Here is a 132,889-nt window from a genome sequence, read left to right on the forward strand (position 1 = left end):
TCACCGTGCCCCGGTCCTCCCCGCAGGGTGGGACATGGCAGAGGGGGGCTGGGTGCCAGTGCCAGCCCCGTGGCATCCCTGTGCGAGGGCACCCCTGGAGCGGCGCTCAGAGCAGGTGCCGGCCCTGCAGGTGGAAGGGGCTGTCGAGGTGATGCTCTGAAAGGCTGTACGGAGAAATGAACAAGGGGCCCAGAACTTGTCTAAGGGCAGCAGTACATCACAATTAATTCAGCCCTCTTTCCAAAACAAAGGCTTTCTATGGATTTCAACATGTTTGCACAATAGTGGACAGAAAAAGCAGTGAAGTGTCATCTCAAGAGCCTCCTCCCTATCTGTTGCCTCCTTGCCTTCCCTGTCCACACATTCAGCAAATCTTCAGCACTGTTTCCTTCTCTTCAGATGTTTTCTTGCTACAAATTCACTTTTTGATTTATTTTTACCATGCCACACATGCATAACTACCATGCCACAGGTGCTTTACTTTCCACAGACTTCTCAAGGCTCCGCTGTGAGGAATCCATGGCTGTGATGCTGCACATGCTCCCACTTGGGGATATGCAGCACAGGGAAGCTTATGGCTATGGGACACCTAGTACAGCAGCACACATCAGGAAGCTGCTGCTGGCAAAGAGAAGAGTCCACCCTAGCTCTGCCTTCTTTCTCCTGGATTTGAACAACATCCAGCTCTAGCCTCAGGAGAGGCCACACTATCACATGTACAAAAGCAGTTTCTACAAAAAGAGGGAAGAAGGCCACCAGCAATATGGGACCTTAGTGACAGTGGTGGGATCAGGGAAAAGGCAGGGGAGAGGGAGGTCACACATGAAGACCAGGGCAGGTGGCTGTCATGAATTCTTCCCCATCCCTGTCCCACTTGACTCCCCACACAAGCCCAAAGGTGGTGGCCAGGGTTTTTGTCCTCCCATGGTCTCCATCGTGAACCAGCCAGGACAGAAGGCATCTCAGTGCACACCTGCACTTCTGTGTGATACTTTCTCGTTCCCTTCACTTTTGAGATCTGCAGCCTAGTAGATCCCAAGAATTCTCACACCCTTGCAGTGAGTGTGCATTGGTATCACTCAGCCAACACACACCAGTTTAACTAGACTGACATACAGCCATTTGTCCTGATGGCAACGCAGAACAAGCCAAATCAATGATTTAGCTGGGTGTGCTATCAAGTTCAAGGATTCATCAGCTCCAAGACCTTCCCTCATGGTGCTCACATCCCTCACAGCAGTGTGGTGTCCCTCCCTGGACCTTCAAGCACCCCAAAAACCTGGCAATAGTCAAAGCCTTTCAGAGACTCTGACATACTGGTAAGGAAAAAGCAGTATAGTATGGAGGAGTAAACAGCAGGCAGTAAACCAAGGCCATGGATTAACCAACTTTGATTTTCCTCCTTCCTCTCCCCTTCTCTTTTTTTTAGCTTTCAAGGGCTTCCAGCTGGGGCTGCTTTCTCACCTGCACCCCCCCACATACGCCCCCAAACCCCAGAGGCCTGCATCGCACCCCAGGACCCTGAGAACAACTGCAAAGAGCCAGGAGGCCTCATAGAGAATCCCAACAACCCTAGTGAGAATGTAATTGCCTCCAAAGCTAGCAGTGCTGGCAGGAGAAGATGCCTTCAGTACAGCCTTTCCACAATCACACGCGTCACCCAGGTGCACAACATCTTTTGCAAAGGCCCAAGGGACTCAACAGCTCTGTAAGGCCCTAAGAGAAGGGAAATTGCTATCAGAGACTCCTGTTGTCTCCATAGCCCACCAAGGAGGCTGCTGGCTTCTACAGGCCATCCCCCATCTGTTGGAATAGCAGGAAGTTTAACGTCAGCTATAAAAAATAAAAAATGCTGGAGTCCAACTGGTGACTGAAGTCTGGTGCCAGGCTCTGCTGCAGAGACATCACAGCTGCTTACAGTGCCTGCTCGGAAAGAGGTGCTCATTAAACATTTGCCTTAGGTTTGTTTTCCCTGTTTGCTAAAAGCAAACATTCACAACAAAAATCTATGATGGAGGACTGCAAATCAAAAGTTTGATTTAATAAAAACAAATATTACCAGCCATCTGACTCTAGGCTCTCTTCTTTTGGCTTCTGCTCTTAGCCTTTAGGAGTTATTTTGAAAAGCTTAGGGCAAGAGGAACTAGAAGTGATTTTTATTTTCTAATTGAGAACTGTAGCTTTTCAGCTATGAGATCAGGTTTTAGAGAAGACCCCAAGTAACCAATACACTCTTCAGAGCTGGCAAAAGGGGTTTCATATCACAGAACTACCTCACGATGCAGAAAGGACTTTTCCAAGGTGGGTATTTTTGGTGGGGTTTGTGCCTTTTTCCCAGCTATGGAAATGCTTTTAATAGCTGCAGATAACTTCCATGCATGAGCCATGGATACTATCAGATCAAAGCTGAGGACTTGGTCAACAAATTGGACTACTAAAACGCAGAATGCTCATCAATGCCAGGCTGCTCAGAGGAAAGCTCTCATCAGCAGAATCCAAACAGCAGAGCTGTGAACAGAATTCAGAAGTACCAACATCCCAGTGTTAGCATCATACGAGGTCTCTAGCAGGAGTGGGAAACTCACAGCCAGCAATGCAGGCAGTGCCCACCCCTTTGCATTATATGGTCCAACAGCGCATGAGCTAACACTGATGCTAGTACCATTCAGCTGCACCTCAAGTAGTTTGAAAAGGTTTTTTAGCAGGTTCCTCATGTTGCCCTGAAGCACAGTGAGCCCTGGCTGGTTGCAGGACCATCTACTGCCATACTAAGGGCTGAGCCTTCACATGTCCCACTGAAACCATCTCAGGAAGCCTGTGCTCCCCAGGCACCACTGCTGTGCTTGCACGCCACACCAGAGCAGTGCTGTGCAGCATCCATAGAGCATGGCATCACCTGCCTGCAGCTCTCCTGGTGGTGCCTCTGCACCTGGGGGCCCGTCTGTCTCTGGGCCCACCCTTCTCAGCATGGCCAGCACCAAGCCAGTCTTGCCCAGCTCTCTGGGAATCTGGGGGGAAGCTGGTCTCCTTTTGGAGCCACGCTGTGAGGCACTGACATGAATTGATCCGTAAATCGCCCCTGATGTTCTCCACTTCTGATTGCTACATTTTTTGTGACAAATTGATAAACTGCATCTCCACTCAGTTAAAGATTTGATCTCGCTCTCTTAATCCGCTATCAATAAGATATTAATCGTGCACCCGACCCGTTCTGTTCCCCGTCTGCCTGCAAATCCAATAATCATTTCAGAATTCACAGCCGAGTGGGGCACTCCCTTCAAACAATTAATTATAGGGGAGTCTCATTTATTTTCCCTGTAACTCTCTTCCCCCCTACCCCTCCCCTGCCTGCCTGTCTGTCTCCTTCTTCCCCCCTCCCTCCTTCCCCAGCTGAAATTCATGCTCAGCAGAGACAGGAGGTGGGAGTGCAATTTAGACTGAAGAGGTCCTGCTGAAGTCCCTTCCATTTGCTGCTCCACACAACAGATTAAACCCCACTTTGCCCAGCCCCCATATTTCTCTGAAGGTGAAGGCCAAATTCACTCCAAAGCTAAAAACCTGAATAATCCCCACTGATGCATAGTCCCTCTAACACCTCTAGCATTTGCTCTGCCAGTGACTTGGGATTTCCACCTCTGGCCAGCCAGGACAGGGTTTATTCATGCCCAGAGCCATGTGCCTCAGGGCAGCTCAGGTAAGGGACAGTTGCATGAGAAGTCTCTGTGTAGGCCATGAGGATGGATGAACTGATGACAACTGTGTTTTATCCACATACCCCACTGACATTTTCTAATAGCCTTCCGCTGCTATTTGAGTGCTTCTTTATTTGGACTTCAGAAATTTAGTTTCTGTCTGTGGTCCAGAGGAGAACCAAGCTTCCTGGCCAGCTGTGCTCTCAAGCAAGGTCTCACTGCACTATTCCTTCCCTGCCCAGCCTCTTCTGGCACTGCATCTCATCAGCCAGCCCATTTCAGATGATGCTGTTAGGGAAATTTGTCTATGTAATAATTTCTAGTCATAACATTCATATGAAGGCCAGATACACAAATCAAAGTAGTTTGTGTCTCAAATTTGCCACCACAAGTTCTGGAAACCAAGAACATAGCCCATGGAGAGGTAAAAGGTTACAGAACATGCAAAGTCTTTCATTGTCCGTGCGACAAATACCAAGGAAAAAGTGTAAGTTAAAGTGTCCCTCACTGTCAGATGACTCATTCAGGGGGTTCAGGGGGTGCATCTTTTGCTTCATCCTCTTTGTCATCCTCCCCCTTTACCTCGAGCCCCATGGAGACAGAAGCAATATGACCAGAGATGGGAAGGGCTGGAAGAGAGGAGCTGTCACCAGCAATAGCTGCTGTAAGCATTGGCAGGAAGGCCAGAGGAAAGAGCGTCTCTGCTCCTGTGTGGAGACAGGAGCAGGGCTCTGACAAGCTCTTTAAGCTCCCCAGGCTCCAGAAAATGCTGTGCAAAGTGTTTTAGCAACAAAAGTCTTGGGAAGAACAAACACTCTAATCCCTTAATGAGCCGGCTGATCCCCCATCTTGGCTCTGGCTACTCTAAAGAGCCACACGCTCCCCTCCTCCCTGGCCCCCGGCCCCCTTTGGAGCAACCCGCTGTGGCCGCCTCAGAACCGATTCAAGGTGCTCTTCGGGATCCAATCCAATTACCCTGCGTCCTGCTGAGCGGCCCCACAGACAGACTGGCTCTTTCAGGGAAGAGTCTTATGGCCTGTTAATCCTTCCCTCATTAAAAGACCTTGTTCCTCCCTCCTCAGAGATGAAAAAAATCCCCCACAAAAAAACCCTCAACCCCACACTGGGAAAAGTTTACGCAAGAGAGCCCCAAAGGGGAGCATGAAAGCTGGCCTGCAAGCTGCGGCCTCTGCCTGCTCCCAGGGGTCACCTCTGCGCGAGGCAGGAGTATCTCTGCCTCCTCCTGCCCTCAGACCTGGCTCACCCATGAAGAGGACAGGCAGGCAGCCGTCCCTCACACGGTTCTTGCACTGTGGCTTTATTGGCTTCTCTTTAACGGGCCTGTCATTAATGCAGGAGGAAGCTGGGTGGGAGGGTTCCCATAAAACCGAGGCCTCAGCTAATGAGCGCAGCACCTGAGGGGAAAGGACGCAGCAGCGGCGGTTGTTGGTCACACAGGGCTGAGCTGGCTGTCAGCGGCCTCGCAAGGACAAGGTTCCCTTCTCCTCCTCAATGTGAGAGGAAATGTCAGAGGAGCAGCCCCCTGTGCCATGCACCCCTCTGGTACCACACATGCAGGAGGAACCCAGATCTCTGTCCCAGAGAGTGGCCATTCCCACACCTGGGAGTTCTCCTCAACACTTAGCTGGAGGGATGAGCTAGAGGTCAGTCAGCTGCAACCACCTCCTAACAAACATGTAATGATGCTGTGATTTTCACCTCTCCTGCTTCCTTCTGTTGGAAGCTGCAGTCACAAACCCCAGCGTTCTCCCTCCGGCTGTGCATGCTATCTGACCAGCTCAGGTTCAAATCCACCAGTCGTACTGTAGATACTGCTACTGGTACCGGTACTCATTAGCCCATTGATAGAGTATAATGAAGAGTAGGATCACTCCTCTTCTGAGAGAAGATCCATGTATGTATAAGCCAGGCATTCCCTGCAGCAGGTGTCTCCAGTTAACCTATTGCACATGGCAAAAAGGAAATATGGTAATGCTAAGAAAATACGTCATAGTCATGTTTTCCAAAATAAAGTATAGTTCTGATTGTTACTCTCTGGTAAACTGAATTTACATCCCCACCAGCACACCACAGTGCAGAATTTCAGTCCCAGATCCCAGGAGTGTTAAAAATATTGCTGAAGATGTAGACAAGCCTAGTAAGTTTGGGTGGAAGATAATAACAAAACAAGAGTTAGGTAGTATGATACGGTAACAGCAAGGACTCCTCTCTAAAGATAAGGAAATAAAAATGAAGCAGAATAAAATTAAGGGAGAAACTCCCTGGCAATGAAACTCACTAAGAATCTTCACTATTTAAAGCCCTAAGAAAATTGCACTGAGGAAAAGGGCTTTAGGGGTGCCAGAAGAGCCTGAGCAGATATTGCGGTACAACACAGAGCTTGGGGAATCACAGTTTTATTCTTGGTCCTGATACCAGTTTGGAGTACAGCCTCACCACATTAAATTCGGCACATGTTCAGAAAATGCTCCCATCCCTCCAACTGCCAACATACAGAAATCCCTTGCCAAATTTAGCACAGCCAGTCAGGCTTTCAGTTAGAGGTAACCTAAGCATCATGATTTCTGGGCTCAGGAGAATGTTAATTCCACAAAGTCTTCTCAAAATGGAGGCAGGCTCACAATTCACGTGAAAGCTGCTATGGAGGTGGTCAGCCTCCCTCCAGAGCTGCAAGAATTCCTGGCAGACATAATATATATGAAAAGGAGCCACAAGAATTAAGCAACTAAGTTTTGTGGGGTGAATGGCTCATCCTAGCTTGGGCTAACCCAGGAACTGGTGAGTCAGGCTCTGCTCTGGCTACGCACTCTAAGGAACTAAATATCTGTGATGGCCTGATGCAATGGGGCTCAGGATTACAGGTGACTGAGACGGATTTCAGTGATAACAAAAGGCATGTTTAGGTCTTCATAAAATTTTTTTTGTTGCAGGAAGTTGCAGCATGGGCTTGCTAAGCATTTTTTCACGGTAGGTATCTGATGTTTTTTTCTTATAAGACAGTAAAGGGAAGTGAACATATTAAGCTGAAAGGGACATTTTTCAGTGAGGTTTTGGTTTGAGTTAAGTTTTTGGGAGAAAGAATTAAAAAACTATGCAAATTTCTGACAATTTTTTTCCCTCCTCAGGAAAAAAAAATTCCTTACCAGTCTGTCACAGGCCTCAGGGAGGTGAACTGCATGATCTAATTGGGCATTATCTCAGTCTTCTCAAATTTCTCTCTTGTCACACAGTCTGCTTTTTGACCTATGCCAAGAGAAACAACGTTGGCATGCATCCTTTTTGGCTTTGACAGAGCCTTTTTCTGCTCAGCTCTCTTCCACAAATTCTTTCTAGTTATGCCATCTCATCTATTCACTTTACACTTGCACATTTAACACCATAATTACAACACACAAGATTAGAAATCCGACTCACCTTTTCCCACCTAGGGCTGTTTTCTTCTTGTTCTTTTTACTCCCTTCAGTAGGACCAATAAAACCCACTTGTTCACTTTTTTGTTAATGGTTAGGTTCATTTTTTATTCTTTCTTATTGAACCCAGCCATCTGCAGAGAGCTGCTTTACTCAAGAACTTGGTCTCTGCTCACCGGTTGACTGCCATCAGGTGATAATTCCTCCCCATCTGTTGTTTGAAATTATTTTTTAAATCATTTCTGTGAATGATTCCAACTATCTTGGTCAGCTTTGACTGGATGGAGTGGTTACACACTCCATTTCTTTCCCCATAAGTCCTCAGTCCCTTTTAAAGTCAGGTCATGGGTGACAATCCTGGAATTTTTAGAACAAAGCAATTTTCCATTAGATCCCACTAAATTTTACTTAAAAGTGCCTTATTCCACAAATACTCTGACTAGCAAACTTGTCTACTAGAACACGATCAGAAAACACACACCTAAGAGAGAAATCCCAAGGAAATTTAACTTTTTTGTTGGATAGTACACTAACTGAAAGTGCATTCTGTGTGAAGATTTACTTCATTATAGGCTGAGTTCAGCAATGCTGCTGCAAACGCAGACCTGGTCCTTTGACACCATACAGAATGCTGAGAGCTTTGGACTCAATCCAGCAAAATATTTAAGCACACAAGCAGCTTAAGAAATTAAGTGCATGGTTAAATATCTAGCTAGATCAGGGCCAAAACATTTGGCATCTCATAGGATTGCTCCATAAAAATGTTCTTCATTTTAAAAAAGCTCATGTTTCATCAAAAATATATTAGGAATTACCGACTTCCTTTTTAGATGCAATTTAACATGGTTATCTAACATATCATGCCTTTAAGCCTCTTCTCTGGAGACAGTTATTTAGAGGAAGGGTTCTTCTTTTATCATGTCACTTAGCTACAACACAAAGCTAATTTCTTGACAAGGTGTCACCAGGGAATCCCCCATGAAGTTGTGACCAGTCTTGGCACATTCTAGCAAAGAAGGAAAGGTGGTCTGAAGGATACAAATATGCAGAGACTCGTAATTTACAAGGAGTATGTTCAAAACAGTGTTCGTAGCAGGACATCAAGAGGCTGGCCCAGATATGGAGGTCAGATACAAGTGTGAGCCAGACTTGCTCTCTCTTTGTCAAGCAATTACTTGCACTGTGTTTAGCACAGCCTGTGAGATAGGGATCAGAGCCCTCTGTGCTACCTACCAGCATGAACACAGAGTTACTGTCCCACAGACCTTCTGTCCAAATAACCACAGCAAAAACTGGGAGGGGAAACTGAGCTTTGACAATGGACAGAGCAAAAAGCTTTCCTGTCTCTCTTTCCAGAAGCAGTTACAGGGGCTGTTATTGGAGAAGACTACAAGACATCAGCAAGATCTCTTCCTTCAAGCTTAAAACATCACTTCACAAGTTTAATGGAGCTGATACATGGTCCATCATGTTTTCCTCTGCCCACTACCACCTTCACCAGTCTGTCCCGGTACTGAAGCACTGGGGACACTTGAAGCCCATGGGGGCAGGGAGTTGCATCAGTATCTCCCAGAAATGATAGGTCAAGAGGAAGTCAAGTCAAGCTAGATGGCTCTTTACTGATCCTCCCTCTTAAGGCCATAAATAGCTCTATCCTCTGTGACCCTCGGCCTCCCGCAGCCCTTCCCTACCTCTGCCCCCTCCCCAGCACAGGCTGCTCCTTGCCCTCTGCAGATCATTGTCTCCCTGTTAATTGCTCTGTCTAGGAGGAACAGGTCAGCAACTTCAGGTGAGAGCCAGAGAGAGCTGTTAATAAGTAAATGATAAAAAAAAAGTTACAGAATGAACTTGTTTCTTTCCAGGACTTGCCTTGCAATTTGGCAACCACAACTGTCCTGTTGCAAAAGGGCTCTTTTTATCTCTCCTTGACCCAAAACTCTGGCTGTAATATTAAGCACAAACATGTGACCCACAGCTCCAAAAAGAGTGTCTGTTTGTGTGTCTGCAAGGGTTTTGCCAGTTTAGAGGCTGCCCTGATGGCCCCGCTGTATCTCCCTGTCTACGCTACTAAACAGAACAAAGGAAACAATATGCCCTCAGATCATTCCCCCTGTTTAACTACAGGCTCCCAGGCTGGGGGAAGGTTCTGTCTCTCAGACAGTGCATGGCGACAGCCTGTGACACCAACCAGCCCCACTAGACAGCACAGACCAAACCTCCAGCACCATCCGGCATGCCTTGCACCCCTGGACACCATTACTTGCCACACCTAGGGGCTGCATCACGCTCTAATGCTCCTGAGGTGCAGTGTGGCACTTTCCTGTGATGCCCTGTCTCAGCATGAGCCATGCAGTGCCACACAGGAGCCGTGGTGCTGCAGAACCAGCAGCCCCAGCCATTGCTGCTGTCTTTAAGTGTTACAAAACACACGTAACTCATAGGAAATCTCTGAAAACCAAGTATAACATGAGAGATAAAGCATTTGGAGTGCACACAAGCCACCAGCTCCATCCCAGAGGAGACACTGCAGGAAGAAGCTTCTGATGCTAGGAGACCTGAGAACAGACTTGTTCCCAGCCCTAGAATTACGCATCAGCCAGAAGGCCTTAATATCCCCTGGAAACACTACCCTGGGCTTGTGCCATCTGGCTTATTGGGCACAATGTGGCTCCTGCCCCTGTCCATGGCGCAACCATTCCTGTTGCTGCCCCTTCCCAGGAGGAGGTGCTTCAGGGTGGTGGCCACACTGCTCTGCTCTCCACCTTTGTGAGCCTAACCCTGTGGGGTCTCATATTCCTTTGAAACCTGAGTTGTGTTGATGGATATATTTGCTGGGTGCCTCCCGTCTCTCCTGGGCTCAGGCTGCCCTGTCTGGAGGTTCTGTGAGGGAGAGGGGTCTGGAGTTTAAGAGCGTTATTGTTACCGGAGGAAGGAATTTTTGGTCCTATAAATCAGAGGCAGGCAGGAGTAGGGCCAGCATACTTGGGCTGTGTGAACAAACTTCATTTCCTGGGAGACTGGCCTTCAATCACCCTCTGTCATACTCCACTGATCAGAGGTGGACATGAGAGGAGTTCATTAAGGTGGAAGAAAAATAATATAATAGGTCCTCCCCATGCATGCACTATTCCCGACCCCTGGGGGTGGCAAGACATCCCTTCCTTGTGCTAAGATCCAAAACACATACACACACAGAGCCACTCACCCTGAATATGCTGGTATTCCTCTACCTAAGCAAATTTCCTTCTAAAAATGGACACCTCGAACACAGACCAAGGGTTTTTTTCTGGCTACTTTTCAGATGAACTCAGTTCCACTGTCTGTTGACTTGCTTTGTAACTCTTGGCTGCACTCTGTCGGAGAAGAATCAGGTCCAGCACTTGAGGCAAAAGGAATCGACAATTTTCCGAGCAAAACAGAACACTCAAAGCTCTCCTTGTTGATTTTGTTTCCTGGCTTTGTGAATGGATTTTTTTTTTTTTTTTTAGGAGATTATCTCTTCTGTTTCTCTTTACCATCCTTCAGCACTACTGGTTTTGATTGGAATCAGGAAAAGGGGCAGGAATGTTAAGTAGGCAAAAATTAGAAAAATAAATACATTTAATGAAAAGAGAAAATGTTTTGAGTTAAGGATATGGAAAAACCTCAAAGAGGAAAATTGTTTACAAAACAATTTTGTGTTTTCAAGAACAAATTGTGAGCCAACCTACTGTAGGGAAACACAGAAAGTAGCTCTAGTAAGGTCCAAGAGACTGAGCTGGCGGCTAACATGGACTGGTGCAGTGGTGAAACCACATGGAATAAAAGTCTTTCAGACTTCTGAGCTTGGCTGGGTTGGTGCCATCCATTTATATGCTTGTCACAGAAAGCATAACTGAAAGAAGGACATAATTTATTTTTTTAACCACTCCGAAAACATTTTTCCTAGCAGTTCTTATGTTTATAAGGTACAAATACAAACCAGAGCTTGTGCCACAGGACTCAGGAATACAAGATAAATACTGTTAATTTGGAGGTGCTGCCTGAGTACAGCTTCAGGCTAGTGGACAGCAGGTGCTCTCACCTCCTGGGTGTCAGAGGTACACATTGGTTTAGGGAGCTCCTTGAAAGCAGTTTTAATCGATGTCTAGTTATGTTATGCTGCTGGATGCAGCTCCTGGAGAAATCTGTGGTTCTGTCCAGGCAGACAAGGAAGCCCAGGCACTGCCATTGTTGGTTCCAGTGTCTTGCCTCTCTGCCTGTGATGTCTAGAAAGACCAAGTCCAGCAGGAAGTGAGGAGGGGTTTGTGTGAACTGGTCCTGGGAACAGAGCACTCTGGAACATAAAGAGTGCACTGTGGAGCAGGAGCCTCTGCTCACGACCATGACTTCACATGGCAGTGCTGCACGATCCTCACTTTACCACAGTTCTGCGGTTGACCTTTGTGCACATCCCAGCAGAGGTGGCCAACTGCAGCAGGAGCACTTCTTCAGTTTTTTGCTTGTTAGGGAAAATCCAGAGACCTGCATCTTCTGGGGAAAAAGCAGAAGGATGGTGAGCTTGCAGGGGCTGAGGGATACACTGATTCAGTGAATCCACTGTGAAGATCATACCAAGAAAATTCTTCTTCCTTATGATCTCTTATGATCTCCAAGGAGGGTAGCAAGGTACATCCAAAAGCAGGTGAGCAATCCTGAGTCGTAGCAGACTGCTCCTGGTTTGAGAAGTAGCTCTTACACTGGTGGGTATAAAATGAATAATTCCAGGTTAATATCCAGAGGCTGAAGCTGGATGGTGAGGCAAAACAGGTAGTATTTCATCATCCCAGAAAATGTTGGAGGATATTCTCAGAAGATTTCTTGTAGGGACAGGTGCTGCATAGAAAACATAGAACTGTCTGGTACTAACATCTCCTCTAGAGAGAGATCAGACAGTTCAGTGGCATTTGATGAATAGGCACTGAAGGATTTTGCAGGCCTCCCAGATGAAAGAGGCTGCTGGAAAACAGGACTATGGGCTGGCTTCTCCATCCTGGTTGTTCATTGCCAGAAAGGCTGTTTGCAAACCTGCCTTTTTATTTACTGCATGAAATCTTTCTGAATGTACTTTATACGCTAATATCTGAAAGGAAAGTTGTACAGTTGTTAATGGATATATGCCTCTCTTGGCTTTCAAGCTGCTCAGCATATCTGCATTAAAGAAAAGTTCACTGTGTTTGTTGAAAAGTGTCAGAGAACCAGGATATATTAACTCTAAGCTCTGCTGGACGGAAAAGCAAAAGGGATAGAACAACTGAGCTAAAAATCTAAGGCCATCACTGCAGCAGAGAGGAGAGAACAATATGCAATACTGATAATGCACTGGCTGGGGTCAAGGGACTGTGGCTGGAGATTTTCAAGAGTACTGTCAGAACAAAGTATATGACAGAGGTGTACCCTATACCCAAACACAGCTATATGCTCCAGCCCACTCCCACTACATCAGAGCTCTCTTTGGGTCATTAGTGCTTGTTTTAATTTATTTCGTCAATTTTATCGCTGGAAACACACAGTGATTTACAACCTTTCCTGAGTGCACAGATTAATAAGTCTTCTTCTCACTTCCCCTAGAGACAATTAGCACATAGCCATGATGGGAAATGACTGTGAGGAACACACAGGCAATATGCTGTGAGAACTAGACATTAGGCTGAATTCTGCTTACACACAAGGTCACTTGAAAGCCACTACTCATGCTTTCCTCACCTGGAGAGAAAAGCCACCCCCATCACTGAGTAGAACACGCAACAAAATGGACTGAACCACCTCTGGGACACATCTGATCCAGGGTGCAGTCTGAATGCAGAGTCCTCTGGAAAGCTGGCCAGGAGGAGGCAGAGACCCCAGCCTCCTGCATGTTATGCCACTGATTTTGTGTGCCCTCAAAGCCTCTTCTGCCTGCCGTTTTGAGTTGACCCTGCTTTAGGTGAAGGTGAGTCCAGACACCTCTGAGGTTCTCTTCCAATCTGAGCTGTTTTATGACTGTGACACTGCTCTCAGCACAACAGGAACCCAAGTTGTAACTCAGCCTGGGAAAGAGTTAGAGCAACTGTCCTTAAGGGTACAGACTTGACTTCCAGCCTCAGAAGGTTTTACTATTAGATGAAACATACGCAACAGATTGGAAAAAAAAAAAAAAAAAAAAAGTGATAATCTTCCTCTTCTCTTTCAGGTTTGTCTGTTGCTTTCTTTCCCAAACTATTACTTTCTCTCACTTCCAGGCAGCTCCCTCCCTGCAAGCACCCTTGCAGACTTGGATTTTAAAACAAAAGCCAAGAATCCAAACTCATTCTTTCAAAATCAAAGGGGAGAAAGATGGCAAAAACATGCTGACAATTTTCTCACTTTTTTTTTTAGCTTACTGAAACTTCTTTTCTCCAGTTCTGATAAGTCAACAATACATTTATTCTTCAAAACAGAAAAAGATCCAGATTCTGAGAGCAAAAATTCAAGAAAATTTTATCAAAAATTTTAGCAAAGTTGCAGTCCTTTTTATCTCCACAGGTAATTTTTTATGTAATTTTTTCCACATATCTTCTGATTAAGATGAATGTGGCAACCCACTTTACAAGCAGGAAAACTGAGTCAGATACACCTAAAACCAAATATGGTACTTCTGCCTCACTGTGGAATCTTCTTTTTTACTGCAGTCTCCCCTGATTAGCTACATAGTGTGCTCTGATCAACTTGTGGAGCTGGGGCTGTAAAGGTGTTAATAACCCTACACTCCCACTGCTCTGCTGACCGACACTCACCACCTCGCTAAAGGAAGTCCCCTAGGAAGCTGAGAGACCTTTCAAGTGCTCTGAGGCACCGTGTAGGTGGTGCAGAGCTGTGAACACAGGAATCACCAGAGGTGACAGAGGAGTATGTCCATCACTGTCCCTCAGCAAAATCCTTGTCTGCATCTGCCTACTCTCATGCTTTCTTCCTGAGCAGCTCAGTCTTGGTTCTCTCCTGAAATCCCATCTCTGAGCATCTCAGACTAAACCAGGAAGGTTTGGGAGAGACTCCTGTGGCATTCCAGCAAATCCTTGGGGCTTGCTAGTCTCCTCCACCACTCCTATTCCTTTCCTATGCCATGGTGAACATGGCCATTGCCCACCAGCACTGTGTGCTCACTGCCTCCCCAGCAGCTGCAGCTCACAGGTCTTGGGGGGCATATCCCCGCAGCAATTTTATGACCTCTTGAATAGCACTGCTGTGATTTTGCTCCCCCATTCAGGTTCCAGTGACAGCATTGTCCTGCAGATTATCCATGGCTTCCATGGAGCTCATTGCCATGGCAGGGCTCATATGGAGGTCTGTAAGGACAGTTTCTAGTGCTTAAAACCACGTTGAGGAGTTCAATTCCTCTTTGCTCAGGCAGAGCCTGTCCTCTCCTGAGAGTGTCTCATCTCACCTCTTTGCTCAGGTTGCCCAGGGTTGCTCCCACCCTTGGCCTCCACAGATCCCCTTTTCCCTTCCCAGAGCAGCAGTGAGGCTGAGGCAGCAGCAGGAATACAATGTGTTTCTGCAGAAGATGATGGGTCGGAGAGGCCAAGGGGAGCGACTTTTAGGGTGTAACAGTGCTGACTGTGTTGCCTTTCCCTCCTCGCTGAACCCAACCCCACTGATAGACATTAGTGGGTGGGAGGCTGGCTCACTCCAGAGAGCCTTTGACATAAAGGGAGTTTTCACCCCACCTCTTCATCAATCAAAACTTAAACTTATTTGTGCTTATAGGCTACTTCTTAAGTAGAGAAAATAAAAACTGGGTTTAGGAGAGTGCAAATATTTAACAATAAAAAAACCACATTAATTTACCCTTTTTCATTTCTACAGAAAGATCCTTAATGGAGTCACATGACTCTTATTCTAAGTGATAAACCACAGGTCATAAAGCACCACTTTATCACTCTGCACAAGCAGTATAAATAACAGCTATTACCCAACCTCACTCCATCTGATAAGCTCAGAGATTTTCTAATATACATTTCTGATTTTTTTAAATAATATTCATGATCATTTCCTCTTGAGCGTTATGAGTCTCTGGCTATGTGGCCCTTGAAACCAGGGCCTGCAAGCCCTTGTACCATCTCCCTGATTTATGGCCATGTTGGTCGGGACTGACGCCCTAATGAAATCTGTGACACTACATTAATGGGGCTGTTTGTTACCACCAGAGTTCAGCAGCTGGCTGTAGTCTCGGCGCTGTGCTCAGGATGGTAGACGCAGAGTCTATAAAACCCACGCAGTGGGCAGCAAACCCACCCTGCTGCACACACCGTGGCACCAGGGGCTGCCTGGCCGGGCCAGTGAAACCTCGAGGCTGCGGGTAGAGGGTCACGGCTCTGCACCTCCTGCCACAGCTGCACAAGCACACGGAGTGCGTGACAAGCTCGAGGTCTTCCCGGGCCCACAGCTACGCATACACACACACACACACACACACAGACACACACACACGCGGCTCTCAAGCGTGTAATTAATACCCAGCCCCTGTGCGGAGTCATTGAGTCGCACCGGCCCCAGCGACCATGCACCATCAGATTCCCCACCAACAAGCGCGTGTGTATCCGACACACATCCCTTGCAGCCCCGCAGCCTCAGCGTGACGTGTGGGCGAAGACACGCTGCACACACCTCTCCACCATCCTGCCCAGGCCTGCCTTCCCTCTGGCTCCAGAGCAAAGCCACAGGCCAGCACCAAACACCCTCCTGCGATCTGTGTGTGCTTCCCCAACGTTTTCCAGTGTGATCTACTTCCATCGACTGAGACATCTAAGTCAAATAGCCACCCAGTTCTCATCAACTCTGATGGCAGTTTGGAGGATGATTCATGTCCTCCGCTCAGAAAAACTGAGCCAGCATGTATGCAGCAAAGATCTTGTGTATTCACTGCACAATAAAACATACCTGCAAGACAGTTATTTTAATACCAATATGCCCTATATAGAGATACATTATCGTGAGCTCAATCTTGGACCTACCACAGCAAGCAGAGAGAACTCCAGCTTTCTGTAAGAAGGGAGTGTTGGAACCTCTCCTTGGACTAAGTAATCACCCTGAAGTTTTTACCACAGGTACATGCTTGAGTATCTAGATCTAATATAGACTGACTGAAGCAGTTCCTTTTTGTTGCAATCAGCTACCATCAGCACGTGCTTTCTCTTATTTGCTTCTGTTAATCTTTGTTTCATTTTTCCTTTTTTAAAATAGTGTAGGAAACAAATGCAAAGATTTAAATCCATGCAATGCAGACTCCTATACAACAGGAAATAAAAATTGCAAAAGTGAATATTTAGCCTTAATTCTGTCCTGGGGTAAAACTCTGTCAGCTGCTATAACCGTATATCACCTATCAAATAATTCAACACTGTTCACAATTTCCTCCATCTTAGGTACCTACAAGGAAGAGTCTTAGTTCCCGTGTGCTTTATTTTACAATTTTAAATGCAGGACTATTCATTGAACTGAAAGGTTTCTTCAGAAACATTTTGATGTGAAAAATGGCAATGTTATGGAATATATTGTTGTGCCTTTAAAATGCAATGCCTTTTTTCAGGATTACTTTTGTAGTATTTTTAATAGTCAAAATGGCTTAACAAGAAATCAGGGGTTTGACCAATTCACATCTTCTGAAATTATTAAGCAATTATAAATAATAAAGCATTGAGCTCAAAAGTGACGATTTAAAATCAGTAATATTGATATGGCTGAGTTTCATTTATCCTGGAAAGGAAACAGCTTTGACAAGATCATATTTTTTAATAAAATGAGTGTGATATTTTTCTATCAGGTCTCTTTAATTCCAGTATCATAAAAATGTGGTATATCTTTATTGATAGACTTTAGCTGGTGCATTCTCTTCTCTACAGCATATATATGTTAATGATTTTCTCAGCACTGACATACAATATGTTTAACCAGACGATTTTTCCTCTCACTCAGAGTTACTTCTCTGAGCAGTAATTTAGTGGGCAGCTCTCAAATGACAATTCTGAGAAATACACACACCATGTCTTGTTAAAAGTGTATTTTAATGATGTCTTGCTTGGCCATGCTTCTTTTTTGTAGAATTGTAAATAATTCCTACTCTTCTTGTGATCTGGAGCTGGAGAGACACAGGACTGGAGGAGCAGCTATGCAATCAAGTCCAGTGCATTTGCAATCACTTTGCAGCAGGTGTTTAGTCCGAAAGAAACCACAATTCCCTCCCTATGCCACAAACCTCAGAATAACTCAAAACTGCTTGTGCTAAAAAGAGACACACACACACAAACCTAAAACCAAAACCCAAAGCCCTTGAGAAAAGTAATAACACATCACAGGAAAACAGCAGAAGATACCTGGAGCCAGAGCATCACCCACTGCTAGGAGCTGCATGGGCAAGGGAGTGTGGTATGTGAATAGGCACAGCTGATCTCAGCACATTGCAAATGTAACTCCAGTCAAGCAGTAGATGTGCTCTCTTTAATGATATTACTGAACAGATTACATAAATGAGTGAGAATTTATGTACAGAATTTGCATGTGTTTGCAACTGATCTGAAACTTATAAATACATTTCTGTATTTACACGCACAAGTAAATTAATATTGATTTCCAACCAGCAAGCACCACGAAAATGGCATTCAAGTGCATGTTTCCAGGTGCAAAGTATTTAGCTGGAGAGCAAAGCAAGCAAGTTTGCAATGAGAACAGTGAAAATGTGGATGCATTCTGGAAAGAATACCCTTCACTATTTGTGTTGCAGTGGTGCCGGAGGTTGCAGGCACCCTCCTGGGCAGAGCACTCTGCAATCCTACTGCAAAAGAACTTCTCCTCAGCATGTGCTAGTGAGACAAGTGCCTCAATTTAGCAACACAGGTCTAATTCCCAGGTGGGTGCTCATTCCCTGCCCAGAGAGCTTTACTGGGTAGCAGCCCAACTCTCTGGGCAGGCCATTGAAGGTTTACGAGCCATTGGCATGAGCTAGCTCTGGGACATTGTGGCTATTGCATGTACCAAGTCTGCTCTTGCATTGCTTCATTTTCAAACCCCTGCATAGCTTCCATCTGCACACCCTCAGCACCCCTGCCCCCCAGCTTCTCACTCCCCAAGCTCTAACACATCTATGCCTTCTCCAAAGAGGACTCTCTCCCTGACCACCCACATTCCAGGGCCTGTATCCACTTCTTCCCTCATCTTCTGACACTGCCTCCTACCTTTCCTGGAGCAGGGCCACTACCCAGGGCAGACATGCTGTGTCCCAAGGCACCATTCCTCACTGTCCTCCTGATGTATGCCCAGTAATTTTGGGACAGGGCTGTAGAGGGCAGGGGAAAGAGTAGCTGTTGGGACTGCATGAATCAATCTAAACCCTTCTCTTCACCAGAGAAGGCAATTACTTTACCAAGGATTGCATTTTTAACCAAGGTATTACAATCACATCTCTCTGGATTTGCTTTTGTTTTTTCCTTCTCCTTTCCCTGAAACTCCTCCTGATGTTTGGTGCATTTTTCTTGGGTATGCTTTGTTGTTTTTGGGTTATTTTGTTGCTATTGTTGCTTGCAGCCACCGGAGAGTTCCCTTCCTCTGTTTAATGGCTCATTAACTAGCTCTCTCCATGCAGGAGTAGGGCCTGGAAGTGCTGAATTCTGGAAAATCCTCACCAGCAAGGAACCATTTGCCAGCAACAAAATCCTCTTTTCAGAGGGGGCCCTGTGTCATGGGGCAGCAAGGGGAGACAGTCTGTGGATAGGAGGGATAGGGACAGAGCCCATGGGAGTGTGGGGCGTGGGCATTGTTGCTGTTTCTTGAAAAAAAGACATTGGCTCTTGGGAAGAAGGGGGAGAGGAGACAGGAGCTGGATTGTTAGAGGATTCAATGAGCTGTGCCCAATGTATTCGAAAGGTGCTTAAGACAGCCAAAGCTCCTCACCAAACATGCACTGCTGTGAGCAGCACAGCAGTGCCCACAGGCTGCAGAGAGGCAGCCCAGCTCCCCCGCCCCTCACACAGCACACCCCAGAAATGGGCACCATACCCCTGCCCCACACCACCATGGCATGGCAGAGGTGTCAAAACTTCCCCCCATGCTCACCTGGACTTCTGACTACCTCAGAAGAGGTGCCCATCTCAAACCCTTCCCCTCCCTCTCATTTGCACTCTTCCAGGTAGAAAATGACTTGCAGCTTTAGGTTGTCCCAATCAAGCAACCCAGTGGCTAGGCCAGAGAGGAGGTAGAGCATTTTCCATATATATAAAAAAGAGAATTCAAAGTAAGTCTTGGGGTTGACAAGACTAGTGAAAAGTGTTTTCTGCTAGCTTTGTGTCCTGATTCCTTTGTCCTCCCTCCATCACCACTACAATAACTGCAGAGGACAAATTCTCCTCCAGTGCCTCTCATTGCCCCAGGAGGACTCTCAGCTTGCGTGCTGTCACACCCATGTGCTGTTTGGTCACTGGGCATGGAGGGTTGGTTGGCCAGCAGAGAAGATGGAGTAGTCCTGGTCCTGGCACCAATGTGAACCTCACTTCTTTACCCCATCTTTAATTTAAACACATTTTGTAGGCGTAGAATAGTTTAGTGGTCTCTGTCCGTGTGTCAAGTTTGGCTGACATTGACAGGTAGGTTAAACATTATGGAGAGGATGAGGACAAATGACAGACAGTGCAATTGTCTCTGCTGGGTTACCTGAGCTTAAACTTAAAAAAGGTGATAGTTTCATTTCATCAGTGTCAAAAAGTACCCTCACCTGCAGCTGCAGAACAAAGCACATCTCAGGCTCATGAACATAAGTGATCAGTTTGTCACACTTTAATCAGGTAGTACCCATCAGCAAAACTGCAGAAATCACTTTTCTTGGGGGTCTTGTGGCTTGGCTTCACTGCAAAGATGAATTTTCTTCACCCACAAGGGCTGGCACCTCTGGGCCTTCTGAAATATCCTGGGGCAATCAAAATTGAACCTACTCCCACAGCTGCTCTACTTGCCAGGCAAGGTCCACAGGCACAGCAGGGATGTTCAGATCTTGATGTCACATGTGCAGTGACTGTGGCTTCGCTTATGACCTAGCCCTCTGGCCACAGTCCCAGCAAGGCCAGTCACTTTGTTACAGTGCATTTTTGGGCTGTGTGGTACCAGCTCACCTACACATTACCACACCTCATAAAAGCAACAGGTTCTCACCGTGCATTTTCATACACCTCCAAGTTGATCACAGAGGAAGTAATGATGACCACCATTTTAAAGGCAGGGAAACTGAGGTATTGCATGATGCATGACCCAGTGTCTCCCAACAGACTGGTGGCAGGGACCAAGGAGACACACAAATTCCCTAAATTTCAGTGCAGTGAGCAGGAACTGGATTATCATGTGGACAGTATTCACTGTGTGATGCCCACACTGCTCTCAAGGGAAGCTTTGTAAGACCAGCTTTACACCCAGGGTGGTCTAGGACTTGAGAGTGGCAGGGCAGAAAGGAGACATTCCCTGACAAGCTTTTGCCTCAGAGAAAGACTTGAAAAAAGTTCAGCTCAAGGTCCTTGTGAAAAGGATGCCTGCAGGGCCACCCGCAGCGCTCCCTAGTTGCTCCCAAGCAGTGAATTCATCTGGCCAAAGTTCTGGGGAAAGTGAAAAAAAGGTACATATGAGGAGACAGAAGCTAGCCCCATCGACCACTCACACTGTTTGACATTAAAAAGTGCTGACAGCAGAGAGGGAGGAAAGGAATGGACGAAGGGACACTTTCATCTTATGACAGTCTCCTGCCAGCCCCAGCCACTCTGTCTACCTCTCACCCCCCCTTTTGGCCCCTTGCTTTCCTAGGCATTTTATTAAAAAGGGTCACAGCCCGCATTACAGGCCCTCCCACAGCCCTGGCAAAATGAAAACACTCGCCCATCCCCATGACCCCCACCCTCCCAGATCTCTGTCTCCTTCACTGTTTCCCCCCACTCCAGAACTGAGATCTCCACCCCACAGCAACCTTGGTGTTTCATAGCCAAACATCAAGGCTAAGGGCTCCAGGGAGGAGGAAGGTCTCCCCCCCTTTTTTTTCCCCTCTTTCATTAATTATCTCATTTAGTTGAAAGAAAAGTCCAAAAATTGAGCTTTACCTTGGCAAGGTATGAGGCTGGAGGAGTAATTTTTGCCTTGATACAACTTTATTTTGTTCCTTCTTTAAAGACACGCACACACACACACACACACAAACACATACATACATACATACACTTAAGGAGACACTAAGCTGAATTTATCACATTTAGTACCTGCTCACTAAAAGGACAGGACTGGACATAATTTACAAGGCAGGATAGGGAGGGGTTCACATGTGGGGGGAAACATTTAGAAGAGTTAATGTTTGAAAGTTGGTCTTTGAAGGCAGGAGGCACCTCTAGACAGAAAAAGAAAACCTAACTAATTAAAACTGATGTATCAGTTTCAGAAGAAGAATGTGCTGGGAATGAAACTGTGCATGGGCAAAAACAACAGTCAGCCAGGTTAGCCATGACAGTGTAGATACCCCCAGGGAGAAGACCCCGATTACAGCATCAGACCAACAGGGTCTGAGATCTCACTTGCTGGGGCAGTAGCCAAAGCCCCCTGCTGAAGTGATTGGTCTGATGCAGGACAACTTCGGTGCAGAAGAAAATGTGGGTCATCTGTAGGGTTTGAATCATGGCCATGGCATGCCAGCAATGTGATCCACTGAGCTCTGCTTGGAGGAGGAGGGAGGGGACCTTGGGCCACAGATGTGCCGCCAGTTATTTCAGTAGCAATGAAGCACTGTGGATGGCAAAGGAGAGGACTTGCCTGCCCCAGAGTGCTGAAATACTGCAAGAGCAGCAAAAAGGAAAGAGGGAGCAGAGGGGTAAGTGACTGGTCCAAGGCCAGTGCACAACCACAGCTGTGGCCAGTATTCAGCCACCCAGCCTTGCTGTGTCTTGCTCAGTGAGTTCCAAAAGGAACATCCTTGCTTCATCTCTGCATTTTCCAGTATACCTTCCTGAAGTGTCCTTCTCCCACTTAGGGATACCCAGGGGGCCTCTCCTAGCACCTTGCCCAGTTCTCCAACTGTAACTGAGGTCTAGAGGAGAGGTGCCTCCAGACACTATCCAGGAAAGGTGAAGTTTGAGTAACTAAGTATGCTGAGAAGAGAAATGCGCAGAGCCTCTCAACTGATGTTCGAGTCTCTTTTGTGCATGTGAATTTCCCTAACTTCACAATGCGTCTCTACCTTCCATACAGGAATCTGAGCGGTAGAAGACATCCAGTGACTTGGACCTGGGTCACAATGCAATTAAATCTGTCAGCCAAGTGCCAGGTGAGCCCCCTGCAGCCAGACAGATCTTCTACTCCAGGGACCTGTACCTGATGTGTTTGGGCACAGACTTTAACTCCTCTTCCACTGCCTTTGCCCAGGACTTCACACATTATTTTCTCTGAGTCATACAATTCTACTGCTCCTCAAATCCTTTAAATTATTAGGAGGAGAGGTAAGTATGGGTGTGGAGGAAGGAGGCAAAAAAAAAAAAAAAAAAAGAGAGAGAGAATCATAAAAGTATTTCTAAAATGCCCCTTACTTTAAATGCAGATTCGTTCCAAAATGTGCCTTGATGGAAGCTGGTCAAGCTGCGAGTGCCGTGCTGTATAGTGCTGGTTCTGTGCATCAGGCAGAGGCAAACCAGACAATAAACAGCCCCTGCTTGTCAGTGCACATGGCAAATTTCTGGAGCCCACTGAAAGAAGCCCCAGAAGGTGATTTGTATGTAAACACAGAACACCCGCTCCCTTTGGTAGGGAAGGTGTTCTTTGTCTTACAGCTTTCCCTGTAGACATCAGCTTGTTTACAAATCTTACCACAACCCACAGCCGTGGCATTAAACAGGTGAAGAGAATAACGCTTTTTTCTTATTGATCTAGGGTCGGTTTCATTTGTAAGCAAAAGGGCAGCTGTCAATAGACTGCATGATCTAAGGCACCAATCCAGAGGAATCTTAAGCATGTGAGTGCCAGGGAGCAAGGATGGGATTCAGGGTTGTTGAACTGGGGCCAGGAGCCTAAACCAGGCTTTATTTCATGTTGCATCATAATTCTATTGTGTGACTGAGAGGAAAGCATTAATAAATAGGAGGATGGAAGGGGAAGAAGAAGAAAACATGCCTACTTCTTGTCCAGTAATGTTAGCAGTATATTTATAAAACCGAAACAGGACTAATCTTCACTCCTCTGTGCCTCTCAGGGAGCCCTGTCTATGTTGTCTGTTTTGTTTAGATTGTGCACTCTTCATGGCAGAGATTATCTGTATTTTGTGTCTCGTAAAGCACTGGGCACTTTTATATAATAGTAATAATCTATAAAATGCACAAATAAAAATATCAGAGCCAAAAAATGATGTTGCAGAATTGTTTCTGCCTAAAAGGAGCAGCAAAATTCCAGTTTAAAACCCCATGTCTGGCTTGGTAGTAAAATGTATGCGTGTGATTGTGTATGTACATGCAGATATATAGGTGCATACAGCAGGGAAAAAGAGTCAAGGAAGGAATAAGTTCATCAAATCTGTAAGTATGTGGCACCTCAGCATCATGCAAGCTACCCTGGGCACAATCAAAGCTTTCCAACGCTCCGAGGGACTCAGTGGAAGTGTGCAGGATATTAAGAGTGACAAGCCATCAGGACTGCACTATCAGACCAGTAGAGAAGGAAGACTGAAGCAGAGTGTCAGTTTGAATTGTTATTATCCCTGTTCAGGAAACAGCATCAGGCAAGGCAAAGTAGTCGCAGGAAGAAAGGAGGTTGGGTGGGACATCTGGGGACTAATCCCCCATCCCCCAGGAATTCTGCACCCATTCAGGACCTGGAACTAACTGACTTCTGCATCACTTCCTGTCCTGCCTTTGTTATCTTGAGAAGGGGGGTGACTGCTCCCAGTGTGCTGGGGTGGAAGAGCAAGGGGGCAGATGCATCCCTGTGCCCAGGGAAGGGTGTCCAGGCAGTGGGAGGAACTCTACAGTGCAGTGGGAGTGTGCAGCACTGGGCAACACCAGGGATGGAGGAGAGGAGGGAGGGTGGGGAGGGGAAGGCCTATAATCCCCTTGGTAAATCCATGCCTGAACTATAAAAGGATAATCCATGTGCAACCCTGGCCCCACTTATAGGATTTAGCTCTTAGTGTAGAATACTAATATTTGGCTGTTTGTTTACCCCTGTGAACTAATTTGGCAGATTCTTATGATTCTCACAGGGAGAATTTATTTCGATTTTGATATTACTCAAAGCCTTGGGTCCTGGAGTCATAGGATTATATGCAAAGCTCTGAGCAGACTTTTTTAATCCTTTTTCTTAAGAAATAACTATTTGTTGTGGGTGCAGCAAAAAGCTTGAAAGCTGGCCTGCTGTTCCACAACACAATGGCATCAGAAAAGAAGCCACTTGCTAATTCCCCTTTTTTTTTTTTTTAACATGGTGATTTTTAAGCCAGTTTTGCAACTGTGAAAGGTGAATGGGGATCAAGCCCATGATTTTTGTAGTCGGCACGTCAAGCCAGGCTCAGCTTGTAGATTCACACTGGCTTGGTGAGCTTCAGTGTCCACTCTTCTGCTCCTAACCCAGTGGCACTGCCTTGGGAGAGAAGTATCACAGGCAGAAATTAGATCCTCGAGCTAAAAATAATGTGCAAAATTTGGGGAAGCAGGAGGCCGAGGAAGAAAAGGAGTATGTGTTAGGATCAGGAATTCAGACTTTAATTAAAAAGTAACTTTGTAACTTGGACAATGCAGAGAATGGCTTGAAAATGTGATGCATGCATCCCCTTAACACAGAAAGCCAGTACAAGAATCCCAACTATGTTATTTTTAAAATCTTGCTGATTTGAGTGCTTGCTCGTGATTTTTGAGCAGTTAAAGTTGTCAATACTAGGGGAGAAGTGTCCTTTCTTTAAATTCTAAAACCAGTTTTGTAGTAAAGTGTAAAGAAACAGAAGGAGAACAACAGTTTTCTCTAAATGTATTTGTGGCTGTTCCTCTCCCACTCACTGTCCTGAAAGAAATTAAAAGTTGCAAATGTAATCACAGCTAGGAGCAAGGCAAAACTGGATATGTGCTGAAGATTTGACTCTCGATTTATGAAAATATTTATTTTAAATTCTGTGCCCAAGATCATTTCTTCTGAGAAGATTTAAGCACATGCCTGAAGTGGAGTAACTGCAGAGGGAGTCCACCAAATCAGGGCCTTGAGGAGAAAGTTGACAGTAAACCCAAAATTTATTATAAGAAAAAAAAAATCTCTCCCTCAGTAAAACCAAAGCAATGCCTAAAAAACCCAACCTTCATAAATCAGGCAAACAAGACAGGCAGATGAGAATCTTATCAGGCAGTGGAAATGAGGCAAAAATAATTCAAATTATTCACACATTTTGAAACTTTGTTGGACTGAGAAGAGAGGGTGAAATCTTGGTGAACAGGAAAACAAGCAATATTTGTGCCTCGCAGTTTAAGCTGGAAACGCACTAGGTAAAGATCCTAGAAAGTCTAAGAGCAGAAAGTTTTTAGAGGATGTTTGTGCGTCATTGGTAGCTGCCTGATTTTCCTCCTCCTCAGATGCTGCTGTGTCTGGCTCTCTTGCTGCCTCCTTCCCTGAGCCGAGCGGGGAAGAAACTCCCAGTGGGGCGTTCGCTCCTCAGCGCGGCCAGCTCTGCCGTGTGCTGCACACAGGGGAGGCTCGGGCACTCCACAAGCCCTCCTGTAAATCCCACCTGTACCCTGATACCTACATGTGCCTAAATACACTGATTTGTTGTCATTTTACCCCTCACTCAGATGCTGACAGCCAGTTCTAGCTCTGGTTATGGCTATTAACAATTATTCCATAATTATAGAAATTGAGAAAATATCTTTTAGATGAATGATATTTTCTCAAATTTGTTCCAAAGATAATGTGAAGGGAAACAATGTGTTCATACACATTGAGACAAAGAGAAGGGAAGGTTTGGCTGTCTGATTTTCTAGTGGTTTGGACTCATTCCTATGTCCCCCTCTTTCTATCTCGGCTTGTATTCTGGTAACAGGATAGAAGAACCCCAAACATTTCCCAAAACTGGGTGGGAAATGCACTACACCAAGGATCCAAAGGGAACCATTTATTGAGTTTATTAAAAGGATCAAGAGGTGACTTGCTTCCTATATATAAATTTCTTCCTGGGGAAGAAATACCAGATACTAAAAAACTCTTTAATATGCCAGAGGAATCTGTTACAAGAGCCAATGGATAAATGCTGAAGCCAGACAAGTCCAATTAATAATAAAGTACTAGACCTTTTTAAATTTTGTTTTACATTGTCCGAGGAAGTTAGGGTGATTAACCATCAGAACAGCTGTTATGGGAAGCACTGGAGTTTCCCTTTCTAAACATCTTCGGCTCAAGACTCGTATTCTTTCGGGAAGAAAGTTATTGTATTCAATAAAGGGGTGGCAGGGGGACAATGGTTTGTATTATGCAGGCAATCCAGTAAAATCATTGAAAAATGTTTTGTGAGCTTCAACTGAATAAACAACTTAGCACCCCTCAGCTTATTTTTAAGCAGGAGGCTTCTTTTTAAAAAATTGGGGAAGGGAGAATAAAAATCCTCATCAATCAAATAATTTTTCTTATTACAGAAAAGGAAAAAAAAAAGGTGAAAAATTTGTAGAAACAGAAGGATCTGGAGCAAAAAGGATGCCAGGATCTGGGGCAGAGCAAAGCAGAGGGCTCACTGCTGGTCGGGGCTGGTGGGGTTCTCCCCCAGCACCGTGAGCCTTTGGGGAAGGAGCTGCTCAGACTCCATGGAGAATCCTCCCTTGCTGATTTCCAGCTGAGCAGCTTTCCACACTCAATGGCCGTTCCTGCTGCTTTCATGCAGGGATGTACTGTAGCTCGGAAGAGAGCGGTTCTGTTTAGATAGCCCCCAATCCTAGCTTTACCTCATCCCTTCCAGCAGAGTCACTGTAATTAAGATTTGTTAAGGTTTGGAAGAAATCTCATTAATCAGATAAGATCTGAACTTTATTTTCTTTTTAAAGACCCAATTTGATCTCTCTTGCTTGTGGTAATTGCTCTCCTCTTCTGACATGGAAATTCATTTTCCAGGCACATAAAACACAATAGATTTCCATTGTCAACAGCAGCAACCCCAGGAGACTTGAAAATATTCCTCCAAAGGCTAAAAAGAGTATTTGGGAGCAAATCCAGACACAGGCGGGGAGAGGGAGCATGAGACACAGTGCTGTCAGAGAGATTTTGGGCAGAAGAAAGGGGTTTGTGTGGCCCAAAAGGGATGAGGGATACACCGGGAGCAGGAGGGACAGCAGGACCCCCCCTGTGACCCTCAGTAAGTCAGGCTGAGCTGGCAGGTCCTACCAAGGAACCCTGCACAGGGAGGAAAAAGTTGTTCCCTCTCCTGGTTCCTGACCTGGGTTGGAAAAAGCATCTTTCTCCTGAGTTTATCAGAAACCAGTACTTCAAAGAGCGATCAGAAAAGCCTCCTGGACGGCTGACATTCCACATGAGGCAGCACCAGGATAAATGACACAGTGTGAAATATACTCCACCACATCAAATCCTATCCATCAGCAGGATTCCAGGTTTCTAAATGTCAGGTATAGAACGGGAACTCCTCAGGAACATCTGAATCAGAGGGTGGATTCCTTCCCTACCACCTACTTCCCAGCTCCCCAACTTCTCTTTGCCTCTACAATGCTTTGGTGGGCTCTGCCTTCCCACCCTGGCCAAGCCCAGGCAGTTGGGTGCTGCTGCCAAGCTGGGAGATGTGTATGGATAAGGCACACACCCTGAACAGGGCTGGGTGTACAGGTAGCACTTCTCACCTGGGAGACTGCAGTCCTCAGGAGAGACTGCACAGGGGCACATGGCCGCCCACTGCCAAATCCTTCAGCTGGGGCACAGCATGTCAGCCCAGCGTGTGGCCATCAAAACTGGCATCATCATTTTCCTGCTGCCCAGGGCCCTGTACCCTGCCATCCCTCTGTCACACTGGTCCCCCCCAGCCCATGCCCTGCTGCTTGCACCAACCTATCCCCGAGTTTAACCTGGACCAGGAGGGGCTGAGCCCCAGCTGCACACTGAGGCCAGTGGCTACAAGCAGCCTCCCTTGTCCTGAACTCTCACAGTGAGAATAAAGCTGAGCCACAGTTTTCCAGCTCTTTCGGGAGGCCACACAATCCTGCAGCAGCAGCAGTCCCTGTCACAGCTCAGCCTGGCCACCTTCCGGAGAAGCTGAAACTTTTGGTGGAGCACACAGAGACAGAAACCACTACCAGGCACATTGTGGGCTCCCAGAAATGGGCAGTCCTGGGCAGCTGGCCCACAAGGATGGCTGTGGGTGACCGGGGTGGCCAGAGCAGCGAGAGTCCCCTGCACTGCTGGCCACGTGGAGGCAGAGGCTGGGCATGGTGAGTGCATGCAGAGGTGCTAATAGAGACCTAGGGCGAGTGTCCCAGCCCTGCCTGCCTCTCTCATTCTCTTTGCATAGAGAATCTGCAAACATATTAATCTCATCTCACACACAAACCCTCTGTCCTGATCCCAGAATCCATATATTAGGAGATTTACATAAATTACCAGCTATCAATAGGGCACATGAGGTGCAGGGGCTGAGAGCCAGCACCCTTGCCAAGAATACAGTACAAGAGGATTGGAAAGAAGGGAGTGGGAGGGGGCTGCAGAGGAGGGCTAGGAGCACAGACCTGGTGAGCAGAGGTCTGGAGTGGCAGTGTCTGGCTGTGCTCTCTGGGTCTCTGAGTCACACACTGCAGCCACTGTATAGCTTGACTGCAGTGGTAGGTACATAACTAACCGGGGAAAAGGTATGAGCTCTTCACAGCACTGCTTTGCCCTATTCTGGGCTTTGCGTTTGCAGCCTAGGTCAGAGCTCACCTTAGCCACTGGCATCCCCAGGTCTCAGGAGCATGGGGAAGCAGAGCTGTGTGGCTCACTGCGGAATGCAGCAGAACTCCCTCGTTTCCACCTGAGGGGCTTTTCTTCTGCCAAGAGAGGAGGAAGATGTGAGTTCAGCCACTGACCACACCACCTGGCCAGAGTCAGGATGCTCTCTCCTTAGATGCACTGAAGACGGCATTCAGACTTCTCTGAGCCCTGAGAAATACAAGTGATGCTTGGTGAGTGTTGTGAGAGCCACGTACAGAGCCCTGGCAAGCAGATGCAGAGAAAACGACCAAAACAGATTTCCTTCCAATGTGTTTCCTGGGACAGACCTCCTCTGCACAGGGGGTGATGGCCAAGCACAGGGCAGACCCAGAAGCACTCCAGCTGACACCAGGGCGAGGACACAGCCGTGTAATGCTGTGTATTTCTAGATCCATCCCCTTGGCATCTGCCTAGGGCACAGCCCCATTCCCATGACCCGAGGTCTCAAGATCCTGGGCAAGCCTTGGGCAACCCCTAGTCCCAAGAGATGGGTCCTTCTTTCCCTAGACAGGCAGTGTGCTTGACCTGTTCCGCAGCATCTTCTGAGAGTTCCAGGCAGCAGTTCTGGACCCCCTTGCCTGTGAAGAGCCCCGAGTCGGGGTCCCTTTTGTCACCAGCCCGCGGCCACCTCGGGCTGAGCCCGCTTCTCCCGCAGTGTTCTGCTGCCCTCGTGGGTCCAGAGCGCTCATTGCAGCCCCGCACCCGCACCGGCCCCGCGGCTCCCTCGCTGCACCTTCCCTGCAGAGAGCCAATGCACTCGTTGTTCCCTTCCCTGCCAGGAGGAAGAGCAAGGAGGAAAAGGCAGGCAGCTCCTTCTTTTGGGTCTGGACCGAGGGAGGTGGGATGGGGAGCACTGAGAGGGGCCCCAGGAGCCAGTCCCAATTCTGCTGGTGGTGTAAAAAAGGGCGCACAACAAGAACCCCCTGCACCGGCAGCAGTGATCACAGTAGGTAGAGCAGCACCTCTTCGGAAGGGGCATCACGTGTCATCTGTCCCTCCACCGTTCCTGTGGACAGGCAGACATCACAGCTGAGGCCAGTGTACCCACAGGCTGCTGGGGCTGTTCCATGGCTGCGAGTACAGAGAGGTACTGGACGCTTCTTCCAAGCTGAGGTGAGGTACACCCCAGTGCTATTTCCAGTGCAGAGAAAGATAGAAAAGTAGCCAGTGGGACAAAGAAGAAAAGCAATGCAAGCCATGGAAAACAGGTCTGGATTTGATTTATCTGCTAGAGAATCGGATTAAACAGGGGGGAATTTGTCTTTTGTTTTATGATAGTGGGGGGGGGGGGGGGGGGGGGGGGGAGTGGAATAAGGAAAATGGGAGTAACCAAAATTAGAGTTCACATATACAAGATCTCCTGGCAGTGTGACTAGAGTACACACAGACCTCAGCAGGTTTGGTTTGTATTGGTATATGACAACATATGTGGCACAATGAAAATATGACTTGCACCATATGGTTGTACTTGTACAGCATCTAGCAGAGCAGACAGCGTCCTTCCTAATGCCAATGTTCAGTGTAGGCGCCTCGTCTCACATACATCCCCAGAAACTCTAGGTATGGTCGAGAAGAGGCAAGTCCAACCCAGGTCTAGTAGATAGGTTCTAAACTGAGGCTGAAACTGGATTCACATTCATGCCTGGTGTATGTGACACGACAGCTGCGTGCCAGGGGAGAAGATTTCCATGGGAAAAATGCTCCTGAGGTCTCTCAGCTCAGAATTAGGTTTTTGACCCTCCTGACGGCTCAGCCTGAAGCCCCTGCAGCCCCTCCGCAGGCCGGGAGCATCCCCGCTGGGCGCTGGCACGGCGCGGTGCCCGCGGCAGCCCCGGGAGCGCCGCACGGAGCGCGGGCTCCACGCCGTGGCCGCGCCGCGGCAGCGCACGGCAGCTCCGGACGGGCACCTGCGGCTGGGCGCACGCTCACCCCACCGCGGGTCACGGCCACATGCCCCTAGAGCTGCCCGTTCCCATCCCTGCCCTCGCCGTCTTTCCTACAAGGGAAGGGGTTGGTTTTGTCTGTCTGCCTTGCTTTTAGCCGGGCCTTTTCATTGCTCTCCCCCTGCACTTACCTCAGACACCTTCATCAACACCGTTGTCCCCGAATTAGATCACAGTCCAGACACTTCAAAACCCGGCCCTTTTGGGTCTGAGCTCTCCGGACGCACAGGATGGCTCTCTGTTTATTTACTGATTATTTGTCTGCCTTGAAGTACTTGAAAAACACTGCCACTGTCAGATCCCAGGGCTTTCATTTTCCACCACAGCCACCCCCCTTTCACTGTAACCCTCATGCAGGGCCATAACATGGGAATTTGCCCATCCACCGCTGCTTTTTTGTAGTCCCAGTGTGAATGGGCACTTGCAGACACATCCAGCATCAGGCAGATACACTTTGTCCAGTGCCTGGAAATGGCTGGGCAGTGTTTGTCTGGCTGTGCCTTGGGTGCAAGATCAGTATTTGACAGAACCTTTCCAGAGCAACATCTAATAAACCAGCAACCACCATCCAGTCTCTTGGATACAGGAGGCAATCCCAGCATCAGCAGGCATCAGTATCAGCTCTGTCCTGCTGGAGAAGAAGCAAGGGAGTCTGACAGCTGTACAGCAACTGCCAGAGGTGACAGCAATGCCTTGGCCGCTGCACCAAGAGAAAGCTCATCACAGCTGCTCCTGAGGAGCAGAGTCCTCCCTCGCAGACCTGGAGAGTCACTTTGGGAAAGGCAGGTTGTCATCACAACATCAGAGACTGCAGGTATGGGAAAGGCAGCAGCTGGCCTGATGGCAAATTCTCTTGCACGACAGGCCAGGCCAACCAGCAAGGTGTAGCTGCTGATCAGCAAGGGCAGCTGCAGCCCAGATAAACCAAAAATCAGCACAGCAGCTGGAGCAGCACTCAGAGGTCAAAGACAGCTTGAGTATTGGGGGCCAGGGGAGTGTGACCCTTTCCATACAAGTTTCAGATGCTGACAGAGAAAAAAAAAGAACCTACAGTAAATGCAGACAATTTTTAGTCAAAAATGGGATTCAGTGATGGGTTTTATATGAAGTGATGGGAGCCTTTCACCTCTGCAGCAAATTCTTCAGAGCAACAGTAGATTTTCTGTCCCAGTGCCTTCAAACCCTGACAGGAACCCCTTTGGGAAGGAGGGGTTTAGACAAAAGAAACAAGAATTCCCTCAGTTATCCACCAGCTTACACCAAGTGACTGAACAGCTGCTTTTTGACTTAAAAATCTCTCCCTGGCTGTGCTTGAGCTGCACGGCTCTTTCAGGTGTGACAGGCAGACCTGCCTCAAGTACCATGGCCTCCATGTGGGTGGGGACAATGGGACAAGTGACTCGGGTGGTTTCATAATCTCTCATAGCAATAGCCAGCACATGCACTCTATCAACCCTACCATCTCTAGTTTGCCTGTTGAGCATCAGACTACCTGCTACAGCAAGCAAATAAAGTTTGCTGAGGAGCATTTTTCTGTTCTTGACCTGCATAAAGGACACCACCATCAGTTGCCTCTCAGAGAAGTGTTTGAGTCACAGGAGCAGTGGAGGTGACTGTACCTACTCAAAGAGAGCAGTCTTCTGGTTCAGCAGCTAATTACAAAGTTTCTCACACAACTGCTCATGGACTTTCTCCCCTCCTGGGGTCATAAGACAGAAGGCAGGTCCATGTGTCATCCTTCAAAGGACCTTCATCAGGGTGACAGCAACTGTACTGTAATCCTTGGGCACAGAAGCAGCTGCCAGTGCAGGTAGGACCTTCAGGGCCAGGGCAGATACCAACTGTCCACTGGGAACCATAAAGCCCTCCCTCTCTTAGTATTCCTCAGGAGCACCTCCCCTTGTAAGCAGCTCAGCAAAGGCTCTCCCAACTATTTTCCCAGCAATTCCCTGGGGAAACTGGTGCACGTCAGCTCACAAGTGCAGGGTCCTGCCTCAGCCTGTAGTTCATTTGCTCATGCTGAAGGGCAGTTCCATGACTGAGAGCTCACCTAGAAGCCTCCTCTGATGCCAGAGACCTCTGTCTAGGCCAAGGCATGCCTCAGGCAAACCCACCATAATAAATACTTCCATGAAAATCCAGCCATCATGTATTTACTTCCATCTCCACTTGAATCCGCTCAACCCTGGACCACAGTTCTGTTTCCTTCATCCAGAGGCTTCATGCCTGATCTGACCCCAGGGCAGGATGAGTGAAACTACCTCTAATGCATGTGAAATCCATCTGAAGCAGACACTAACCAGAGTGGGGAGCTTTGAGTAGTCTACAGGTCCCGAGGATGAGTTTTCATCTAGCACCATGCACGCAAGGTTCAAAAGAGGATTTATGGGTGGACAGAGAGTAGCAGGGTCTAATGATACCAGTGTACCTAGAAAGGGAAAGCCTTACTGTTCTTTAGTCCTGCCCTTCCCTGTGGAAATTGGATGTTGCATCTCCACCCAAAAGCCAGCAGGTGTGATCCTCTGTCTCAGCAGGCAGGAGGGAAGAGCTGCTGTTCTCAGCAGGCTGACGTAGGTAGGTAGGTAAAGACTTTGTTGCTCTGGACACCACAGGTACGTGGTCTAGGAGACCTCTGCCTCCAGATCCATGCGCAGACTGATGACATCAAGCTGGCAAAGGACAGGGATTAGTAACCCCTTCTTTCATCTGAGGGAGGGAGACTCAAACCCACTGGGTTCAATGCTGCAGGAACCTGGAAATACCCAAAGAAAATAGGAAGCTGGCAACAAGCTCTAGCCCATGGTAATAAAGCAGAGTGTAGAACAGGAAGGGAGCTAGTTCAAGCAAATGCAGAGCCTTTGAAAAGGGACAAGTCTTGAGAAGAACTTCACATTCAAAACTGACCACAGCAGAGAGCTTTGTTAGTTTCCTGGACAATCTTTGGAGGGCTGGCTTCATCTGATGGTTATAAAGACAGAGGAATTCTGTAGGTAAATGTATCTGTACTCAGTAGTGTTAGACATGCCTCATCAGCTTGATTTCCTAGTTGTACGACTTCCCTATGGTACTTGTGTATCAGAAAGAACAAGAATGCTTATAGATGTAAACACAACTGCCTAAACCAGCAGGCAAGAAATACAAGCTTTCTTTCTAATATACCATGTTTAAAGAGATAAGATTAAAAGCAAGAATTTCTTAAATGGATAAAAACATATACTGAAAATAAACTTTATTTAATAACAATTAATTAAAAGCTTCTTCCACTGTTATTTTCACCAATTTTATACAGACTTGAATATGCAAGTGAGGCAGGCATGTTGTTTTACCAAAATCCAGCCCTAGGCAGTCTGCTAGATGAAGCCAAGGACACCATCACATGCCTGCCTGTAATCACACCTGAGTTACACTTTGTTAATGACCCAGGTACTTGGGTCTCCATTTGCAGGATTCAATGTTCTCATGGTTGTATATGAACCAGTCTGAAAATGTAAGAACCCATACAGAGACCCAAAGAGAACCTACCGCTCTGCTTGCATCAGCTTTGAGCCCAACTGTGTTCCTTGAATTCCTGGAAAGCAGGAATAGCCAAGAAACACTGATTTTGTTTATTTTTATTTCACTTGGGCAGATCTTACTCACAGGTTAGTTTGAGATGATTTCTCCCCAGAGAGTATTGGAATCAGCCAGGCTTTGCTGGGCCAAACTGCCAATATCCTTGGTTTCCCTAGTTGGTGCCCTCTTTACTCTTTCAGAAGCTGTTCTCCCATTAACTGCTATGTAATTTTGTCTCCCAGATCCAGGACCTCAGGGCAGTCAGTAGAGCCACCAAAGCTATAGTCCTCCTAGTATTCAAGCTACTTTCCTATGTCCTTTGGGAAAGATACAGCCAGGTGACACTGGCAAGGTTCTTTCCTCCCCCTACTAACAGGTAACTTTTTTCCTGTCAGAAAATGGGGAGTCAGCATATGGCAAGAAAAGAAAAACACCTTTCCGGTACTCCTGTCACTCAGGAAAAAATCATTTTCACAGGCTGGCATGTTCCCTGTAAGTGGTGGGATCAAAGCAACAGGTTTGGAGACAGACACCTTGCTCAGGCAGTGATTCCCATGGTTTTAGATGTGCAAGATCCAAGTGCAGTTCCAGTAGATGAGAGCTCCTTGGCAAGGTGTGAAATAGTTGCCCTGACGATTTGGGCTTCCATGTTTTCTGCAGTAGCTGCAAAGGTGCTATCCTGGACAGCATAAGCAGATGGAGCCTGAAGGCACAGAAGATAAACAAGACCCAGCTCTCTCTTTCTGGGAGGCCAAGGCAGCCACTGACCTGCAGTGCCTTCACAGCTCCCAACCTGAGCCAGGCCTGAACCACCTCGCCCATCAGTTCTGCCTCATTGACCACACAAAACCTCTTCCAAATGCTGCTGTAAACAGCAGGCTCTTGGAGGGGGCTGGAAGGTGGCAGTGGTAAGGTTCATGAGCCACCTCCTGGCTCTCTCCTCTCCAAGCACAGCCACATTGCCATGTGGAGGAAACCTTTGGCAGCGGTTTTGTGCTGGGAGACAGGGCTTGTTGAGCTTGGCTGAGTAATCCCAGCCACTCCTGTCACTGCAGCTGCATGCATCCTTGTTCTCCCAACCCAAGGATCGCTGCCTCGCTGAATCACCCCATTAAATTGCTAATATCTTATTGTTCTTTAAGATTTTGAAACTTGCTGCGAAACGTTTACAGATAATTTTTTTTTTGCCTGCAGTCACTGTGCCTAATGCCCAGTCATTGAGTGCCATATGTGTTTATATGCACTGCAATTTTCCACTTGATTACATTTTACCACAAACACTTTCATCCACTCCACAAAGACAGCAGCAACACATTCATAATGTTCAGAGCAGCCCAGACAGACAGAGCTCAGACACAAATGTCTCCACTGGATGGACACTGCAAAATGTGAGATTCTTAAAACCAACTGACCCAGTCTCCAATTCTGAAGTCTCCAAGGGCACAAACAGCTCAGTCACCTAACAGAATTTGCAAAGTTAACGTCATGCTCCAGCTTTCCCATTAAGCACCAGGTGCTGCTTGTAAGTCTGGAACAGCTACACAACATGGACATGCTTGTCAATAACCAAGGATATCTCAGATTTTCCAGGAGACAGAGGACAACCCAGGCTGATACAAGGTTGATTAGCACCTTAGCACCTGAATCTGAAAAAAAATCCATTGGGACAGCAACCACACAGCATGCAGCACAGACAAGTTCTGAAATTAGATCCTGAACCCCAAAAAGTGAAGGCCAGTTCTCATTCAGCCTTCAACTAACTGGACATAGTCCAGCTTGTCCATTGTGGGGAATACAATTCCTGATGGCTACACCTTCCCATTTGCAACTAGGCAAGTCTCCTTGTCACCTCAAATAGCACAAAGCATCCTGGCCAGAAGGTCAACCTCCACCTGGGGACCGGGGTCCCCTTACCTCTACCTGGCTTAGGGCCACAGCAGTGCTGGTGCAACCAGGTCAGTCTTCCAGGAGAGGAGAGGCAACATGATCTACACATCATCCCTATGTGAGCCAGTTCAGCACAGCACAGAGCAAAGAATGCTGGCTCAGCTGCAGCAGTGAGCCAAGCCTCAATACTGCGCTAATGTGGCAATAGTGCTTTTGCTTCTACAGTCCGGTGATGTCCCACCCTCTCCACTGCCTGGTGTGGACATTCACTGTGGGGAAGTGGCAAACATCTTCCATGTAATGATCAACAGCTCTCATTCCATTACCATCCACCTGAGCTGGCACTGCTGACTGGCCCTGCTGACAGACATAAGGCTAGTTTGGTGAGGAAGATCTTCATGACTCTGGAGACCAAAGAAAGTAGCCTACAACATCCACAAAAGATTTTACATAGAGAAATAGAATAACCTAATACTTCCCTTACATCCTGGGTTATCTGGGATAATCTCTGCCTTCAGAGCTATGTTCTGCCTTCAGACTGTTTCTTGTGTTATGGCCAAGAAAGAAATGTTATTACCTCTTACTGGATGCAAACTGTCCAGGAACAGGCCAGTTTGCATGTCTGCTGCTAATGAACATCCTTGACCAAACTCACGGGAGCAAATATAACCACCCTACACAGGAAAAGAGGCACTAAAGCTGTTAGTGGTCACTAGTCAGGCAGCCCAAAGCCAGTGTTCCTCACCCTGGACCCATGAGCATAAGTGTGCAGAAGACAAGGCAAATGAGCAAGTCTAGCTGCCAAGAACGGCCACCACTGTTCTGCCAAGCATTTACAGCCTCTCTTTCAACAACACTGATTAGCACCACCAGCACAAAATCAATATTTAGTTGAGAGAAATGCTGGTTGAGAGAAACCCAGCAATGACCCTGGCAGAGGCCACTCCCAAGACATGGGGTAGCATGTCTGTCTGCCGGAAAGTGCCTGTTAACTCCTCTTTTGTTTGAGACTTCCTACCTTCCAGACATCTGATGCAGTCAGCCCTCAAGGGGCACAGGTGTTTATTCCAGATGAGTTCATTGCCCTCCCTTGGAACTCAGGTTGTATCAGTTTTTAGGTCTGTACCTAAAAGGCAACTTTTTTGAGGAGAGAACAAACAAGAGGTGTAGGAGTGAGATTGTGTTTTTTTTCCTTGGCTGCTTCACTGAGCCCATTCAGCCTGCTGCTAAAACTCCCATGCCTTTCATGTAGGGCAAGAACTCAAGCTCACATGGCAAATTGTAAGCGGGTCTGAGCTCCCTAGACTCAGTTGGGAGCTATCACCTGCCTGGCTGCATCTCACAGAGAAGCTGCATTGAGCTTTGGGGTTTGGCCCTGTGTTGTTGCCTCACTCCCACTGCAAGATGTGGTGACTTCAAAGCACAGCTCATTCTATCCACCACGTTCCTTGGTCTAATAAAGAGTTGGAACAGTCTCACACTAGAGCCTTTTATCTGGGATGAGCCTATTAACTCTCTTCTAGGCTCAACTTAAGACTTATTTACTTGTTTAATGCACGAGACCAGAGAGGATCCCTTGAGTCACTGTTCTCAGTCTCCCACCTTATGGTACTTGACCACCTCGTCCCAGATCTTTATATCACATTCCATCTGACTTCTAGCACATCACCTGCAACTTCTTTCTCTCCTTCACAACCTCTTCTGTAAATGTTAGTTACAATCTATTGCCCTGCACAAAGAGTGTTCCTAGACATCCCCAGAGCACCTAAGGAGAATGGTTATTATTACCTCTCATTCCTACTGTGGAGGATATCACCTTTCATCCATGAGAAGGAAGAGAATAATTCTATACGTACAGCATTCATTGGTTCCATGCTGAGGGGACAGTGGGTACTGTAAAGCTTGATAACAGCAGATGATAAAATCCGTTTGGAAACATCATGCATCTGATGTACTCTATTTTCATCCTAGTTAGGTGACAGGGCATTTGCAAAAGCAGGTACTGTGGCCCAAGAGCTTCTCAGGCTGCAGGTGAATGCAAGGCATCCTCACAACAACATGACAAATTCAGGTGAACAAATACAGAGACTCAGAAGCAACTTCCCCCCTGCACATGACAAAAGGGAGTTTCCCAAGAAGACTTCCACATCCATCTGCAAAATCATCCCCATTCTTTTTTCCTTGATGATCTCAGCCTGCTCTTCTTTCTCTTCTGACAGCTTTTCCCTCCAGCCACTCTGTTGGAAGCTGATATGTTCCTGAGAAGCCCAATTTCTTCTCAACTGCCTTTGCACCAAAACCAAGATTTGAAGGGGAGCCTCAGGAGAGGGAGGGAGCAAAGTATGACACATTCAAGCTATAGTGAAATGACATATTCATCACAGCTAATGGGGGCCCACATGGCACCCCAACTGGATGCTACCCCACTGCCCATCTCCCAGCTGACTCTGCTGGAGTTTCCCCCTTGCTCCCTTCTCCACGTTCCTGACGGTGTCACTCCAAGCGAAGTGGCTGATCTGATTGGCGAGGGAACACGAGGGGTGGCAGAGAAGGTGCTCACATTTCTTGGCTGCCTCAAGGAAATAAAGGCCATCGCTGAGCCTGTCAAAATGATTAATCGCTTACAGAGAATGAGGGGGAGGAGGGAGAGGGAGGGAAAAGGAACGGGAGGAAGGAGAAGAGAAAGACAGATGGGATGGGGGAGAGCTATAAACAAATAGCAAAAGCAGGAGACACAGGATTGCTTCTGTGCTGGGGAGGAATTGGAAGCAAGAGGCCCCAGGCTGTGCTTGGAGTGAACTGGCGGCAGATGAATGGGTCCTTCACGGCCTCCAATTCCACTTGGAGGTTTCTTCCTCAGATGTGCACCACTCCCAAACACAGGCTCAAAGAGCACTAAGGCCTGCTCCACCAGAGCAGTGTCAGACCTGACAGCCCACATAACATGGTCCTGTGACACCTCAGTTCTACAAATCTCTGCTGCTCCCGTGAGCTGACAGACCAGAAGCTCATTACCTCATATGCCAAGCAAGGCCTTGCCTCCAGCTCCACAGCCTGTAGTGGCTGGCATTTGACCCAAATACCCACCAGCACCAGTAACTTGCTGCCAGAAGGATTTTAACCCAATGAAACACAGATGGTTGGGAGCAGCTTCTGAGTATCAGAGGTCCTGGCAAGGGAACTTGCAGCAGAATCAGCCCATTGCCTGTGATACTAATCTCTTCCACAGAAACTACCTCCTTGGATGCTATTATCACCCCATGTGCCCTCTCTGTGGACATGAGGGCTGTCCTTTTATAGAAGCAAACTATTTGACCTCACCCCTTTAGCTGCTTTCAGCTCAGCTTGAGCCCTCACACAGCTCACTGCATGAGGCCAGTACTGCTTAAGCAGCTCAAGGGGCACAGAGCATGTAGCATATCTTGTAACACAGATTACCTACACACAGGAGAGCCTCCCTTCCTGGCTTCCCAAGAGGTTAAGTCACATCCAAAGGTCCTCCCCATCAAGGCATTCAATGGCAAATCCTGACCACTCAGGAAAAAAAGCCCCACAGCTGACACTGAGACAAAAGTCACATTTGTGCTCCTGCCATCCAGTAGAGTGACATTTCTTACAGAAAGGGCAATGCCCTGCCATGTCAAAGTCTGGGATTGCTCAGGGTTTGCTGTAAGTCTGTTAAGTGAATTCTGACCCCACTGCCTATTACACCACAACCTTCCCCCTCTACAAAGAGCACGAGGTGTACTCCAAATGTAAACACACAATTTAAGTGTTGTTGTAAATGAGGAGCAGCCTTCCTCTTGTGTTCAAGAGGAAATAAAAGTCACTACCTGACATATCTTCCCATCCTAAGCAATGTGACCAGTGATTCTCGTAACTTCTGTCATGATGAGCTCTGGATGAAAAACCCTGTTAGATCCTGTCCTGAGATCTACTGTTTTCTCTTTCCTGTGGTGAACACTAGCCATGGGAAGAGGCTGAAAATCCAAGCTGCTGTCATTTGTCTGAACTCAGAGCCAGCTGGGAATGAGACAACATGGCTTCAGCTCTCCCCTTTTGTTCTGGTTTAGGGAAAATTTGGGAGAAAACCTCTAAAGTGGTTCCTCTAGAAAGCAGATTCAAGTAAGCCCCTCTCCCAGCTGGTCCAGGAAAACAGTTCCTTGGAGAAAAGTGGATAAAAACTGTTTATTTAACAGGCAAAGCATTCACCAGCACAAAAATGAACAATACTAAACAACAAAACCTCTTGCTGCTCGGAAGAGATGACAAATTCAGAAAGTCCTCTTTGTGGGTCACTTAGAATGGGCTCACTCAGTCTGTTATCAGTCCCTGCTGTGCTGGAATGCAGCATCCTGGGCCCAGTGGGCCACAGGTGTGAGCTCCTGCTGTTTTATCTTTGTATCTGCTTTGATTTCCAGTCACAAAAAGAATAATCACCCTGATGGAGACTTTCACCTCAAGTAAATGACCCAGCCTTGCAAAGACAGGAACTGCCACTGAAATCCATGGATTCAGTAAGCTTAAGTGTTCAGATGAACCAACCAACATTGTAATGGCCCTCAAATAGTTTGTCATGCCCCCTCCCAGGTTAGAGCTGTTTATTTAATCAGAGGCAATGCCTCTTCATACAAACTATACCAAAGTGTTTAACCTGACTAGACCATGAATGACAGCTGTAGGAAAACCAGGTAACATAGATTCCATAGGTACGATATTTGATCAAAGCTGATAAAACCCAAACAAAAGCATATAGTGGATTGTGCATGACTGGATGATGAGGCAAAACAGCAAATGACAGACACAGAGAAATCACCACTGCCTTCTTTTCTTTACCTGTCATGCAGTCCATCAGGTTCTTCCTCACTCTTGTAGAAAATGACATTATCAGGAAAAGAGCCTGAAACTGCTTTCATGTTGCCTATCCTAAGCTCTCTGCATGCCAGTCGAGGCCCCTACCTGCTCTATTCTATATCACAAACTGCATGCAAGATGTGGAGAAAGGAGACAGAAAATTTAAGACCTTGTTTCTGTGGTGTTTGCTGTCAGTTTGTGGCCAGGCATTGAGATGGAAGTACAAGGTGTCAGTGGGGGATGGACTGGTCTCCCAGATATGCTCTCCCTTACTAAGTAGGACTGGAAAGATTTTGCCATGCTGTCTTCCTCCCCAAGCTTTTCAAGCCAGACAAAACCCTCTTTGCTGCTCTGTACCTAGGCAGAGATGGCTCTGTGGAGCAACAGGAGCACTTAGTTATGCATCTTGTGGACTTCAGGGTGGCTCTAGTGGCTGCCTCCATTGTTTGTGGGATATTCTCCCCCCCTTCCCTCCTTCTAACAAAGATTCTGATTAATGATCGCTCATTCCTAATTGTCAAATTTCTTTTCCTTCATCCTGTGTCTAATCACCAGTGACAGAAGCCATTACGCAAATGAGAGCAGACGACTTCCCACAACTGTTCTCGTTGGTAAAAGCCTTGTAATTTAAAGCTCTGATTTGTAGAGGAAAGCTGCGTTTCCCCAAGGCGTCCGGGCATCTGTTCCACTTACACTCCAAGAGTCTCGACTTCCGCTCCCTCCCCCCACAATTAGTCCTCTGCTTGCAACAAATATTTGACTTTTCGAGGCAGTAATTAGAACTTACTTTGCATGTGTTTGTCACAGTAACAGCATCTTTCCCTTTCTGTCTAGGCAGCAGCAATGCAGAGAAGTGCCATGGGAACATGGTGGCTTCAGAGCTTCCAAGGACATTGATGCGAAAGGTGCTTTCTGCTCCGAAACAGGAACAGAAGATGAAGACCAGAAGCAAGAGTGAAGGAAGCTTCTCACACACGAGACAGAAATGCATTTCTCTAAGTGTAGAAACACACGAGCAAAGGCAATACCTCTGCTGCAACTGCTGCTCTGCTTCCAGGGCTGAGACCATGCATTAACAAAGGCCTGCCAAAAGATTGCTGAGACCCTGAGAGCACTACCCCCATTCTAGGGCTTTAAAGGACAGTTGGTTGGGTTCAAGGTCAGCTTGGCCATTGGTAAGAGCTGTTGCAAACAAAAGTCTCTGCCCAGGCCTGCTCCTCTCTCTCTCAAGAGCTGCTTTGATGCCAAGGGTGACCCCTTGCCCCCAGCTGAGTTAGACTGCACTGCAGCTGTGTCTGATACCTCCTCAGCTCAGGCCTAATCCTCACCTCTTGGCTTTGCCTTGGACCTGATTTATCACTCCAAATATCCCTAAGCTGAGCATGACCCTCATCAACAAGGGGGTGAACAAGTGGATCAGTTCAAAAACCCATGTGCCTCTCTTTACACAGGAAAGATTCTGCAGCTATGATTTACAAGAATTAAGACTTCTCCTCAGAAGAATCCCGCTTTTTAAGGAGCAGGGAAATGAGGAGAAAAAGAAAAAAAAAAAAGGGAGAAGAAAGGTATTAAGGGACCTAAGTTAATAAAAGAAAACAAGAAAAGCCTCTAAGTACAAGTGAAAAATCTTGGCGTCTGACCTAGTTTTCAAATGACATGGTTCTCATCCCTTAGTTTCCTCTGCTCTTTGCACAACCTAAACATTTCTGAGCTTTGTGATGCCACCTGTACATTATCCAAGAGGCAATGCAGAGCTGAAAGGATCAGACACAGCAGATCACAAAGTCCAGCGGAACACAAGCAAGGGTGTTCAGAGATGATCCCAGCCGGCACAGCAAGGAAGGGTGAACACCCACAGTCAGACTTTCTGCTCTTGGCTTTCCTTCACATTCACCCTGTCCCCCAAGGGTGTGAACACAGTGCCATTTGCAGTGGCCCAGGCTGAGACACCTCTCTCTCCCACAATGCCAACATCCCTCACCTACTATTCAACTCTTCCCTATTTTACTACATCTTAGCCATTTGTTCAGAATTAGTCAACATTTCACCAGTGGTTAGATTTCAAGATTGCTGTAGAGTTAATATTACTGTAAAATAACTTCTGTTTACTAGGTAGAAAGGACTCCGTCTCCCAAGGCTGCCAACATACAGCACATGTACACACAGGAAGCTTCCCCCCAAAATCTCCACGACAATTAATTGAGTTCATCAGGCCTGCTTGTGTAGTTTGCTCCATCATCCAGAGTAGGGTTACACCATTCAGGTCAGCAGGGAGGGGAATTTTTCCCTTCCCACCAACACTTCTTGTTGACAGGGCACAAGCACACCATCTTATTCCCAGCTTTCCTTTCAGGCTCTGGAAGTAGTATGGAGAAAGTTGTGAAGACACATAATAATGCAGTTGGTATTGCTGTTTTGAAAGCAATTCTAGAGACCAACAGCCTTCACCAGTGAAGAACATGAGTGCAGTTGTCAGACTGAAAGGTATCTTTACACACACATGTCCTTAGAGAGCTCTTCTACACAGCCACTCACAAAATAAAAGCCACACCATTCTGTTGTTCAACATTGGTTGTATTTAAGCACTACACTTCAGAAGGTACCATGTGTTTGTCACACCCCACCCCCTGCACACACACCCCTAGCAGAGAACACACAGCTTCCCAATACCATGGCAAGGGGCATTGAAAGCACAAGGTGAAAAGGGAAGGGGGAGGGAGTCAGTCCATCAGTGCATTGTAAATGAGCTTTCACAAAGTCAAGTGCAGCAAAACCGGTTCAGACACTTTAAAAGTTAGACCTTTGGCAAATAAAAGAAAAAAAAGGATCCTAGAAGTTCTGTAAGTACCATTCTCTCTCCACATGGGATATGAACTCCCACCCTGAGCTTCAAGAATTGATGGTGTCTAACAAGCAGTACTGAAGACTACCATGTGCTGAATAAATAGCACAGAAATGGGATTTAATTTGACCATCTTTCAACAAAGGGCATGTGCCCAAGATTCCTGGGAAGGCCTTGCTTTTTGCCAGTCAGAAGGTTCTTCCCCAGCTGTCCAAAGGCTGAGCATTGATAAGCATCCAGCAGAGTGATCTTCGTCTGGATCTAACCACAGCTCTGGAGAGCCTGCAACACGGCAGTCAGACTACTCATGACACACGTTTCTTGAACAAGGACCCTGTAGCTGCCAATTAAACTTCATTTATTCTGACCAGTAAAGCAGCCTGAAAACTTGCCTCAGGACCTCCTGTTTGAGAAGCCTTTCACTTTTGTGGAAGACAAGCCTACTGCAAGTGGTGCATGAACTGTCCCAGCAAAAGATGGGACCTGAGACCAAAGATGGAGCACTTCTCAAATAGCATGTTACACTTTTATCAGAGCCCAGATCAGAACAAGCCCAGCACAACAGGGGAAACACTGGGAAGTCTCAACAAAACAAATTCTACTCTTTCTGGGATGAGATACATGGGCTATGAAACAGCTTCTCCCACCTCTAGCTTTTGGAACCCATTACAACCAGATCAAAAGTACAAGACCTTTGCACCACCCCCCAAACCAGGGACAGCAGTGCAGCACATCTCAGGGAAAAAGCCAGCTTCCACATGAGCCTAAGGCTTCTGCATGGAAGAAGAGAAGGAGGAAAGCAAAGTTATTTTTCAGAGTGATTACTGAGGACTCAAACAGAGGCTTATCTGGTTCCTGTGCTCTGGTCTTGTCACTTCCCAGTCTGCCATGTCAAGTCCCGGAACACAAAAAGGATCAAGATAACCTTAATCACATTTAAACAAAAAGCCCTGAACTCTTTCACATGACTGTACAAGGAAGAGAACCACACACTGGCATAGATTTAACTGATGGACAGGAGCCACACAAAATCACCCAAACATGTGCACCTGTGTGCAGCCACACACACTTGAGTTCTTGCAGTTTCAGTAAAAAGGGCACTTTCCTGCGTTAGTCTCAGCAGCCAGGACCCTGCTGGGGAGAAGTGAGGCTCTCTACCTATCTGACACTGTGTTTCGACAGCTGAGCTCAGTATCCCTTGGAAATTTAATTTAAAAATGTGGCTTAATCATTCAAGACTTGGAGAGTGCCCTGGCATTTATGCATCTCCCTTCATAATGCTTCATCCCCTTTTAACCACACTGCAGCTTCAAAAGAGCAGGAGAGAAGCCTACACTCCCCAGAAAAAGCTGTCAGAAAGGAGATTTATCTAGACTCATACAAGAAAGATGTTATTTGGACAGCATAGGATTTGGTGCTCACACACTAGATAAATTCATTCTGATCTCTACCCTGTACTACATCTAAAGCATAGATGTCTTAGGTTGAAGGAACTGAATCATTTGTCCAGTTGCTCAACACACACAGGCCATCTCATGTGTTTGCTTCCATTAATACAAAAAGGTGCCAGAGTTGAGCAGGGACAGGTCCTCTAACAACAGAGGACTGTGAAACCTAACATTTCCCACCTTATATCCACTGCCACCACCAACACACAAACCCAGCCAAGAGGTCCAAACCCCGTGAGGCTGAGGAAACAATATTGCTCCTGGTTATCCTCCAAGCTCTTCTTCATATGCCTGAAAATCCTGAAGTAACACATCCAAGTGCCAGAAGCCATGCTCCTTGTTGTGGCAAACAGGGCAGAGGGAAGAAAATAAACAAGTTAGTGAGCATGAATCCAGCTTCCAGTAAGTGCAGACTCTTTCTTGGGAGGTTCAGTTAGATGAGAGTGGAGGATGAATAGGGTACTAATGGTTTTGCAGTTCCAGTAGCCCCTTTATTGTAGAGGGGCCAGGATAGGCCAGGAAACCCATCAGTCTGTTAAGTGCTGCGTGCAATACTAGCGCTCAGTATCTTCCATTGCTTGTGAACAAAGCAGCTCCAACATCAGCCAGGGGCACCAGGCATTAGTCATACCGGCCCTTAATCATCATATTCAACAAGGGACCCACCTGTTCAAAGCAAAAAATGGTCATTAGCCAGGACAGAACTGGCAGTGCAGAGCCTGCTTCCTCTGCCTCACAAAGCCCAAGATACACCTAATCACTTTCAAAGAAAGTATTTCTCTCATATTTTCTAGAAAAACACTGGGGCACACATGAACACATTCTTAAAATACCCTACCAAAACTGCAGAGTTCTCTGCGACACCTGACTTCAGGTGACACCAAAACATTCCATCCAGAATGGAAACATGCCTGAAACATTTTCACTTCCCACCTAACCTTTGTGATTTCTAAGTAGATGCTATTAAAGGGAATCAATAGTCATCATGGGTTGCTTTTTTCAGGGAGAGAAGGAACATTCTCACTCATTGAATCCTCTCTGGTCCTTGGGGTCAGCAAGAGGGGGGGCCTACAACTGATGATATTGCTAAGGGGTTTTTTTTCAGTCAAGACCACTCCCACATCTCAGGACTGTGTTATCATGGAGGGAAGTTCCGAATGCGATGGCAGTAAAATAATCTCAGGGGAGAGGCTAAAGAGAAGTTTCTGCACAGTGGTAAGGATTACAGACCATGAAAGCATTTCTATCCTTATCCTGCATCTCCACTTTCAGATGACCAGATTTTCAAAGGCATACTCTTAGTACCTCAGTCTTTTTAGACTTAGTACCTCAAGGTTTTTTGGTTTGTTTTCTTTTATATACCAGATAGTTAAGACTGCAAAGAATTCAGAGATAAGCAAGAGGCATGTTAAAGATGAAGCACATGACTTAATAGAGGAGATTTCTGTAATTTAAGAGACTTGGATTCAACAGGTGAAACAGTTTCAACTTTTTTTCAATTATCATTGCTGCACAGAAGACTAAGGAGTTTTTGGGAACAACACTTTCCTGTAAGTGCCCAATACAAGAACAACTACTTCATTGTTTGTAGTGGTCTTTTCTAGAATTATAATTTTAAGAGCTTGCATTTTTGTAAGCAAATGACCTTCTGAAGACTGCAGGAAGAATCAGCAAAAGTGCAATCCTGCTTTCCCACCCTCACTGTAGCACCTAGAGAGCCAAGTAGCTGTCATCTCAAGTTTTGCATTATGCGTTAATGATTTCAACAGCAGTGACCAGATGGTTCTTTCCATACCTCTTGTGGACTTCCTAAGGCTTCTCCCAGCATCTTCTCAATGTTCCTCATTATTGCCACTTTCTGATGAGCCTTTAAGGGATACTCAATTCTCTTTGGGGTTGGAGCACCCTGAAATATCAAAAAGAGCTCATTTGCATGCTTCCTGTATTGGCAGCTTATTCCACTGTACCCCAGTCACCCAGTTCTTCACACACACAACTCTGAAGAGGAAAAAGTAGCTTCCAGAAGCAAAGGACTTGGTGCCACGAAGTTCTCATATTGACAATGTGTGCCAATACATCTCTACCTGAAAAAAATCATCTGAGATGGAGCTATCCAAGCTGCGCTTGTACTCACCTTGTACCAGAAGTTCACAGTGATGGTAATCCCCCCATTCAGGAGAGACTCAATGTGGTGCCACCTGCATGGAAATCACATAAAAAAAAAAAAGAAAAGAAACTATTGCTGTAGCTTATAGTGAAATACCTTGGATGACGAGTTCAGACAGCACTAGACAAGCCTGGCCCTATACCTCCTGCATCAAGACCTCAAAACTTCTGGAAAGCTCTCATTATTTAAATATAGATCCTTTCTTCACACATGTTAGTGAGTACATGTACAATTAAAGTGGTGTCAGGGAGAATTACTATTCCCATCCAACAGACAGGAATTAGAAGCATACTGGCCCAAGACATCACAGAAAATATCACAGTTGCTGGAGAAGTAACAACAAAATACTTTTAAGAGCCAACCCAACACTAAGCAGAAAACATTTTAAACCTCTGTTTTTTATCACAGTGCAGTCCTGCCATCCTTCTTACCAGTACATAGGTATGTACAGCACATCCCCAGGACCCACCACCGTCTCATAGCCAACCACATTCCGGAAGTTTGGAAACTTCTCATAGTCAGGATTGTCAAAGTCCACCTAATAGGAGAAAACATTAAGAAACTCAGAAGAATTTCCTGCAATGACAATCCTCATTATTGGCTCTCAGTGTCAAATCATCCTGGTCTTCCTTACATGGCTTTTACATTTCCATTTGTATCTTAACTTTATTGTGAGGCACTGCAAGTACCTCCAAGTACCATATAGGAAGGAATCTTGCAATTTGTCTGTCAACAAATCTGTGTTTGACCAAGTGATCAATGAAACAGAACAGAGGAGGTAGCAACTGCAGACCTGTTGTGTATCAGTAAGAAGGTGTTTATGGCCCTAGCACTTGCGAGTCAGAACCAGACACAAAGAGAAAACCACCAATGCATTCCCCACTTAACAAAACTGAGCAGAGGTTTTGCAAAAGCTCAGTAAGTGTTTTGCAGCTTTAACTCCAGTGCAGCTTCCTCCCACCTAGCATCTTTACAAATGCCCATTTTTGGCATGGAGCAGAGAACAGATCTGCTACTCTCACCTGGCTCTGTCTGTCACATGGATGGTGCACAGGATAAGGGTAGAGGCATTCAAACTGATCAGGAGGAAACAGGATACACCTCTTGTAACCCTTAATCTGAGCAAAGAAGTTCTGTTGCTCGTCATAATGAGCTGGTGTCACATTCCCTACGCAGAGAGAAAAGAAAATCAAGACACTCTGAGGTATGAAAGAGATGCAAGTTATATTCCTTGCTGAAGACAGAAAATACACTCTCACATATTCAGAAACTAAGCAAGGAAAATGACAATAGTAATGTTACAAACACCCTATCATCAGCCTTTATTGAGGAGCTGCTACTCCACTTAATTTCCATTCTAAATCCATACTCAGCAACTTATGCTCTACAGGATTAGGATTTCCAGCTTGTTCCAATGAAGAGCAGATGCTGAATGTTGATAGGAAGCTTTTTTATAAAACACTTTGTTTAAATGACAAGTTGTGGAACAGACTGTAAAAGATTATTAGTCTAGAGAAAAGGAGTTCAGTGGTCAGATTTGAAAAAAAGTCCCAGAAGTTTTTCAAGAAAACAACTAAACAATCTCTGTCAATGGAGCTCCCAACAGTACCCGCTCAAGTCTGATCAACAGTGCTTGACTGCTGCCACTAATCTTAAATTTAATCAAATATTTAAATACAGTGAGCTGTTTTGTACGCCTCACAACTGTTTTTCAGGCTGTTTGCCAATTCAGATATTACTCTCTTGGCCTCCAAGAATTAAGCTAACAGTTAACCCCACAACTTCATTAAATAGATTGTGTGATCACATGCTGCTCTAAAGACATTATTTTTTCTAGCACAAGCTGGCTCAAGACAATTCCTTGGTTCTTGTGCTAACCTGTTAATAGGATCTTAGTGACTATATAGCCTGTAAGGAAGTGTTGGTCCACTGATTTTATATTATGTTCTCTGAGCTAGTAAAACAAGTGGCAAAGACAAACTACTGTAGGTTGAGTATGACTTGGTGCAAAGGCAAAAAAACCATCCAAGGTGTGTAATTGAACAATTATAATTGGATATGTTGGCCACATTGATTATAGGCTCTCCCACTTCACAGAACAGTGTACATTTCTTCCCGTTACTGAGATTACTTTCTAAAAGAATGTTCTCCTTGTCAACAGCCTAGTGGTTCCTCTGTCTTCTAAGGCACCAGCCTCTAAGTCACGCTCCACATGAATTTGGAATTCTCTTCTATCCAAATACTTTTAGAATTTACCCATCTTCAAATTTCCCACTGTCCTCTAGCCTTTCAAGAAAAAAAAAAAAAATCAGGTCTTAATCAAAAGAGAATTCCTCCTCAGTGTACTAGCTCAAATCAGAAAAAAAGGCTTCACAAAATAATCAGATTTCCTCCTGGTTAGACATTGGACATACCCAGAAAAGACCAGAAATCTACCACTGTTCAAGTTGCAAACCTTTCTGCATTTTGAATCTGCAGGATTCAAGCTTTTTAAATCTACAGTGCCTGAAGCATGCAAACAGTAAACAGATCCCAGGATATGATTATCAGTTACTAGAAACACAGTCCCATCAGCATCACACAGAGCCTTTCCATGAGCACATTACATTCAGGCATTCACAGTACATCCCTGGCAAAATACAGACTATTCCTTTCCTTGTTTCCTCTTTATAACCCAAGTTAAGGTGTGACAAGAGTTTATTCCCAGCAAAGCTTTACACTACCTCCTCTAAAGGAACACACAGATACAGGGGAAAATCCATTTGAAAGACCTTCTGGAACTGAAATACAGAACTGCTGATGCAATCTTCTCCCTTTCTCCTTCAGTCTGAGGAAGCTATTTACCTTCCATGCCAATAAGAAGCAAGTTAGAAGTCAGTTGACCCCAGCCACGTTTCCCTTGCTGCTTGTTAATCCAGTTCCAGTTGAAGCCAAGGAAATCCACTACAATCTTCCTTCCAACTGTGTCATTCAATGTTTGCTGTAGATATAGCCTGAATTGTCCAAGAGAGAAAGCAGAAATCAAGTATTAAACTTTGTCATGAGCACAGACATACTCTGTCTCTTCAGAAAGATTTCAAAACAGAGAAGTACTTCTAAGAGATTCTGTTCTATCCCTACACAGCTTCAACACCTGTGGAAGGAAACAGTTTCAAAACATCCGCAAACTTTGCTGTAAGGTTTCCCAGTACACAAGAGAATGGATCTCAGTTCAACTTGAACAATTACAAGGGAAAAACATAATTTTAAGGAAGAACAACCCTCTCGCAGGGCAGGAGGAAGAAACTCTAAACAGACTGGCCATTATCAAATATCAAATATGTTCACATCTAATCCCTAGATGAATGCCACCCTTCTAACTCATCTGCAATATCATTTACCTCTTCTAGCAGAACTACATGAGGGAAAAAGAGGGCTCAGAAGAGCCTGCACATTTCAGTATCAAGTTACTTAAAGCCATGTTTACATTTAGACATAGAGGATCAGAGGAATCTAACATCTGTACCAACAATCACAGTGTTACAGACTGCTGTCTGTATGCTGGAAGAAAACACATTTTTAAGAGCAAGGACTGACTTCTCTCTTGGAAAAAGCACACCCAAAGCTGAGAAAGAAGAGAAAAGCACAGATGACAAGTGGGCATGGGTACAGTGTTGACTCCAGTTAAGACACAATTAAGCATCTGTAATTCCTTTTAGAAGGCTGTGACTGAAAACACTAAGGGTTTAAGTACAGCTGCTGCCAGTTATATTCCATGTGCAGCTGAAGCTCCTCTCAGTGACCTACAGCTCTGGTAGTGGCACGGGCCATCACCCCCAGTACACAGCACATACACAACCTAGCCTATAATTCCAAACAGGGTTAGCTTCAGCTACCTTGGGATTCTGTGGGAAAGCCTGAATGCCATAGCCTATACCTTTACATCAGACAACAAGCTTCTCTACCAATACCACAGTCTGCCAAAACAAAAGTGAAGCTTAATTCTTTCTCTATACAAACGTTGCCTCACACAGAGGAGGAAAAAAATAAATTCCCCCAGCCAGTGTGAACAGTTTGTTTGGTATGACTTTTCTAATAAGGTAACAAGGCTGCTGTCAACTAGAAGCCCTGCAGGAAAAGCAGGATTATTAACAAGAAACAAAAAAAAAATTCCAAAAAGTTCAGCACACTTTAATCATCAACACCCACTGAAGAGAAACTTAGCTCCTACTTAGGTCTGAAGAAAGAGAGAAACCTCCACACTCCACTTATCACTTACCTCTCAGTACTCCCTTTTTGCTGTATTTCTTTGAGTCTGTCCACAAACTCAGCAAACTTCATTTCTTCCCTACTTGACTTGGGTTTGAAGTTCTTAAAATTGGCCATTTTTTTCTCATCATAGTACAAAAACTTGTGTGTGCTGGCACTATACACTGAGAAGTCCCCATTGCCAATGTTTTCCTGGAGGTAGTCCAGGTCCCATTTCAGAGCAGGATAAACCAGATTTGTATCTGTCAGCACCACTGGCTCCTGGAGAGAAACAGGAAGTTTATTGATTCAAAGACCTCTTGAACTTAAGAACAAACACATTCATTACTGCACCCACGAAAACTCCCTTCCAAAATGGGGAATTGGAAAAGACATTTGAAGTAATCATATACCCTGTTCTGGGGAGAAAACCAAGCAAGACACGATAGAAATTTTAAGAAAGTGGTGGCCTGGGGCTACAGTAAGCTCCTGGTAGCAATGGGACGACAGACTGCACTATCTACTTAGCCAATCTCTATCAGCAAGGTTAGACAAACACTAGCTGGCAACACTTCTGGGCCTGCTTGGTCCTGCCACGTAGCCAGGAGACACAATAGATTCTGGCTAGTCACTTCCAGCCTCAGCTCTGAAGGGGTAAGTGCCAGCAAAAAGATCCCTCTGAATCCAGACACAGAACCCATCTCTTTTCTCAGAGGACTGCAAATAATCCCCATCAAAAACTGATCATCTCTTCTACAGCAAAAAAAAGAACTTTTACAACAGGAAGACAAAGTACATCACCTATCTCCTCAACTTTCAATAGTAAGCAACCTAACCAAGGCAGCACTGTGTTCCCAAGCTGTGCATACACAACTTTTTGCAGACTTTCCTTAAAAAACCCAACCACCGAACCTACCAAAAGGAGACTGAGCTGGTACAGAACCAATAGGAGAGCCACCACTGTAAAGGAACCTTTACATCTGTGGTCGCTGGCACTTAGAAAACAATCAATATGTGCCCAGGGGTTTACACAACGTTCCCACGACTTCCATCCCGACGACAAATGGCTTAAAACAAACGCTTCCTACGAATTTCACAACTCAACGCAGTAGCATCGAAGTGTCCACTACAGCAGAGAGGAACAGGACAGCGGCTACAACAGAGCCCGCGCGGTACCCAGGACGGACAGGGCCGGGATGAGGAGGTGACTGCGCCCGGGACCTCCCTCACCTCGTTCTCGATGAGCTCCTCGGCGCGGGGGTCGCTGTGGCTGAGCCGCGGGATGGGCCGCGTCTCGAAGGAGTAGCGGCGGAACTGAGAGTCGCTCCAGCCAGGCCCTGCCGCCACTGTCGGGCCCTCCCGGCAACCCGCGGCGGCCGCCGAGGAGGAGCAGGAGGAAGAGGAGGAGGAGGAAGAAGAAGAAGAAGAGGAAGAGGAGGAGGAGGAGGAGGACGAGGCCGCCGCCATCGCCGCCTCCACCGGAGAACCCGTACCTAGGAAGGCGGAAGCGGAAGCTGCGCACCCATGGCAACGCCGGAAGCCGAGGGCAAAGGCGGAGGGCAAAGGACCATGGAGAGGGAGGGGGAGAGGGAGGGGGAGAGGGAGGGAGGGCCATAGGCGGCAGCGCCCCCTCGCGGGCGGAGGCTGCAGGGCCCGCTGCCCTTGGCCTGGGTCCCTCTCCGAGGCTCTCGGACCCCGCTGGGCGCTGGGAGCGCAGCAGGCAGGACCCGCTGCAGAAAACAGCAAGGATCGGCTCTGCAGCCTCCTGGCCGGGCCCCTGCCGCCCCCGGCCCTTCAGCCGGCAGCCCCTTCCCCTGAAAGGCGGCGAGCGGGCTCCAGCGCTGCCCTCGGGCATTTCCATTGCCCCAAGGAAACAGCACCGCCCGCTGCCTCTGTCGGGCCGTGGGAAATGTGCTGCGGAGCTCTGCGCCTGAAAACGAGATCGTTAATTAACACTTGCTACCAAAGCAAAATGTAGCACTGCCTGGCGCAACTGACACCCAGCCTGTGGTGGCGGCTACATCATTTTAGCAGGATTTCATGAACTGCGTGACTGAAGCTGGAGCTGTTGAATTATTTTCTTATTGCATGTTTATTAAGTGAGACAAAGTCTACATTTGGCTTTTAATCTGCAAACAGCAAGAATGATGATCGCTATTTCCCATGAATGTGCGCCACATTTGGCATCAGCTCTGGAGAAGATTTTGGTCTCTAGCATACAGTGGTTTCCATCCTACAGTAGCTGGGATTTGTCCTGCCTGCACAAAACTTTGCCTTCATGAGAATAATACAATTTCCCTTTGTTCTTCCAAAATTTATTAATAGACTTAGTTTCTGAGAAAAGTAATGTCCTCTCACGTTTTAAATCTACATAATTTCTGCTGTACAGGTTAACAACATTTTTTACAGTGTATTTGCCAATATATTTGGGTGCTTAGGAAACTTGAAACACAGCTGTGGAAAACTCAAACATAATTCAGAAAATAAATACCCAGTGGTGAAGAGCCGATGTAAGAAGTAGCTGACCACAGTCCAAGCCCGCAGTGAGGCCTGAGCCCAAGTCAATGGGAACCAAGGTCCCCACTTCCAGTGCTGTCCCCACACTGCTGTCCCCACAGCTCTCTGGGCTGTAGGCACCAAATGCTGCTCCATGGAAAACAGCAGCAGCATCTGCACTGGAAGGCTGGGCTCTGAGTTAATAACTTTATTAGATAACTGAGTAACTTCACTGCATACTCGTTTGTAAGGGAGTTGGCCGAATTAAGATACCATCCCTAAAATTACATCAATAGGCCTTTCTTTGAGATAAGTGAAAGGATCCTGTTCTTTATCTGCAACAAAGCCCCCATCTCAGGCATGGTGTATCTCAGATATAGTTTTGCGGTTCATCACTATCTTCATTCAATTCTTAGGTTTAAAATTAATGTTGTTATTAGAAGGAATGGCCTTAATGACAAACTGTCTGTGATAGTTTTTGAGCTGCAAAGCTTTATAATGTAAATCATTATAGAGCCATTACCCATTATGGCTGATGGGAATAACTGAAGGAAAATGATTTCAACTACCACAGAGTTTACATAATGAAGTAAACTGCAAAATCCTTTAATGCTCGTATTGATTTTATTTACAATAATACATTGCTTGCATTTGAAGAATCACATTGCTAAATTAACATGCCATTTCTGCTGTCCACCTTCCTGTGGCTCCATGGAGACAAGACGATTACATTTGGCTATTGACTTTAATAATATTGATACTGATACAAAGAAGGCGATTTGCATAACGCCGCACGGCATCGATCCGATGGAGCATCGATCCGGCCTCCGCAGGAGGCTCCCCGCGTCTGGAAGGCAGTTCCTGCCATACATTCCCGTTGTCCCGCTTCAGATGGTGACAGACAAAGCGAAATATCGCACCGCTGCCTTTTCCGTCCATTGACCTCACGTCAGCATTGCACCCGCGACCGATTAACTCCTGCCCCGGCGGGGCCGGTACAGTACCAGTACCGGCACCGGCACCGGCGGCGGCACCGGCACCGGCACCGGCGGCGGCCCCGCCCCGAGCCCCGCCCATCCCGCCCCGAGCCCCGCCCATCCCGCCCCGAGCCCCGCCCATCCCGCCCCTGAGGGCTGGCCCCGCCCTGCCCCGCCTCTGTGCCTCCCGCGGCCGCGCTGCGCGAAGGGGACAATGGCGGCGGGCGCTCTCCGCGGTGTCCTCTGGCCCCGAGCGGCCGCCGGGCTCAGGGCGGCCCGGGCCGCCTTGGCGGCGCCTTCGGGGGCGCGGGCGGGTGAGCGGGGAGGCGGAGGCTGGAGTGAGGGGCCGGCGGTACGGTCGGGGTGTCTGGGGCGATGGGCCGGTGGTTCCAGGATCGGGGCGGGAGGGCGGCGCGACCTCCCCGGCCCGGCTGCCGCTGCCGGCGGGGCCCGCGCCCACTCTGCCGCGTTCCTCTCCCGCAGCCTCGGAGATGTCCAAGGACATGATGCCTGGGCCGTATCCGCGGACTCCGGAGGAGCGGGCGGCCGCTGCGAAGAAGTACAACATGCGGGTGGAGGACTATCAGCCCTACCCCGACGATGGCTTGGGGTGAGCTGTATGGTGCCGTCGTTCCGCGGCCGGGAGCGGGCCGGGGCCAGTAGCTCCAGGCTTTGTGGGGACGTGCCCGTAGCTCCTGGTGAATGCCTGCCTTTGCTGTACCGTGAGCTTCAAAGCTTAGAGCTTTGAAGACACTTCAGTGTTTTAAAATAGGAACGAATGGAATGAGTTAGAGGCTTGTGTGAAGAAAACACGAGAGACTTTGTCAGAGAAACTTGAGAGGCTTCATATGCTGTTGTACTGTAAGGCTAAGTGGGATAAACTGAAAGCCATGTCTAGAATAAAGGTTTCAGGAGATGTTTAAATGTTGGGGAATACTTCTACATGTGCCAAGATAACTAGGTTTCCATATTTTGGTTAAGCTTGCATTTTCTTTCATCTAGTAAAGCCCAATAAGGCCAGTTTGGGGAATACCATTTGTTATGTTGACTGATGTCAAGGTAATTATTGTTGTGCTAGTTCTTTTAATGCATTTCAAAAATCTGTATGCATAAAAGCTATAAAAAAAACGTCGTATTTCATTCTATTTCCTTAGGCCTGTCTTATACCGTCTCTTAAAAATTATATCTAAATTAGTACAGATTTCTTTATGTTTGGTCTTTTGTTTGTTTCTCATAGGTACGGTGACTATCCCATGCTCCCTAACAAGTCTCAATACGAGAGGGACCCCTGGTACCAGTGGGACCAGCCAGACATGAGACACAACTGGGGAGAGCCGGTAGGAACACCACTTCCACTTCTCATGTTGCTTACCAATGCCCCTGTTACTAAACTCTAACATGCACCTCTTGTTAGTGCTTTCTGGTGAATCCTTTTTGTAATTTCATCACCAGTGCTGGTGTGTGTTGCCTGTGCAAGCAGGGGCAGTCAGTTCAAGGCAAAGTTAGGCTTTGGCCATCTGGGTAAATACTGTAAAAGTACTGAGGACAGTTAACTTACTGCATATGAGAAGGGAGACTTAACAAACTAAACTTTCCCTGCAGGAGTAATGTTATTTGCCTGATAGGACTCAGTATGAGACCCTGGTTCAGAATTGTTTAGCAAAGAAGCCACCATTTGAATAAAGGCCTTTTAGTGCAATGGGAGTAGCTACTGTTGCTTTATTACTCCAGGGCTTTTTTGAGGTAGACTACAAATAAGGATGTTCTCTCTAAAGGAAGTTTGCAACATGTCTTTAAGATAAATGTGAATAGGTTATCTATGTTAACTTTGGACTTAACTTGAAAATCTAAGCTCCTCAAATTCCTTTCAGGAGTAGCTCTTCTCCTAGGGCATGGTCTTTTTGTGAATGACTGCAATCTGACTGCAGTTACTGAGCTTGGTTTACGATCTCTTTACTAAAAGCAAGAGTTCATCTACGTATGTGTGCCTAATATATCATAGTAGAACCATGTCAGAGCATTTCAACATGTGTACCACAGCAAAGTGCATGTTGTAATGACTATAAAAGCACATGAAAAAAACCCATGTTGATTCTGTGTTGTTGTAGTGCTTGCTGCAGGAAGGCTTGTGTGCAAGCCCTTGCACATGGTGTTGGCAGTCAAGAGCAAAGAGGGCTATACTGGTATTTTCCAGGTGTCAGCAGATGCCTCTGTTTAGGCAGCTTTGATTTCTGCTCATTCTGGCTCTGGGTTTGATAGGAAATGGCTCTGGGGGAACTAGAGCTGGGAATCTGAAAGCATTACTTGAGCTGCAAATTAATAAGTTCTCTGCATTTATTAATGTGAAAGGAGACTATAGGCAGAACATGCTGGAGACTTTCCTATTTATAGTTCAGGGCATTAGCTTGCTACCAGTCTTGCTCTTGTCCGGGAGTAACAGCAGCAGGTCCTCTCCCTGTTTTGAGGAACCAGCTTCCAAGTGTCAGGTAATTGCTTCTTTGTTTGAAATAGCACTACTTTTGTTTGGGTATATGACTGAGCTTCCATTAATGAGGGTTCCAATTTATACCATGTCTTTCCAGTGGTCCTGGGGAAAAAACCTGAGGTGGAATGATTATGCATAGAAATAAAACTGCTGCTATCCTATATAGTATGTTGTGTGGTATAAGCACAGGATGAAATGTAGAGTCTTTTGAGTATTGCTGTAAGCAACAATTTGTCGTGACTGTAGGTGGACCATATACCTCCTCTGTGGCTTTATCTCTACATTTGAGGTGGAGATGAAACAGCTTCTTGCAGTTTTGTGAATGCTGTAATGTGCTGCTTCCCTTGAGAGAAGCAGCTTGACCACTGTTGGTAAATGTGCAATTGTTTTCCTTTGTTCTTTAGATGCACTGGAATTTTGACATGTACATTCGGAACCGGGTTGATACATCCCCCACTGTCGTTCCCTGGCACACCATGAGCAAACACTTCCTTCTCTTTTTGAGCATAATGCTGATCATGTTTGGTCTTGGAGAGATCTACCCATCCTACAGGCCTGTGGTGAGTGAAACCTAAGGGTAAAGGGAGAAAAAGTAGCTGTATTTCTTATCATTGCTAATGCCCATAAGAGTGGTTTTGCTGAAGATGAGTGATGGGTGTGAATGCAAAGCTGCTGCTGGTAGTGGATGGGCCAAGGGATGGCCTGTGGCCTCATCTAGCCTGAGTTGTTCTCTTGACTGGCTCAGCTCACAGATGCTGCTTCATAATGTGCAGTTCCTGTTCACAGGGATCTAATTTGAACTATGCTTCTTACAGTATCCCATCTTTGGTCTAGGTATTCTCCTTCCCCCTATGTGCATCTACTCAAGTGAGATGCTGTAACTCTTCTCTTGCCCTATGTTTTTAATTATATCTCATGAGCTGTATCATTTGGGTAATGTATTCTTGAAAAATGTATCTGAATACACAAGCAGCTTTTGCAATATATTATCCACATGTTGTGAGATAAAATGTTGATTAAGATTAAAAGCAAGACCGCCTTGAGGTTTCTGTTAAAAATATTTATGCAAGGAATCCCATATTTCTGAATTTACTTCCCTCATACTCTAATATTCTAGCTGAAGCACTTAAGAAATAGAAATTTAGGTCATAAAATACAAGCCTTCATTTGGGTGGGGGTGGGATGGGATGAGTCATTTTCCTCTTACCCCTTAATTTGCTTGGTGAATGTGGTGAATTTGCCTCTGTTTGTCTCTCCTTGCAGGGACCGAAGCAATATCCCTTCAATGACCTGTATCTGGAGAGAGGAGGAGACCCCAATAAAAAGCCACCAGCAGTGATACACTATGAAATTTGAAAGTTGCTCAAGTGCTACATTTCCATCAGTGTTCCCTGGGGAAGAAATATTGTCTAGTGTTCACTGGCATATGTTAACACTTGTTCTTCAATGCTCAGCTGCTAACTGCAGTGAAATATATCAATGACACTTACTGTGCTAGTTGTCTTCTGTTGGTTTGAGAAGGCTGAGTTATAGCTAATGAAATGGAGTGACCTTTGCCATTTTTCTAAATGGGATAGCATCTATGGGGCAGAATTTTGAGTGCAGACCTAGGGCTGGTGGTCGTTCATGTATCTTGTGCACAAACATTCCTCACCTGTACCTGTTTTTATAGGCAATATTGCCTGTAACCAAGGCATATAATGCAGGTGCTGCTGGGAGTTGAACTGGAGTGTCACTATATACTGTAAAATGACAGGCAGAAACAGATTGGAAAGTGCCAGTCCTTTGGAGTCTTGTACTGTGTCTGCGCTTGCTGGGAGTTGACTTTGATCTCCTCCAGGTCTAGATGCCCTTTCAAGTGAAGTTTGCATAACCAGTAGGAAGCACTTGGGAGGCACAGAGCCTTGCAATGTGTAGCTTGAAGCTGACAGCAGAGCTGTGTGGACAGCAGCAGTATGAAAATGCTAATGAGCAAGTTCAGCTCTGGCCAGATCTGCCTTGATACAGGTGCACAGGTGCCCATAATTGTTCCTTTATGGCCTGAGTTCATCCACCTGGCCTGGAGTTACATCTGACCCATGACATCTGCCATTTTTGCTGCAAACCACTGGTCTTGGACCTCCTATATCTTCAGCAACAGTTTGCTTGGGAAAGTTATACATACAATTAAGCTCCTAAATTTGTCCAGCTCCACTCTAACGTAAGGGCTTTTTCCTCTTGTTGCTGGAGGAGACAGTACCTTTAGTACTAATTTACAGTGAATCTTCTCTCGACTCTGCTGTGCTATGCCTTAACCCTACTGTTTTGTTGCAGGAGTGGGTGATCACAGAGGGCTGAAGGCTTGGGCCATTCTAGGTGCTTCCTATAAACTGCGTGCTGTGCTCTGCTCTAAGCACCCTGTCACAACTTGTAGTCTTATGCTTTAAAAGAAGCAGGTATATAAAGACAGTGATTCATGGTTTTTCCATCTGTATAGATTTTAAACCCCAAATTCTAAAGAGACTGTTAGCTTGGTTTTTGTGTAGGGGTTTTTATAAGGATATATGTTAAAGGAAATTATGGAATTGAATGCTAGGAGATTGTTCAGCACCTCCAAAGGAGTTCTAAATATTTAGGTGCAAATAAAACTATCAACATTCCTCATAGCTTTTGTTAGCTGTCACCTTCTCATTACAGAAATGCTTGCTTTTAAATTATAGTCAATGATGTTTTATCTTAGAAGGGTTTTCAAGTGTTTTTTATGAGCTATGGGGACCTTTAAACTGAATTCTGTTTTGCAGGGCAAAACACTCCTTAGGGATACTTGAGTCAAGAATTGCCATTCCACAGCACTTACGTGACACTACTGTATAAAATGTTATGAGAGTTGTAAGAGTCTTCAAGTAAAATGAAGGTGATCAGAGCAGTAATAGGAGCTTTGGTGTGTGTGATAGTGTAGCAGTTGCATTGAGGCAGGGCTAGGCCCATCCAGCTCATTGTGCAGTGTTCCAGGTGCTGTTTGCTGCTGCCCGCTTTGGGGACTTCCAATCCCAGTTTGTTCTAAACAGTAGCTTAATTATTGTTTTCATCCATGGGGATGGCATAATGGGTTGGGCAGATATGGCTTAGAAATCCTAAAAAATTGAGTTTGTAATATAGGCAATTTTTTTTCTTAAAGCAGGAGAGATGTAAGAGAAGAAGGCCTGGGTCCTTCTGCATATTGTTTCCCAGCAATTAAAATACTTTTAGAAACATATATTCCTTTCTTTTCTGCACACCCTCGGGATGCATTACATGTATAGCTAAGGCAAATTTCTGGGGGGGTATGGCAGCCGCAGCAGAGCCCGGCTCCAGCAGTGGTGTCCTCGGCCTCCGGCGTGCACCATCCGGTACCGATGGACGGAGCCGATTCAGGTATCCTACAGAGGGTGAAGGAAAACCCGGGCGCACCGGGCCCCGCCGCGGTCCCTGCTGCGGGGCAGTGGGCCGGGTCGGGTTCTGGGGCCGGCCCTGCGCAGGCGCGGCGGGGCGGGGCGGGCGCTCTGGGCGCCCCGCGGCCACCGTCGGAGCGCCGGGCAGCGGGAGCGAGCGGCGCGGGAGGTACGGCAGCCAGCCGGTAAGGGCCGCCCGCCCCCGACCCGGCCCGGCTCGGCCAGGCCAGGCCCCGCCCCGCGCCCCTCGGACACCGAGCCGGGGCTGGCCCTGCCCCGCCGCGCCCCTGGCTCCCCAGCCCAGAGCTGCTGTGCTGCCCTGCCCGTCTCTGTCGAGACTCCGCTCCCAGGTCCCGTGGCCCCGTCCTTGCCCCGGGAGCCTCGGCTCCTCTCTCCCATCTCTCCTCCGCCGGCCGGCTGGCGGCGGGCGGGGAGCGGCCTGGGATATCAGCTGTGTGACCTGGGCCGCGGAGAGGCCTCTGGCGTAGCCCGGAGCCTGTCTGACACCCGGTGTCCGAGGTCAATGCTTTCCTCCTAGCCCCTTGCTCTTTTTCACCATCCCGCGGGGTAATGCTGTTGTGCAGACAAGCACACTTGAGACGTGTATGCGCTGCCATCTGAGCAGCGCTGTGCAATGGGCAACAGCTTCTGAAACTGCGCAGAGCACAAGAAGTTTCTTTATATACCATTGGAGCTGTCATGGAGGAATGTGCTGAGCCCTGCCCTGCAACAACCCCACCTTGCACACACCAGCGATTAGCCGAGATTAGCTGAGCGTGTCTCTGCCTTCTGTAATCGGGGTTTATAATAAGCACATAGGAGAACAGCCTGGCTGTGGGGAGTTGGGGAGCTGCGGAAGGAGCATGTCATGTCAGAACAGTGCAAAGGGGAGGGGCAGTACCGAGATTTGAAATCAATGCTGGGATTTGGGAACTCTAGGGACGGTTTGTGTCTTAACCATTGTGTCATGGCTGGGGGATGTTTTTCAGCTCTTAGGATGTCTACTTGTCACCCGGATGACTTTGGACAAATCTTGTTCTGCCCAAGTTTCACTTTTTAGCTAAATGTGGGGAGATCAGCCTATCAGGTCCATTGTGTGCAGTGCTGGAAGTCCAGTATCAGTTGGAACAGAGAGGAATGGTTGGGTGTCCAGTGGCAGGAGGAGGATTGGGAAATTCAGTGGGAGGGAATTTCTGATTGACAGTATTTGGGTGGTGCAAGAGAGAGAAGGCCTTGCTAGAGTGCTGTCAGGGGTAATTATTATGATGGCTTTGAGAGTCAATTAGTTCATACAACAACCACCATGGTCTTATTATAGTGTACTGTAAAGCCATAAGTGTTTCAGGTTAGCAAAGGTGAGAAATTTTTGTCTCTGACAGCATTGATTGCATGGTCTAATGTAATTTGGGAATTTTCACTGTTCAGCTGCATGCTCTCTATTTCTCAGTGGTGAGGTGTGCTCTAACCTGTCAGGTTTTGCTTTATTACCCTCTAAGGTCTGTGCAGGAAGCCATGTCTGAGGAAAGCTATAGGGAATTGCTGCTTCTGTCCACTCCCTTTGGGGCTGAGATTCATTAATATATTAGATCTGTAGTCGAATGGATGTGTGTAGAAGAAGGGTGAGGAATTGTGATGATTAATTAATTAGAAGTCCTGAGAAAAGCATGAGCTTTCTTGGAAGTCTTAGATGCTATTTTGAGAGGTAACAGCAGGTGGCAACCTCTCCCTAAAAATTCTGCTCCGGAAGAGTTCAATACTTGAAAATTTTTCTCAGGCAGCCAGAAAAGTTTGCTAAAGGGTTTTTTCCTTCTTTAAGGATTATGAGTCTTCTCCTGGATACAGATATGCATAGTGTGTAGAAGGACCACTTCTCTAAAAGTAAGATTCAAATCAGGCTTTTTTTCTCCCTTTCAAACTCAGAGCTGACTGACTTAAGGAGGGGGTGCTGCCGTATCTCTGCAGATCCTCAGCTGCAGTGGAGCTGAACTGCTCAGACGTTCCTAAGAGACAGTGTGATACTGTGATCTTTTAGCTTCTTATGCATCCTCTGTGGGCCTTCTCAAGGAACCTTCTCTGTCGGAACCATTGCTGGTTTGCCTTTAGGGCCAGGGACACAGTGAACCTCTTCAGTACCTATGATCCAGCACTTCTGTAGTTGTTCTGTTGACATTGAGCCAGTCTAAATGGAGTGTTGTTTGCTTTCCTCCATTTGGGTGGGTTACCATGACCAAGACACTTTACCTTCACATTCTGTCCTGACTTAAGTTTGTGAAAAGAGAACACTAATGATGCAGTAATTGACTTTTTTATGTAAAACACTCTATTGACAGGAAAAGCCAAACAATTGATCAATACTGTTCTGCACAATTTTTGCAGCTGATCTTTATTTGCACATTAAATGTAAATTATTTCAGCCATGCAGTCGGTCCAGCACAGAGGTAAGGAGGGGGAGCTTGTACCATTTACCCAACTAACTTTGTGATAGTCGTATTCTTCGCTGATTCCTTACCAGTTAATTTCCTGTAGGGGAGCGGTCTCTTGGCCATTGTCTATTAATGTTCACAGGGAAGTTGCCCTCTCAACTCAGCAGTGAGGTCTGAGTGTACAGCCAGCTCCTACAACTGATAGATTGTAGCTGGAGGAAGAAGAGGCAGGAAAGGGACTTGTAAGGAGCATACCAGCTGTCCTGTCCCCCGTGATGGTGGAGTCAGCTAGAGCCTTGTGCATTAGACTGTTGCTAGAAGATTCACCCAAGTTCTGCAGGTATTTTCACTTGCCTCTGCCAGTGAAGGGAGAAGTCCTGGACAGGGTTTCTGCAGTAGTATGGGAGGCATGAGTAGGTACTGGAACATCTTGAGAGATGTACCACAGAGGGAGTGTAGTAGGCCCCTAACGAGTACCCCACAAAGTGTGTACCAGAAGATTGGAAAGTAAGCTTTAGAGATTTGTTATGGTAATTAGGAGATGACCTTTCCACCTCTATTCATAGGGGCCATGAAGAAATAGTTGCACTTTTTTTAATTGTACAAGAGTTCTGTTCAGATTCTATTAACTGAGTTGGGATAAGCTTAATGTGTGAATAGCAGTTGGCAGTGTGAGCTTTGGGAGATACTGCTGCAGACTAATGCTAAAAAGCATTAAATAGATTCTAGTCAGCATATCCTAATAGTGTATGAGAGAGAGAGAGAGGATATCTTTAACTTTCTGACTCATGAGGCAGAAGAAACCCTAAAAAGAGGTGTAGAATTCTTAGCTGGTAGGTCCAAGCCCAAGAAGTAATGCTGACCAAACTTCCCCCTTGTGTGGGCCCTGGGAGGCCGCAGTTTCTTATAAACCCTGCATCTGAGCAGAGGGCCATGTGATGCAGGTTGTGACAAACAGTGTCAAGTAACCAGGAGAGGTTAATCACAGCAAACTGACAATATGCAGAGGGTTTTGCTGTGCTGCCTGCTGACAGTTTGACTTTATTCAGCATGATATCATCTAAGCATACAGTTCTGTTTAACTAGAGTTAATAGACTGCAGTGCAGCCAAGCTTGAAAAGCTTAGGCACTGCTCATGAGAGTGACCCCACTAGCCTGTGAATGTCCACACATCATTTATGATGCTTAGAAGGCCTGTTTGTGATCAGGAATGGAGCACAGGGTGCTTTCTCCTTAGTAAGAATGGGATCCTACTCAGAACAATAATTATTTCTATTGTATTCAGTTGACTTTATATTCAGTTTTGCAGTCTCCCACTTGCCTGCTGTTGATGTTTGATTTTCAGTTAACCTGCTACATTGTTGCCCAACTAATCTCTCTCCAGACACATGGGGAAATTTGGTTCCTATTTTACAGGTGTCCCTCAATCTATCCTGAGTAAATAAAGAGTTGCTATCAGTGCTGAGATTGAAACCACAGGTAGTTTACTTGTGGATTACTTCTTCTCACCTTCTGCCATTTTCTGGCTCAAAGAGAAAGTCAAATGATTTTTTTTTTCCTTTTGCTTTTTGGAGGAGCAAGAACAAAGTACATTAACTGAATTGGCACACGATAGCATTGCACTTTGCTTTCTGTTGCCACGTCACTTTTTTGCTTGGAATTTAGCCTGTCCTGAGATTCCTTCTGCTTCCTTTTTGCTTATGTATATACTGACATTAGCTTGTTTGGAGAGAGCAACTAGTGCTAGACCAAAATACATTTCTTTAAATTAATTTCTGTAGCTGATTTAAACCAGCCTGCAGTGAAGACTTGAGTATGTTAATTTAGATCCCCTGCTTTTTTCTGAAACTCTCCTGTAATTGGGACATATCAAAAAGAAAGCTGTATATGAAAGAAAATCTGGGGTCAGACAGTGGGATTTTGGGGAGGAATTCAATGAATTCTTAAATATCCTGATTTATTCCAGTATTTGCTGCTACAGGAAGTAGCAATTAACTTCACTCTTTTGAGAGCAGTGTGTTCTCATCATGTTTCTGATGTGAATATTTTCACATCAACTGTGTCTCTGTGTTCTAAACTCTGTGTGAAATTTCTTTCAGAGCTAGAAAATGAAGCTGAAAGAAATTGAGCGAACAGCTGTGCAGGCATGGAGTCCAGCAAACAACCACCCTATTTATCTAGCAACAGGTAAAGTTCTTCACAATTTGTGACTATTAGAGTATGAATCACAGAAAAATTTTATGTAGAGTTGTATGGGTTTTAGCTTTCGACAGTTTCTACCTTGATAGTCCCTGGAAAACTTAAAAGCAATATACCAAAAACATTACAGCTTTTATGTTTAAAGTGACTGGTAGAGAATTACTTCTGTGCCCAACTTTGACATTTTAAACATGAGTGATTTTTCAAAGGTTGAACACATGATTTTTTTTTATTTCTAATTAAGACTCCAGCACTGCTTGGTGTTCTGCATTACACACATCCTGTGCCTGTGGGGGGAAAAAAGTTAATTCAAGTAATGTTCGTTTAAGGTCACTTGTACTTGTCTGTCTTCAGTCATAATCATGTAGCTTGACAATCAAATACTATAAATCTCTTCTCTGTAAAGCTGCCTGTTTTGGTTAACATTCCATTTTCAGTACTTTTGCAAAACCTTAAATTTTATTTTGTTGATTTTATTAATTAATCAATCAATCCCTATTCTTAAAGTAATTTTTATTTCCTGAAGCAGAAAGTGAGCCTGTTCACTGATTTGGCAGAGTTTGTCTATGTGGAGCTGGCAGCTCTGGTGGTTTTGCTGGGTTTGCATGGTAAGGCTTTGGTAGCTGGGGTGGCTTCTGTAAGAAGCTGCCAGGAGCTCCTGCCCTGTCTGCTGGCACCGGTGCCAGCTGCCTTCCAGACAGACCCACTGCTGTCCCAGGGCGAGCATGGCAGTGAGAGTGCCTCTGGGGTAACATAGTTAACAAGAGGGAGAAAAAATGCCATGTGCAACTGAAGCACAAGAGAGGAGTGAGAATATGTGAGAGAAACAATGCTGCAGTCACCAAGGTCTGTGCAGAAGGATGGGCTGGAGGTGTTTCAGGTGCCAGAGCAGAGATTCCCCTGCAGCCCCTGGTGAAGACCTTAGTGAGGCAGGCTCTCACCTCCACAGCCCATGGAAGGTCCATGGTGGAACAGATACCCAGATACAGTCCACTGTGGCCCTGTGGAAAGACCACACTGGAGCAGACTCTTGGTAGGGCCTTTGGCCCCATGGAGAGAGGAGCCCATGCTGGAACAGGTTTGCTGGCAGGACTTGTGACCCTATGGGGGACTGAGATTTGAGCTATCAGTTCTGAAAGACCACCCCATGGAGGGGACCCACACTGGGTCAGTTTGTGAAGAGCTGCAGCGTCTGGGAAGGATTTGCATTGGTGAAGTTTGCAGAGAACAAGGCCAGGGTTTTGATTGAACCAAAGGTCTTGGCTTCAGTTTGCTTTAGATCAGAAGCTGTGTAGTTTCATAAATTGTACTGCTTTTTAATAGTCCTTTGGGCACTTTCCATGCTGTAAGCATCCCTGTGGTAACTGGGGGACAGTTTGCCTGGCAGTGCCCCACTAGACAACATTAAATCAACTTGTAGCTTTTATTCCATAAGAATAAGGAGAAAGAAGGAAGCTACCAATTTGTGACTGTGGGTTGTTGAGGCATGTTTAGTTGGTTACAGTTGAAAAACTTAGTCTGTAGAGTAGGTTTACAAGGTCTGATTAAGACATGTCATGATTGAGGAGCAGTATCAACAAGTACTTGGGATCATAATTGAAGCTGGATTTCATTATGTCAGTGCCTTTGTAATTTAGAGAAGAACTTAATATCAAAAGCCATAGTTGCTTGGAGGAGGGTGCATGAGTTGCACCTATCCCAAGAAAGAAAGTTATCTGTGTAACAGTAGCCTTGGTGACCAGAATTTCCTGAAGAACTTTTAATTTCTTTCAAAGTCTTTGTCATAATCGTTGATTCTTTTTTCTGAGGTGTTCAGACATGTCCTCTTTTTGAACTGTTACAACACTGAGGTTGTGTTGACTATGAAGAATAGGTTTTCAATGCCTTACTCTTTTTGTATCTTGTGCTTTTGATAAAAATGCCCACTTGTGTTGCTCTTGTACTTCTGCTAGGAACATCTGCCCAACAACTGGATGCATCCTTCAGTACAAATGCCACCTTGGAAATATTTGAGGTTGACTTCAGGGATCTCTCCCTGGATATGAAACAGAAAGGAGCACTTCCTGCCTCAAACAGGTACTAGAAGCTCATACTGATGTATCAAATCAATGAAACTGAAAAGGGTTTTCTGGTGCAAGAAAGGAAAGGAGGAGATAATGTTTACAGCATATGAAGCGATCTTTTGAATCAATTGACCTCTCTTCAAAAATGGAACATTTTTGTTGATACTGATCATATTGGGTATAAAAGTAGGGCAGGTGGACTATGAGAGAAATCTGAAATTACTTGTATGGTAGTCAGTCAGTAGAGACATTTTGTATAGTGAATTTGCTGGGGCTAACAATTTGCGCTGAAGAGACTATAGAGAGAGTGAAACTTACTTTCCAGCTCCTTAAAACAAGATGATTTCTTAGGCTTAGGCTTATCAGTGTAGGTGATGTCTGCCCCCAGTGTAAAACACAGCCTGGATATCTAACTAGCAAATTTTAAAGGGTGTAAAAATATTTTTCAGATAACAGCTCTGGAAATGAAGGCACATAGATCTCTTAACTAATTTTCAGTAAAGTCTAGGCTAGAGGATTTCACCCACCAAATCCCATGTGGGGTCCTAAAAGTTTTAAACAAGCAACAAAACAGTCAAAAAAATAGACACAAGCTCTGCCTTCTTAGATTCCCTTGAAAAGACATTGGAAGGAAGCTTATTTCTTTTTTGACATGCAAGAGCCACAGTCCTTTTAAAAGGGAGATGATTGTTTAAAGTGCAGACTGATGGATATATTTGATAGGTTGAAACAGGGATAAGAGTTTTGGTAATGAGGAGGGTGTCTTGATTTCCACCAAACATCATGGCCTATGCCAGCTTTATTTTCTTTTTTTTAGGTTCCATAAGCTGATCTGGGGGAGCTTTGGAAATGGGTCTGCAGAGTCCTCTGGAGTGCTCATTGGTGGAGGGGATAACGGAGTGCTGACCATGTACAGCGTGCACCGCGTCCTGGCTTCCAAGGGCGACCCCGTCATTGCGCAGACAGAGAAGCACTCAGGTCCTGTTCGAGCCCTTGACTTCAACCCTTTCCAGGTGTGTAACATTAAGATACCAAAGGAAAGTTAATCTCCATGTTAGGAAATACGTTCCTTTGTGTATAGATTCATAAAGTGAATGGACAAGTTTTAACTTAAGAGGCACAGTAGTTGACACACAAGGCTGATTTGAGACTCAGATTTGGTTTCTTTTCACAGAATTCTCCTGTGACCTTGTTCAAATCACTTACCTCTCTATAAAAACATGTCTTGTAATATTGTTTAATTTTGAAAGGACAATTACCATTGTCCTTTCAAAATTAAAACTTTTATTTTTTTATTTGTTCAGTTGGTGTTTAATTCAGTGGGGCTCTGATCACATTTGAAAGAACTGCAACATAATGAGGAGTGAACAGAACATGTTTCTTTCTTGTGGTAGCACAAAGGCAAATGGAAAATTGTCTGCAGTCGGTTGTGAGAAACTTGCATCTTCTCAGTAGAAATGTCCTTGATGCCAGGCAAAGGCTCAGCTGGCCAGAGACGGTGGCTTCAAGGCCTATGGCAGAATTTCATCGTGATTAACAGCAGCCATCTGCACAAAACAGACAAATTTTAAATGTATCTGTACTATGCCACAGTGGATGGCATGGAGGCCAGAGATGTGCTTGGTTAATAATCCAGTTAGTATCTTTATGCATGCCAGTGGCTGTGAAATACAGCTCTCATCTCACTGTAGAAGATTTTGGGGGTTTTGCTTCCATTTATTTTTAAGAAATCTGTGAGCAGGAATCTCAACTGAGCATTTCCTTTTTTTTCCTACAGAATAATCTCTTGGCTTCTGGAGCCAATGATTCTGAAATTTTCATCTGGGACTTGAATAATTTCAGTGTGCCTATGACTCCGGGGACTAAATCACAGGTAAATGAGTTTTCCTCTGGGCAATACTCGTGCAGTTTTGTATCTCAGTAGGCAAGACAAAAAGATGTGTGTGGAGACATCCTAGCCTAGTCAGTCAGTCTGTGAAAGGGGAATGACTTTGAAGTCTGTCAGGAGAGAGATGAATCAGAAGAGACTGATTGGTTTCATTCTTGGGGGTGGAAGAAGTGTTGTAAATGGAGGGGAGGTAGACTGGCAAGCTCTGGAAGGATGCGCTTTGCATGGGTGGGTAAGCTCTTTGTGGATTTGAATCAAGTAACTGACCAGTTTATCTTGTGATCCAGCTGGGGCATGTGTGATGGATTAAGAAGGTTTATTGGACCTTCTCTGAGGAATTAATTTATTTCAGGCTTCAGCTGAAGCTTTTCATATCTCATGAAAGTCATATCCCTAGCAGAGCCAGTGAGCCATTAAATGCATCTTGGCTATTGCTCCCAGATAATATTTCCTGAGTTTGAAGAGGAAGAAGTTTCTGATCTTCTGATGCTTATTATATTATTCAGGGTAATCAACTCCTGAAAGTAGAAAAATCATAGTAAACTTCAGTAAAAGCAGGCCAGGTTTTTCCTCCAGTAAGTCTCCTGTTTATTTCCTTGCCTATCTCCTGCATTGCAGTAGATACAATAACAGCAATTAGTCATGAATACTTCATTGTTTTCCGTCTCACTGCACTCCTGACATGTTGCACAAGGTCATCTTTCCATTTAAGTTTGTCTGAGAAGATGGGGTAGAAACATATATGTGTGCTTAGCTGCAGTTCTCTCTGGAGTGATTTATAACACATTTGGCCAATGTAGAATCCAGTGCCTGTTCCTCAAACAGAGGTACTTTTCCAGGTGACATTCCCCTATAGAATTTTACTGTCCACTGAACTCTGAGTAAAGGACTTTCCCTAGTCTTTCTCGTTAGTGCTGCTGGTATTTCCAGTGAGTTGATCAGTAGTTGAAGAGAGGAATCTGTGTATCCTCAAATCCCTAATCCCTCAGTTAAACTATTGACAGACTCCTGTGAGTGTTCCCTCAGCTTGGGAATAATGGATGCGTGGCCTTTCTTGTCTTGGCAGCCACATGAAGACATCAGTGTGGTGTCCTGGAATCGGCAGGTGCAGCATATCCTGTCCTCCGCTCACCCCAGCGGCAAGGCTGTGGTCTGGGACCTCAGGAAGAATGAGCCCATCATCAAAGTCAGTGACCACAGCAACAGAGTGAGTGGAGAAAAGGCTGCATTTCTAACTAGCTTACAACGTGCCACATGGGACTACAAGCAGTGGCACAGACTCTTAGGACAAGTGGTTTTATTCTAGGAGCTGTTGGAACTAGTTCTCTTGGACGCGTAGCACCAAAGCACCTCTTTTTCTTCTTTCCTGAATGAAATGGGGAAACAAGGCCCCTTACTGTTTTTAAAATTCATGCACTCTTGCATTCAGTTCCTGTGTTCACAACTCATTTATGAGAAGCCTCCCAGCTTTCTTCCCAGGTTCAACTTTGGACTTTGACTTCTATGTGGTTAGTGGGGGTTTTTTTGCTGTGAAGAGATGGTAGAAATGCTTGCTGCCTGGAGCAAGACATTACTAGACTTGGTTTATGTTGAGCATTCTAGGCGAGTTCAGTACAGAATGGCATGGCTTTGGCCCATTTGTGCTGTTGCCAACTTGCATTGCTGAATTTTCAGCCTGTGCTATTTTTGTCCCTAGATGCATTGCTCAGGAATGGCCTGGCATCCAGAAGTTGCAACCCAGCTAGTCCTTTCCTCTGAGGATGACCGTTTGCCAGTGATCCAAATATGGGACTTACGCTTTGCTACCTCTCCTCTTAGCCAGCTGGAAGGGCACACCAGGTGAGGACTTGCATGTTGTGTCAAGGCAGACAGCTGGGAGACTGGACTTAGGGAACTATGATTTTCTTCTGGGCCTGCTTTCTTTCCCAGATGAATCTGGTTGAAGGTAGACATGAGAACTTGCATTTCTGAGCCAAGGTGCTGGAGCATGGTACTTTCTTAGTGACTGGATGGCAGAACAAACTGTACAGGAAAGATGACTGATTTCTTTCCGATCTATTTTAGGGGAGTTCTCTCTGTTTCTTGGTGCCAGGCTGACCCTGAACTGCTGTTGAGTAGCGCCAAAGACAACCGAATCTTGTGCTGGAACCCAAGTATAGGGGAGGTATGTAACCACAGCTATCAGTATACATGGTCTGCTTTATATTGTGTAATATTGTGTACTTTACTCTGTGTATGTCCTTCCCTTTATCCTTGTGGAGTGCCAGTGTAATTCCCTTAAGCATGTCTTACGCGCTCTTTCTGAAGTGAATGACTGTGGTCCAAACCCAGACTGAAATAAGCTTTTGCTGATACTTCTTTGTCCAGAGATCAGAGAGGGAAGAAAACTTTAACTTAAAATTTAGTTTCAACTATTTATGATTACTCTTGCTATGCTAACACTTTAGTGTTCTCGCTTTCCATGTGCTTCTTCTTTTTCCTTCTCCTAGAGTCATTTGGGAGGGAACTTGAAGGAGACCAAGGAGCATATGTTAGAGAGGGTCACTGAGAAGGGAGCAGTGTAGTTAAACAATGTGTGTAAACTTTATAGTAAAATGGTTCCACATGTATGTGCTTATCTAGTCATGTATCTCAGAATTACCATTCTTGGTATATTTAGGTATCACCTGAATTAAAGTGGGGCTGTTTAAATTTTTTTTATGCACACGCATTCAGTCAATGCAGATATCCTGCATAAAACTGAACTTTGGACAATGCAGTTGATCTTGATGATAACATGGGGAAAGTGCTCTAACAATACTGATCAAAGTCAAGATGGGAGCCCTAGGCTAGATTAATTTTGTGGGACAATATCACTCAGCTGGCCACTTTTGCCTTGGAGACAAGGAAAAAAATGAATCTGTTTTCCTAAAATGCATGCAATGCTGCTTTTGTAGTTTCATGGGATTTAATGCTCACTTCGTCTAGATCTCTAGTGGTTAGAAGAGATTCAGACTCTGAAATGTTCCTGTTGTCTAATTTTTACAAAAATATTTTCACTGTCTTTTAGTGGAAAACTTCAAAAAAATTACTGTGGCTGACATGCATGCTGCTGTAGATTTGCAGAGTCGTAGTTCAAATTAGACTTCTGTGTATAAACTACTGTTAGGGGATTCTTTTTGACTTGGTACTAATGAACAGCAAATTTTCAAGTGAAAAGAGTTGGGAAGCTTTCCAGTATTAACAATTAATACAGTTATACAGAATGGCTGATCTTGTAAGTTTGAGGGAAGTATTGGTTTCTTTGGGTTTGGGGGATGTTTGGTTTCTTGGGATTTGTTTGTTAGTTTTTCTGTTTGGCAGTCTAGATTTTAATATAAGCAAATGATATTAATTTGCTTCTATCTGGAACAGAAAACACAGATCATGTTCCCACAGAAAATGAAGCTGTGATTGTCTATGCTTTGTTTCTGTAAACCATAAAGGAAATATGTTCATTTTACAAATGGGAGGTTTAAAGTCAAGGCTGTGTTAGTGAGTTGCCTAACATCAGGCAGGAAGGCTGTGGATTGAACTTTGGCTTTTTGAATGCTGAACCATAAACTTGTTGGCTGCAATGCCCTTCATAGTTCATGTGCAGCTATTACATTCCTCTCTTCTTGTTCTATTTTTTTTTTCTTTAGGCTCTTTATTTTCCTTGTCACGTTTGTTACTCCACACTATTCTTTCTGTTTGTGTTCTTGCCTCTTGACTTCTGGTTTTATTGTGTTGTTTTTTGGTGTCTCTCCCTTGGTTAACAGCAAATGTGACAATGCTATAATACTCTGATACAGTAGTACTCAGGAAGCAGAGCAAAAGTGACTTCTCACATTTGGATTTTGCTCTATAGTCAGAATCCAGTTTTACATGAGTTTTCTCTGACTTTCAGCTGTTTGGACTCAAGGTGCTATAATTTGGTTGCAAATGCACCCTTCAAGAAGCAAAAATAGGAGATTGGTATGCAATGGTGACATGTAAATAGAGTGACAGGCTTGCTGTGGGCAAGTAATTTGGGGAAAGCAGGAGGCTATTTGTGTTGTGCTTCTGTCTTCTCTCTTTCTGTAATAGGTGGTGTATGAGTTGCCCATTCGGAGTCAGTGGTGCTTTGATGTCCAGTGGTGTCCTAGGAATCCTTCAGTCTTCTCTGCTGCCACTTTTGATGGGTGGATCAACATTTATTCTGTTATGGGTGGGAACTTAGAAGCTCAGCAGAAGACGCAGGCTGACAAGGTAAAGTCCTGTGACCGTGTTAGACCTTGACAGACAGGCAGTTTCTCTCGGGACTGCTCAGAGTTGTGGAAACACACGCGTGTAACAGGGTCACTTTAAAGTGATGCAGTCTGTCCCACACACCCGGACCGAAAGCTGTATGGTGTGGGAACCAGAAGCTGCCTGTGTGGAGGTTTAATAATCCCACCAGATCCTAAAGAGAGACCACATTGCCTCTGACAATAAAGAGAACCAAGAGTGAGGGCAGTTGTGATGTTAAGATACGTTTTATTGTTATTACTGTTAGACTAAAAATGAAGCAGTATGCAAGCTTTTCTTGTCATTAGGTTAACAATAAATACATTGATACTAATAATAGGACATGTTATTGTTCATTAGTTTCGAAGGTAATTTTATAAAGTGGCTTATAAACCACTATTAGCAATTTTCCTCAAGTCTTTGAGCATGTTAATATTTTTGATACTGAAACCCGTTACTTAGCCAGTGAATAGATGAGCAAATTCTGAACAGATTAAATGTCACTACTGTCTAAAATTTTAGTTTTAATCTGCTGTCTAGTCTTTTAATTCCCTCCCTCTGTCCCAGCCAACGAATGCTTTACAATACAGGTTTTAAGAGAATATGTATGAACTGGCTTAAGTGTTATTTATATAGTCATTTACAGCTGACTGAGTTCAGTTTCATAGGATTTGCAAGAGACAGAAAATACTTTATCAAGCAACAGCTGCGAGAGATTAAGGATTTATTTAACCCATGGAGAATTTTCTTTCTCTGCATTCTTCATGTGTATGCACCACACTTCCACTGTTCAAAACTGGGGAACAGTAGTGTTGAATAATTCCTGAATAAATTGAATATCAAGTAAGAACACAAGGAGGAGGTAATGACAGTTATGGTGACAGGGAGTTTGTGACCAAAAGGTCTTTCTCTTATGAATTCAATAGTCTCAGGACAGAAACTCTATTGCAGACCTGGTTATGTATATTTATTTCTTTAAGGTTTAGGGTGTTTGATCTGTTGGATATAAGCTGTTCCTCAAGAACTGTTCTTTCTTTGGAATTGGTTTCCTCTGAAGAAAGACAAAATACTGCTTGTGATTCTAAGATTTGGCAACCTTAGCTTGATCAGCCTGAGGTTGCTTCCTTTCGGGTACGCTGGTTAGCTGAATTATAAAGCTGTTCCCTACGGTCCAGTCAAACTTGAACAGGATTATCTTTAGCAAACAACAAATCTATGTGAACAATGTTAAAAATGAAAAGTGCTTGCAAACAGCATTATATGTTTGTTCACTGACTCCCTAAATGTAAGAAATCTGGCTCAGGGGCCACTTTTGTCTCTCTTGTCTAGACAAGAAAGTTTTATTTCATCAGTCTCATCGAAGCCAAAAAAGCTTGAGACAGTCCTTGAAGCTAACCCATTTGAAAGACTCCAGCAACACAAAGGGAGTCAGAATTTCTCTGTGAGAAAAACAAGAAATAAGTTGGACAACTTTTGACCATGTGTTGTTGTTATCTTGCATAAAACAAGTAATTTTGCAACTCCTCTGTTTGAGCTGGGTGCTAGGCCTAGCAGTGCTTTTTTAGGACATTTGCATCTTGCTAAGGAAAAACTTCTTGAAAATCTCTTAGGGTAAAACTTCCTTGAGAAATGATTGCTGGAACTGTTTTGAAATGCCCTTTCTCTTGCACAGGGCCTCAGTGGTATTCCAGAAAGAGGTACTGTACTAGCCTCATTTTTCATGCTTAGTCCATACTGAGAGGAATTGAATTATATTTTCTTCCTATTTCCATCTGATTCTAGATCTCTTCCTCCTTCAACAACCTGGATCCCTTTGGCACAGGACAGAGCCTTCCTCCTCTGCAGGTGCCAGAGCAAGTAACTCAGACCACCTTGATTCCACCATTAAAAAAACCACCCAAGTGGATTCGCAGACCTGTGGGAGTTTCATTTGCAGTAAGTGAATGGAGCATCCTTAGCTGAAAATGCAGTAGATGTGTTGTCTTGTGACACAATCCTTTGCTTTGACTAGAGAAACCTGTATCTTGTTGCTAGTTGTTTTAATGCCTGTTTAAGGTGCATTGTAGGGTCCCATTAAGTGAAGTTTGTTTACTCTCAATATTTAGATATATTTTCAATAAGAAAGAGTCCTGTAGTGGAGAATGGGAGATTATAAGTAGAAGTTAACATAATCTAAGAAAAATTTGTAAAAGCTGTCCTCGCAGGCTGGCATGCATTCCCATTCTCCTCTCTCTGTCTCTTTCCTATCCAGGCATTTAATTTTCTTCACATCTTTGCTCCTAAATTGGATGGCTGAATTGTTCTTTTAGCCTGTTGCTTGATTTGTTCTTTGTCTAATACCTGCTCTTCACCTGATAGTTTTTATCATTGCAGTCTGCCTCTCCATGTAACAAAAGAACTGCCAGTTCTGTTCAGTGGTACTTTTTCCTCTGTGCCTCTCTGGCACTTGCAGTTGGCTAGGCTGATTGGATATGCACAAGTGTAAGTTTATCAGTGTTCAGTTCAGCTGAAGGGCTAGTAATGAGAGCTCCCTCAGTGCTCATACCATCCATGCACACTAAACTCTTGGGTTCCTTGTGATCACTGCTGGACCTTGGGTCTGTCTTGCTAAATGAAGAACTGAATAGTTTTTACCTTTGTTTATAAGAATACTTACTGTGTCTCCCTCTGTCATTCTCAGTTTGGAGGAAAACTGATTACCTTTGGTCTAACCAAAGCTCCTGGACAGCAAATGCAGCAGACTTATCCACACCAGGTATTCATCAGTCAAGTCACTACTGAAACTGAATTCCTACTCCGATCCAAAGAACTGCAGATGGCCTTGCAGTCAGGGAACCTCCTTGATTACTGCCAGGGCAAGATCCAGACAGCCAAGCTGCCATTTGATGAGAACCTTTGGAACTTCTTGAAGGTAGGATGGCTGTGGTGAAATACAGAGGTCAGTTCTTCTGTGGTCCTGGGGTGGAATATGGTCCTCTCTAGCCCTTTATATTCCTGTTTTTTAAAATATAAAATGGAATTGAATTAATATACATATTATTTTTCTAAAGAAAGTTGAGGTCTTGGAGGTTGTCTTGGTTTTTATTAGGAATGATCTTTTCAGTGGATTTGTTTGGGCTTCCTGAAACAGGATCTTTTCAACTCAACACACGGCCAAGCTGTATCTGCCTGCAACCTGTGGAGCAGTACGTTATTATTTTTCAAGGTGAAGTCCAAATGGACAATGAGATACTCCAGAACAAAGGAGAGAGCTGTAGCATGAGGACTGACTAGCCTTCATGGACAATTTGGTAGCATGAGAGTTTGGTAATAAGAAGAGGTCGTCCTTCTGAAGAGGCAGGGCTTAGTCTTGGCAGTGGTTTACAGACACTTGTAGCAGACTGTATGGAGGGCAAAATATTGAGATATTTGCCGCAGTATTATATTTGTGTGGGGAATCTTGAACAGGATGACCAGCTGTTAATCTAGGTGGTGAAAGTGGTCTCCGTTGCAACAATGTCTTCGGTTGTGTTAAGTGAGACACATCAAACTGTCATTTTGAGTCGCTTTTTATAATCCATCTGGTGTGTGGTCCTGAGAGACCACTCCAGCACATAAAGGATATATTGCAATTTATTGTCTTAAACTACAAACTAGGCTTCTGTACAAAAGTGTCCTGCAGCACCATTCCTGCTTCTGCAGGAACAGTTTCTGAAATGGACTGTTTACAAGTATCTTACACATGTATAGTTTGATCATTTGTGTAGAAGCAGCAGCATGGGACTTAACTGAGACTGACAGATTCTCATTGCAGAATGTAAATCATGCATTAAAGCATTTAAATAGTGCCTATCAATTAGGCTGTGTGCAGCCTGTGGGAATTTTTGGGAGTGTCTGAAATCCTCACCCAGGGAGCTTCTGTAAAAGTTAACTAATTCTTGTGAATTAGCTAGCGCTTCAGGCAACCAGCTTGTCTCAGTTTCATCCAGATTCAAATCAGTCAATTTTTTCTGTGAAGAGACTAGCTTGGCAATTCCTAGATTATCCAGAAAACTAATGACCAAGTACACTAGGTATGTAAACAGTTGTGGTCTTGATACACAATTGTACCTCAGTTGTAACTGTGGGAAACTTGAGTTTTGCCCTTTTATCATGATTATAACTTAAATTCCATACATCTTTACACAATAGTTATTAGGTGGACTTTTCATAGTTCAATTCTTTTATCTGTAAACTGAGGTCTGAACTTTGCTGCTGCTAGAGGCAGCTAACTATTATCAGTGTGTAGATGTCTATGATATTACATATTTTTTGTCTTTTTAATATTCATTGGGACTCAGGTGAATTTGGAGCAGGAGTCCAGGACTAAACTTCTCAAGCTGCTGGGCTACAGTAAAGAGGATCTGCAAAAAAAGGTAAGGGGTATTTCCAATAGATAGAAACCTTTGCAGGACTAAAGCTGTTGCAGGAGGGTTGTAGGGTCCTACTGGAAATGAGCAAGTGTTCTCACAGCACACAAATGACCAAAGTGGGAGTCACATGAAGTATACCCCACTAAAAAGCAAATGCAGCACTTGTAAGGGTGTAGCCAGAGGGGACTTGAGCCCAGTTATCTTGCTTTCAGTTGTTGGTGCACTGGGAAGTGTTCAACAACAGTGCAGTTGTGAGAGCTTCTTTTAGCATTCAGCTCTCTGCATCTCAGGGGATTCTTCAACGAGGAAGAACGTGACAGGTGGAGACAGTCTAGCATAGTACTGATGGATAATGCTCTGAAAAGGATAAATAGTCACTGATAGGCAGCCAGCCAGGAATAGGGTGAGGTGGAAATTTTCAAACAGGTGAAAGAGTTGGGGGAATTGTGTCTGGGGCTTGCCAGTCTCTTGGTAGTTTTGCTGTCCATGTGCTTACTTTGCTTTACTCTGTGTCTGTTATTTTTCTAGATTGCCTCATGTTTGAATAATGGGATCCCAGATAAACAGCCCCTTCCTGAGGCAGGTGATACAAATGCACCAGATCAGGTATGTCCTGTGCATCTTGCCAGCTTGGGAGAGCAGAGGAGGGCAGAATGAACTGGAAGGCCTAATTCCAACCACAGCTTGTTGGGCTCAATGCTGGCATTGCAGAGGGCAGTTCACAGGCCTATCAAACTCTCACAGGGTCAGACTAAATGATAATAACTTTCCCTTCTGGCTTTAAAACTAACCAGTGAACAGTGAAGGACTCCTGGCTATTATTCCTGCAAGAAGGTTTGCTTCACCAGTGTTGATTTCTTCAGTGGTAGAATTAGCCTCACCCCAGCTTAACTTGATGCTACTGTTCTGGATTTCCTCTGTGAAGCTTCTGCTGTAGTACTTCTTTCTTTTTCACCTCTATCCTCTGAAATGTATTTTCACATAATTTTGGGATGTCCATTTTCAGATGCCTTCCAAGGCCTGGTTCACTGTAAACTTTTCTCCTCTGAGGTATTTAAAACTTATACCCTCTGATTAGTAATCACCTTCACAAGCCTCAAACACTGGCTGAGATATTCTAGGAGTAGCAATTGTGTCCTGCATTTCAGTAAAGCACCACACATGGCTGTGATCCAACCTGTGATTTACAGATTTTACTTGTTGTTCTTGTCTCTGTTCCATCCAAAATAGTTCACCTTGCTCAAGGGCTGACAGTTGAGTTGACAAATGCTGCCCAGCAGTGCTGTTGGCATTGCATATCTTGCACCAATCAATCTCCTAAGCTTTGTCAATTGCAGCACTGCTCTTGCTGCTTCCCTTGTGAAACTGTGCAGATTGATTGCGCAGTGACAGGAGTTTCCAAATTGAAATTAGATTTATATGAGCATACACAACCAAATGGAGAGCAGCCCCATCCCACCCTGTAATCCACTAAACTGTTTTGGGTAGAATATGTATGTGCAGTGAATTAAATAAGCTCTTGCTGTTTTTGCACAGCTTTTGATGAATTCCAGTGATGATGTATCAGCTGTTTCTTCCTCTTCAGCCTTTTTTGATAACCTCATCCCACAGCATATGAGCACACTGGAGATTCCTGTCACAGAAGGTATGTTACATAAAGAGTGTTTCTGCCCTCTTAGGAAAAGGGGAGAGGAGAGAAAACCAGAAAATTCAGAGAGACCAGGAAGAATCTAGTTCTCTTCAGCAGATGGAAACATTTAAAACATATGACTCCTTCAATTGTAATGTAGCATATCACATTGAGCATAGAAGTTCTTCTTCCAGATGAGAGACCCATTAAAAATTTAGAAGAATCTTCTAGATGATGGAAGACCTAGAGTCAATTCAGTGGGTTTTTTTGAGTTTCCAAATTTTCTTTTAGGTGGGCTTTTAGCTGTTACTGCTTTTTACTGCCTGCTCTTTAAAACAAGCATCATCAATGCATCTGAGTGATGACTTTTTGGGTTGATTCTGTTTCTCACCTCTGTAGATACAGATGGACTCATCAGCCAAGCCCTTCTGTTGGGGAATTTTGAGGGTGCAGTGGAGCTGTGCATGCGAGCAGAGCGCTTTGCTGATGCCATCATCTTAGCTATAGCTGGTGGGGATAACCTCCTAAAGGAAACCCAGAAGCGCTACTTTGCCAAGCGGAAAACAAATCTCTCTGTGGTGAGTGATGGTTTTGTGTACACAATGAGCAGGGGAAGGTGTGCACTGTCTTGCCAAATGTTCCTCTGAATATATGTGGAAATGCTTTTTCTTCAATGAAGGAAGTAGAATGCCAGCAGAGTCTGTTCATCTCCTATTGCATTTACTCTAATATCTTGGTAGTTTTATGACAATTTTACATAGTATGTTGGTGTTCTCTATTCCTTTTTTTTTTTGTAATGATTTTTGTCACAGCTTCTCGTGCTTGTAAACTGTGGTGCATACTGCCCCTTTGCAGCTCAGCTAGGAAGTTCCTAGCTTATTAATTTACAAATGGGGAAGTGTAACAGAGGTTGGGATATCTTAACACTATGCTCCCAGTCATTGATACCAGCTGCTCTGAAACAAGATATGTTAGATCTTTAGTCTTGTCTAGTGTGGCTGTTTCCATATTCTTTTAAGTGCTTTGTTGGGCTTTTTTACTTTCCTTAGCGGCATCAGGTTCTAATTACTGTTAACGTAGGGATGCTGAGATTGTTGGACCTTAATGTACAGTGAGGTAGTCTGTGCATGGTGGAAAACGTGTTTGAAAATGAGCTGTTGCTTAGACTGTCAGCTTATCTTTTTCTTCAGTGACTGACAGGCTTTCTGCTTCCCTTACAGCTGCTTTCCTCCATCGTGCAGCAGAAGTGGCAAGATATTGTTAGCACTTGTGATCTACAGAGCTGGAAGGAGGCACTGGCCATTTTGTTAACATACTCAAAGCACGAAGACTACACTCAGCTCTGTGGTATGTAGTGTACTATGTTTTGATACAATTTCCCTTGCAGAGGGTACCTCTGGAGTGCTTACAGAAAGAAGTGGAGAGAGTTAAGAAAAGGAAGCACTTCTTACTCATTACAGCTATCTGGAAGTTAAATGAGTGTGGAGTGTTGAGTTAGGAGAATGATAGGTGCACACTGTAGCTGAGAATCATGGTGTAAAGTTGTGTATGTTGGTATTTCCTGTGACCTCTAGAAGTAGCGTGGAAAAATAGCAGGATAGATGCTATCCCTTGGCTGAGACATGAAGAGGGTGAATTTTATTCCGTAGAGAAGGGTATTTCATTTACAGTAGAAGGTCCAGTGGGCTTCATTCTACCTAAAACAGGTTTCAGCACCCTACTATTGCCTGGAGATTCCCACACCTCTTTTGGAAATTAAAAAAAAAGTGTTGGATTTTTTTCACTGAATTAATCTGTCATTTCTTTCTTTTATGTGTTTGGGCAGACATAAAAATTGGCAGATGTACAAATTTTTATTTTTTTTTCAGTCAGGTTGGCTTTGGGTTTCCTTCCCATTTCTCTGTTACTCAACAGTTATGCAGTGGAGCTGGTGAAGGGTCTAGATCCCAAACCTTATTAGGAGCAGCTGAGAAAACTGGGGTTGTTTAGCATGGAGAAAAGGATTGGAGTGACCTTACTGCTCTCTACAACTACCCAAAAGGAGGTTGCACTTCTCCAAAATAGCAAGTGATAGGAGAAGAAGAAAGAGCCTCAAGTTGCACCACGGGAAGTTTAAATTGGGCATTAGGAAGACCACCCACACTCAATGGGTAGTCAAGCATTGGGACAGTCTGCACAGGGAAGTGGTGGAGTCACCATCCCTGGAGTTATTTAAAAAACAAGTATATGTGGCACTTAAAATCTTGGTTTAGTGGTACTTGGCAGTGCTAGGTTTATACTTAATTATCTAAATGATCAAATGATCTAAATGATTCTATGATTCTAATTAGGTGCAGATTCAAAGCACTGGGGTTAATGACCTCTTCCAAAGGGGAGTGTGTTAAATGTTGGCTGCATCTCTTCCTCTCTAGACATGCTGGGTGCCCGCCTGGAGTCAGAGGGAGATGCAGCCCTGTCCAATGATGCCTGCTTCTGCTATATCTCATCAGGCAATGTGGAGAGACTGGTGGAATGCTGGGTAAAAAACCATGAGACTTCATCACCACTTGCCCTACAGGTACAGGCGCCATGATGTTGGTTTGACTCCTCTTTAGGCCAGTCTGGTAGCCCTGAACTGTTTGCATTTTCCCATCAGGGTATCTGACTTCCAGCAGACAGTGGAGACCTGTTTGTACTCACCCAGCTATCTCATTCTAGTCTGGGTTATGGGCCTTCTTTGAAAGGAGGCTTGCACTCTGAATCAGTCAGGGTTTGTGTGTTTGCATTGCACATGAATCCAGCCATGGACAGGAGTTACAGCCTACTTGCCTCTCTTACATACTGATGTCATCTCTGAGCTTCCTTTTGGTCAGGGAAGTTTGAGCTATACCTTTTTTTTTTTTTTTACTGGTAGTACCCTGGGATACATTTGCTGCTGTGCTTGTCATGTATAACTTACTGCTGCAGTTATCTGACTGTACCTTCAGAACACGCTTAGCAAAATAAAATGAAGTCTGGATCATGATATTCCCACTGCAAGTAGAATGATCACATATGGGAAGTCACACCTTGCAGACAAATCAGGACTTCTAAATCAACCTTGTTACCTACCTCTCAATTCCTATTGATTATTTCACAGAATAATCAGTTGAAAGGGACCCACAAGGACTGAGTCCAACTCTTAAGTGAATGGCCCATATAGGGATTGAACCCACAACCTTGGTATCACCAGCACCATGCTCTGACCAACTGAGTTAATCTCAGTAATCTGTTACACTTCAACCAGTCCTGGCTAAGTGACTAAGCCCTGTTGTGTCTGTCACTTGCTAGAGTGAGCTAGACAAGTCTTCCACTTGGATATCTGCAGAAAATGCCCTCTGCAATTAGAGTTCCCTGGTTTTGTAATGCTACTACTGAGTAAAAGCAACAAAAAGGCATCTTCAGGACTCCTGGTTATTTCTGAAAGTGGCCTTCTCCCAGTTGCCAGATATCAGCATGTATCATATTCCAGCTGTAAACACTGCTTTCATTCCTAGGAGTTGAAGGAGTTTTGAGTAACTAAAACCCTTCTGGTTCTTTTGTCAGCAGTAGTAGTTTTTTCTAGCGAATTTCTCTTGGTATGGTTTTAAGCCTTCCTCTTCCTAGCTGATTGCCTGTAACAATAGTAGCTTCCTAGTAAAATGATCACAGTTGATTTGAACAATCTTGTGGCTTCTGATCTTCTGTTTTTCCCATACTGTTAAAGTAGCAATGTCAGTTTTGCTTCCTGGTTCCTATTTTTCACCAAGTGCATCTGAGGAAATGGTCATCAGTGAAAGTATTTGATGCAGAGGGGAGTAACTTCTGTCCACATTAGCCCTGATGTCAACTGAAAGTGGGGAGAGCCATCTGGTATTGTCTCAGTATGAGATGGACCAGAAAAACTAGTCAGATTCTGAGTAGTCTTATTTCTTCCTTCCTCCTGTATTATTCAGGACCTTATAGAGAAGGTGATGGTGCTGAGCAGGTCCATTGAGATGCTTCGAGGCACCGCAGGACCAGCACCAGGCCCTGTCTTGGCAGAACGAATCACCCAGTATGCCAATCTCCTGGCATCACAAGGATGCTTGGCAGCTGCGATGAATTACCTACCCAGCAGCTCTAAGGAGGTGAGTATCCAGCAAGCTGTTGTGAGGAAGAGTAGTATGGGGGGGGAAATTGTATGAGAGAGAGCTGGGGTTTTGTCATGCATCAGGACTTAAAGTTTCACCTTAGTTATGCTAACTTGAGAATAGAGGGGGAGGGGGAAGGTATTCCAGGATATGAGTTTTGTCTTCATTTGCATTTTCTTTGTAGCGCCTTTGATTCAAGGAAAAGGAAAGAGTTATAGAACTGTAAAATGGTTGATGGAGAACAACATTGGGAAGCAGCTTGCCAGGGAAGCTGCCTCTCTTCTTGAAACTAGCTTGTAGAGGAAGGGAATGAGGAGTTTGAAATAAATCCATCTAGTGCCTAAATGTGGCTAGGGGTTGGGGAAGGAATACTATAAAGGCTGGGGGAAGGATCAAGGACACTTCATCTACCTGATAGAATGGCAGGTGATGTCCCAGATTGTCCTTTACCATTTGTTGAGGTTTTTTTCCTGGTGGCTGTTGGGGACATGGTTAGTTTTGCAATTTGATTCATCGTGCTTTAGGTCAGGGTCTACTTTAAATGCCTCACCAGCGTTTTCCTTCTGGGGCTCTCAAAGTGCTTCTTCTAAAGCATAGTTTGTTTCAGCTCCTGATTGAACAGCTCCGAGACCGGCTCTTTCATGCTCAAGGAGAGAGTGTGGGTGATCAGCAGCCACCCCCTTTTCCCTACGCTCGTGTCAGTGTAGGGGTCATTAAACCCGCAGCAGCCAAGGGCGGTTCCATTCTTGAAGGAGCAGCCCACAAAGCAGGTCCCAGACATCCAGAGAAGGTAGGCCCTAAACTCAGGTGTTCGTGGCTTGGGAAGAGGGAGGAAAGTTCCTGTGTTGTGGAAGGCATAAGAAGTAACACGAGATGACATAAAGTGCAGACACTGAGGAACTCCTCATTGATGTCCTTCACTGGAGCAAACACAAGCTCTGTGACAATCCAAAAGTAAGCTGCCTGGTGTCTTGTCACAAAGCCCTGTCCTACATGCAGTCCCCAGAGGCAGTTGTTAAAAGTGATCCACTGAGATCTCAAATCTTAGGTTGAAAGGGGCTGGGGTCATTTTCCTATGCTCATCTTACCCTGATATCTTCATAAAATTAGTGTAGTATGGCTTTGTGACTTCATCTCAGTTCTTGCACAAGAAGACAGTTCACAAAGTTTTGCTTCCAGCCTCTATTATTCCATTATTGTTCCTTCATTATTTCCTCCTGGTTGTGCTTACAGGAAGTCATTATATGGGAACTTGCTCCTGAGGACTAATCCTTTTGAGAGCTGGAGAATACTCTGAAGAGTGTGGTGCTCATCATGTTGAGCAAGTTACATGTGGGAAAGGCCTTTGATTGAGTGCATCCAGGGCACCAACAGCAGCAGCAGTTTCTGTTGCCTGAAAGTGACAGGGATAGAAATTGCATCTGCTAGTATTGTGTATGCATAAAACTCTGTTGGCCATTTGCAAGTTTTTTGTTTTTCAATTGCAGCCCAACTATCCATCATCGTTTTCCCCTTCAGCACCATCTCAGCCTTCAGTGCCTTCCCTCTTCACACCTCAGCCAGTGCCAGCGATGCCTGTGACACCTCACCACGTTGCCCCTCCCCAGGCCAGCACGGGTCCACAAGCAAGTGTCTATTCCAGAGGGCACCCATATCCACAGTACAACTTGGGCTTGAATCCAGCAACTGTCTCAGGGCCAGGTAAGCATTGTCTGATAGTTGTGTCCATTTCTAGGTTTTCTGAGACTAAAGCCTTCAATGTGAGTGGCTGCTCTAGTTTTTTCCTCACAGGCCTGTTGTACTGACAAAGAACAAGTCAGCTGTCTAAGAGGCTTCTCAGTGCTTATGACAGATCTAGTTGTAGTAACTGTTGCTGCATGTGTGCTGGTACTAAGCACAAATAGGGGTGGAAAAGCCACAGCTGGCTTGGTGGCAGTTTCACTGATGTAGCCTGGGCTAGGGGGGCACAGATCCTTTAATAAGGATATGGCTTGAAGAAGGGAAGGCTTATTACCAAGAAGGATAGTGTCATGAGTGATTGGCACATGAAACAAGTGATGCTGATACACTCTTTTTGTTGTCTGTAGCTGTGTTACAGTCTCAGCCATTTGGACCAGTGGGAGTCAGACCTGTTGGTCCTGCTCCTTTCTCCAGCCAGCCCTCTCTGCCAGGACAGTTGATGCCCATGACATCTCCTGGTGTTCCACCACCCAGACCTGCCCTCTTCACTCCAGCCTCAGCCCCATCATCTCAGCTTCCTGCAGCCTGTCCTCTCCCTGTGGCAAGCCAGTCTCCTCTAGACTTCTCTTCAGCACCTTTCAACTGCCCCATGAACGTGGGTTATCCTCAGGGAGGTCCTGGAGCTCCATCTACTAAACCACTGCCAGCAGCCATTCCTCCTCCTCCCACAGGTAAGTACTGCTTGTGTGACCTGTGTGTCCAGAACAAGCCCAGGTGGGGTTTGCAGTGTGTAATGGACATGGATCTTCTGAGGTCTGGTCTGTCTCCGTAAAGACTGGATGTGGTGTTGAGGCAGACCTTACAGGCAGAGCGTGCTGAGTCTTGCTGTGGTGGTGGAACACAACAATGGTGACAGTTTCTTTCACCCTGCTCAGTTGTTCTGTCTCCCAGGTTGAGGTTGCAAGATGATGTCTCTTCAGGTCCTCAGTGCACCCTGAATAGTCATCTACTCCAAAGGCATCTGCTCTGATGGAAAGGGTGGTGGTTCCCATGGAACCCCGGATGGAAGATTTGCTCATCTCACCCTTGTTTATGCAACTTTCATGAGAAGTGTATTTGAAATAGTGGGAGAGCTTCCCTGTCCATGAGATACTACTTATTTAGCTTCAGGGCTAAATTCCTCTGTCAGCTGGGCTCTAGCCCTACCATTTTCTTCCTGTTGTCATAAAGGGCTTGTCTGGGAATCAATTCTGGATTCCTCCCTGCAGGTATTTAGACCCTGTGGGTCTATAGTGTGAATCCAGTCTATCGTGTGAAGCTATCTATTCATCATGCTAGCTATCCTTGCTAGCCTGATGAATAGGAGTGTTGTTGGACCTAGTTCCTCATGGATGGGCATTCCTTCTATTTCCCAGAATATCTGGTGTTTATTAATTGTCTGTTTGCTGTCTCAAGGGACAGGCTTAGCCAGGCTGTGGAGATCCCTAACAAGACTGACAATCCATAGGTTCTTGAGCAGATGCTTCTCCAAGCCACACGTATGCTGAGAGTGAAGGAACTAAGGCTATGATGTTTGCCTTCACCTGAAATCCTTTGCTGACCTGTGTTTATCCAAGGAGAGCAAAACCCACTGTGTGAAGTCTGTGGGGACTACACACCAAAGGCTCTAAGCTACAGCTGGACAAATTCCTTCCTGAAAAGCTTTTTGACATAGTAGTCCACTGAAATTACTCACTGAATTAAAGCTCTTGGTGATTTTGCCTTTTCCACCCTGCCTTGATTTTCAGGTTTCTTCCCTTGGCTAGATCCCCACACGGATCATGCAGGTAGTACCCAGAGAAACCTCCAGATCTGTGGGGCAGGCAATGTTGCTGCTTTCAGTGAAATGCATGTTTTGATGTGTGTGCATGTGTGCATGCTCACTGCTGTTTGTTGTTCCCTTGCATGCCTGGGGAGCTGTACAGGTGGGGTAGGGAACATACCTGTCCTGAGGACTAGTAAGTGACAGCTGGGGATATTGGAAGTGAAATAAAAGTACTATGCTATTACTCATGAGTTTGGGTACAGAAAGTATGGTCTCCTGCTTCTTCCTTCTCTATTTCCCTCCACTTCTGGGGGCATTAGACCATTTTCAGTCTCTGTCTTTTCAGGCAGTTGCTGGGCCAGCAGGACAGGGAAGCAGACAGTTTTCCTGTCTTGGTTCTCTAGGTGAGGAACAGGCCAGTGGATGTAATTCTTCTCTCCCTGTTACTCTCCCAGCCTTGTGCATGGTTTTGCTTGTGCTTTCCTCCTATGATTTGGAAGAGGTGAAGTCCCAGCAGAAGCAGTGGTAGAGTAGAGCTTCCCAAGCAGAATTTGGGGGCTCTCTTCCAAGGGGAACTGGAAATCCCTTTTGACTTTAGTTTGGCTTTAGTTAAAGGGTGAAGCTTTGAATCTTAGTTTGACTGTGGGGAAAATTTGGACCCAAGGGGTTTTCTGACTGATTTTTCTGACATTGTACTGATTTCTCTCCTTGGAATTCATTGGTCTTGGGAGGTAGTCATATTCTAATCTACATTGTCAGTGGGGTAAGGATCAATGTCTTTGTGGTCTGTCACTGTTCTGATTGCTGCTCTTTGGCAGGACCTTCTACCAGGCACAAATATCTCAGCTTCATTTAGGAAATCCAAGTACTTATAGGAACTTACATCCCCAAGCAGTCTGGCTGTGTGGAGTGGGACTTGAGAGACGGAGTTCTTCCTTCAGCTGAGAAACAAAATACCTCAGTTTCTCCCTGTTAGGGGAAGATGATTCCACGGCAAGGACTTCAAGCAAATCTTTAGGCTGAAGATGCCCTTCAGGAATTCACTACTGAGAAATTCCCTTCTCTTTGGCAGCATTTGCCCCCAGTTTTAATGGCAATGTATGGCATGCTTGACTCAGCAGTGCAGACTGACTTCCTTGAGAGTGCTTTCTTGCCTGCTATTATTGTTCTGGTTTTGATTTGTATTTTTCTTAATCTGAAAAGGGCCTGTAAAATCATTCAATCTGACTGGCCAAAATTGCTTGCTCTAGACATTCCTGAACATAGTATCTACAGCTCATGAACATTATTACTAACACAATGAACAGACACCTCCACTTGCAGAAATCCCAAGTTCCTGAGAGTGTCAGGGACAGGGAGAAGGACAGCAACATGTTGGCTCATCTCCTTTCTGGCCAGGATAGTCCCTGATTCCAGCCTCTGATGGTCTTGTTTTTTCTAGGACAGGCATTGCTGGAGACTGCTGCCATGGGGCACTCCTTTCAGGGATGGTGAGAAATCCTATTTCACAAGTAGCATAGGGAAGGTAGCATTTCACACCAGCAAAATGCACCAGGGTCTGTTGTCTCTCATGTCTGATGATTAAATGCCTGGCTTAAAGGGTATAATTTAAATAGCTGTTTCCAGTGAGGATACAGAGTGCCACTGGGTTGGAATAGTGCCAAGGACTGCTGGGCCACAGACTCTGGGGGGGGCCAGCAGAGTTCTAGGGCACAGAATACCCAAGCTAGAAATAGGTGCCAACTTAATTAAACTTCTGATCCAAACTCATCAGAGAGTGAGTCTTGAAATCATGGGAAAAGGGAGGGCAAAAAGAGGCTGCCAGGATTTTAATAATAAAGGTAATTAAAGTAATGAAGCACCTTTTGCATCTTTCTCCTGTGATTTTTAAAGCTCAGTTCAGGATCAGTAGCTCATTAAGTGTGGCTCTGAGCTCCAGCAATTCCGATATTGCCCCCTTAGAATTCCTCTGTTTTCTCACAGATTATTCCTGTCTCATGGGCTTGAGGTTATTAATACTGGGGTTTTGTCTAAAGATGCAAGTACCTTACAGGACAGGTAGTTGCAATTTGACCTTTGCAGAATGAAGAGTGGATGCAAGTCTTTTGATGTCATGTGTTCTGATGGATTTTAAATTACCTGGAGTGAGGTTAGAGTACCACAGAAGCATCTGCTGAGATACCCTTCTGCTCCCAAAGCATTTACTGGTTAAGTCTATTCCTTTCTATTTGGCAGTTAGCAAATTATGCTAAGCTTTAATTCTGAACATGATTTTGGAAGGGAACCCACCCCTAAATCTTTCTGCCTTTATCAGAACAGACTGTATTGCTTTGGACTGCCACCATGAGCATTCCTGTGAGTACTGGTGAGAAGCCCTTTCACCTATACCATGGCTCTTGCTGTGCTACCACAGTGCCATATTCTCTGGGGAACCCCAAGAACTTCCTGAAATGTGAGGTGCACACTTATGCAGGTCCCCACCAAGGTTCAGGCCTGACTCTAAGGCTGACTTCTGCAGCTTATACAGAATCCAGAAAGTTTCAGATAGTTAAAAAAAAAGTTTCCTGTGTGGTAGTGGGCATGTGCCAGTTCAGTCTGATCAGACATCACCTCATTAAGGCTGTGCACACACTAGGATACTAAGAATGAAATTAGGAAAGGGAAGGGGAAACAAGAGCATCTCATGGGCCTGTGAGCTGGGTTTGAAATTCCTCAGCTGAAACAGTCTTAAGGGTGCAATGACAAGGGAATTGGAGCCAAAGGGCCTTCTCCTGAAGGAAGTTCTAAACTGTTGCTGCAGCCAGTTTCTCACAGTCTGATGTTTGTGTCTTGTCCTCTGTCCTGGCAGCTCAGGAATCTTGGAGTGATCCCTCTGCTGGAAGAGGAGGCCTTCAAAAGAAAAAGGTAAGTTTTCAGCTACAATACGTGTTGGTTGTCTTTTAGCCAGGGAGTTCCATGTGACAGATACGTTCCTATAAATGCTCACTGTCAAAGTCCACAGGTCTCCATCCCTGTTGCTCTGTCTACATCTGCACTGCCTGCATGGCTAGGACTGGAGTCCAAGCAGTCTTGACTCTTTGCCATCCAAAGTCACATGCTGTTCTGTAGGGCGGCTGTTTTGTAATATGGTTATCAGCTCTAATGTTGCATCCTATGTCAGTACTTCCCAGGCTGCCTACAATAATTTGTTGTTAAAAGTACAGATTTAATCTTATGCCCTTGCCTACACAATTTTTTTATAGCTGCTAAGGAGGTCACATTCTCTTCACACCTGACAGCTAGGGGCAGCATTTTCCCTCAGAACAGTGAGACCAACAGTGATTTTCCTCAGATGCTGACACCAAATGATAAGGTACTTTTGCTGAGAGAAGCTGGGACAGGTGTAGCTGTGAGCTGCCTGCTGTGTTGGTCCTGCAGCTCTCTGCCTTGTCGTGATTGCACTGGAGGGCCTGTGAGCTGAGCTCTTCTGCAACAAATGCTCTCAGTACCCTGTTTCTATCACTGGTGCCTGCTGGCAGGTGTGATGAGAAGCTTCTTTGGCATCCTTCCCACCCCCCACTCCTCTTCTTTAGCTTGGAACAGACTTCTCGCCCTTTTTTTTCTGGCAGCATAGCTGGGAACCTGCTTCAGGCTGTGCTCACTACAACAGGATTAGCCTCTTGTTAAAGCCATCTCCTTTTGATCTAGCCCTGTTGGAGAGAATCTGTCATGACTCTCTGGCTTAGCAGGGGCATGATGAAGTGTTTGCAAGAGGAATCTCCCCCCATGTCGTGGGATTTTCCCCAATACTTGCTCAGTTGGACACTTTACTGCTGCTAATCTCTACATTCAGGACTCGTGCCGTTGCAGAGACCAAGCGGCTTTCTGAGGACCAGTGCTCTCATGGGTAACGGATCTGTTTGAGCAATTCCAGAAGGGTTTTCTTGCTGTCGCTTTGACTGTTCATCTAGGATGGAAGAGGAAGGGCTCTATTCTCTGAGTCAGGGGGCTGAAAGAACAGGGATGTGTTCTTTCATCATCTTGAGAACTGGAGACTCTTCAAATTAGAAAGGATGTTGAATTTTTCTGTGGAGAAGCAACCAACCCTTCTTCCTTGGACTTGGTTTTCTTGATTTTTTTTTTTTTTCCTTCCCTTTCTTTGCTGACAGTTGCCTGAGAAATTTACTCCTCTGGCCCCCATCACAGCTCCAGTAATGGGCGTGCCTGCTGAACCCCAAGGGATCCATCCTCAGCTATCCAGGTTGCAAGAATCTGGCCAGTCACCCCCAGGAGCACCCAAGGAAGGCAGCTTACAGGTACCAGGGAAAGTGGGGCACTCCCCAGCCATCAGCATCTTGTCAAGTAGAAAAACAACTCAGCTTTTGAAGTTCTTACTACTTGGCAGCTGCAGAGGGCATATGCTGCTCCCTAGCCCCTACAAGGCATCTCTGCTGAGCATTAGAGGAATTACCAGGTTGGAAAAATGATACCGGGGTATGGGTGGGAAGAGTGAGGGAGACCAGGCAGGCTGTCAGCCTGCTGGGAGTTGAGAATCCACAGAGGCCTGGAGCTGTATCACAGTCTGAAGATAACCTAACTGTGTGCTTCCAGACATTCTCTGGGTTTGTGAAGGGTTGAAATTCTTTCTGTTCTCTAGGTTGAAGAGGGGAGCCTACCTGCTCCGGCCTTTCGTGCTCCTGTTGCATTCATTCAGCTGCATTTTTTTTCTGTCAGTATCACCAGCTACCTAGGGAAAGCATTGAGAGGAAGGAGCTGCCCCCTGAGCACCAGGCTTTGAAGGCTACATTTGAAGGGTTGGTGCAACGCTGCTCGGCTGTTGCCACTGATCCAGTAAGTCCTCTCTTCTCTGATCTTGGACTTTTTTTCCCTTACAGATGTTTGACTGGTGCTTCTTTCTTTTGATTGGGTAAAGAAAGGAAAAGTCTTGTCCCTATAACCAAGTTAATCTCCATTTGCCTCCTTCCTTTAGGCTGCAGGCTTGTTCATCTTTGGGAACTGAGATGCATTCTCTAACTTTTATCCCCTGCTTCTCATTATCCTGCCTTCTCGGAGCAGTGATTCTGTCCTCCTGGCTCTTTCTTTTGAGGAGAGTAGAAGAATTTACCCAGCTAATTCAGTTTCACTGGCTTGATCTGCAGACAGTTCCTGCAGACCTGATATTACCAGCTATCTTTATTCCTTAGAGGGAAAGGCTGAGATATCCTAGGTGAAAGAGAAAGCCAAACAATCTTTGTGTCCAAGTAAACGTTATTTCTCCACCCTGGTTCCTGAAAGGCTATTGGCACATGTCACATTGGGTCAATGTGTCAGACCAGACTGTCTGGAAGCAGAAAAGCTGTGTCTGCACATTGTGTTAGGTTGCGAAGTCTTCCCAGGGCTTGGGGCCACTAAGAAGCCTTCCAGAATACCTCTGCTTGATAGGTGTTATGATGAACACTGAGCCTAGACTGCTATGTCGGAGTCAGGCAATTAGAGCAGGAAATTCAGTGTGTTTGCTCTGTGCTTCTGAGAATGCAGCATAGCAATTTCTGCAGCATAATCTAATGGTTCTCTCTATGGACAGAAAGGCCTGTTGCTTTGGGCTTAAGCACTTAACACAAGTGGTGGTTGATAGCTGGCTCTGTACAGCAGTGCAAGGCACCTGAACTCCTGTGGCTTCCAGGCCTATTCCAGCAGTGCCCAGAGCCAGGTATTGGTGTTCATGGAATAAGTTACCTCTGAGTGGATTATCCAAGATGGGCTTAATGAGCTCAGTCTCATCTGAGCTTCAGTACTCACTTCAGACACTTTCCTTGGTGGTTACCTAGAGGGGAAAGGATATTCCCTCTTTTCCCTAAGGAGACCAGGAAGAAGCTCGTTCTTGGGCCAGTCAGGGTGAGGCTGTCTGAACACCCCATGGGTCAACTAGTGGATGTCTCTCACACTTTGGAAGTCATCAGTCTATCCTGTGGTCTGCAAGTACTGGCAGAAGGGAGGAATGCCTAGGCTGGGAAATGGGAGAAGGGGCAATCCATCTTTCCGTGTTGGGGAGAGAATGAGAGAATGTGTATATATGTACATGTATGTATATGTGTAGAGTGAGGGCATGGGTGGCTTGTATCACAGACCCTGGCTGTCAGAGGCTGAGATGCAGCTGAATGGTAAGGTGCTGTGGACAGACAGAGGAAGGGAGGGACTGAGTGAGAGTACTTTGCAATACCTATTTTGCTTCAGAAAACGCGAAGGAAGCTGGAGGACGCGCTGCAGCGGCTGGAGTGTTTGTACGAGAAGCTGCGCGAGCAGGCGGTAAGTAGATACCACATTCCTTGCAGTCATGCTGGGTCCCTGAGCACACCTTGGCTCTGGGTTTTGCGTCTTGGTGTCTGCACCAGTGTAACTGGCACACATTCGCTTGGAAGACAAGAGGAGTGCCAAACCTTGTAATGACCATTAATCCAGCCTGCCTTGTATCTTCTTTCTTAACTTTGGCCCAGACATAGTGTAAGGAGAAGTTTAGGAGGTATCTGAAAGGTGCTTTTACCCTTTTAGAAGTATACTGGCACATAGATCCTGGATGGGAAGGGGCAATTGGGAGTGGTTAAATGTAAACATAGTGTAACTAGCTTAGAAAATTCTGAAGTTGGTGATGCCAGTTGCTGATGCCAGCTGGCAGTTGTAGTCTGGGAAAGCAAGGGAAGAAACAGCTATCCTTCCTGCCAGTGCTTGACTGTATAGGTGCTGGTGAAGATGAAGTGGAGAACAGTAATGAAGGGTGTGGAGGGAGAGAGACCTGTGTTATATCACAGAACATGCTGACTCATTTCTTCTCCCTCTCCACAGCTCTCTCCAACCATCCTCATGGGTCTCCACGAAATTGCCCGATGCATTGAGGCTAAGAACTACCCACAGGGTCTCCTGGTTCACACCCAAGTTGTGAGCAGCAGCAGTTTCAGTGAGGTGTCTGGTTTCATGCCCATCCTGAAAGTCCTCATGACCATAGCAGGCAAGCTGAATGTGTAAAGTGTGGAGCAGCTGGAACAGTGCACACCAGGAGCTGGTCGGCTGCCTCACCTGTTGATGTGCTGCAGGTTGTGGACTCTCCTTCTGACTCTGGAGAAGTAGGTCTGTGCCAGTGCCTGGAACTGTGCTAAGCCAGCACGCCTGGCCCCATCCACTTTCCAGACAGCCCACTGGTGCCTGCAGCTCCTCGAGACTGTTTTTTCTCTCTTCTTTCTTACTAGTCAGAGGCCACTTTTCAGCCCAGGGATCTCAATTTCAGGCTGTCCAGGTTGCACAGAAGAGGTCCTTCTTCTTCCCTATATCTCCAGCACAAAGGGGAAAATCTTTCCCTTCTAGGCTGACATTGCTTTGTATTTTTCAGGAAACAAACAGGGCTGGTACCTGCAGCACCACCACAGAAGAGCCTCAAGCTCTATTCCCTGCTGCAGAGTAAACTTCCTGAGTGGTAGCTGGGCTGCCTTGGGAACCTAGGCTGGTGTGTCCTCACTCTGATGGGCTGCAGCAAGAATCTCCCTGGCTCCTTCTTTCTCTCCATTCTCATCCTTGACTCACCCCTTTCACCCCTCTGCACCCGTATCCTGCTACAGCTGGGACTAACTACTAGTCTACTCTGAGCCAGCTTTGGTTCTCTGGTTCTCTTTCTTCTTCACCCAGCTCTCTTGTTTCTAAAAGTCATCTCCTGCTTACCTTCTATCCACCTTCCTTTATATTTTTTCCCCCATCATCTGCAGGCTCAAGCCCATAATGTTTCAGATCCAGGGATAATTTCCCTTTCCAGTTCCTGTGACTCTCCCATTCAGGAATGTTGGCAGGTTGTGCTCTATGTGCTTCTCCCTGAGCCAGTCTCATCCTGTCTTGGGGCTAAAAGCTGCCCTTTCTGGCTCCTGGCCTTTTTTCACTTTAGCACAGCTGGACTTTCACCTACTGTTATTATCTAAAGGCTTCCTACTTCAGGTTTTTTCAGATGGCCTAGGGACTTTAGGAGCAGCAGGGATTGTTTAAGTCCCGTAAAGATTTCCCTTGAGCTACCCTGACCAGCCCAGACTTGAGCAGGGAGAGACAGTTCATTGCTACAGGTATGGTGCATTCATACTACTTAGAGGTACATGCAGAGGTGGTTCTCAGAGGCCCATTGGCACTATGGTGGTAGGAATATGCTGCAGGAGGTGATCTTGTCAGGATTTGAAGATATGGATTGTGCTGAGACTTGTCATCACTGTGGCAATTCCTCTGGAAGTAGATGAATGAAGCATATCTGTCCTGAGGAAGAAGTCTGGAAAGGTAGATAGGATTTTAGGGCACATCTTTGTGTGTGTTTATTTCCCTCTCTTCCTCCCTCCTTGCCTGCTCTCTCAACATCCTTGTTACTAGCCAGGCAGCATAATCATTGATCCATAGCTGAGAGCAAGGCTTATTCCCAAGATTTGGATGCAGCCAGCCCCTATTTGCTCTGCTTGCTGCTTGAGTGATAATTCTATTGTGGGCCTGCAGTTCAGTGACATACACGAATCAACCTAGAGACTTAGGAGGGAGGAGAATCAGAGAAGGGAGGAAGAGGACATGTCTCCTTTACTCCTTTCCAGGTCAAAGTGCCTCCTTGTTGCTGCTGTGTTGTTTCTATTGCTGCGGTTTGATGCACTGAGAAATTACAGAACAGTGAAATAAAAGCTGTGTTTTGTGATGCTTTTTTTCATAGGCTTGTTACCTCTGGCTGCATGGGACTTCCTCAGTCTGCATGGCCACCCACAGAAGGGGCAGTTGAGAACTGTGTGGGGCAAACCAGATTTTGGGCTCTACTGCTATGGGTGGCATCCATCCTGGTGTGGTGAGACCTCAGGTCTTATGCACTCCCTAAGGCTGCAGGGTCAGAGCACTGATCTTCTCCAGATCACCTGTGTCAGTTGTGACTGTTCATCTGCATCAGACACAAGAAGGCCCCAGACACAGGTTCTCTTGGGGAATCTCAGCTGTGTTTGAGATTTTGCACTTGAAAGCACTTGACATCAAGAGTTGGAAGTATGTGAGTAAGTAAACAGAGAGCCCTTGATGACATTGTCTCCCGTTGGAAATAAATGTTACACCCCTGAAGCCATGCAGCCTGAACTAGGATAAGGATTGGACGGACCTGTGTGGAAATTTATACCCTTGAATTGTCAGTTCTTATCATTAGTTAATAACTTAGGAATCTGTTGGCTGATTTCATTTAATCTTTTAAGGAGGTAAGAAAGAATTCAATTCTGATTTGAAACATAATACTGTGATAAAGGTGGGGGAATCAAACTTCTTCTTTACATGTCAGCTAGCTCATATGTACGTACAACACTGCCAGTCATGAAACTCTGAAATATGAAGTACTGTATTACATGGCCCAAGGCTGGAGGACTTTGAAGGAAGAAAAGACTTAAAAAGATTCTTTGAATGGTGAAAATTTGAAGGGCTGTTGCTGAGAAGGGCCCAGGGTCTCTGAGAGTTGTGGGTATTAGGGACACACCACATGCATTCAAGGAAAACAAGCTTTTGTAGTTCTGCTGCTGGCAGAGGCAAGTGTGAAGGAGTCAAGAGCTTTTGGTCTGGAGCAGTTAGCAAACAGCCTGGCCTAGGAGCTGTCCCCCAGCAGGAACAAGCAAAGCTGATTTTCAAAGGTAACACTGGTGCAGCATCAGAATGGGGTTATTACACAGGTAGCCCAGGTGGCATACATTTGCTTAATGAGTGTATAAGGGAAGTCCCAGCTTTCTGAGATCACTTAACAAGCCTGGCATTTCTTAGATTCTGCCTTTTTGGATTCAGTTACAGTACCCTTTGGAGTCCAGCCCTTTGCTCTCTTTAACTCAGGCCACTTCTACTGCTGAGAAATAAGCACAGATTTTCCACATATCTCTCAGATACCTATGACATTAGTTCACTCCAGCACACATAGCTACTGCTACCCGGTACTTGTGGAGATACTGGCTGTTTATCCTGCCTTTGATGTGAGTCCTTCCCACCTGCCCCTCTGTTGCTCTGTTTTGCTTCATGTTTACCCCTGTAAGCACCATCCCTGAAGCTCTTTCCTTTGAAAGCAAGCAGAAGGGGAAAGTGAGGTGACTCGCTTGAAAGTCTTGGAGAGGCTTGTGGCAGAGGCCCTGTCTCTGCAGCCCTGGTGTGGTATATTACCCTTCAAACCCCGCTGGAAAGTGCTGCTCCATTTATAGCACCATCTCTGCTCGGCTGGCAATATCCCAGTCTGTGGGCAGTGAGCATTGCCCCCTCCCGTGTGGGCACATGGCTTCACAGCACCCGGGCACCAGAGAAAACATTTCAGTTGGGTGAGAAGGCCTTTGGGTTGACAAAGAATTTGGGGGGAAGGGGGCAGCAGGAAAGGATCCCTGGGCACAGAGAACAGAGCTCTAATCCTGTGGCAGATAACATCATGTCTGCAGGCTAGGCTTGTGTGTGTTTGGGGGAGCTGGAGGGGCAGAGATTGTTAGGCAGTATTTGTTTGTAAAGCCACTTGCTCTGAAGATAATGCTTGCACTAACTTCTATTGAGGGAGCAGTGTGAGTCCCCACAAAGTCCTTTCCCAAAGTGTCTTTGAAGCCAAGAACCCATTGAAAGGAAGAAAGGCCAAGAGAGGGGATTAGTTTGTTCAGCAGCTGTGAATTTCAGTGGGAGGCTGATGAACTCCAAAGTCTTTGTTGAGATGTTTTTTGTAAGGAGCCCTGCTGGAGGGAGAGACCCACACCGGGGCCGCGGCCTTAGACAAGAAGGAATCTGAAGCGGCGGGGAGCTGTAAACGGGCCACAAGGACTTTTCCCAAACACTTTTCGGAAAAGGTGTTGTAAAGAGATCGGAGGGGGATTAGCATGTGAAATGACACTTTCCATTGACTCCACTGAGGGGAGGGGAAAAGGGCTGGCTGGCTGATTTATTAGCATTTTGTTCCCTTCTCTATTCTGCTCCCCCAGCAGCCCCTCCTCCTTAGCCCTCTAAAGAGGCTCGGATTGGAAAAGAGAGCGGGGGGCTGCCTGTTTGTGTGTCATCTGGGCGAAGGTGACCACCTGGGAAGCTGAATGTAAATATTTCTCCTCTGAGGAATGCGCCTTCATTAAACCGAAATGAATACATGGAAGCATCCAATCCTGCCCACAATGGCAGCAGGGCCTTTACCGCTGAGGGCTCCGTGCGCCGGGAGGGGGGACCCGCTGCTGAGGTCAGCACATTCTGCAGCTGCGGTGTCGCCGTTTCCCCGGCGGAAGCAGCGTGTGGCGGTGGGGCTCGCACTGAGGTGCCCCGCATGTCCCCTTCGCCAGCAGCCGCCACCGCGGCTGTGCCACGGCCTGCGCGGGCAGCAGTGTCAGCAGGGGAGGGATGGAGGACGAGAGGGAGGAAGAGGGAAGCGGCTTCTACAGCTTTTCCAGCTGACTGCGGAACGGGGAGAGCCAAAAGGAAAAGGACGGCCCATGCTGGAGCTTTCCCTGGTGGTCGAGAGGCTCTTGCTTCCTCTTTCCTGACCAACCACAGGGACATAGGGGAACTGCTGCTGGGAATGCAAGAGACCTTCGGCATGGTCACTGTGCTAGTAAGACCTTCTGTGCAAACAGCGGTGGTTTGTGTGTGAAGTGGAAGTGTTTCAGTTTTCCCTGAGAATGGGCCAAGGTTTCTTGCAATCTTTGAAAGGCCAGATTCTTGCTTGACAGGAATGTTCTTGCTCTGATGAGGTCCAAATTCCTGCTGCCTGTGAGGTAGTCCTAGAATCAAGGGACTAATTGATAATGAAGAGACAAATACAGGCTACTGAGTGTCTTTAATATTTCAGCTATGTAGTGGGCAACTGGGCCCTGTCTGCCCCCCTCCCACCCCATTTCTTCCTGGCAGTTGCATTGCAGTTGGATGCATCCTCAAGCAAGCTCAGGAGAGAGCACATCCTTTCCCCTGGTGGTGAGGGCTGAGGTTGTGCTTTCTGGAACTGGTTAGGTCTTCCTGGGCTCAGATGGGTAAGCAGTGTGTTTTAATCGCTAGGACACTTAAATTTCTACATACACATGCAAAATGGGACAAAAGAACACCCCGCCACTTAGACACAACAGCATTTTGCAAGCACTTGGCTACTGATTTATTGCATTGGCTATTCGTTTACAAATATTGGCTACAAGATGGGTCTAATGGCCAGTAACAGCTCTACTGGCTTCTTGTCTGGCTAAAGGACACTTCAAACAGCAAAGTAGATGATCTTATTGCAGCACAGGGGAAGATTGCTTTGATGCTGCAGTGAGCTTCCCCAAGTCCTGCAGCTGGCAGCTTCTTACCTACCTCCCCTCCCTTCCCTCAGCAAGGGAACAGAGATGCATCAACCAAATCTTCCTGCTGCTTGCTTAGCCTATAGAATATATACAATAAGTGGTAGAGGAAAAACTGTTATGTATACATCACAGTAACTGTGCAATAAATTAAACTTCAAAGTGCTTCACTTTACTATTTACACCACCATTAAATAGTAACTGACATTATTTTCTCAGACTAGGAAGAAGTATTTAGTTAGTTAGCTGACAGGGTAAGAGTGCTTGGCAAGTACACCAGGACATGGGGAGGAGGCTCAGCTTGGCAGCTCCTCTCTGGGAGCAGTTTGGGAGGAAGGAGGTAGTGGAGAAGTGTGAGGGCATCTTTATGGCATCAGTCGGGGGCTTTGATAGGAATGCTGGCCTAAAAAGGGAGACCAGACCTGGGGACTTGGAAGACACAGAGAAAGCATGTAAAAATGAAGTGATGGGACCTCTGTTTTGGACAGCTGTGTAATGAGCAGGTCAAGCAGCACTTTTGATCTTGCTGCTGCCATTTCAAATGTAAAGTAAAGCACTGGAGAGCTTAGCAAAGCTGTCAGAAGGTGGGAAGCAAAGCTATGGGGTCCCTGGAGGCTGGCTTGCTGAGAAAGGAGTTGAATGTCTTTTGTATTCCCTCATAGTGTAGGCCTGAGGCAATAACTGTTTTAGTACCTCTATTTTTTAAAAACCTCTTCTCATTTATAGAGCTCATTTATTTACTGATCTGAGTTGCCCATTTGTTGGTGCCATCTCGGTTTCCTTATACTTTTTATCTCACTTATTCAAAAGCCCAGAGCAGGTGCTTGTTTGAGGAACAGACCAGCTCAAAACAGCAGGAGCCACCAAGACCTCCTGTGCTTTCAGAGATAATGCTATAGTCACTGGATAGAGTAACATTGAATGCTATAGTCACTGGATAGAGTGACATTGAGTTGAAGGGACTGAGTCTCACCTTGTTTTGTGAACACTTGAAGGTCTCCCCCGAAGACATTGCCCGCTGCACTAATGCCCTGTACAGGCAAGGCCTGAGCACTCATACAAGGCTCTTTTGCCTTGCCTAAGCCCTAGTGAGGCAGCAGTGGAAATGAGACAAAACTATGCCAAACAGAAATGGTGCTGGGAGCTGATGGGAAGGGCAGGAGAGGAGAGGGGCAGGCAGAACTGTGGAGGAGCAGAAGCAAGTTAGAGCTTTCTCTTGAGCTTGCGGCTGGCTCCGCCACCTCCGCTCCGCTCGCGCTTCTCCTTGCGGACACAGAAGTACTTGGTGACCCGTTTGCGGCACTGCTCGCAGCGCACGGCGCAGCACCAGTGGAACTTGCAGTTGCAGCTGGACACCATCTCGGCTCGCCTCTCCTCCACCGCCAGCCCGCAGTCCCCGCACAGCCGCCGGCAGCTCCGCTTCTCCCACTTGCTGAGCGCCTTGCCCCTCTTCAGGCACTCCCTGCCCTCTGTGCCCAGCAGCCCCAGGGTCTTGTTCTCCAAGCAGTAGTCAGGAGAGTCTTCCAAATGGACCAGTTCCTTCTTGGAGATGGAACTGAAGGTCTCAGCAATGGCACCCCGGCTGGCAGCGCTGTTCCCTGCTCCCTGCAGCAAGTCCACCTTCAGGGCTTTGTGGTACCTCTCCTTGAGGTAAGTGCCCACCTCCCGAAACTCAGGCAACTGCAGCCAGCAGGTCTGGGTGGTGCAGCTCCCCGACACACCATGGCATTTGCAAGTCCGCTTCATGGTCCCTTTCACTGCCTACAGGGTGAGCAGAGAAAGGGGTTCAAGAAAAAAACCCCGGAGGGGCTGTTTCTGTGCTGCAATGCATGTAGAACCATGGCTCCAGGCCTGTGGAGGAGTTTGGCATCAGTTCTCCCTGCACAGTAGTCCTGAAGCTCACAGATTTGCTTTTCCACAGTGCTCCCCTCCTTGAACTGGGAGAAAGAGTACTGTAGAAAGTCATTAACACTGTAACACAGAAGCTTTGCTACCTTAGAGCAGACACCATTGTACTGCTGCCATCCCTCCCAAGAAGTTATTTCTTCTGGACACATGTTTTTTAGCCACATCAAATTATGACCCTCCACAGTGAATGCTCAGAGCCAGTTTGGTATGTGCTGTCAGCTCTGGAGGGAGAGAGGCGCTCACCTTTCGACCTGCCTCGTTGTTATGAAGGTTCATAGCAGCTCTGGCATCTTGTCCAGTCTCCAGGGCATCCACAAACTGCTTGGAAATAGCTTCCCCAAAGCCCACATTATCGCTGCAGCCTCCCCACAGCCAGCCTTGTCCCCCTAAGAAAGGAGATGAGATGTGTGCTGTCAAAGAACCAGAAGAGGTTTCAGAAGTGATGGGAGGGAATGGAGACTGTGGGGCAAATCCAGCCTTTCATCACACAGTACTCCCAGATTCCCTCCCATTGAGTTCATGACACTTCTCCTGAGGCCTGGGTAGTAAGTGGCTCAGGCAGGCAGCAGAAGGGTATGTCCTGTACAGCAAACACAGGGCTTTCCAGGCTTTCTATAGAGCAGGATTTAGAAGCTGTCAGTTACTGTGCATTAGCAGACATGCAGATAAGCCTTTGGGTCTCTAATCACTTCTCAAACCCTGACTTCAGCTGGCTCAGAGTGACTTGCAGGGACAGCATCTTGCTAACTTGGATTAACAAACTGGTGGAGGCATCCTGGTCAGAGGCAACAGATCCCCAATTGCCTAGAGCAGCCCAAACCTGACACATGTGCATCAGGGAGGCCGTGGTTTTGGCACACCCAGAATTCTGAGATGATGTTTGGTGTCTTAGAAGGGTCTGATTTTCTAGTTACCATCAAGAAACAAGGGAGTCAGCAAAGAACTGTGAAATTACACAAAAATATGTGGAATGTACTTTTCTTAACTGAGTGGGACCTGAGTGGGACTGGAAAAACATCATGCAGTTTTTTTCCTCCTAGAGAAAGATGCCAAATTTTTAATGAAGGTTTGAAATCTGGAACATTCTGACCCTGACATGCCACATTGGTACATCTTGGGAGTTGTGGTTTAATGGCCTTGTGCTGCCTCTCTGGAAAGGCCTGGCCCTCGCCTGGACTTCCCCAGGGCATCATGATCCCCTCTCCCAGGGAGAGACAGGAGTGTTTCATGGGAGGTGGGTAATTGCAGTGGATGATGCAGTCCAAATCAAGGACTGGGACTGAAGGAAGTAGGAAAACCTTTCACCAGCTTGGATTCAGTCCAATGGCTGAATTGAATCATGCTGTTTTGGTCAAGCCCAAAAGTTTCCTGTGCCTTTCAAGGTTTTAAGTCCACAATGGAAAGTTTTGTATTAAAACCAGATATATTTGGGGGAAAGGAAATGTAGCATGACTAACTTGGTTTTCCAGAGAAGATAGAATTTAATGTGTTGTTGCCCAAAAGTCTTGCTCTGCTAGAGACAGGCATTCCCAAACTTTGAATGGCTACGCAGTACTGGCTGTTTTCAAAGCTATCAGCCAGTAAAGTAAATTACTAAATACTGGACACTCCAGAGGAATTTGTCATAAAGTGACACATACTGACTGCCTAGTGTAGCTGGGCAGGGCATGGCTTTAAAAAGATTTTGATAATTTGAAATTTGACCTCTTTCTATTCAAAACAAAACCCCTAAATGTCAGTGTTTTCTGTGAAAGCTGAGCAGAGAGCTGGGGTGGTGCAGCCTGGAGTTCCCCACCAGGGGTGCTTGGTGGCTGAGGGCCTGGATATCACTGCCATGCGGAGGCTGTGATGGCTGTGTGCACCCACAGTGATTCTCCTGGTTGTGCTCCTGTGTGCCTGTCATGCTTACAAGTGCTGGAGAGGTTTATGAATGCCACCCTGCTTTTTCTCATGGTCATTCTGCTGTGGGGCCAACCTGGTCCTGCAGACCCTGGGAACCCTGAGGTCCCTGACCTGTGCTGCTATAACAAGGTCTGTGCTGCTATGGCAAGATCATTTAGGCGCATGGCAACAGATCCACTCCTCTGCCTGTATGATATAGTCATTCTCTCCAGCAGCTTAAACAGAGTTCTTGATTTGAACCAGGGAAACTGCAACCCCTTTCCTGCTCATTTAATGGAAAGCATCAAGAGCTTGGCTGGTATAAGTTGGAGGTGGCTCCATTAGCTTCCACAGAGCTACTTTGGTTTGAACCAGGGAAAACTTTTCTCTGAGCATTATTCCTGGGTGTGGGGATCAGGATGGGGAGGTGTTTCTGCAGGCCTCAGTGGAGAAGAGAAGAGCTTCTCCTGCAGCCTGGGATGAGTGAGGGGCAGCAGCTCATCCCTCCTTACCCAGCTGTCCATTGCGGGAGTCGTCACAGCCACAGTTGTCAAAATCCCCCAGGCTGCAGTTCCGGGTCAGCGTGTACATGACACCTGCAGAGCTGATGGCGTGGACAAAGGCTGTTTCTCGGTTTGCTGTCAAGGGGGAATACAAAGAGAGCAGATGTGCAAAAGATTTTGTGGCAAGGGCAGTGTTAGAAATTGTTCCTACCATGCAGGAGTCTGCACAGGACATCTGCAGTGGGGAAAACTTTGTGGGGTGGAGAAGAGGCCCTACGTGTCAGATTAGCTTAATTTGGGTTTGAACTGCATGAGGATGGAAGCTCCCAAATATGATCCAGACTGACTTGTGTCATTTGAAAGGGTGTGGAGGAGATAGTACCTGGCTGTCCTTGTGGGAGCTCCATAGTGGTGATATAGCACAGACTGCCAATGTCCCCCACTTCAGACTAACACACCCCAATGGGTAGGGGTCCTCTCCAAGTGTCAAAGAGCTCCTTCCCCACAGTCCCCTCAAGCTGTACCTTCTGCTGAAAGGGCTCTGAGCAGTGATCATACCTACCCACCAGGATTAGTCTGGGAATCATCAGGTGGCTTCACTGAGCCTTTGGCTTTCTTTTAATACCAGCAAGGTATGGATCTGAGCAGGTAACCTTGACAGGAATGGTTCTGGGGCCTGCTTCTGGTCTCAGAGCAGGCCTTGTGCTGCAATTATCTCCTCAAGGTCCTGCTTTGAAACCTTCGTCCACCTCTGCCTGGGGCTCTGGTCTCTGCTGCCAGTACCACCAGAGGCCTGAGGCTCTCCTCCACACCCAGGTCCTGCTTTTACAAAGCAGGTATGAGCATTAAACATAGGTCTCAAGGGCCAGATATGCACTGAAATATTTCCTGGGACCTGCAAATAGGTAAGGAATAGGATACAGTGACAATGACCACAGCCCCATGCCCTACAGTGGCCCAGGTCAGAGATGCTGGTTTTCTGCCTAGGGTGATTCTGACATCTGGAAAATGTAGGAAGACTTTTGTCCTGTCTCTTGGCCAGAGCATAGCCACTGATGAACTTTCCTGCTCCCTTTAGCCTTATACCTCTGCTTGCTACCCAGGAAGCCTGTGCTGGTTCTCTGCTGGGATACTCTGGAACACCATCTTGCAAGGTGTCCAGCAGACCATGTGCAGGTCAGGGGGAATGGATCCTTATGGGGAGAGAGTTGTGTAAGGTTTGTTCCTGTGCCAACTGGATTTCAGCAGGTCCATGGGTAAGGCTGGCATTGCAAGGAGGCCTTGGAGCCAGATCCCGCTGTATCTGGGAGCTGATGGGTGAAGGGATTCCTGGGGAGATCCCTCTGGGTGATTCCTTGGAGAGGCACTTCCCAGGTGAGAATGGAGAAGAAAAGGAGACACTTGGGAAGTAAGGAGGGGTCCACGGGCTCTAACCTGTAGCAAGGGGGTCCCAGTAGTGGTATCCAATACTTTCCTTACCACTGCGCAGCCCGCCGTGGCTGGAGAGCTGCAGTGCCCTCTCCGGGCAGTTCCAGCGGTCCCAGGCGAACTGGAACTTGCACTCCTCGATGCCGCTCTGCGCCCCAGCTGCCACACTGCTGGAGTAGATGAGATAGGCCTAGGAGCAGAGCTGGGTGTCAGCACGGGGACAATGCATATTTTCAACTGAAGCTAACCAGTGTGCCATCTTACAAAGACAAGATGTACAGAGCTCAGAAGGTCTCTCTGGCTTGGCTTTCCTGGGAAGCTCACCACCACCAGCAGCACACCCATTTCCTGCTGAGCTGGGTCAGAGCCTAAGCCTCCCGTGGGAGAAAGTTCAGCTCTTGGCTGTTAGCCACATTAGGAAATGTGTCAGCCAGCCTCTGCCATAGGGAACCCCTTATCTCTCCACCATGAGAGGAAACAGAGCTTTCTGCTGAGATCAGGGAGCTCCAGGCTAGCAGATGCCTCAACCTGCCTTCTTCTTCACCACAGCCCATGGGGGAGAGCTAGTGCTTTGGGGCAAGGTTGCTCCACCAGTGTATTGGGAGCTAGTTGGGCTTGGAGGTGTTCCTGGGGAATAGCGAGAACAAAATCTGGGTAAATTTTACAACTGCTCCTGGCTAAGAAAAAAAGCCTCTGAAAGAGGAGCACAAGGATGTGAGGGTCAAAAATATGGGACAAAGTCCTGGCAATTCTAGTTGTGCTCCTTGAGGAAGTATGTTTTACAGGCCCTACAGAAAATACTCTCTGTGTGGATCAGTGTGGGCCCTGATGCCAACCTGATCTCAGGAAGCAATAGATGTCAGGTGAGAGCCTTGGCTGGCATCAATAGAAAAATCTCCAGAATCTGGCCCCAACCAGCTTAAAAGAACCCCAGGTCAGCATTGCTCAGGGCTCATGCAGCCCAAGGAGCTCACAAGTTCCTGGCCTTTCTCTTTGCCTTGTTGCTGGAAACCTTGGGGTGAGGGGAGCTCTGGCCAAGGCTGAGTGGAGAGGAGTGGGAAGGAGGAGCCCCTCTCTCTCTCCTTCCCTCTCTGGGTTTAGTGGAATCAGAGACAGAGATCAAAGGGATTTCTCTTACCTTGGGGCCCGTCATCAGGAAATTATTCACTGACCTGGAAGATAGAGACAGTGTCAGCAGGGAGGGGGTGATGGTGGAGGGGCCTGGGGAATGCCAGGCATCCCAGGGCTCTCCTCTCACTCCCCCACAGTCTGCCTGTCTCCTGGATGCAGGCACCTCTGGTCTCTCCCCCATGTCCCTTTGCTGCTCCCTAAGGGACAGGACAGTGCTGTTCCCTTCTGCCCACCCTGCTCCCCTCAATCAGGCTGTGCTGGCCTGCAGTTCGTTCACTGCTCCCTCCTTTTGCTTTCCTCTGCTCAGCTACCCTTTGTAGCTATCTACCCCTTATTTAGCTTTCTGGTTCCCCTAGCCTTGCTTTTTACCTCACTTGACTAAACTCAGGATAGCATTTCCCCCAGCCCCAGGAGAGGGACCATGCTGAGGGAAGGAGGGCATCACACCACTGCTCCTTTGCAATATTGCATTGGAGCAGTGGAGAGAGATGCATTGTGGAGAGAGATGCATCTCTCCACATCACAATCCCTTGTTTTCGTGTGGTCTTACTGCTCACACTCTCCTCTTGGTCAGGTTATGGTGGTGGCTGAGCACAAATATACCTGTCCTTCCCATCCTCCTGAACACTGTGCAGGGGACCCTGGGGGTTTGGGCTGGGTGGGAGGTCCTAGACAAAACTAAGGTTTCTGCTGGTCCCACTGAAGTTGTGAAAGGATCATCTCCAAGGGGTCAGGCAGTGTGGCTTGTTTCCAACACTGTCCCTATGGCCTTGCAGAATGGATGCTGTCTGGTGTGATTCTTTCTCCAGTAAGAAAGACTGTTTCTGTCCAAATGGTCAGTCAGCATTGGGACTCCATTTGGTGCAGTGACCACCTGCAGAATTTGGAGAATGGCTGTGTGAATCCTGCTTAGCTGCATCATGGCAGAAAGGACTGACACTTTGAAAAAGCCCAAGAGCCAACTTGAAATATCCCAAGTCAGAAATGAAGTAAGAAAAGAGTCTTCTAAAAATACCTAATTCCACTTTCTCCAGGTTTGTAAAATAACACTCATCACTATTTCTGGTGAGTCTGTGGAACATTTTCCCTGCTGGAACTCAGTACTTCAGAGAAATGGGTGACTGCTATTATCACCCAGAGAGAACGCTGGGGCCAGAGAGGTGGAATGAGTGGATTGAGATCTTGCCGTAAGTGACTGGGAAAATGACAGAGCATGTACTGATAGAAACTTGGTTCTTCAGCTTCTTCTTGAGATTTTGTTCTACTTAAAATGAGCCGCAAGTATTCCCTCATAAAGGAGAGAAAGATACTGTCTTCTTGTGCTACAAATCCAGCACAGACACTGTGGGAGCATCCCAGGGAGGGCTCAAGCACTGTCAGAGGCAGGCAGTGCTGTCCAAAGCTGAGGGTCATAGTGCAGCCCTGCCATAGACACGGGGACAGGACTGGTGCCCAGACATCAGACATGTGAGAGATTGAGACAGGGTGCTGTCCTGACCTGGAAAACCACTTGTGCAGTTAGCAAGCCCATTTCACCTCCACCAGAATTGCACCCTCAGAGATCCTTTCCAAAGCACACCACAAAAGGAGGTCTCATTACTTTAGCTTGGTCAAAATCACAAGAAACCTGATCTTTGCTGTTACAGTGTAGAGTTATGAGAAAGAGTTTGGAACATTTCATTCTGGCAAGTCTAGCTTTCTTTTGTTTTGGTTTGGTTTTTGTGGGTTTTTTGGTGAAAATGTGTTGATATTGATGAAGCTTTCTTTGGGAAAGATTCCCCTGGGTCAAAACAGGAGTGGGCTGTGAGAACAGGAGATTCTTTCCCTTTGTTCCAGGCTTGGGATTCAGACCCGGCTGCGCTCCAGCCCCCATGGGTACTTTAGCACGAAGTCGATGGTTGTTTTGTAGAGGAATTTTCCTTTGGAAGCTGCTTCTGCATTGTACAGCTAATTAAATATTTCCTGGGACTTGGAGAGACGGCATCTGTAGCTGAGTGATTAGAGCATCGGGTGACCTGAATCACACAGGGCCATGAACCTGGGGCTAATCAGACTGTGTAAGCTCCATGGGTCCCCATCCTAACGCAACTGGGTAGCAGCATGAACAAGTCATTTTTCCATCTGGTTTCCCTTCTGTCCATTGCCTTGACCTTAAGTGCTTTGCTATGGGGACCACACTCAGGATGGTGTCAGTGTGAATCTGGGCCCCTGGTAGCAGCTGTGAGAAAACTCTGGTAAAATGCTCCTACTCAGGCAAGAGCTAGAAAATTGCAAGTCCTCTCTTATCTTGTTTTTGTCACCAAAAGAAGAGATATATCTCATTTGCATTGCTTCCCATGTGGGTAGGAAAACAAATTCACAGTGTATAGAAGGGATTTGCCTCAAACCCTTGGATTAGGAACATCTGAGAAGTTGCAAGGACGGCTTTAGGAGGAGGATAGCAATCCACAACATCAGTTTACAGCAAACCAGCCTGTTAGCAGGAGTCAATTGACGTGACTGCACTGAAGCAGAGGATCTGTTCCTTCCAGGATAAACTTCAAGATCCACAAAAAAGCCAAGTTCATGATATGCCAATTCTCCATCTGCAGCTGAGCAAATGATACAGTAGCAATTTCCCAGCAGGATATTCTAAACAGCAGAGAGACTGAACGCATTTTCCTTGAGCTCAGATCAACAGGCAGGCAGGCTGCTGGCTGGGTTTGTAGGACTTAGACAAGTAAAGGATTCAGAAAGTTTCAAGTGTTTAGTATACTTGACACCCCAACATTTAACTCTTGCAGCTTCAGGTGGGCTCAGGAAAAAGGAAGATGGGACTATCATATGGCTAGGGGCTGGCTGAAATTTTTCTTACTTGTGTTGAGGGGGAAGGAAATATAGTAATGGAGACAGAATTTGTGTGCTTTTCTTCGCTCTTATAATTTAGCTAAGAAAAATGCATCTCTATTCTGTATATAGTCGCCAGTAAGGGCAGAAAGCAATTAAGCCACTACTTGCACAGATGCAGTACAGTAGTGACAGTGTCTCTGGAATCATCTCTGTGCTGCAAATAGGAATCACTACCAAAATCTCTCTTCATTGTTTTCTCTGTAGTGTGATTTTTTAAAAGAAACTATCTATTTCTACTAAATTTTCATTCCATTATAAAGGAAAGCAGAATGTAATACTAAACCAACTAAGTAGTTGCATTCATAGCTGATGTTAACCAGCCAAATTTCTATGACATTGGTGATTTTTTGTATCACACACATGAAAAGAGACACATGAAGTAAAATCTCTTCTCTGAGAAAGCTCAGGGAGTTTCTAGTTGTGTAAACCCCTTTCCCTCCATCTTCAAACTGCAGGGCAGCATTACAGGGACTGAAGCGGAGCAGGCTCATAGCTGAGTGGGCTGAGGGAGGACACCCCCGAATTCCTCTGTCCCCTCCCCAGGCTGTGCAGGGCCCTGGCCAGGACACACTGCTTCCCTCAGCACAACTCTATGTCACCAGGTAAAAAGTAAATCTAGGGCAAGAGATTTTCATTGGATCCAATATTAGAAAATTACCTGAAAGCTAGTGAATATCTTCAGCAGGAGTTTTCTATCACAGTTTTATTGAATCTGAAAGCAAAGAACCTTGCCAGGCTGTCCCATTATTTTACTTAAATCAAGTACTGATAAGCCTCTGATAATTCTGTCTCAGTTACAACTTTAACCAATAACATCGCACTCCTCAGTTTAATATGCCCTGAGAGCCTTACCTAATCTCTCATTACAATATTTGTCTGATACCTTACCACCCACTCAGGCTACTGTGCTGCTGGTTCTGCTCTTTAGAAAATGATAAAGCTGGATTTACATCTTTACTGTTATTATTGTAAATAGAGAAAATGGATAGAATTTCCTTTTGGGTCTGAGTTTTGTTCTCAATATGAGCTCCCCGAGGTTATTAGAAAATCAGGGAGGCTGGAAACCAGTGGCAGTCCCACAGCTGAAGTGTAAAAAATATATTTAGGAGAAAACTACTGAGATCTTTATATTATTCCCACAGGAGAGGAGACTTGGCAGAAACTCAATAACATTTGGAATTTTACTTATTTTTTCTTCATTTTTTCTCTATTTTCTATATTTATTTTGAAGATTTTGTTCCTAAATGCAACCCTGACATTTTGATCACCTAGAAATAATACATTGATTGAACGGTCCATTAAATGGTAAAAGCTAATCCAGACGCAAAGAAGGGAAGTGGCCACATACATATATATAAAAAACGTTTTATGTTGTTCTATATTGCTCCCCCACCATGTTCCCACTCCCAATTCTTGTGATTAAATCATAGGAAAAAAATAACATGTTTTAAGCCGTTGGATCAGATAGAGAAAACCAGCCCAAATTTCAAGAAGAATTATTTTATGATTCCCACAAATTTGTCTTTTTTTCTCCTCAAGAGTTAAGGGACAGTGTCTGCAAAATGATAATTTCAAATAAAGGTTGCAATTTTCCTTTTTCTATTTAACTCATGACCTATGAGCAATATGCAGAGAGAAGCGGTGTTGTCTTGATTTATAAACTTTTCTCTTAGATAAAAACTGCCGAGAGACAGGGAATTTAAACATCCAACTTTAGACTGAAAATGTCTTGGATGTCCATATTATGCTCTACTTTGTGTGCTGAAATTTCTCTGCTTTGAACTGTTTCTTTAAAATGTTGGGTTTTTTTTCTTTTAATGCATTCTAAACCTGTTTTTATTGAGGAAAGCAAGACACATACACAGGAAGAGCAGAAAATAACAATAAAATCAGCACGATCTCTTGCCTAGCCTTTCCGTAGAACATACATATTACTCTTGTTCCGGAAGGAAGGTTTATCTTGAGTGTGCTGATTTATAGTATTTAGACATATACAAATTGTTGCATATTCTTTTAATGAAAGGAGTAGAAAACCTCTGAAAGAACACAAATTTTACTTCAGACTAACAGGAATGAGTTCCCATTTATTCTTTAGTTTCTCTTTTTGTAATTTTGATTTCTTTTTTTGTAATTTTGATTTCTCCATCCATGGTAATAACCCTAGAGATCTGCTATGGAGAAGGCAGGGGATTTTAGTAATTGAATAGTAAAAGACTTTCCTTGCCATTAGAGATAAGTCTGTAACCCACTGAGCAGATTCCCCAGGGCATCACTGCAATTGAGAAAAAAAATTGCATACTCAGTAAAAATCACATAGGAAAAATACCTGCAGAAACCATTTCCCTTTGGGAATGGGACTGATATATCCCACAAGGAATGATACAAGATTTGATGCAAGCATAATCTCTTTCTGTTCACCCTTAAAGAACTTTTTGGGAAATAAATATAAAACCTTCCTCAGGACAAAGCAAGAGGTCCACAGGAGATGGCCACAGATTTCTGCACAGCAGAACTGGTCTGATGGGACTCAGGTGGTTGGAAACCAAGCTGTAGCAATTGCCCTGGCAAAAGCAGCTCCCCAGGAAACCCTAATACATGAATTTCAGACAAGAAATTCTGCCTCTGTGTGTGCCAAGGAGCTGGGCTCTCAGGCTGCTCATCCAGAGTGACACTCGTGTGGATCTAATTCACCCCTGCGGGCTCTGAGCTCTTAATCACGGACTGTCCTCTTTGGGGAGCGTGAGAGAAGCCCCACTTGATTTAATTAAGACAAGAGACAAGCTGACTGGGAGCCTTTGGAAAAACAGAAGTCTCTGGCTCTTCCATTGGGTTATCTTCCCACTTGAAAGTGAGGGGCTAGGTCTCAGCATCCACTTTCCCCTATTTTACCCCAGCTTACAATCTGGCCCCTAGTTATTTTTGGGAGGTGCAGGGAAAAAGAGAGACTTTCATAGATCTAACCTCTCTGCCAATGAGTGTGTAGGGACTTGGTTAAATATCTGATTCCATTAAAGACAGAACTGAGCTAAGTGAGAAAGAGGAGACATTTAGGAAGGTGAAGAGGAATTTCCTTAGGTTATCTGGGAAGAGCACCTGCCTGTGACACAGGCTGTGATGCTCTTGATACTCACCAGGCATAGCAGGACTGGAAGAAGGGAGTGAGGAAGAAGATGCCCAGATAAGGGTCCATGTGAAATATAAAATCCAAATAAAGAGGGAGAAAGAAGATCCTAAAAAAAACCCCAAACTTGAGTACCACCACCACCAGAGAAAAGGAAAAAAAAAAAGAAGCACAACTAATTTAGGGAAGGGATGGAGTTACTTTCCACCCGGCAGTGCTGGTGTGATGAAGAGGCGGATGCCTCCTGAATCCCACCTTCTGCAAAGGATAACCAATCCTAAAGTAAGAGCTAAAGGGGGCTGGTGAAATGGAGCCGCAGAACTTCCTAAGAAGAGATTATCTACTTAATTAAAGATTTTTTTTTTCCCCTAAGTCCTTCAGCCAATCAGGACTCAAGTGCCAGAGAGAGATTGAACTGATGAAAAGAACACCCCAGGTTCCTCGAAGACAAATGCACCACGAAAGGGATAAGAGGGAGGGAAAAGGGGGGGAAGAGAAAAAAAAAAGAAAGAAAAAAAAAAGAGAGAGAGGGATAAAGAAAGAGACAGCAAATCCCTTAAAGTAATCACTAGATTCAATCTCCACCAACACTGCCCTGGCTCTCCATTCCTGGCAAAGGCAACTGGAAGGGCTGCTTTTGAAGCGTCCTTTCCTCCTCCTGCCTTGGAAATACTGCTGATCTGGGGTGCACTGGGTACTCTGGGGTGGGGGGGATTGGGCTCAGGCTGTCTGCATTTGCTGCTTGGGTCATAGATATGAGATCATTGCCTCAGTCTCCCCCAGAAGTTTAAGGAGAATCAGGGCCAGTTCCTACCTCCATCTGCTTCTCCTTGGTCATGGTGACCTGCTCTTTCTTCCCACCTCCTGTTTGCATCAGGCCATCCTCGTCCCAGGAGAAAGGCCTCTGACTAAACCTTCCTATTCCCCCTTAATTTTTTGCTTTTGGCATTTCCTACAAAGTCCATGGGAGGGGGTCTTTGGTTTGGAAGGGTTAGCAGTCTCTCACTAAGGGCTTATCCCAGGCCAACAGCTCCTGGGGCTACTTAGAAGTGCATCCAGTCTGTGTCAGCTGGCCACATGGGACATCCCAGTTAGCTGTCACAGCACCCACCACAGATACCCTGATTGGGCCTAAATCAACATGACCAGTTGTATCACCACATCCCAAAGCCACAGGAAGAGCTTCTCCACACTATGCAATTGAATTTTTTGCTGTGGACATGATCAGCCTAAACATGGGCTGAGGCCAGTCAAACTCATTTCATCCAGGGCACAGCTACCAAGCAGAAGTGCTGGACCCAGGCAGGATTTGAAGAGGACTGAGACCCTGTAACTGACCCATCAGGCAGGGCTAGCAGCAGGTTGAGCTTTGCTTGGGGACACTTCAGATGGACTGAAGTCCCTCCTGGGTTGCAGAGTCTCAGGAAAGGAAAGCTGCTCAGCAAAGATTTGGTCTCTGATGGATTTTGGCTGTCTCACACTGAGCCCAGCTGTGCTAAAGTCAGGGATCCCTGGCCAGGCACAGCAAATAGGACACTGCTGGCAAAACACGACCTTTGCCTGGAGCGCTGCCTGTCCAGCCAGGGCACTGCCTAACCCCAAGGGTGGTGGGGCAGTTTCTGGGCACCTAGGGAAGAAGAAAATGCAGGTGGCAGCAATTTATCCCAGGGCCAGCCAGCTATGCCCCCAGCTGTGTCCTATTACAGCAAGACTGATGGTATTTGCACTCATTAAAGCCCCAGGTCCTGGAGCCCCAAGCATTTTAAAAACTAAGGTGTTATGTATGCTGAGGAAAAGCTTGAGAATTTGCCTAGTAGAAGATAAAACCCAAAAAACTGAAAAGTGAGGGAAAAGAGCCCTTTATTTATTCTTAAATTATTTTTTAAGAATACTAGTTTTAATTATTAATTATATTGAAACAAAATTTCAATGCTGTGCTGTTTAACACAGTTTAATGGTTTTGGTGATCTAATTCAGGTAGTGGAGGTGGCTGTGCTCCCCCTCCCAGGCTGTCCTGGACTCAGTGTAGAGAGCAGCTGCAGAGGCTGCTGCTGCCTCAGGGGAGCTGAGGGTCTGCCAAGGGGCTCAGTCCCACTGGGACAGCACTGGTGAGAGGCAGGAGATGCCACCATCCTGCATTTGGCATCTATTTCTGATGGTAGAAAGGGGAAGATTTTTCAGTTTTTTCTTGTAAGTCTCCAACTGTCTGTTTCAGGATTCTTGAGCTGGAGTTTTTACATTTCTGAGGTCCAGCAGCAACAGCATTTTGAAATCATGTGACACTTCAGACATTTCTGACCAATTGGAAAGGAAAGACACCATTGGGTTCGCTGGGTGAGCTGTTTTTGTTACTCCATGGCAAATTAAGTAAGACGATTACAAAAAGTAGGAAAAAAATAATAGTAGGTGGATCTAAAATAAACAGATGCAATTAATTGTTTTTATTAACTGTTGCAAGAGGCACCCGGGTCTTTCTCCAAGCTCACAGAAGCCCCAGCAGCTTTGGAAACATCAGCCTCCTCTGCCAACATCTAATTCCAATTAAATGCAATACTCACTTTCCTGGAAGCAAGCCTGTTTTTCAAACCAAAGAAGCTGGAGGCAAAGTCTGAAACAAAACTGTCCCAAACATTTTTCAAAGTATTTAATTATGGCTCTCAAAAGCTATTAAAAAGATTCTATGAAGCACTATCTACAGAAATTAGATGCAAAGTTGTTTATCATGTTCCTCAGATTTTGTTATTGTTACTGACAAAAGCTCTGTAAATTTACTAAATGGATGCAGAGAGAAGTAAAACACATTTTATGGCCAGAACAGGTACCTTACCCCACTTGACCTGCTGGCCAATACAGATCTCTTCTGACCTTTGCACTGACTGCTGTGGTGTGTGTTTGACTATTTGTTCATTTCCCAGAATGGCAGGCAGGGCTTGAGGACAACAGCAGATAGAGAACCTGCCACCATCTGCAGTAATTACTTCCAGTTTATTTAAAAAAACCAAGAAAAAAACCCAACCAAATTTTAATAATAATATGTCTAAGTTTAAATTAGAGTTCAGAAAATCTGAACTATCTTAAAAGAGCTTGTACAAGTTATCACAAAAGTCAGAGGAAAAAGTGAAAAAAAAGGCCTTTAATACTCCTGCTTCCTTCCACCCCAGTACCAATGCAACATATGGATTTGAAAAAGAGGTTAAGAAGCGGTGGTAATAATTTCAAGTCTGGCTCACAGATATCTCAAAAGTTTCTTGTTGTCAATGCAGAGTGCCCAAAAAACAGATTTGCTAAAACAAACTGGGCATTAAAAAGGTCAAGAAAGAATTTGACATTTCTTCTGCTCAAAGATATGTGAAAAGAAAAATAAAAGGAAATTAATCTTAACCAGGCAACACACAGAATTCAAACCTGAAAGGGCTGAAATAGTCTCAGGAATGTTCAGCTTCCAGTGCAGTAAGTGAATTTCAGTTGTTTTGACTGTAGCTTTGCCTTTTGAACCAAGTAAATGCATCTTTAATAGTGCCTAAAGTCCGTCAAAACATTCACCAGCACCCCAAGAAGGAGTATGTGCTGCTCACAGCCCTGTACTGGACATGCCCTGTGCTATTCTGCTTCTTCAGTCCAGTGGCTCCAGAAACAAGGCCAAATAAAGGCTGGGGAAATGCAATAGCTTCCATGACATCAACTAATATGCAATGGAAATAAATCTGGAATTTTTAGCATTTTGGCTCTGAAAAGGCAAGAAAGGTGCTGGTGTGCCCAAAAGCCTCTTCGTTTATTTTTGTGTTTAGCTGTATCAGTCAGAGATTGTGTCATTAAAGACAGTATTGAGTATTGACACACCAGAAGATGCCAACAGTGGTGCGACCTCTTTGCTGTAAGGTTGATTTTGTAGCCTAGCACTGTTTCCCCACACTGTTCTGTGCATGGGTGATGCACACAGAGCAGCCTCCTGTGAGGTCTGCTTGTGCTTTACCAGGACTGAGAGGATCCTCACATTTGTAGGTTCTCCGTAAGGTTCATGCAGGGACAGCTCAGTGGATCCTTGTCCACTGCAGTGAACTGTGGGGATGGGACACATCCATCATACATCATAGGAAGTGACTTGACCTGAGGAACCCAAGAAAAATCTACTTGGGAGCCGCTTAAACAGGCCCACTGTTGCACTGGAGACATAAATTTTCTTTCCTTTTCAGGCTCTCAGTGCTCCCTTCAATATTATTATTATTGGGAATACTTGCAAACAAAACTACATTTTGGACTGTAAGAATGAAGAATTAAAAAGACTGCTCAGTGACATGCTTAAAAATTCTTTAGCTGAAACTGTTTGCAAGCACTGCAAGAGCCCTAAATAACTCCAGCTAACTTACAACTGGATCTCCTTCACCCAGATCAGTTTGTTTGGCTCTAGTGCAGAAAGACCGACTGGTTTGGAGCCTCTTTTGTGAGGCTGACAGGAAGAGGTTTAGCTGAGGGATTTATCCAACCCTGTGATTTTTTTCATCTCTGATTTGCTATGCAGTCTAATGACTGTGCAGCTCTGGGTTACCCTGTAATTTGTCCCTCTGATGAGCCAGTCTGCCATGTCAAAGCCGGCAGATGGTGCTCCCAGCTTGGCTTGCAGCTGGGCTGTGGCTCAGCACTCCTGTGGAAGAGGATCCCTGGATTGCAGGGGTGCAGGGAAATGCTGCTCTTCTAGACATGGCCATGTCCAGCACAGACAACAGGCTGTGCACAAGATCCAAGCTTAAAATTTCTCCTTTCCTCCTCCCCACTTCTCCAGACCAAGTATCTTGAGGCCTCAGAGTAGGTAAAGTCCAAAGATGAGTCTGACTGATTGTGTCACGGCAGTGGCGTGGAGCTGCTGGTGGCTGTGGCCACAGCTGGAGGTCAGCAGTGCCATAGTGCAGCTGCCGCCTGTGTGCTGCAGCACTCTTCCCACAGCCAGCCACTGTAGTGGCCAATGAGACCCCTACCAACACCTGGCCTTAGCCCAGGGACAAGCAGATGCTCCCCAGCTCTCAGCAAGAAGGTGGCTGTAAGGCTCTCAGCTGTATGCACAGATCTGTGTCCACACTTTCTCACTGATGTACCCCTTAACATGTCCTGGGACAAACCCCAAGATCAGGGACCAGCAAATCTGGCTCAGCTCTTTGCCCTACAACAGCAATGAAAACTGCATGGGGGGTAAGTCCGGTGAGGTCCTTCCACTTTGCCTACAGCTGACTATCATGACTAACCTTCTGCATTTATCTGGAATGAGTTAAAGCTGTAAAATCATGAGACCAGCTTGAAAATAATACACAGTGCGAGCTATTTGTGTCCAAGTCCTTAATGTACTCTTGGGGCTTGTTTCCTCTGGAAATGGCAGAGCTGGGAACATGCTGTTCTCTCATAAAAAAGGCAAGCTGGGCTCCAGGCAATCGGACTTTCCAATGAACACCCAATGTCAAAAGGCTTGCCAGAAATTATGGGGGTAGTGACACTGAGCAGGCATATAGGGCCTCTCTGTGTTGAGCAAAACTTGCTGAGTGTGGGTCCGGGCTATTTGCCTGAGAGATCTCACACGTTCAGTGTTTGTACATTAAAATACTGGATCCTTTTTGCTCTGTCCTTGGCCAAGGACTCCTCTTGGCCTTGCGTGTAATACTTGTTGCTACTCCTCACGTTGGGAGTGGCTGCATTTTAGTGGTGAATATCAGATCAGCCTATGGGGTGTGGTGGCTCCCAGTGAGCTGTAACGAAAGCTGAATCATTTCCCCATAAAACCCAGGGTGCAGGATCTGGCTCCAGCTCCAGCATTCCCCAGTGTCATCTGCATTGACTAGGACTATTTCTTTTGTCAGAACAGTCAGCTAGTCCCAATAAATGGTGATGATGATGATGATGAGCTTGGAGGCTGAATCAGGCAGCCAAGGTGAAGAAACAGCTCCAAGATGGTCAGGATAAGCTGGCACCACAAAATCTGTCACCAGTCCTTTGCAAATGTCATTGCTGACAGAGCCACTATCAGGCTTTCTGTCACAACCCTTAACACAAAGCACTTTAAATGATAGTTATTGGAAAAATGTTACAGACAGACTGTTGTCGGACAACCCTGACCCCTTTTATAAGTGTCCCAAGAAAGAGGCATAAACAATAAAGCATCACTTTTGTTTGCCTGTTTGGAGCAAGCCCCTTGGCTTTCATACTGCCAGCCTGGACAAGGTTTCACCACTGATGTGGGCCACCACAAAGAGGTGCTTTGAAGAAGCACAACACTCTCTGTAGGAGATTTTTTTTCTCCCATCTAAAATGAACCAGATATTTCAGGTATAAGTGAAGACCATGGTCTGTGTCCTATCAAGATTTTCCCTGAGTCCTAAAAACCACAGATGCAGAGAGTGAAGGAAAGAGAATTGTGGCTAGAAATAATAACCTTTTTTTGAGTGCCACTGTTGAATCACAGGTAGGAAAGAGGGCTCTGTGCTGTCAGGTGCTGCTGAGGGAAGTCAATACATGGTGACAAACTTTTGGCTTGTTATGGTCAATTGTCACAACTGGCAGAAGTCAAGCCTACTTTGTATAAATCTTTTACAAAGTCATTCTTATCTCACCTCTATCACTGCAGCATCCTAGGACAAGGGCTACTGAAACCTCTCAGTATACTTAAGTGTCGGCTGTGGACTAGAGGCCGGTAACTGAGGCATGATATAGATAACGACTTGCCCAGACTCAGGCAGCCAAATGGTGTCTCATATGGTACATCTGAGCTGAAAACAAACCAGGATATAGTCTGTAATAGTGAGAAGAGGGAGCTGAGGGTGCCCATACAACAAATTGCTGCTCAGAAGGAAGGTACCCTATAGCAGAAGATGCAAGAACATCCTGGCTTCTGGCCAGAGGTTGCTGTGAGCTGAGACCCCAGTACACTGGGATGGCACTGCCTCTGGAGTACTAGAAGATCCTGTAAAAAGTCAGCTTTTCCCAAACACTGGCATTTATCTGGGGACCTGTATCTGGTGTCAGAATGAAAATCAACATCAAAGTTTGCACAGGTTTCCCATTAACATTGCAAAGTAGGAATGAGCCCTACTTTGTGGAGGACAAAGCCATGAGAGAAGGCAGCAAAAAACCCCAACCACCACATTAGAAGACACTATTTATATAGTTTCTTTCTACAAATGTTCATATTTATCCTTCACAGGGTAGTATTTTTCAGAATAATGTACTTTTTACATAGCTTTATCCTTACCCATTGCCACTGCAAAAGACAAGCTAACTCCCAGAGTCTGTGTTGTCAGATTGCAGTATATGTTTGGAGACAGAGTCCAACCTTTCCTCTCCTCAGTTTTGAGAAATATGGCAACATAATTCAGACTTCATGCCATCTGGGTGACCGAAGGGGAATCTGTAGGTCAGACACATTGCGCCTGCAATTCCCTGTCCGACTCCAGGGTGGCGATGCTGCCTCAGCTCTTACTCCGGCTAATAATGCGCACTGTGCACTCTGTGAAGGGATTTTTTTATTAGCACCCTGGGTGTGCTGAAAGGTGATTGCATATGGCAGGAGTCATTCTCACAACCACAGTCTGCCTGTTTTTGCTGCATCCGAAGCCTTGCGTGTAGTTGCTGCAACAGCCCTTAGCTGCCCATGGTTTGTAACCAGAGGAAGAACAGAGTGTCCTAAGAAATTACACGTGTCTTGTTTCTGGGATGCTTTTCATTATGAGTATTTACAGATGGTGTCAGTCATTGGTAGTTGATTATGCTAAGAGGAGATAACAGATCCCACCCAGGACACAGGCTCTTCTAATTCCAGCTCAGCCTTTGATCATGGATAAGTTATTCCTCTTTCACATGCCTCAGTCTCTCTCCCCATTCAAATGTCTATTTAGACTCTAAGCTTTTGGAGACAGTGGGTGTCTCATAGCGTGGAGATACAGAATGTAGTACTGATACTCTACAGCACCCAGAACAATGGAAACCTTGATCTTGATGGCAGCCTTCACTCATTATCTTAATAGAAGTATCTAAGTCTATATTTGAAACAATTTATCTGAACAATCCTTTGGCCATACTGACTCCAGATCAGACACATGATAAGAAGGGACAGAGGAAACTGTGTATGTAAAACTATTTTATGTCTTTGAAATTACTGAAGGTGTAACTTTTGCAGTTGGAGTGGAGGTGGGTGCCCTCCAAGTGGCAGCGCTGCACCTCAGACACAATGTATGTGTCATTTCCATTGCCTGCTAGAAGCTTACTTCTGAGTAGGGAAAAGAAATTACCTCCGAGTCTTGGATCCCATAGGGCAATTTTGTAGCAATTGTAGCTCTCTGCAGGGAGCAACTCCTTAGAGAACTGAGTACTACACTGGCACCCGAGAAGGAACTGGTTCCTCTGTTACAAGGGAACACACTCTACCCATCTGAAGAGGGAGCAAAAATGCTGGTTTGAGGAGACTGGACCCTCTAGCCCTCCAGTCCCTTTTCCATTTTTAAGTACATGCTAGAAACACCACGGGAGATAGGAAGCATCAGTTCTTAAGGAAAACTCCCTTTTGACTAAAAAAAAAAATCTCACAAAGGACATTTTAATGGGGAGGTTTTGAGCATAAGTAGTGTGAGGACCATCAATAGTGTTTCACCGTCATTAAGAGAGTGAACTTCCCATCTTGTGTGGCAGAAGAGCCAGTGTGCAGATCCACAGTGTACCTCGCCTCCAAGAGTATGTCTTCCAGCTTTGCTGGGCTGCAAGGAGCAGATCTGTGTGCAGCCTCTACCAGAGAGTTTATTTCATTGGTGTTCTACTACCTCTCTTAACCAAGACATCAGTCAGTCATTCAAAAGACCTGGTAGTGCTTCTTTAGGCCAGTTTGGTGCCTTATGTGTCTTCTCTCCCCCAGCTCAATAGACACATCCACACTGTGCAGGATCCTCCTGGCAACACTAGGCATGCCAAAGCAACAGTGAACCTCTGTTCCTCATTAGCCAGCCACTTTCTAATCCAAGCCTTGCTATTTTTATCCAGTTCAGATTTCTTCACTCCTTTATTAGATAAATAATGTGGCAATCTCTAAAATGTCTGGCCAAGGGCAAAGCAGTTTGCAGTCATTTCTGGCCCGACTACCAGAAATCAAATGGCATCTTGCTTGCTAAGCTGACCCCAGTAACAGGTTCTCCTCTCAGAGGAAGCATCCGGATATCAGGACTCTATTAACATTTCCACTAAACCAAGGGTCTCTTTCCCCTTCTCTCCCAAAACAACTGTATTAATGATGTAGTAGAGGAGAATTCAGCAGCATCCTACCATGTCTACCATCTTCCCAAATGCCAAAGGAGCAAGTGCCTGATTTGCCTCAAGGGAGGTTCTAGGACCTCCAAAAATCACTCAGTTGTCTGAGATTTCTTCCCTCAATGTTGCAACAGGTGGGATCGGTGTCCAGTGCCCTGTCCTCTTGTGACCTTACCCACAGTGTGCCCTAGATGTGATACCTCTCACTGGGAGCTGAGTGACTCTTCTGGCTTGGACCACCAGCAGACACAACTGGGGCTTGATCTGAGGTGTGTCAAAGCACATACATTCAAAATGTGCTAAGCCCTCTAATAACAGGGAGAAGGTGGCCCCAAATATGTTGTTTGTAGCATCAGCTAAATGCTAATTTGGAGCTGGTTTTCCTCCCACTTTGCTGGGCTATCTTGACAGAACAAAAGCCAGAATTCCTGAGGAACCAGCAATTACTACCAAGGTTCCAAGGGCAAAACTCAGAAAACATCTTAAAAAACAAACAAACAAAAAACCAAACAAACGAAAACCGACAACAACAACAAAAACAGTAATAAAAATCTCTGGTTTCAGAAAAATAAAGAGTCCCTCTCCTCTGAAAACTCTGCTTCACACTGTCTTTAGGAGGATATCCAAAATCACCTGTATATGGAAGCCTTGGGCTGAGTGTCCTTTATGCAAGACTGAGATGGTGGTTTATTCTCTTATGGTCAGTCAGATATGTTAATAAATTTCTTTCAGGCTTAGTTGGGGGTTTAGCCTGTGCATTTTAGAGTTTGTACTGAAAGTAGCACAAGGTGGAAACTACTCTGCTGAAAAAAAGTAGACTGACCCCCACTGAACCTCAGTTATGCCTTATCCCACCTTACAGGTTGGGGGATTTCTAGGGAATGGAGGACAGCTGAGCAGTTGGACTTCCCTATAAAAGGAGACTATGGTTGTAAAACTTCTGGAAGACTGGGGGATGTGGGTACATAGGGAATTGGTATGTGCTAGGGAAAGGGTGGGTTGCAGCAAAACTGTAATGCGGGTGTGGAGATTAAGCTTCAGAAACTCTGTGGTTTGGGGCATTGTTTAAGGCTGGTAAAGCAGCTGCTAGAGAAAAGGGGAAACAGATGAATTTGAATACTACTTATAACTGGTACTGTGGAGGGGAAGGGGAGCAAAGCAACGCATGGTCTGCTCTCAGGGAGGGAAGCATACTTGGTTGAGTAGTGACCTATCTTTTTTAATTCTTCCTTGTTTCTATCTCTTTTCTGTAATTAGGTATGCTCTGGATAGTGTAAAGGAAACTTTACCACTCTGATCCTGGGAGCCTGAAGCAACCCTAAGGCCACAGAGCCTATAAATATTTCTGAGAGTTCAGGGTCTCCTGCTGTTGTAGAAAGCAGTGCCCTTGTCCCTAGCCTTCTATGCAATAAAGGCCTGTGAAAGTCTCTCTTCTGATGATATAGCAGTCTGACCTCCCATGTGGCCTTTCTCTGCTTATTGTTGGGATATCATCGGAGTCTAGAAGTTTATGAATTACTTCTGGGGACAGAGCTGCTATTTTAAGTGCCTTTGCTGCCTCTTCCAGAGGCACGGGAAAGCTATGGTTTTGAGGTCTCTGAACATCTTAATAGTTCATTGGTAGGCTCTTCACTGTGCCAGACCAGGTCTGCTGTGGGATCTCTTTGGGCAAGCCAGGAGTATTTCTCAGCTGATGACCTCTCAGATACTGGGGTGGAGGGGCAGAGCTCCAGAAAGTGCCATCAGAGGTGCTGGAGACTGAGGCCATCCTCGAATGAGGTCTGTCACTGACCTGCTGTCTTGGTCAGGTGATGTCATCCTTAGTGAAGGTTTGTGTGCTGGAGTGCCTGGTCAGGACATTTCACTGAAGTAACCCCTTGTTCCTCACATGTCAGAGAGTGTGGGAGTGCATCAAACAGCCATTTGCCTGGCACCACTCTTATCTAAGGGTCACTGTTCTCAGGTTTCTGTGCTCAGCCAAAGATTTGGCAACTCTCTGGCACTTGTAGCCAAACAGAAAATCTGGCACTTGTGTTAGTGTGACCATGTCCCTGCAGGGCTTGACAGGAACTGGTCTGAGGGGAAATGAGTTTGATCTTCAAACAGTGTCTATTGGGACCCTTACTAGATCTGAACAGCTATCATATCTCTGATATCTGAAAAGGAGATATTAAGCTGAAAGGCTACCAGTGGCTATACCCTTGCTCTTTCATCACTAGGCAAATAAACAATTTTTTTATTACTTACTGATGTGATTTTTTTAAAAGGTTTTTGGGCCCACAATTGACTTTTTTCTTCATTTGCAAAACAGATCTTAATCAAGATTGCAGAATCAAAAAGGCTGTAGATGGTTCAAACCCAACTGCTCTGCCAAGCCTCTGGCCATAGAGGATAGGTCCAGTTATTCCTTTAATGGTTGCAGCAGGATCACAGGATGCAGCAGGGGTTTGTTGCTTAGGGCTAGGTGCAGTGGGGATTAGTAGTTCTTGTGAAGAAAGAACAGAAAGATATGGAAGAGGTTGCTCAGCTGATCAGTGGCAGAGTGGGAATAAGCTCCATTTCATGTTTTATGCATCAGGGAGAAAAAAGCACATTTTCTAAATTCTTGTTAGACTTTTACAGGGGTAAAGGTGAGTAAGAAATTTCTGCCCTATTGATGGAGAAGCTGATATCCTCACCTTGCTGCATACAGAGCCAAACCAGAGACACTTCTCTGAGGGGAAGGAATGGATATAACTAGGGTTTAACTTGAGTAGGTGTATAAATTACCTCATACAGATTCCCTTGCTCTGTAATTAATTTAAGTTCTAAAGTGATGGGAATTAATGTTCTTGCTGGCTCCCCTCTGGCACTTCTGGCAATATAGCCTTGGAGAACTCTCACTTGATACCCTAAGGCTTTCTAAATGCCACAAGAGGTGACTTCTGTTTAGGTTGCTGGCAGCAGCAGTGGGGAAGTTTTAGAGGGCACTGGAGCCATGCCATCAGCTGCCATACTTGCTGGTGCACGGGCAGAGGTGAAGGCATGTTGCATTCTGAAGCTGGGAGGCTTCTGCTAGAAGTGTGGGGATTTGACAATGTTTTGGCAATGGTAGAGAGGATTAGAAATTAGTTCCTCTAGCTCTACAGGTACTTACACCCCAAAGGCTTTCCTTAAAGTCTGAGGCAGAAGTGGAAGTAACAAAGCTAAGCAAAGTTTTCAGGACTGTCTCAGCAGGACTGACATCACCCATCTCACACAGATGAAAGAGATTAGAGGAAAAAGGAAAGCAAGAATTGAGAACATTGAGTGAGTAAAAATTCATTACTAATATCAGTAAAGCATAGCTAAGCCAGCTCATTTTCCCTTTTCTTCAATTGCACACTATTTGGCTTCTTTCACTTGGGCACTAAACAAATCCAACAGCTATAGGCAATGTGTAGGCTCAGGAGGTCCAACAGCCTGGGGGGCCTTCTTTTGCCCTCAAAATGAGGTGCTGGGCACAAAAGCAAATGTTTCATTATCTCCCCATGCAGGCAGATGACAGTGGGAAGTCAGCTGCTGATTGCAAATGTTTGCTGACCACAGCTTGCCAGTTCCAGCTGCCAGCACCCAGAAAGCTCTCAAAGCCAGAACCTCATCAGTGATGACAATGCTGGGGGGGGGGGGAACATTGGAAAAACTCTGTTGCATATCTTAATAAATCACAATGTTGCTGATATCAGTGTGCTGGTACTGAAGGAGTTACTGGAGGCAATAAGCTCATCAAGAAGGAAGTTTTGCTTGAAGGCTGGGCATGAGCTAGCATTGTGCTTATGCACACTAGAAGGTCAGGTGTGCAAGAGGGATTTCAGTGATCAGGCTGAAACAGCACCAGAAAATCTGGAAGGAAATTTCATCTGTCAAAGCTTTTGTTTCTTTAGTTTAATCACTCTCGTCATGTTTTGGACAGATAGTTTTGAAAATATAACCTAGTGGCAAGAGACTGCATTTGATTCTCAGCTTTGCCATAAATGCTCTGGGCTGCCTCTTGCAAGGAAACTCTGTGCCTGTATTTGTAGATGGGGATTTTGCCTCTTGAGTTTTAAACTCTTCTCTGGGGAGGAGCTGCAAGACTGTGTGATCTGTTCAAACCTTTCAGTACTTACATGGAAGGAATGCTTCACAGAAGGTGAGGTTATTGGTAGTTATTAAAAATAGAGGTCCAGATATAATCTGGTTGTTCTTCTATAACATCTTCAAAGCATCTGCTGCTGGCTGTTGTTAGTCAGAGGATACCTTTGGTCCTACACCATAAAGCTAGTTTTGTTGCAATAGGTAGTCAAACAACCTCGCATTCTTTTTATAGATGGAAAAATCTGGCTGTTGCTTAATTGGAAGTACAAACTTCAGAGTCCTGGAGAGATGGGAATGCAGATTACCTGGAGGCAGATTAAAAGGGAGGCTTATTAAGATAAATTGTCAGGGGTCTCGTTTATTTGCAGCAGTGTGACTTCCAACACTTGTTACTTTTCTGCTTTAAAAGTGATGAGTTTGCACAGATTCTCTGGACATCTGTGGAAGGCACAAAGCATGTGGAGATGCTTTAGTAAAACAGCAGACTCGAGCAATGGCCGTGTTTGCAGAGTGACTAAGTGGCATAGTTGGGTCTGCCAGTTCATGGTCCCCAGCCATGCATTGAAGCATGAAGGGAAGACAACATGTGGGTGATGGAATAGAAAGCACTTAGCTGGCTCTTAAGTGGGACCTCCTCCTTTTGAAGAGATCTTGCCCTTACAGACACGCACGTGGTTCCTGTCAAGTCCCTCCACAGGGCTGAATTTGACTGAACTTCCTATAGAATATTTCTGGGGGAGAAACATGTTACCCACAGCCACCAATTCTCTGGCAAACAGTAGAATGTGTTTCACTGGGCTTTCCACATGGCTTGTTTCATTACAGAAGCTGTCCTGTGCTAGCACTGTCTGTCCTAGCTGGATCTGCAGGTGCCACCATGAAAAGTTATGCGTGCCACACTCTCTTTAACATGATTTTCCCAAACAGGTACTATAAGGTCCTATTTTCTCTGATATGGAATACTCTCTGGGGAAAACTCAGATTACAATTGCTATTTCTTAAAATATCTTTTATTCATCAACTACTGTTAATAGAATCAAGGTGTTATTAGTAAAGCAGATAGCAATTCACACAACACATCACTCATTCATATTCACTTGCTAGTGGGAGCAGCCATTAGTAGTCCAATCCCAATGTGAATGCTTGGAAGCAGAAGGTCATCCTGACTCACCATTGCCTTCTGGGCAGGTCTTTGGAAATTCCTTCAGAGGGCACTTTGTTTCACCACCTGCATAAATAACTCTGTATTCTTAATCTGTGTAGAGCAGTCCCTGCCCTCCTGGGTGTGATCCAAGTTATACAACCTGTTGCAGGTTCTAATGTGTGGTGGCAGCCTTGTAGAGCATTAAACGCTGGTGGTCCAAGTTTATAATTTCTTGCAAATTAATGAGGATTATCTCTGAAGTTTATCAGCCCCTAGGAAACATAATATCTTTTAGCATATATATGTCTTGACTTTGTCCTGTAATATTTCCTGGTAACTATTTCCCCATCTGAATCTATAGAAGCATACAAACTTGTACAAAGGGGGCTTCTACGATACCAGGAGATAGTATTTAACTGGGGTGGTGGTGGGACATATATGTCCTCTGCAGAATATGTGATACTGTAGCCTAAGGCGGGCTCAAATTCATTTGGAATGAGCTGAATGGATACCATTACTTGGGCACACTGATGCTGTCATCTTCCCACAGATGGAGTTGACATTTACCTACTCCAACTGGTTTAAGAGCCTTTATGTGGCACATAGAAAGACTCTCTGCCACAGCTCCTCTTCATGTTTTGCAGGTTGGTTGGGGTTCCCCTGGTGTTCCAGCTCTTTCATCCAGGGAGCGATGACCTCCTCTGACAGCTGCGTTGTAATGCCCAGCATGGTGAAGAACAGAGTTCCCTGCAGACCCCAGAAGGGTTAAGGAGGAGCAGTGTAATTGCATAGCACCCAGTAGATACCAATTTACATCTCTGCCCTGTATGGGAACTTATCAGAGCAGGATGGCCCAAACTTTCAAGCCAGGAGAGAGCTCTATGGGATCCCAGCCATATGGCATGCAGTGCTGGTTACTCATGAATAGGTTTGCTTGGGGCTTTCCTATATGTGTGGTTAATGAGACAGTCTGCTCCTTTAGCAGGTCTCATCTGGCTCCTTTTTGAGCAGCACTGGTGCCTTTGCTAGTGCTTCTGGTTGGCTTTCTGTGGTCTTGCCTAGATGAGTCTTGGTCTTCTGCTGCTGAATGAAAAAACCCTATTCCTGGCTGCACAGCAAGCATCTCCAAAGAAGTCTGAGCTATAGATGGTGTAAAGTTGGCCAGCCTGAATGTAAAGCCAGCAGCTAGCCTGGAGAAAGGAGCATTACCGTCTTGGGTGCCCACAGTGAAGGAAAAGGGTAAGTGCTCTGACATTCTTCCTAAATCCAGGCTTGCCTTTTCACCTCCATGGAGTCTGGCCCTCTGAAGAGGCTCCGGCCCTGAAAAGCCAAAGTGGATGAGAATAATGGTTGGGTTAAAGGAGCACTGAGATAGAGAAGTTTGAGGGTTTCTGATCATCATTACATGGGCCCTTTCCTACTGCAGGATGCCGCAGATCTTGTTCCCCGTCTTACCTGGAGGGCTGGCTTTCAGTGCAACTGCAGCAGACCCAGTGCATCTGATCTATCAGGAGCCTGATGCTCTGATCCACATTACAGGCAGCAGCAGGGCAGCCAGGATGCATGGTGGAATCTGACTACTGTAACCAGGGAAACAGGAGTAGTGGGCTTTTCAGGAGGAACCAAAATGGAGGAACATTCTGTAGTAAATTCATTCACCACATGGCACAGTGAAGAAAACCAAGAGGGTTGTGCTGCTGTGTGTGACAGCTGACTGTGTAGCTATTCCCTGTGATGGGGGAGGTGAAGTTGGCAGGTGTGCAGGTTAGCATACATCCCATGTCTTTCCAATACTGCCATTTGCTGTTAGTTTTCAACAACCTTCAGAAACCCCACACACAATTATAAATTTAAAACATGTGGTAGCTTGTGTGTTGTATGATAAAAAGTATAAACCAGCAGAAAAGTGTGAAAAGGCCATACTGACATGTCAGTGAAGGAGAGTCACTAGCTGTGGATTTAAGTGCTAAATGAAGTGCTACTGGTTGTTTCACAAAGCCAAGTTTTTTACCCAGCTTACTACAGAGCTGTCATTTGGGAAATCAGAGCAGCCCTTCTTGACAGACTTCACTTGCATTGACTTCACTGGAGTTTTGCAGTGCCAGGAGCCTTATCTTCATTTATTTGTCACTGTCATAGACACCCTGCCAGCCATGGCAACTGAAGCATTTGTTACCAGTCATGCCCTTAACTGGAATTAGCTCCCACCCATTTTTCTCTGCCGGTTCAGTCAAACAGCTCTTTGGCAGCCAGGTTATTTCTCAGCCTCTGCTGATGGTTTCTCTGCAATGTACTCTTATAATCACTATCTTGTAGTAAGAACATTTTTGTATCAGTGTCCCTATCTCCTCCAACAGGAAGAGCAGCCTAACCCTGTCCTCTAAGCCACGGAAAAGCTATTTGCAAATACACCAGGAAGGAGGCACTTTTTCAGTTGTTATAAATCTGAGCTTTTACTGAGAGGTGCTTTTTCTATGCCAGCTAGTCTACAGTGTCTCCCTACTTTACACTGAGGATGAGGGTAATTATCTTTAAGCCGACTCACTTTCTAAGTGAGCACTGTTCTCTTTTACTGCTGCACTGTGGCCTCCTCATGACCAGGAATCAGTTCTTTCTCTGCAGTAGTCTCCTCACAGAATGGAACTGAGTGCATTTAATAAGCTGATGTGTTCTGAAGTGGGGATTGTGTTCAAGATGCAATATCTGATCAAAGACTGATCTTAGAAATATTTACTACTTTATATGCCTGGAGCAGTCTTATGTATTTAAACATTGCCAGTGAACAGCAAGCACATTTATAAGGATGTCTGTGGTACCACCCTTGTGCTAGAGCTGATGCCATGAGGCCAGGAAAGCTCTCTGCCCTACCTCTTGGGCACCAGAAGAGGCTGAAGGCCATTGGTACTGACACCATACACTGTGCCCAGGCAAACATTTGGGCTGGAAATGTCTGTATGTGCTGGCCATATGAGAAGGCAGTATATCTTGAGGATGCAACTAAAGGGAAAAGAGGCTGAGCTTAGAGCTTTCCTGTGCCCCAGCGTAGTGGCTCTACTGCTACATGGCAGAGCAGCACTGGGCAGGAGACACAGAAGTGTTTCTCCAGCCAAACAAAAATCTATCACAGCACAGTCCATACTGCAGCTGAATGAAAGTAACTCACCAGGGCAGGGAGAACTCAGCTAAGGGGTTACTGACAAAGATGTGTCAGGAAATTAGTGATCCTTGCAGTATGTCCTGTACCTGCTCAGATAGAAGAAGGAGCTGACAGTAAGAGTGCTGTTAAGAAATTAAATGTGTCCAGTTCTCATGGCAGAAGCATTTATTATCAGTCTGTGCTGTTCTGTTAGCTTAAGGCATCCAGATAAGGATGAGGGCATAGAACAAGCTATGCCTCAAGGAGAGCTGTGCCTCAACCCATCAATCATTCAAAAGCTTTATGTATTTAAATGTGCAATTGGAACTGATTTGAGTCTCTTGAGAAAAAAAAAAAAAAAAACCTCTGCATGCATCTCCTGGGATAAGGTGGTTTAGTTTCACTGTTAGAGTGTCTTTCATTGCACAGGAGTTTTGTTATGGCAAAGGTTTCTGTAGTAGCAAAGGATAGGATACTGTGCTCTGGTTTTCCTCAAAGACTGAGGGACTGAGGACCTGCCTTGTGAACTTTGGAGAAACAGGAATGGCTAAGCTCTAAGTAAAGCAGGTAAGATGGAAGGTTTCTATGACAGCTCTTTGTCTTAAAACATCCTTAACCATGCTCTGGCTTCCCTGCGCTGGATGTGGAATATGAAGACTTTTGTCCACAGAGGACAGCAGAAAACCTGGGAAGAAGGAAAGCAGAATTTACCCAGTTCCTGAAGGATTAAGAGACCTGCCCATCATCACGTAGGAAGTCAACAGCAGAGTGGGAACCAAATAAATTCACTAGCAGTGATTCAGACTAGAGGCTGGCCCAGCCCATATAAAACTGCATCATCCTTCTGACTGGAAAAATTCCACTGAGAGAGCCACCTGCCAGCAGAAAATGTGGTCAACATAATTGAAACACTGTTTGAAACTAGAAGGAGAAAAAAAGATGTTCTGGACATTTTGAAATTTCCTGGTTTGGGTATTTTCAAAATGAAGAGCTTCTAGATGTTGCTTGGAAAAGACTCTTCAGCTGTATTTGTGTGCAAAGATCTTATATACTATTAGGTGGAATGGAAAGAGTCAAATCAAAGACAAAGGTAGGCAAACACTTAAGACTGAAACTGCCTCATGGACAATCAACCACACAAAAAAGCTGGGAGCTTTTTGTCTGTTTTCAGATAAATCAAAAAAGTTTTTGTAAATTTTTCCTTCAATTTTTCACCTTTCTGAATCCAAATTAAAGCTAGTTGTGAAACAAAATTTTCCTTTTTTGATGCTTCTCTATTATAGCCTCTTATGCTCTGCCAGCAAATGACTAAGCTTAATTGGCATTGGAAAGACTAGAGACAAAGAAAAAATCTCATAAACACAGAAAATAAATACCATACAAATATTAAAACAAAGCTACTGCATTGTTACTTGCAGTTCTAGAGCCTTATTTCCTGAAAACTCTAATGTCTGCAATATCTTCCACAGCATGAGTCTGAGATGGCTTTGTTAGTCAGGAGTGGCAAACTCACTTATAAGCCTCTTTCCCAAAGATGCATTATTTATTATGTGCCATCAAGCATCTTGATAATTTGATGGCTGGCCTTCTTAGAGGCTTGGAGTGCTCAAACAAAGCCTGGGGAAGAGAACTGGAAGATCTGGAAGGAATGATGTGGAGAAATAGGAGTGCTGCCTCCAAAGATGGGTGGGAGCACAGGATCCACAGTGATTCCAGCCTTCTGTGTCCCCATGCTGTAACAGGGGTTGTCATGAAAGCAGAATTTAGAGCAGGGTAACTACTGGCAACTACTCCTGATCCTGCTGTACATGCCTGACATGTCATATTTTCCATCAGTGGCAGCCAGAGAGGCTGTTTAGGAGAGCCTACAAGCTGTTTGAGGCTGTTCCAGGTCTGCTCTACTCAGACCTGTGTCCATGAACCTTTTGTGTGTGTCAGAGGGCAGGTCTTTGCTTTTACCAGCTAGATATGGACCTTGTTTGCAATGAGTCTCCCTAAAGCATTGGTGAACCTGTTGATGCTGTGGAAAACAATTTCCAGAAGTTAATCACCCCAGCAGGAAAAAACAAAATATGCTTATATGTCAAGTGCATTTCAAATTTCCAGTAATTCTTAGGGCATTTTAAAACTCCTTAGCTTCAAACAAGGAAGCTTAGTCATAGGCCAAAGCCACCAAGATGCCTCAGATGACATATTTCTCACTCTGAGCACTCAGAGCCCATGCTTAGAGTTGAGGGCTCTCCTCATT

The 132,889-nt window shown here is 45.6% G+C and overlaps 4 protein-coding genes across 8 annotated transcripts; 2 read left to right on the plus strand and 2 right to left on the minus strand.

Moving 5' to 3' along the window:
- Positions 1–43,881: 43,881 nt before the first annotated feature.
- On the minus strand, positions 43,882–55,380 carry HIF1AN (hypoxia inducible factor 1 subunit alpha inhibitor). The gene is given in 10 exon segments (XM_059850810.1): positions 43,882–46,284; positions 47,414–47,524; positions 47,753–47,816; positions 48,217–48,323; positions 48,808–48,953; positions 50,630–50,778; positions 52,044–52,294; positions 53,243–53,593; positions 53,596–53,742; positions 55,270–55,380. Coding segments are annotated over 10 exon segments (1,482 nt in total). The 3' UTR covers positions 43,882–46,239.
- Positions 55,381–55,661: 281 nt separating this feature from the next.
- NDUFB8 (NADH:ubiquinone oxidoreductase subunit B8) lies at positions 55,662–59,460 on the plus strand. Its single transcript, XM_059851470.1, has 5 exons — positions 55,662–55,799; positions 55,969–56,095; positions 56,723–56,822; positions 58,375–58,530; positions 59,234–59,460. Exons 1-5 carry the CDS (start codon positions 55,700–55,702, stop codon positions 59,324–59,326), a joined length of 576 nt encoding a protein of 191 aa, XP_059707453.1. The 5' UTR covers positions 55,662–55,699; the 3' UTR covers positions 59,327–59,460.
- A 2,013-nt stretch (positions 59,461–61,473) lies between these two features.
- Positions 61,474–96,520, plus strand: SEC31B (SEC31 homolog B, COPII coat complex component). 5 transcript variants are annotated; one of them, XM_059851472.1, is made up of 27 exons: positions 61,474–61,565; positions 65,903–65,990; positions 67,955–68,078; positions 68,883–69,078; positions 69,843–69,938; positions 71,020–71,160; positions 71,650–71,792; positions 72,018–72,117; positions 74,040–74,201; positions 76,002–76,154; positions 76,900–77,130; positions 78,539–78,613; positions 79,139–79,216; positions 80,147–80,255; positions 80,640–80,818; positions 81,461–81,587; positions 82,652–82,797; positions 84,194–84,367; positions 84,978–85,160; positions 85,858–86,071; positions 86,458–86,781; positions 87,838–87,876; positions 90,703–90,758; positions 92,003–92,149; positions 92,568–92,684; positions 94,068–94,139; positions 94,674–96,520. In XM_059851472.1, the coding sequence occupies exons 2-27, from the start codon at positions 65,912–65,914 to the stop codon at positions 94,851–94,853; spliced, it is 3,645 nt and encodes a 1,214-aa protein (XP_059707455.1). In that variant the 5' UTR covers positions 61,474–61,565; positions 65,903–65,911; the 3' UTR covers positions 94,854–96,520. The 5 variants fall into 5 exon arrangements, 4 of the variants coding, with proteins under 4 accessions (XP_059707455.1, XP_059707458.1, XP_059707457.1 ...); XR_009487202.1 differs by having other exon boundaries at positions 61,494–61,565; positions 92,491–92,684; positions 94,674–94,742; XM_059851474.1 differs by having other exon boundaries at positions 61,531–61,549.
- A 4,708-nt stretch (positions 96,521–101,228) lies between these two features.
- Positions 101,229–113,062, minus strand: WNT8B (Wnt family member 8B). The gene is made up of 6 exons (XM_059851477.1): positions 113,004–113,062; positions 106,991–107,024; positions 105,904–106,042; positions 104,434–104,559; positions 102,284–102,426; positions 101,229–101,893 (listed from the first exon to the last, which is right to left on the minus strand). Exons 1-6 carry the CDS (start codon positions 113,060–113,062, stop codon positions 101,336–101,338), a joined length of 1,059 nt encoding a protein of 352 aa, XP_059707460.1. The 3' UTR covers positions 101,229–101,335.
- Between the last annotated feature and the right edge of the window lie 19,827 nt (positions 113,063–132,889).

The sequence above is a fragment of the Haemorhous mexicanus genome, chromosome 7 (genome assembly GCF_027477595.1).
Source record: "Haemorhous mexicanus isolate bHaeMex1 chromosome 7, bHaeMex1.pri, whole genome shotgun sequence".
NCBI classification, from domain to species: Eukaryota; Metazoa; Chordata; class Aves; order Passeriformes; family Fringillidae; genus Haemorhous; species Haemorhous mexicanus.

Coding starts and splice junctions, on each gene's coding strand:
- NDUFB8 (XM_059851470.1), top strand. CDS start 55,700: ATGGCGGCGGGCGCTCTCCGCGGTGTCCTCTGGCCCCGAGCGGCCGCC. Junction 56,823..58,374: donor GACACAACTGGGGAGAGCCG/GTAGGAACACCA, acceptor TTTGTTCTTTAG/ATGCACTGGAATTTTGACAT. Junction 58,531..59,233: donor ACCCATCCTACAGGCCTGTG/GTGAGTGAAACC, acceptor CTCTCCTTGCAG/GGACCGAAGCAATATCCCTT.
- SEC31B (XM_059851472.1), top strand. CDS start 65,912: ATGAAGCTGAAAGAAATTGAGCGAACAGCTGTGCAGGCATGGAGTCCA. Junction 80,256..80,639: donor GGAGATTCCTGTCACAGAAG/GTATGTTACATA, acceptor TCACCTCTGTAG/ATACAGATGGACTCATCAGC. Junction 94,140..94,673: donor AGAAGCTGCGCGAGCAGGCG/GTAAGTAGATAC, acceptor CCCTCTCCACAG/CTCTCTCCAACCATCCTCAT.
- WNT8B (XM_059851477.1), bottom strand. CDS start 113,062: ATGGACCCTTATCTGGGCATCTTCTTCCTCACTCCCTTCTTCCAGTCC. Junction 107,025..113,003: donor TTCCAGTCCTGCTATGCCTG/GTGAGTATCAAG, acceptor TCTATCTTCCAG/GTCAGTGAATAATTTCCTGA. Junction 101,894..102,283: donor ACAACGAGGCAGGTCGAAAG/GTGAGCGCCTCT, acceptor CTCACCCTGTAG/GCAGTGAAAGGGACCATGAA.